This window comes from Lepisma saccharinum, chromosome 1 (genome assembly GCF_977018435.1).
Source record: "Lepisma saccharinum chromosome 1, izLepSacc3.1, whole genome shotgun sequence".
NCBI classification, from domain to species: Eukaryota; Metazoa; Arthropoda; class Insecta; order Zygentoma; family Lepismatidae; genus Lepisma; species Lepisma saccharinum.
In genome coordinates, this window is record NC_139229.1 from 121,976,833 (window position 1) to 122,098,728 (window position 121,896).

The following is a 121,896-nucleotide window of genomic DNA, read 5'->3' on the forward strand; positions in this document are numbered from 1 at the left end:
CTAGAAAATCACCATCTTTATCTTTTATCAAGTTTACTTTAGGTTGCCACCCCTTTCTAAACTCATTTACACCTTTATATAAATCTCTGATATTTTTATTTTTGCTGTTTGTTTCAATTTCGTTAATTTTGCTTTTCAAGTAATCTCTTTTTTACTTCTAAACGTGCGGTTAAATTCTCGCTTTATTCTATTATAATTGTTTAGATTTGTATCATCAGAGTTATTTAACCACCTAAGTCTAGCCTGATTTCTTATTTCTATTAGATTATGACATTCATTATCAAACCATGGCTTACTTTCTCTCGGTTTATGGTATCCTATACTTTCTTTAGCTGCTGATTCTATTGCATTACGTATGTGCTCCCAATTCTTATTTACGTCTGTTTCATTTATATTTTCATCATCATTTAAATCCTGCAAAACATCAAATCTATTTGACAGTTTGATTTGGTAATCTTTCTTAATTCTTTCATCAGCAAACTTTCCTGTATCAAATTTTAGAACTTTTAGATTTTGTTGCTTATGATTTATCACTGAGAGTCTTTCTCTTAATTTAGCAATTACTAAATAATGGTCACTGGCACAGTCAGCACCTCTATGTGTACGAACGTCAATTATACTAGTATGCCTTCTCTTATCAATGAGAATATGATCTATCTGATTATGAGTTTTACCATCTGGAGAAGACGAGGTATATTTATGGATATCTTTATGTTTAAAAGTGGTACTTTTCACAATTAAATTCTTTGAGGTTGCAAAAGTAATCAATCTTATACCATTATCATTACTTAATTCATGAAGACTTTCTTTACCAATGATGGGTTTAAATGTCTCTTCTTTACCAATCTTTGCATCACAGTCACCTAACAGAATTTTCATATCATACTGAGAAAATTTATCAAAGACCTGTTCTAACTCTGTATAAAAATCATCTTTAGTATTATCATCTTTATCTTCCGTTGGTGCATGTATGTTTATTAAAATAATTTAACACCACCTACCCTGTAAAACTGCATATGATATCCTATCATTAATAAATTCTACTGTTTTAAGAGCAGAGATAATTCTATTATTTATGAAAAAGCCTGTTCCAAAATTATGATTAGTATAATTTTTAGTTTTACAATTCCCTTCTCCTGGCCACCTAACTTCCTGGACAGCTACTACATCTAATTTATACTTAACTATCTCATTAACTGTACACTAAAATGCACCAGGCCGGTAAAGGCTCAGAACATTCCAGGTGCCTAATTTAATATCCTTATTCCTTATGTAGATCTTATCCTTAGTCCAGGGACCTCCCAAAGTAGTCCCCACCCGGAGATCCGAACGGGGGACTATTTTACCTCCGGAATATTTTACCTTGGGAACATCCATGGCCTTATATTGCTGTTTCTTGACATGTCTTTTTACAGTGCAGAGTTGTCAGCTCTACGCCTAACCTTCAATATGAATGGAGGATCTACTACACAAGACGAACACAAACACATTAGACAGCACAACTACTATACAAGACACACACACAAGCACATCACAACTATAACACAATATAAACACAAACACATCACAACTATAACACAATATAAACACAAACACATCACAACTACTACATAATATAAACACAAACAAACTACACACCACAACTACTACACAAGACAAACACAAACAAATTAGACAGCGCAACTACTACGCAAGACAAGACAAACATACTAAACAGCACAACTACAACACAAGACACATACATACACACCACCGATACTACACAAGACAAACAAAAACACATTAGGCAGCATAACTACTAAACAAGATAAACACAAACACACTAGACAGCACAACTACTACACAAGACAATCCCAACCACACTAGACCGCACAACTACTACACAAGACAAACCCACATACAAGCACACAACAACTACTACACAAGACAAACAAACACACTACACACCAAAACTACTACACAAGACAAACCCAAACAAACTACACAGCACAAATACTCCACAAGACACACAAACACGAAAAAACACAAACGCACAACTACTACTACACAAGATTATGAAAAAAACACACACAATATGTATAAAATATTACCAGGAAATTTACTTCTCGTCAACTGGATCTAAGATCCATTTTTGATATGCAATATTCAATTCTTTATCTATTTGACATTAATTTCCTTGGAAGGCCTTTACTAAAGATATAAGTTATATTTTACACTTTGCATGTAGGCCTACATATACATTTCAGAAGATTTTACTACTTTTTATAAAAATAATAAAAAAAACACGAAATACTTGAAATTCTTTCTTTGATGATGCTGCTTTCATTATATATTTTCATAATTATTTTTATTTGTTTGTTTTTTAAGTCCACTTTATGCACAGATAGGCTAATCGGGACTTGACCTACATATCTAAGAAACTAAAAGTTAAAATATACAAAACACTAATTTTGCCTGTAGTATTATATGGATGTGAAACTTGGTCCCTTACATTGAAAGAGGAACATAAATTGAGAGTATTTGAAAATAAGATTCTTAGGAAAATATTTGGACCTAAAAGGGATGAGGAGACAGGTGAGTGGAGAAGGTTACATAATTTAGAACTACATAATTTGTATTCTTGTACAGATATGATTAGAATAATTAAATCAAGAAGACTTAGGTGGGCAGGCCATGTGGCACGAGTGGGAGAGGAAAGAGGAGTTCACAGGATTCTTGTTGGGAAACCCGATGGTAAGAGACCTGTAGGAAGGCCAAGACAAAGATGAAGGGACAACGTTGAGATGGACCTAAAGGAAATCGGTAGGGATGGAAAAGAGTATATAGATCTTGCTCAAGATAGGAAAGATGGAAGGCCTGTGTTGCTGCAGACATGAACCTTCGGGTTTAAGAAGGCTAGAGAGTTAGTTAGTTAGTTTGTTACCCAGGATGAAAGTTGGTTCCACTACTTTGATCCTGAGACCAAACAGCAGTCATGCGAGTTGGGCCACTCAGGATCTCCAGGCCTAAGAAATTCGAAGCACAGAGGTCCGCAGTAAATGTGTTTGCCTCAATATTCTGGGATAAGGATGGTGATTTGTTATCAGACTATCTTCCAAAGGGACAAACCATAACATAAGGGTATTTCTGCAGTCTTCCGGCTAAGTTAAAGGACGCTGTTAAAGAAAAGCGCCGGGGAAAGTTGAGAAGAGGTGTGTTGTTTCTTCAGGACAATGCTCCCGTTCACAAGGCTGGAAGAACAATGGATTTTATGAAGGACCTAGGGTTTCAGTGCATTGACCACCCACCTTACTCACCAGACCTTGCGCCCTCTGATTATTGTCACTTCCCTGGACTGAAAAATGTTCTGAAAAGACAGAAATTTAGAAGTGATAACGAAGTTATGGCAGCTGCCGAACAGTTTTTTTGCAGACCATGAGAAATCATTTTTTTGGAGGGGTTAGAGAAGTTGGTGCAACGAAGTGCCACGTGTTTTGACCTTCGGGGAGAATACGTTGAATAGCCTGAAACTTTTGTGCCTGTAGCTAAAGTCCTTCTGGGTCGGGCCGAGAACTTATCAGCCCCCCCCTCGTAAGTTATTAAAAATATACCAATTTCAATCCAAATTTCTTATTATTATTACATAAATTGAGAGACTTTCTACTCGATCCACCGTATCAGTGAATATCTAACACAATAGTTGTACATTATTTTTCTTATATTTTGTATAGTTAGGGTACTGAAAATCATAGTTATTGTATTTTGTTATTAACTTGTACACAATCGTTCAAGAAAAGAGGCTTTTAACAGTTAGTGGTAAATTTTAATCATAAAAATTATATTCTGTGACCTCTCACAAAGAAAACTATAAGTTTTTGAAGCTGTGGATCAATTTATTCTTTGGATTAAATGGTAGAATATAAAAATATAACCTGCTTCCTCTATTTTTTCGATGTAATGCAGATTTTACTGTGGTCATAATTTTATTTCTGTTATTAACAATAAAAATAACATTTAAATTGGATATTTCTAGGATTTCGGGGGGGGCCTTTAGCCCCTTTAGTAGTCCCCCTGGCTACGTGCCTGCCTCCACCATCTCCTTCATACTTGTGTATTTTATCTTCTGTCTGTCTCTCTTTATTTATCTCTTCCTTCTTGTTTTCTGTCGCCTTGTATCGCTTAAATTGCCCTCCAGCTTACTCTACTGCATCATTACTTTCTCTGATGTTTTCTATCAAGTTCTCTGTCTCGTTTTCTTCTTAAATCTCTCTCTTAATTTTTTATTTCTTTTCCTATCTCTAATTCTCTCTCATTTGTCCAACATACCCTATTTTATTTCTTTTTGACTCATCTTTCTTAAATTGATACAAAACACAACCGTCAATATATTCCAATTATGGACACGACTTTTCGATTTCCATTTCTAACATGAAGAAATGGCTGCGGTGTCTGAACATTGAACATCTATATTTCTAATTTGGTTATTTACGTTACTACTCTACTTGTGCAGGTTAATCGCGACGATGAGGACGGGTGTTGAACTCATGGAGTACATAACGATCAAATATTGCTTGCCCAGGATTCGAACCCAGGACTCTTAGCCACAATGATAACTACTTGGAATAGGAGGCAAAGGGGGGTTCCAGTAATCCAGAAGAGGGTATTAGGCAAAAGCATGTGCATGTTTTTGACGCATTATACACGAACGCCGCGTGTAATCAATGGACCTTGACTCAATTGCGCACGCATACGCAATGCCACGCACATAAAATTGTGACTTCAAATGTTCGTTCTCGGCACTAAAAACGACAACAGATCTACATATGCTAGATCGTTGCGGAACCGGTGAAGCGAAAGGGGAAAAAGTTCTACAGCCTGCGGTGACCTTTGACGACAATCGGAAGCTGAACAATGAAGCAGGAAGGGCGGAGATGGGGACATTGTTTGCAAGGATTCATCGGCCGTCCTCCAAAAGCTCCCTTCCCCACTCAATATCCTGCACGTTCGCGCAAAGCCGTGGCAATCGCTATCAGCGTCGGATGAAAAAATGGCGTCCAAGAAATCGGATCTGCCTAAGGAGTTCTTCGTGAAGTACCTCGGCAAACGCAACGCGAGCGGCCTGTGGGGGGTGAGGCACACCAAAGCCCCCGTGGAGGACATGGTGAACGCCGCCAAGAATCTGAAACCCGGCGCCACCTTGCCGTACGTGGAGCTGACCGTCTGCGACAAGGGCGTGAAGGTGACACCAAGAGACAGAACGCACCTCGAAGACACGTTCCACGCCATAGACACCATTTCCTACGGCGTGCAGGACCTGTACTACACGCGGGTGTTCTCCATGATCGTCGTGAGGGAGCTGGGTGACTTGAAGGGCCAGCATCCCTTCGAGTGCCACGCGTTCGCCTGCGACAGCCGAAGGACCGCCCGCCAGCTGACCAAGGCCCTTGCTATGGCCTTCAAGGGCTACAGCGAGACCATCAAGGCCGAGGAGAAGAAGTGCAAGACGTTCGCCATCGACCTCCGCACCCCCGAAGAGATCGAGGCGGAACTTCGAGCACCGCACGCCACCGATTCCGAAGCATGACTGGACAGTTCTTTAGATTTCAATCCCGATTTTGACGTGTTGACGGCTAAGGCTAATGAGCAATTGCATCTAAAAATCAAACGTTAAAACAAAATCGTGTTGGTAAATTGTGTGCATTTATTGTGAAGTGGTGAAAGTATATTTGTGTGTCATTGTGATTGGTGTTTTCTTTTTCTAAGTGAATTCCCATCCTCGAAAATGCGCAGTAAGTATTTTCTTTAAATATTCTAAAAATATTTTTCGGTGTTGCGATCATTATCGCAATCCAACTATTCTACTACTTTCACTTCATTAAACCCTACAGATAAAACCTTACTTATTTTACTATAAAGTAGAATCTCCCCACCCCCTCTCTCCGCAAGCAACACGTTCTGTAGGGTAGGACGTAGCGAACACGGTAAGGGAAGGGAACATTTATTTCAAGTTTTATCCGCTTTATACTGAGATAGGATAATCAGAACTGGTTTTAAGTTTAAAGTGGCATTGGAACCTCTGTGCGATGGGCATCTGGAGGCGTTGTCGAACACCTCGGCCCCCAAATCGGCATTGTTCATTTCAAGTTACAACCAGAAAGCTTGTTATTTTTGTTTTTAACAGCAGAAATAAAGTTCATTTGGTCAGAATTCGAACAACCAAGTAAAAACTGCAATGTATAAAATATAAAATCCACGTTAAAGTTTCATATCCTATGATTTACTAAAAAAAAAATAGAAAAGTTTCCAAAATTTTAAAAACATATATATATATAATTTTATGCGAGAGGTCACACAACATAAACTTTATGAGTAAAATTTCTCCATGATTTGTAAATCCTTTTCTTGAATGAGGCGTGTAAAAGTTAGTAAGTTAATAACGAAAAACAATAAATAGTTTTACAATTGTATGAAATGTAAGAAAATAATGGAAATCACTTGTGTTACATATTCACTCATCTGGTGGATGGCGTAGTAATAATAACAATTATTACAATGACTTTGGTTTATATTTATTAATTTACAATATTTATTTTTGTAAAATAACGGATTATACCCGTGGTAATAATTATTATTATTGCTATTATTATTTCTACTAATCAAGTTTTATCAATGGCTTCAGCCCCCCTCACCCCAACAAAAATTTCTTGCGACGACCATGCTCTGTATGTACAATCTTGGAATGTAAACTTTTCATTACGGAAAGAGAGGGGGCGTGGAGATGCATGTACAGGGTTAACGAAGTTAGTTATACAACGTATATTGATACACCTGGAGATTGAATTGTATCTTCTGCAAATATGCTGTATAAAGAAACAAACTAACGGAGTACTAATTGAATTGAGTGTATAGAGGAAAAAGAACTGCAACCACGCATAACTTCTTGCCTTGAAGCATGCCAAATGCTACTCACTTTGAGCCCTAGGCAAAAACACATGGAAAGACCCACACTGAGCTGTGTGTGTATCCTTCCATCTGCTTCTGTAACTTTCAAAGTGAAAAGCAAACATCGTGCTTCCTGGTAGTATAGCTAGTGATGCGAAAGCTGTCTAAGAAATTAATTTTACCCAATGGTATGTGTACTATTTCATTTCCGGGGAAGCTATGTTTTTTTCCTATTCTGCTAATTTGTTTGTCCGTAGTACGTATTTTTCTTTCTCTCGAAGATATTTGGGAAGAGGATCAAAACCTTCCTTTAAATAGGTGCTTTTGTCGACAACACAGAACTAAAAGTTGGTCCCTCTCTAATCCGAATATCCTGATATGTCTTTTTATGGTTACCCTTCACGCATTCTGCCCGTTGACGTGGTTTAACACTGTCGTCTTGTAATCAAAGGGTTCGATCCCTGGTGGAGGCACATAGTAGTTTCGTACAACACACTCAGATCCGATTAGTCTATTTGTGCATAAAGTGAACCTCAATCAAACTTTGCCCCCCAGGCATCCAAGGTGAAAGCTGGGACGCTACCTTTAACAAAGACCATTGGGAATTCGTTTCGCTGTCTCTTATTTCCATCCAGCTTTCTTTTGTCCAACCATGGGTTCAAGTAAGGGACGCTAAATAAAGAAAAAATCATGCCTGAAGGAATTACGATAATTGAGAGAAAAGGAGATAAAAAGAAACAAGAAAGTGCAACTTTCATTCTTTCGTCATTTTTACACCTCTTGAAGTTAATAGCGGCTATGAGGATGAATGATTACGAAAATGTATAAAGGAACAAGCACGATAAAAACTCATCCCTTGGCAAAAGTGTCGAACCTATGAAGCCTAGCTTATTAAGCGCTATGTTATTCAAATCCGCCAGGGCCATATAGGTAATGACATTGTAATATATATTGTAATGCAAAGGTTTGGGAAATTATTTACACACATTCAAGTAAATTATAATATATATATATATAACCGGGTGGTCAAAAGTTCCCGAACGGTCACATCGTGAGAAATACACATCGAATCGGAAAACGAAAAAATACGTGTTTAATAAGTGAAAGACAATGACATCACACTTGATTCCCACCCCCGCCCCCTGGAGGTGAGGCTGGGGGCAACTGTGAAATTTTAAATGGAAACCCTCATTTTGTATTGTAGAATCGGAAAAAGGACTTCATTCCGAGTCCAACGAGCTATCAACCATTCTCCTAGCTCAATTAGGAACGGAGATATGGCGATTTGCCAAATCTGCAATCGCTTTCACTGTAGCTCAATTAGGGGCACAGCGTCCCTTTGATTTTTTTTTTTTTTTGATAACTCGTTGGACTCGGAATGAAGTCCTATTTCCGATTCTACAATACAAAATGGGGGTTTCCATTTAAATTTGCACAGTTGCCCCCCGGCCTACCCCCAGGGGGCAGGGGTGGAGAAGCAAGTGTGATATCACTTATTAAACACGTATTTTCGTTTTCCGATTCGATGTGTACTTCTCACGATATGTGACTGTTCCGGGACTTTTGGACCACCCGGTATATATCCCAGTCGCCTTATGCGGGGACAAGGCCGAAAAAATTCCTGCCTTTGATAACCCAGCTCGGGAATCGAATCCGGGTCTGCCATCCGGGAGACCCGGGTTTGATTCCTGGGGTGGGTGTGATGTAAGGTCGGAATTTTCTCAATCTTGTCTCCCCATATGGCGGCTCTAGGACTCACCCAGCCTCAAATCAATGTTTACCTGAGGAGTAAAGTTTGCCAGACAATGGTGCTGATCAGAATACCTCCGAAATGGCCGAAATTGAGAATGTGTGGACCCCTACCCCCACATCTCCTAAATGTGCCTTCATGGCAGTGAAGTTTCCCCCCTCGAAATATCGCTCATATTAGCGTCACATATTTTGAAAGAGAAAGAACGATAAAAAATAAATTTATAGATTAAGATGTAGAAATACGATAAACCTATATAATCAGAGAAATTTTAATATCTTCCAAGAGTGGCCATCCTGAAATCTAGCCAATGAATAGCCTAACCACAGACGAAATTCTGATACACAAGTAATAATTATACGTATATACCTATTGAAAGAAACCTTTTACATCTCTGTCGCACGAAAGGATCAAATATTGGAAGTCCAGTGTAGCGGCAATAATCCGAAATTAAGCCTACGGGAATCGTCGATTGAAAGATGTTCCCAATCCTTTGAGGATCGCCGTCATCGGCCTTATCTACAAGGCTGGAGTCCGTGTGTCAGCAAGATGAAATCTTGTACATCAATATACTGTCGAATAGATTTGTCAGTGTGGCAATATGCTGCAATTTTTTACTGACATTACGATGTCTAAAAGTTTACAAGGGTGATATCATATTTGTATAATTTTAAACTAGTTGGTGCACTTACTACGTAATGGCGTATTCTTCATGGGTACTAATAATTATGTGCTTCAACACTCGGGCTATTTGCACCCGTCACATTATAAGGATCCCAGCCTCTTATCGTACATGTCTCAGAGAAATAAAATGTCCTTACCTACATTAAGCAGAGACTGCGAAGAGACATTCAGCACACATAAATATACAACATAGCCCTACAGAGGATTATACTAGCCGTAGGTCTAGACGCCAGAGCGTCGTTGGTCTGCAACATTCCAGTTAGCAGAGTGTACTATGTGGAAGTGAGGTTGAAGCTTGGGTGCTCTCTGCCACCCCATACACCCCCATATCATAATTAATAAACCAGTAACTGAATACGAATTATACAAAGTTTCATCTTTGTGGCATTTATAGTTTCCTAAATAGCCAAACAGGTATAGCTAATGTTTTATTAAAATATGTTGTAGGTACTTTATCCACAGACTTTAAGATATCTACTATTATTGATAAGATTTCTATAATGACGATTGTTGTCAATTTTTCATTCCCATTGTCAGACGACGAACAGATAATAAATATTCCACTACACCAGCACCTGGTAGTCTCCAAATTCGCGAAATTATATATTTGTACAGTCACGGACACTCCTGGATTGTAATGATTCCATTGAAAGTGAGTGAAGTTTTTACAACCCATGAGTTTCCGGGACTGTATCTGTAACTATAGTTTCCGAGTAATCGACAGATATCGAATGGTTCGACCGTTGATATGAAAGGACCACATATGAATGTCAGGTGTAGCAGAAGAATTAGAACAGACATGAGGCAGCTGAATATGAATAAAAAATGAGAACAGGGATTATGTGCAAGAAGGCTGTGTGTGTATATATAAGAGAGTAATTACTGTGTGTGTGTTTTTTCCTTGCGGTAATTGGTCACTCGTTTACATTCATGCGTTCAACTCCATCTTCTTACTTCCTTATGAATTGTGTGGAACCTAACAAAAAAATCGGCCGTATCCAAAGTTGGAAACACTGTTTTGAAACGAAGCAAAAAATTACCTGAGCTTGCTCATAGAAATAGAAAATTTTCACATTCTCTGTCCCGCAAGAGTTCTCTTCTTGAACCTACGAAGTAATTTAGCTGAGGAAATAGCCCCATTTCCTTTACACCCCCGCAACGAACACTACAAATATTCCCTAGCTTCTGAATAAAGGAGAGCGTACTATTCTCACCTTTAGAACACGACAATTGGCCGACAAGCATGGAAATATAATCGTTGCTGCGTGATTCTTGAAATTATCTCTCAATTTTTAAATTTTATTGCCTATACCAAGGAACTATTTTTTTTTCCAGATTATTTGAAGCAAGAGTTTCCGCGTGGGTGAGTGGTTATATCTCTCGGCTTTGCTACAAACGATCCCAGGTTAGATCCCCCCCCCCCAAATATTCTGTGTCGACCCAGCATCGTGAGGATATATTAGTAGCTACTTGAAAAAGAAGAAGTAGTGGGTTCAGGTCTAGAAAACCGGCGTTGTACTCAATGTGCCAAGGTATTGAATCTGGAGGTGCGTAGCTAAATATGAGAAATGTTTATATAATCGAAAAAATCATCATTTCCAAATAAATTGGTACTCCGCTCTTTTTCTGTCGCCCCCCTTCTCTCACTCCCCCAAGGGTAGGGTCGTAGGCATTTAGTTATCTAGGAACTCTTGTTACGATATTATGCCAGAAGTTTCTGTCGTGTTTTCTTCATTGCTTTTATTGTGTCATTGTGACGAGGAGTTGAAAACAAGGGATACCCAACAATCTCTTACAGTGTTAATTACTAATGTGTATAATATAGTTCTAATTAATGTAATTTAAATGATGACATTTTAACAATATATTTATGGTGTACACAACTTAAATTTGTAATAATTTTATATCATTATGCGAGATAAAACACTAAAATTTTAATTTGAAAGCTCTTGTTATATGTCTCTGGGGCTCATCCAGCCGCAAATCAATGGGTACCTGGCAACCCTGGGGGGTGGGGGTAAAGTCAGCCGGAGCGTGGTGCTGGTCACATCACCTCCAAAATGGCCAAGATCGAGAATATGTGCGACCCTACCGACACAAACCCTAAATGTGCCTTCATGGCACGGTGCTGTGTGCACGGGGAACTTTACCTTGTTACATGTCTCAATGTTGTACTACAGACATACATATTGTTGTTTAGATTGCACTTTAAAACTGTAGGTCCGGTACCGATCAGCCTGTCTCTGAGTAATCAAAACAAACTCAATATAGGACTATTTTATACAACATGCATGCGTATGTGTCTGCACACACGAAAAAAAAAACGGTCGCGTCTTGTTTTTGTAAATTAACGGACAGATTGTTAAATTTTAACGGTAGAAAATTGTAAATTTTAAATTAAAAACTATAAAAATGCCGATAACTGACCAACATCAGCATAAAAATGCAAAAAGTGCAAAATATAAACAAGGTTTTCTGATTTTAAGTGCGGAGGAACGGGTCTCGGTTCATTAGCAACTTGAAAATAAACGAAGGGCTGGTTGAAAATTCGTAGCTCCCATTAAGAATGAAAACTAACCCTACCAGATCTCTCAATGCAACTTTCACGATATAAACAGAAAAGTCAGGGGCGTTTCCTGTTTCCATCCCGTACAGCGGCCTCGGGGTAATTCATTAAGGGATGCAAGCAAGACGTTCGATTAGACGAAGCACCTTCAAATGAGAAACCGACGCACCGAGCCGGAAGGATGGGAAAATTGAACATTTAATCCTGAGACTTGAGAAGTAACAGATTCTCCCTGAACACCTATAAACATGGAGTTTCAAACGAGGTAGAGCGATTCCTCCCCCACCCCCTTCTCCCCTGGTGCTGCTTCTTCCTCCCCTGTACTTTTGCAAGGATCAAACGAGGATGTTTGACCGAGTCCCTTTCGATATTCGACCACAGCTTCTGATGGTGGACTTCGAGTTTGTGCTGCATTGAGGTTGAACTGAAATTCAAATAGGGTGCGCTCGCTGTGGGGAACTGCAGGGGAAAAAAGGGGGTGAAGCGTGAAGGGAAGATAGGGCTTTGATCCTTTGGACAGAGTAAAAAATCTGACTACAGTCATTTCAACTCCTGCCGATCATCGTGGCGGAGTGCTTAGCACAGTCTGCCACGGGTCCTGAGTTCGAATCCCGGCACGGGTGTTCTGTTTAAGTGTCTTCATCAATTTCATCATATCGCTCATGCTCATCGTAGACGTTAATTCGTTTTTGTTTGTTACACACACACAAACACACACACACCACTGAACAGTGATCCAGAATGTGAAAAAAGTCGGCAAAAATAGAAATTTTGAGTTTTCAGTAAGGGGATAAAACATGACCACTTCTGTAAACAACTAAATGGGGCATGAAACTGTTATAAATTTTTTTTCTCTAAATTTATTATTTGTTCTTGTTTTCGGCCCTCAAAATGGCGGTTCGTGAAAATGGAATTTTCGGACTATATTCTGTACTTATTTTTAAAACTTATTGTAGCAATTATTTTTTTCGCCGGACAATATAATTGAGGCGCTCAGAATAATAACAGCAGATCCCAAACAAAGTTCATTTTGAGAAAAACGACATTTTCTGTTTAATTTCAAAAGTCAGGAGATTTTTAACATTATGACGTAATTTTTATGTTCTTTTAAATATGGTTTTTCAAGTTTATCTGCAAATTCTTGAACCATTGTGGTTAACAGTTTCAGAGATTTTGTGCTGTTTACTAGGAAAAAATATACCTGGGGGAAAACTTATTTATTGAGTTTACCTTTATTTAACATGTTGTATTAATCCAGCTCTATTCCTAGATTTTCACATTCTTCAACAACATCAACGCCATCATGAACAAGATTTTTATAAAATTCATGATAGACAGGTGGTATATATTTCAATAGTTGCATCAGGTCATTGTATTTAGCTTTCTTAATTTTTCTCTGTTCACTGCACTTCTGCTGTAACTTAAAACAATGAAACATCTAAAGTTTTACCTCGTTTCCTAAAATTAACTGTTTGATGCACGTCAATGTCAGAATAACAAACTAAATTTTACGATATCAGGATTATCATGTTCCACAATAATGGAAGTTGATTGTTTGCTTTATTTTTCTTCGCTTATTGTGCCACTTTTGGCTATTTGCGAAGATGGGAATAAGTAATGATATGATGAATGGACACTCACAAATATCCATGCCCAGGCCGGGATTCGAACCCGGGACCCCTGGCGTCGTAGCACCATGTGCTAACCACTCTGCCACGGGAGCCGGTAATGGAAGTAACCTTACGTAAAAGCAGAGGAGCACCATCAACATCTTTTTTTTCTGATGACGAAGTTTGAACTAATACTGTTTTAACTGTTTCTGCATAACTTCCGTTTGTTCATTACCCATTCACTTGAGATTTTCACTCGTTTTTTACCTTTTTTCGGAGATTCTGGCATAACAACACACTCAGTCACGGACGATGCCATATTGTCTACAACGCCACCGAACTCGAAGCGGACATAAACAAAGGCACACACAGTTGGGATATGTCATTTTTCATTGATAATATTTTCATTTTCCTTACGGACGAATTTTAAAGATGGAATATGAGAGTTTTGGCATATCCCAATTCTTTTGATACTTCAGCATATGAAAGGTAGGTGGCAGCAGTATACCGTCATACTTGTATCTCAAAATTCGAGGTCGGTTGGGATATGCCGTTATTATTCAGAGCGCCTCAATTGTGCTAGATAGATTCACAACTTCTCAGTAATGCACAGAAAAAGAACACATATTTGAATTACAATAAAATATAATGTTTTTATTTTTGACTTGAAAATACAAAAGTTATCTTGAGTTGACATAGCTTTCGCCGCTATTTACCGCAACGATTTCTAAAGCAAAGGATACTTTAAAGTATCGTGAAAACGGCACGGGAGAAAAGTTTTGCTACTTTTTGCTATTTTTGACAAATTTAGCTTATTTGTGAACGTGTGCTCCGTTGTTAATGGGTCAGCTGGCAACCCTGAATCAAGCGTGATCACGTGTGCGCGCGCTAGGGGAACAGGTCATCTCTGATTTCGTTATCAGCTGATGCTTAATACTACATAATATAGAAGTAGTGCAGTGTAACAGAAATTTATTAAAACGTCCTCAACAACCCCTAACACCTTCCAAAACCTCCATCAACACTTTCCCTAAAATTTTTCCCAAAGACTCTACTATGTAAATATTACCCAGAAGCAACATTCCTTCGTAAATCCGAGTTATAATTACATTTGATTAACAATATATTTATTGGTTAAACTGATTGTATTAATTTTGAACATCTTTATTGTATTTCACAATTGATAAAAATGAGAGAAAATATCATGTTTGAATACCAAGTGTGGGTGAAATTTACACAGGCGATGTTTCTACGGTCCTGTGAGGGCAACTAACGAAGCCACACTCATTGGTAAAGGCGAAAGAAATATTTCAAAATCTTTTGGGTCATTTTTACCCATTCACGTGTCCTTGCGGGTTAATGGGGATGGTGTGTCTGATGAAGATCAGATTAATCATTTGCTTCATTCGTGTTAGATTCTATAAATTTTAAAAATATCGCTTAAGATTGTGTTAAGACCTTTGGTGTTCATGTGTCGCGGTGCTGCAGCAAAGTATTTTAAGGATATGAAAACTGTTGATGAAAAGAAGATAATTTTCTTCAAAATAATTTCAGTTGACTTTTTAAAAAATGTGGTGTTTGTAATTGCTCTTTATTCACTCTATGCAATCTCAAAAGCAGATTATCAGTTTTGAAGAAAGTAGCGACAGAAATAATAGGTGAGAAACTGAAGAGCTTCGCCGGGAAAATATTGTATGTCTGAGGAACTCGCATTCACAACCAAAGTACATTTAAAGGAAGAAGGAAAGATATCGCAACTAGTAAATAAATATTATTTAATGCCTTAAAATATATTAATTTATCTTGAAAGTGATTTGATAGGAAATCTGTTTTCCTCGCTTTAAACATTTATTGCGCATAAATTCATGTTAACGATACTTCTCACATTTATTATTACTATTATAATTATTTTATTATTATTTTATTACTATTATTATAATCCTTATTTTCATTATTTTTGTTATTTAATCTATTGCTGGTGGAAATGTATTTCGGTTTCCAAATGTATTGTTTAGTTTTACTGCTGTTTTAAGTGTGCATTGAAAATAGATAAAAATTATATTTTTGGTATAAAAATCAAAATAATCAATCTCATGTGAATTCTGTGGACCCAGAGTGTGAATTATTCCTTAAAATTAATAATCTTACACATTTGTTTTGATTTAGGGGTCAAATAGCGAGATCCTGATTTTTGCTAGGTTTTCTTTCGCATTCCGGATCACTGTGCACTGCTCACAAACATGATGTAATTTTATATTCACACAGAACGCAAAAAGTGTCAATTGACAAATATACGTTGACTCCAATAAAACAAGCATAAACTGCAAATGATTATCACACACTGGGGAAATTTTTACAGCAGTTAAGTATTTCAATTAAACTATTAATTAATCAATAACATAATCCGCTTTAGTCTATTTATCGGCCATTAGGACTAAAAAAAACTACTTATTAAGTCAAGGTTATTTACTGGTTATTTATATAAACGTTAGTGATGTTAGAATTCTTGTTATTAGTAATTACTATTTACTTGTTAATGTTTTGGTTGTAATAAACATGAAATTGAAAAAGGATCCATTTGCTTATAATTTGTAATTATTTAGTAAGGTCTATTGCTCTCACTACTAGATACGTAGTTGTTATGGCTCTAAGAAAATGGACACCCAGTCTAACTATTCACTGCGTGGTACGATGTTCGCACGTAATTAGCTTCTTATATAGAGACAAAATACGTGGGGATGTCATGATGATTCACTTTATGGTGTGTCAAAATACACATAACTGTTACAGCATATACACTTAGCTGTGTCAACTGATGCATCAAACGTGAAATTATGTTATCTTTGAAATAATCTTGTCTGATCTTCCAAATTGATGCATTTTTAGTGACACATCAGCTGATAAAAGTGTCCTTTTCTGCATTTCTGTGTGTATTTTGGCACACCATAAAGTGCATTATTTGTAGTTTATGCACGTAAATGTGTTATTGGAGTCAAGATATCTATTATGTGCCAATGGACACGTTTTGGGTTCTGTGTGTATTTATTTTTTAAAAAAACCTGAAAAAATTATGAGGGGTGACAAAATCAATTAGCTTGGCTGGTTGCAATTTCTCCTTTCTGCCGAATCAATTTCCGGTTGAAATTTATCCGTGAATATCCCTGCACAAGTGGGTCTGGGGTTCGTCCAGCCTCTGATCAATGGTTAACTGGTGCTAACGGGAAACGAGGCTATCGGAGCGTGGTGCCGACTACATCGCCTTTACTATGGCCGAGATTGAGCGCAAGAGGATTCATATCTCCACACCCCTTTGCTGCTCTTGGCTGAGACTAGCAGAACAGTAAGGAACCATATAGGCGGAGGGATGGATGTTTTAGAACTGTAAGGAATAAGGATAGATTACGATGAAAAAAAATCCAGTATTTGTAACTGTCAATGGTTCATGACAAAACGGCAAATGCAGTCTAAATAACGCTGGGTTGTCAAAGGCATGACGTAGAGCATGTGTGGATGATTGAGCGGTTGATGAATATCATCATACATGAGCGAGACCTGTGAGCCGATATGCTCTCGTCACGTGACACGTGACCGCCCTTGAACGAGAGTCTGTTCGAAAATACAACATGAACATGCACACACAGCACGACGATAAATATCTGAACAGCGGGAAACGAGAAAAATGTAGAAAACATGCGTTAAGCTCATTTTTTAACTATTGCTGACAACAACGAACACGTAAATCACTGGCGTATGCAGGATATTTTTTCGGGGGGGGGGGGGTGGAGCTGAACTTTTGAACTTTGATGGCTCGTAGGTGCGTTCAGTGGCGCAGGAACATTTTTAGAACACACACGGATTTCCTGTTTTTTAATAGAAAGTTTACGTACATTTTATTTCTTTACTTTTTAGAACTTATGGTTATTTTAGAAACAGATAATTCCGAAACATGTAAAGCTCTAGATTTCGAATGTGATGGAACGGAAAAGCTGAAGTTTGTCATTCGAATAAACATGCATCTATTCATTCTAATGCAGCGTGCGATTTGATGGAGACCACCCACCTCCCGTCTCGAACCATCAAATCTCTGGCTATGAATGACACATGTCAACCGGGGATCATTATTTCCAACCCACTTCTAAACAACTACATCGTCCTTATGGTGTTCCAGTTGAATTCAGTTAAGTTTACCGCACTATAGCTACACACAAAAATGTAATTGCGCAATTTATGGCGACTGTGCACAGTGGCGCTAATTTATATGGGCCCGTGGGTCCTGAGTCCATCCACTAATTTATGTATTTTTTTGTGAAATTGCAATTCAACTGTTTGAGTCCACCCAATGCTTTTGAAAAGTTGGCGACCCTAGCTGTCTCTTTTAGATGCAACGTATTCGGTATTTTTTCAGACTTCTAGTGTTTCACAAGTATTGATTACTAAAACTGGGCTGTGTTTTTGACGTATGTTGGGTCCAGGGTGGGAAATTGAAGGAACAGGCAGACAGATACACACATGCACCAGTAGCGGCGATTTGTGGGAAGGAGGCGAGAGGGAACAGTTCCTCCCCACACTTTTATCACCACTTTTCGCCACTTTTGCCCCCCGCACTATGCTAAATCTTATCTACAAAAGGAAATATACTGTGTTTGCCCCCCCCCCCTAGTTTTGGCACCTTGCCCCCCCCACCCCGGTTTTGGGACCCAATCGCCGCCACTGACATGCACTATCTTTCTTATTTGATTTATTTAACTCCGTCTTTTGTGTCACTTTTTGGCTAATTTGCGAAGATGGGGATGAGTGATGATGTGATGAAATTGATGAATGAACACTCACAAACATCCATGCCCAGGCCAGGATTCGAACCCAGATAACCCCTGGCGTCGTAGTGCGATGTGATAACTACTCCGCCACGGGGGCCGGCGGCATGCTCTATTATATATATATAGGCTATATATATATTGCTCCCCGATGGCGCAATGGTAGAGTCTTCGCCTTGCAATCAAGGAGTCCCGGGTTCAATACCCGGTGGAGGCATATAGTGGTTCGGATCCCACTTTAAACTGCAGGGCCAGTCCGGATTAGCCTTACTATGCATAAAGTAGACTTAAAACACCAAAATATATAAAAATATGTCAATTATTAAATAATCAAATCACATTATAAAATATACAATATATTATTTCGATTTCCTACATTTAAAATTCGATTGCAAATTGAAGATTTTAATATATGTACTACTAATGCTATGAACAATGATTTGCGTGACTAAGGGAGGAGCAAAAATTGAGAGACATTGAGAAGATAATAGTTTCCTACATAAAATTCACATCTAAATGCTATTACGTGTTTCATTAATATATTTATATACTTTAGCTGACGAAAGGCGATGAGAAATGGAGGAGAAATAGCAAGGCGGACTAATTTCTGTGTTCTTGGGATTACTGGGTTCTTCAGAGATGAGGCTCTTTGTTGTCCGTTCTTTATGTATATTTTATATTTATCTATGTTTGATCAAAAAGTCTAACCCCCGGGGAAAAGTTTGGTGGGGGGCAATTTCAGGACAAGATCGTTGGTGGAGGAATCCCCCCCCGCCGGGATTTCGCATTGGGTCGCTTCGTCGTTTAATCTTATTCGAACGCTTGTTGAGATTGAGTATTGTTGCTCCTTTAAAATGAAAAAAAAAAGTCGAGATGGTCTCCGATCGACTCGTGGGAGGTTCAGGTTTGAGGGATTGGTAAAACATTTCGCAAATTAGTTATTTATGATGGAATTTGCTATATTTTAAGACTCTAGAAATACTGAAAACTGTGTTTGTAGATGCAAAACCTAAATCTTTCCGTTCTTAGAGCAAAGCAAGAAATTTGTATGGGTACTCTTGAAACATTGGAAAGATTGATTCACCGTGTAGGAGGGCAGTATTGTTCAGGAGTTAGAGGAAAATCATACGTACATTCGCTCGAAAGCATTTTTTGTTAATCTTTGGTGGATAATATGAATAGCCGATTTGAAAACTTAGGTTTATTTTCGCATGTAGTCCTATTAAATTCACACACATGACATTTACATGATTAAGAACGTGTGTTTTATGGTGACCTGTCAGGTGAACTTTAATGTAAGCAAAAGCATGTGTGCATCACTAGATTTTCATATATACAAATAAAATCCAAAACATTTCTATATCACTGAAGTATTATTTGAATTCAATTGAAATTGTACCATCATGAACAGCTGAATGTGAACGGGAACGCGGGTTCATTTTCCGACTTCATTACTACCTTCATTTGAATTTTTTTTATATTTTGGAAATTCTGGGGGTTGTAGCCCCTTCAGTCCCCCTTCTGCGTACGCCAGTGACGTAGATTAACCAGCGCTGTATCTACAGTTTCAAACAGGTTTCCCCAAATGCAGCGGCGGGGCCAAGATTCATCTTCTAGAGGTGCGGTATGAAATTTAGGGGGTGCCATGTTGAAAATAAAGAAAACATCAAATACCAATCAACCTTTAGTACGCATCTGTGATAATATGCCGATGAAACTGAAGAATACTAGTGATATAGGCCTACATGGACTTTCGGAGGATTTTTTCCAGGAAAAGGCAAGCAAGGTATTTTTCCGGGCGGGACAAAGCAGGCATATTTTTCCCCTCATAATGTTTGCCCTAAAAAAAAACAAGAAAAAAAAAACGTTTGTTCCCTTCCATCATCCCTGCAAGTCTGTAACATGGTCACAGAAACACCCTGTATATAGGGACCTACATGGACAAAAGGTGGTAATAATGAAATAATTCAGACCAAAAGACCCCTATTTTTTCAACTTTGATTTTGGACGCCATGGTTGTATTCTGATTTCCAAAAGGTCGCCAAAATTCGAATAATGAATTAGTTAGTACCTCGAACTTTGAAAACGTTGTGCTTAGTTCTGACAATTTGGAAGGTGAGATCCATGCTATTCACGGTGGATTTGTGACCGTGATGGAAAGAAAGAAGTTAATGTGTGCGACAAAAATATTGTAAATTTCCATGTGAACCACAAGAAATGATTCTAGAAACCTAAAGTCCGCCCGGCCAGAGAATGGGCTTGAGGATACCCAAACTTTCCGCCTCCAGTTCAAGGGGGGAGGGGTGGAAAGCGGTGTTGATACCGGTTGTAATCGAAAATTCACACTCAGGCGATATAATTCTCTTAGTTTTACGAGAATACGCAGTAATAGCAGCATGTGAGCGGCAAAGAAGTTCATATTTCTTCCGGCATGCTATGAAAACAATGACTATTATTGCCTAACCAATTTCCAGCGGCAAAGTTGGTTATAAATATTCTAAGTTTCTTTGGAAACATATCCCAGGTTAACAGTAGGCCTACTATTCGTTCTTGATAAGATGATAACTACATGCACTTTGCAGCGTTTCGCTGCTACATTCAAAATTAAACTACTGTTTCTTAACAACTTAGCTTTTACGGCTGTTCTTGTTTTAACTTGTTTTAAGAGAGGTTCGACATTATCAGTTTATAACAACAGTAAACATAACTTCGGACGAACACAACATAATAATTAAACATTCATTCGCTACCAGCGTAAATGTACACAGGTAAGAATGCAAAGTCCGCCCAGCACGGGTCAGGGTTGAGCGCCTCTAGCGGAGAAAAGTGGAGTTTCAGCGAGCACAGAAAATCTCATATGCGACGGCGAAGCGACGAGGCTACGATCCGTAGCGGGCTATGGTTTCACAAAAGGACTGCCATTTCCATAAGCTTCTGTACTGAAGGAGGGTGGGTTATTTCACTTACATTATCTAAAAATGAGCCAACGTCAACATTGTGGAATCAAATCGGAACCTCACAAGTCACACTCTTTTGTTTACATTTGCTTCGTTCTTAGATTGGATGGAGGATATAACACACTGTAGCATTTTAATTATTTCCAAGTCGGGAGGGGAGGTTCCAGTAAATCCTTTGGAATCATAAGCACATATATGTAGTATCCCCTCAGGGGATGAACAGTTGCAACCAGAATGGAAATGCACCTTTTAACCCCTCCTCAAACAAATACCACTCATAGAGGAGAAGGTCTAAATATGGGCGAAGGTTTAAATATGGGTTTTGAAGTTATCAGTAATCCCGGGTGCTGCAGCCTGGCAGAGGCTATGGGAACTGATTATCTGTCAAGGACAAAGGTTGCGGCGCCAATTCGCAAGAGAAAGTGATCGTTCGTTTCGGCCTTGGACGCTGTTATAGAATTGCAACCTCCGAAAACTTTTTGCAGGCATGTTTAAACTCAGCGTTTTCTGAATAATCATCTGCTTTGTATAGGTTATGATATTAGCGGTACATAAAACAAATGTGGGCTTTTATAATGCCATGATCTGTACCACAGAGAGCGAAAATAAATTGAAGAAGAAAATTAGCGTGATGTCTAAATATGGGCTATGACATGAGGTCTAATGTTGAGATCACATTTTCAACAAATATTTGGATGTTTTTCTTAATTTCGATTTTTCCCATTCCGCGTGATTTTCTAAACAACAGATTATTCAAAAATATGAATTTTATAATGTTTTAGCGATAAATGACTGGTTTTTTAAAAATTTTAGTTGCTTTTTGTGATATTGCCACTTGTAGCCCATATTTAGACCACAATTTTGAAATACGTCATTTAACATTTTTTGGAAATTGCATTTTTTTTTTTTAAAAAAAATGAGACCTTCTATACTTAGCATGATATTACATTTAAGTATATATTTCATAGATATGCATTTTAAAGCCAGGTGCTTGATATATTAATTTTTTTACTCCGAAAATGACAACATAAAAAGGGGGGCCCATATTTAGACCTTTTCCTCTACACAGGCACTCACACAGATTTAGGAATGTAAGGTATCAAGAGCTAACCAACAAATAATGCCACCCTGCTGTCACTGGCACCTGAAACTATGAGTCGTCTCTTTTTGATGTCGGTGATTGGTGGGAGGGTGGTTTTCTTTATTTTTGAACAATTATAATCTCCTGTTAATGGATGTCACCTTGGCACAACTAGGGCGATAGGGGCACAAAGGACAATGAGATGGACTAGAGACTTGAAATAAGTCATTGCCCTAAATTACCTAAAAATATGCACATTAAGTTCAAATATGCACTATCGTCTCAAATATGTATTTATATCCACTATAAAACTTTGCCAGATTGTTCCCAATCAAGCGAAATGAATGAATCCGTTGTAAGCATATCAATTTTCCCCAAAGGAAAATACATGTAATGTAAATATGCAAAAATCCGCCCCTAACATCACTCATCCTCCTCAATTCGCGATTAGCCAAAAGTGGCAGAAAACCGAAGTAAAATAAACCAAATCAATCAATCAAAAACGAATGTGTGCTTGTAATGTAATTACAATATTTTCTTGCCACCCTTCCGGCCCCCTCCCCAGACGCTTTGCTCTGGCGCCATCACTGTGTTGATTTGATTTTAATTTTAATTTAAAATTTTGGGTGCGTCAGCACTAAGGCTATTTTACACCCGTCACATTATACGGGGTCCAGCCCCTTATCATTACATATAACAACTCTAACGTTGCATAACTAAAATCATAAAATATTCTGACTTTCGTTAAAAGCTGGGGCTGTAAAGGAGCACTCAGCACAAATAAGGACACAACACAGGACAACACAAAAGAAATTATACTGGCCATGAGGCCAGTCGCCAGAGCCTCGCTAGTCTGCAGTCCAGGGTGTACTACGTCCATCACTGTGTCGTTCTTATTTATTGTTGCGGAGTGAACCGTGGAGAAATGGCACGTTTTTCTTTGGAATGTTACAAGAACCGTCATAAAAGAGGTAATGTAATGTTTGTCCTCGGGCGTACGGACAATTGTGTTGAATGTGTATGGCTACTTCCGGTCAAAGGAAGAAAGAGGGTATCGAAACAGTGAGGCTGCTATTAGAAGGAAAATGCATGGCATGTATAGACAACTTCTTTCTTTCTAGCATTAATGGAAAGTTTCGTTTGTTGTTTCCAATACAGCATCACACCTTTGATCAAAACGTTGCCGCTTAATTTCTTTTGTTTATTGAAGCCACCGCCAGGGCATTTGAAACTGTGTTTGTTTCTCGCTGCTACGAGGAGGATCGCAGTGTGTAATTCTCTTAAACAGTTTTCAGCTATTTGATGTTCTTTATTTGGACTTCATTTTACTTTGCTCTCCTTCCACAATTGTACAATAACTTATGTGCGTTCATTTACAACACTTTCATAAACGTAAAGGAAATAAAAGTAGCTACTCAAAATTCATGGGATTTGGTCAAATATACTGAAAAAATTTGGTAATCGTATTATCCTTTCATTGTTTTCTGATATCAGGCCTAGCTCTCCTGAGAAGCGGGGCAGTTAGTTACGCCACTGCACTTTGTGTTCAGACTGGCTAACCGAGACAAAAGTGAATTCCGAACACTCTGCAATACGCCTCCGCCGTGAATCGAACCCAAGACCCCTTGATCACATAGCAATATCGTTATTGCTTCACTATCCGGGAGATCCTGAGTTGGTCTCAAAGTCTGTTCGTGTTTGTTCAAATTATCATGAAAAGTTGGCAACCTGAACCTTGAGTTTCAGCTATTTTAATGCATGAAATGGGATTAGATTCACAAATTGTAATTCTCGAAAATGCACTAAATCATTGTATATGATTTAACGAGCACTTCGCTTCGCCTTTGTTATGTCAGTACTGTAAAAAAAAAAAGTTCATCTCTTGTTGACTGGAGCGAGAAGCGAATGCGTAGCGAAAGCGTAAAGGCATGCTGCTTTTCATTTGTGGCAACGTCTTCCAACGTGGCAACGTCTCAGCGCCGCTGACGTACATCCGGTTTGTACAGAACTCGTCTGCATAAATCTGTAGATGGTATTTTACTTCAAGCAATACAATGTGAATGTGAATCAAAGAAACTAATATTTGATTAACATATTGAGTTTTTGTATATAATGTTTAAATACGTAAGTAATACTCAAATTAAGCTCTGTTAAAACATGGCATTAGTGTTAAGTAGTGTCAATTATTACTCTTATCATACGCACGCAGGCAGCGAAGATAAATGTAGTATTTTTTCCAGAACCTTTATGTAACTCAAAATATTATTATTATTATTTGTAGTTTTATTTCAGAATTTAATTTGAAATCAGTGCTTGTGGTAAAGGGGGACGTGGGGTGATTATATCCCCCAGAAAACATTTTCCATTTCAAGCGCTGTTTAGAATCGTGTTGATATGTGTTCTATTTCATATCAATATATATATATATATATATATATATATATATATATATATATATATATGTATGTATGTATATATATATAAACAAATAATGCTCAGTTATAACCATACATAATAGCTACATAGATAAAAATAATCTGCACGCGAGATTGAAATTTATGGAAACATATTGCTAAATACTTTTTTGGGGAACATTTGGCAAACATCTACATTATTAAGATAGTAAACTCACTAAGTCCATCGTCGGCTCTGAAAAAATAACAAATTGCACCCTGGATTCCAGTTTTAAGTAATTCTGAAAATTTCTCCTGTGTAAGCTGTTTTGGTAGGCAGAAACTATTTAATGGTTGCCAACTAGCACTGACACCCGAGCCTAGTGCACAGCGAATCTTTTTTATAAATTAAAAAGCGTGTTGGCAAATGAAAAAAAATCGAAAGAGCTCGTTTCGTAAAGAGACTCTCACGTGCTTTTGTAAGCTGATCTCTGGTCAATACAAAGCGCTGGTACTTGAGAACATGTGACCGGCGATAGAGCTTCAAGAGCCCTCTGGTAGCTGTTTGCTGAAGTGTAGTATAACATGCATGTTCAGTTGAATACACACTCGAACATCTCACCGTAGGGCAACTTGAGTTACAAATGTAACAGACAAATCTTTAAGGAAAACATCTGTCTCAAAATTGGGGAAAATATAAACATTAAAAAATTGTCTTGTGATAATTAACTGTGAATAAATACTTTTCATGCACACGAGAGATATATATGTTTCTTTATATTAGGAAACTATTATTAGAATGATTAAATCAAGAAGACTTAGGTGGGCAGGCCATGTGGCACGAATGGGAGAGGAAAGAGGAGTTTACAGGATTCTTGTTGGAAACATGATGGTAAGAGACCAGTAGGAAGGTCAAGACGAAGATAACGTTAAGATGGACCTATAATGGAAATCGGTAGAGATGGAAAAGGGTGGATAGATCTTGCTCAGGATAGGGACAGATGGAAGGCCTATGCTGCTGCATCCATAAACCTTCGGGGTTATGAAGGCTAGAGAATTAGTTAGTTATTAGGAAAATATTGTGATGTACATTTAACAACTTAGTGTAGTAATGATAATAGCTAATAACCATAAAACTGATCTCTCGGCGCTGCAAGTTCTGGGTTACTCAAGGACGTTTTATTCTGTTGACTCATTCATCTATTTCATCTAATTATCATTTAAGCATAATACTGAGTACATCAGCTCACTAGTTTTTACTAATGGCCATCTTAAAATAATTGTAAAAAAACATATATTGAAGTTTGGAACAAGAACAACAAAAAAAAAATTAAAATACTATGTAGATATCACACACATGCATGGTGTTGATAAATAGTAAGAGAGGTTCATTTTATTTGAAGGTAGCGGTAATATTCCTCTGTCTTTCAATATGGTTGATAATAGCTTCTTTATAGTTCTATGGATGAATTGTATGTGAGTAGTGTTTATGGACGATAACCGAAACTCATTTTTGTGTGACAATAAAGCTGATAAAAATTTGAAATAAAGCGCAGAAATATATTTTTTAAATTATAGTATTTTATCAAATATTAAAGTGGTCCTTAGTTTATTTTAAACTATGTCTACTTTGGAATTATGAAAAAGACTGCTTCACCACACTCTTTCTAAAGACACACACACCTACAGGCACGCTTTGGGGTAAGTGTACTACATGTGGTTGTTCTTTGTGACACAGCAATATTATCAAGTTTAACGAAGGAAAGATAGTGTGGGGTGAGATGCATAAGAACGCCCATCGCCATCAACCTTTTTTTCCTTTGTTTTACGCATGAGAGCTTCAAGAATTGAAGCAAAACTACAAACAGATTCCTGATGGCAAGTTCTGCACCCGCAAATATCGCATTCTTTATAAATACGTAGGGTGTAAAGAGAAAAAATAATGAAAATAGTCATGGTCAATTTGCCGAGCAATGCTTGTGTATGGAACTGTAGAATTCTAATCTTTGTAAATAGAATTCCTTAAATAAAGACCAATTCTACTCTATTCCATTAATAAAATTAAAATGTGAAGAACATTTACGTACAAGAAACTTCCGTAACAGTCTGTATTTTGAAGATCGGCAATCAGATAGCAAGAAGGGACTTCTCTTTTCTTCTCTACTTTACAACTATTCAAGAACAATCTTTTCGGCGTTTACTCCTGTTATTTTTTTCGTCCCTATCTCTCGTAAGCTCAATGCTCTGCAGCACCGAACGCCAACGGAATACAAGATGGGCAGGAATTCAGGCGAAAACTCGTTTCCATGTGGGGCATTGTGACACAGACAAAGACGTCAAATTAAATAAACACGCTACATCCTGCTTATTTAGGCTCAGGCGTGGAACTCGCTGATGTCCCGAGCTCCTGGTCCCCAAATGAATGTGCACGTAGGGACGGGAGAAACGGCTGGCGTGCTGTATGACTAAGGGCCGGTTTTTCAATGTTCAGTTAAGGTTCATGTTAGCACGTAACTGGAAGTTAGCGAAAATTTCGGTTTTTCAATGTACAGTTAGCTCGTAACTGGCTACTCTGGTGGCGATTATCTTTACTGGTACTTCTTCTTGCAGTTACCAGCCTAACTGGGAGTTGCGAAGTAACATGGATGCCTCGTGCAGCTATCGAAGTTCCACACTCGCAACTTCACTGTCAGATTAAACAAGATATGATTCATAAAACTTTTAAATTCGTACAGAAAAAGACTTATTTTGTTTGGCAGAGCTTACCAACGTCCATGCAAATATGGAAATTAAGCAGCGTAGTTGCTAGAATTCGCCTGGCAAGGTTGTGTTGGAGAATTTGTGGCCAGGATATCTGGTCTACCAGGCGGTGCAATCTCCAAACAGTAATTTGGTGCAGTGGTTAGCAGCACCACCTTTCGGAGCGTTTTGTGTTTTGTAATACGAGTTCGAGTCCTGGTCACGGGTATTTTTTTTCTTGTCAATTATTTATTACGTGTGATGCATTCAATTCACGCTTTATTGTTGAATGATCTTCTCGTATAAATATTACCGTAAATTTTAAATTTTATTTTTACTCGTACCTTCATATTTTTAGAAGTTTACAAAGCATGCTTACTATTAACATGTTCTTTCGCTCAACAACATGCATAGAGAGGTACAAAGCATGCAGTGAAATGTACAATATTTACATATTAATAATAATAATAATAGTGTTTATATCAACAAACAGGTATTATTAATGTCTCGACTTTCGAGTTCTCCACGCTTCTTCTGCAAGAAAGTATCTGCGTTTGCGCCTCATAACATCATTTCCCCACGTGGAATTGGCCTTTATTAGAAGAAAACCAAATTTGTAGTGCTGTATTTCGCTAATTTATTTCGTAAGCATACAAAATGGATGCGCAGCCATTGTTCCTACCGTTTCAAAATGCAATAACGTGCTTTCGAGTGCGGCGCGCTTGTAGTTCTATATTTAAACGCCAGGCTGTGTGCCAGTCGACGCGGTTTGAAACTATACTAACAGATGGCGCGCAGATCGATTTGATGTAATTTCCGTGCTTCAGAATTGCCAACACACTGTTTCGGAGAACGAACCATGGTTTAGTTTACTAGCAGTTACTTTCACATTGAAAAACCCGGTGCTGGTTAAGACTGGCTGTTATCTCCAACTGGCAGTTAGTTAATAGAAAAATTAACAGGACATTGAAAAACTGGCCCTAAATGAACAATGCGACGGGGGAGCCCCCGGTGGCAGACTTCGGAACTAACTCGAATTAGGAATGCTTCCGAATGGTTAATTTTATCATAATCTTTGCCTCGGCGGGGGAACGCTCTCGCATTTCCCATCTGTTACGTGATTGGAGCGACGTTCACCCCCCCCCCCATTCCAGAATCATTGCATGCAAATGGCAAGCTTAGCCTAACTTAATATGAATTGAGATATGTGAAAAAAGACTTGGCTTAGGGTAAGGCTACTATATTTTCGTAGTTTCAAATGGAAAGAAATGAACTCTCACCACAGTGGCGTAGCGCAGTTCTCTGGAGCTCCCCTGCAAGTAAATTACTGGGCCCCCCTTGGTGAAAAAAAATATCCAGATGATGCCAGAGTGGGACAGAAGCACAATAATTAGATAACCCCCGCCCCCAATTGTATAATAAATTAATTTTTACCAAAAATACTCTGCCTTCCCATTTTTGTCATCGACTTAGGATAGTAGTTTCTCGAAATTAAATCAGGGTGGTCTGAATTTCTGATAAATAACTGGAAGAAGAAATTAGAAATATTTTCTCTTACTTCAAAGCACTGCACAGCCAGGAGTTTTAGAAGAGGGGGAAGCTTCACACAGCCAAATACTTTTTTTCGCGATCCTTTGTATTTTTTTTTCAAAACATTTTTTAAAAATTAGGTTACATACAATACACATATATTAACAAAATACTGTTTCGGGAAATTGTTTAAAGGATAGTAAACACTCCTTTTTGGACATTGAATTGGATGCTCCTTCAGCCCCAAAGGTCATCCCCTGGCTGCACCAGGCCAAAATTCAACGAAAAAGTCGCTCACATTAGGCTTCTAATACAAATAGTGAGTTATATACTCAATCAAACTTATCATTTCAGTTATGGGGGTTGAACCGGGCCTCTAGATTGTCGATGGTGACCTAACAACATAAGGTCAATTGCAATCTGCTACGAAGAAATGGCAGCGGACTCTAGTCTTGAGCAAGATAATAAAGCGGCTATGGAAGTATATTCACTAAAAATGCGCCACTCAATGATATGCCGATTGGATGGACTGGACCCCCTAAAAAAGGGTTGTCGAATGTGTACGGTGTTTAATTTTCGTGTTATTGGACCTCAGTATTATTATTCATAATTTTAACAATGCCATTTATTTTCGATAGGCCACTGATATTACTTAAAAAACATTTTCATGAAACATGAACCATTATGCTAATAGATCATCAGTGCTCGAAGAGTGTGTGTGAAGAAGGGGGAGGGGTAAGGGACGCATGGGGATGCTATAGTGGAACCACAAGCAAAAAAACCTGCGCAGAAGCACATCACGCCGGCGGGTGCGGGAAAGAGCAGGGGGGAGTAACATTCGCGCTGGCTCACGTCAGCGTTGCCAGGACTATTGATTTCTCGGGAGAATTCCTTAATAAACTATTGCTATGGAACCTCCAACGGCCAGCTTAAAAACACGTTTCCTGCTCATCTTACTTGAACATGGAGGGGAGATGTGGAGTGGAACTCCACTCAGCCGTGAAAAGCGCTGTTTGAACTGTGAAATTATGGCAAACGCTACTCAATTGTGCTAGGACATTATTTTATTACATTTACTACATTACTATTTTTAGATGGCTGTATTTTATCCCACCCTAAACTCTATTTCTATTTTAGTTATTTTACGTCGCTTTTGTGCCTCTACGGGTAAGTACGACAATATGGATGAATGAAAAACTGATGATATGGATGATAAGACACAAACACCGTGAAACGTCCTTGCCTTACGAGGTAGAAACACTGACTTCGTAGCGTGGGCAAATTATGTTATACATGTATGTGTTTGTGGATGTGTGTGTGTATTTCTAGCAGATGGGGAGGATGGGTGGCACCCTAGCATAAGCGTTGCTATCTTGAATTATTGAGGAAGACATGCCGTCTAATTCACCAAATATATTTCACATACGTAATGCATTTTCTCATTATGGTGCAGGACGCGTGCCCACTCCTATCGATAGCTGTGCACCGAACACCAGCAGAAGGCAAATTGATTTGTTATTGTTAGCATTCGACTTGAAAGTTGGTGGAAAATCGCCGACAACAAAAGGCGGCACGTTAGCTTCATCTGTGAACACAACTTTCTACCATTTCCTGTCATAAAAATTCCTCGCGATAATAGAGGCAGCGCAAACCCCTTGTGTCGGTGCTGAGAAAGGGCAAATTTGAGGGTGTTTTCCACGCACCCTCTAACCGGAAAATGCGGAAGAGATTAAAGATGTTGGTCGGTTCCCTCGGGCGGTTTACTTTCTTTTGTTTGAAACATGTCCACTCCTGAAATGGAGATCTTCGGTATATTTTCGCCAAACACAGGGTGCTGGGTTTAGCACCATTGTTACAAAACTATCTGTGACGTTTACACCGTAAATAATGCGCACCACTCCAGCGCCACTCCCCTTGCCCCCCCAGTGCGCACGACTATGCCACCCCTCCGCCCCCAAGAACGTCGTTCATCTGCTACTATTAGATCATCGGATTTTGTATCAGATCTTCTGGTTTCCCAAGGAACAATCTCCCGAATTTTTCAAGTCTGACCTGGCAACACTGCCCCGAACACCGATAACGGCAGGGAAGTTGCGCGAACGCTTTGGACGGAAGGTTTTTTTCCTTGTGGTCGAGCTATATCCCTCCAGCTAAAAAAAATGAAAGCATTCTTCCAGCTACGTAAGATAATTTGTATAAGCACCCTCCTCCACCTACTGCATTGTCTTGACGTTGATCCTCCCTTCTATCCCCAAACTCGAACAAGAAAATTCGCAGCTAAGAATTTTCACCTCGAGCACTGTATACCCTGTATACCCTGCGTGGCGGAATAGGAGCTACTGGACCTAAGGGCAAAGGGATAATTGCCCCTGGGCTCCACCTCCTGAATTTTTGGGCCCCTTTGAAGTAAAACGTAACAGGTGTGGACAATGTGGGAAATTTATCTCAGATCTTATTTCAATTTCATATTGAAGCTTGGGACCCACTTGAAAACTTAAAAATATTTGGTGGGAAGTTACATTTTAAATATCACGTGTAAAACTAATATTACTGGTTAAAAAAGTTTATGAATTATCAAGTTTGTTTAGGTATTATGTAACAATAAGGAATCGATTCGTTGACCAACTGAAGCTTTCTACTGGATTCATGACTGTACTACAATACAGTAAGGTACAATACACACTACGTTTACTACAAACTGCGTAGCTATAAAGGTATGAGATGAGAAAATTTTCCTATTGATTACATCTATTAGCAAGTAAGATAATTCTGCACTTCGGAGGAGATCCATAATCAAGTTGCCCGGGCCCCTCTGGCTGAGACAATACGCCAATATTTATTATCGCAGACGTAGTCATATTATATGTCATTGGGAAACAGATTTCTGTTTCCTAAATCCATTTTTTTTTAAATAAGTGACACCAGATGTTGAATTTCTGGGATTATATATATAAAATTTCAGGAGAACATAATGGGACCCCCCTGCATTGCGGGGCGGCCGCTACGCCACTGCCTCACCAACTGTATAGATATGAAAACGAGGAATTTATATTTATGAGAAAGTGAAGGATTCATATAGTAATTATGTTATTTTAATGTTTTCTAGTCACTGTTAATAATACAATTAACTATGACGATGATGTATATTTATCACCCCTTAATTTGAGAGTGTATATCCTTGCAAATTACAGGGTGTTTCATAATGTTCTTGGAGTTTACAGAATTAAGCAAGGTGCCTTGATAAAACAGGCCAAGGACAAAAGAAATAGAATGGCGAAAAGGTTGGCATAATTGTTGAGGCAGCAAGTCAGAAGTGCAATATGCCTTTCTATTTCTGCTAGCGGAAGGCATCTTCCAATGAGAAGGCAACTTGCATGCTGAGTAAAGCAGATCACATGGTTTTTGGTTCCTTCCCTACAAATAATCGGTTCTTTCACGGTCATTAGTCACAGCTTATTCAATTTGCTTCAGGGGCGAAACCGCTTCAGTGGTTGAAACAGTTTTATTTCGTTTAAGTTTTAATCTTCTATAGTACACAGCTAAGCTGCTTTGAGGTATAGAAATTCAAAATGGGAAAAATACAAGGATCTTATGATTTTGATAGTCGATAACGGAAGTGAGTAATTCTGAAGAATAACCAAAGAAAAATTATGAGTTAGCTCGAAAAATTGAGTGTAAAATTAGGTCACAACTCAACGTTTTCATACACTGCCACTTAATCCAAGGAATAAATGTTTTCATGAATTTCCAAAATTCTTAAACGAAGAGTGTAAAATGCAATAAAATAAAATAACTATGCATGTCACGCCATGAACTGTTAAAAATAAAGAAAAACAGTAGTAACACATATTCACTTATCTGGTGTGAATTGAGTAGAATAATTTTCGCAATGATTTGATGACATATTGACAGTAAAACAATAGGTTATTATTATTAGCTTACAATAATTATATTTGTAAAATACTTCTTGAAGCTTTCCTGGCGGCGAATGATACAGAGGTTTTCTCGGGATATCAACCAGATATTTCCGGATAGGCTTCCGAGAGCTAACGTCAAGCTCATCTTCAGGGATGAGCTTCAATGCGACAGCGTAACCATTACGCCTTCCAGCGTACTCACAATGTTGATCAACTTGACAACGAACTAAATTTGCAATACAAACCTGGCCATCGCATACAAGAGTTAGTGCTCATGCATTTGACATTTGCGTGGCGGCATTTAGAATGACCGGTAGCGACAATCTTTCCCATTTCCGACTACCACGATTGCACAGCAAACCTGACCATGGCTATCCTATTACACAGGGAAATATTGACGACCGTTGCGGCCATTTCAAATGCTGATTGATAAGCATGGCTGGTTATGTGTGATCAGAGCTTGTGGGTGGAGGAAGGTCGCTCGGGTCAACAACAGAGGACGACGATACATATGGGCAAACGAGTACAATTGATGGTCAAGTTCATGGGCGTCCGCAAGGGGGGGCCGTGGCCCCCCCCTGGAAAACGAAAGTCAACAAAAAATTACATATTTCACACATATAATTTAATTTCAGTCACAATAATGTGTGTTAATTATTGCACGAACATGATAAATTCAAATTTAAGCAATGTTTTTTGAGGGATGAACACTATTATTGGGGAAAATATGCCATGTTGCCTCCCCGGAAAAAAATACCTTCCTTGCCCCTCCCTGGAAACAATCCTGCGGACGTCCATGGTCAAGTTTATCTCCAATTCTACGGTGAGACTAATGCTACTCTTTTCCCCTCTTTTCTTTCCTTGACACTACGGGGTGCTCGGAGCGAATCCAAGTTCTCTGATGTTTATGGGACATCTAAAGTGAGGAACCTAGCGCCACTGACATGTACAGTGGGATGCATAAGTATTGCTCGTTACGTTGTCCATGACTATTTCACTGATTTTTTCTCTTGTTTTACGTATGCTGGTGCAGAGCTTGTCAGCAGCTTGCTTGCCCTTGTCGGTTTGAATGAATTCTTGAAGTTCTCATTGGATAAAACAGAGAGAATGAACATGGTGATCGGACAATTTGCTTGGTAATACTTATGCATCCTACTGTGCCTAGCTTATACGACGGCTATTCAGAGACATCAACTTCCGATTGGCTGATAAAAAAGAGCGACAAAATTTATTATATTAAAAAATTCCCTGCACATCAACATCATCCAAATTCAGGCACTTTTACCGTGGCACGAGCTTTTACAGCAGAGTGGTTAGCACGCCATGGGTCCCGGGTTCGAATCCCGGCCTGGTTATGGGTGTTCTTTTTCGAGGTTTCCTTCATCAATTTCATCATCTTTGGTGCGTCCCCGTCGTCGCCTTGTAATCGCCTTCGATACCCGGTGGAGGCACATAGTGGTTCGGATTCCACTTTAAACTGTAGGTCCAGTCCCGATTAACCTTCTGTTCATAAAGTGGACTTAAAACAAGAATTCAATCAATCATCATCTTTAGTCATCATCATCTTCGCAATTAGCTAAAAGTAACAGATAAACGGAGTAAAATAAACTAAATCAATCAAAAAGTTCTAGATTCTCAGAGAGTAGTACACTTCGCTGAACATAACTAAATCTTTTTAACTGCCAAAATCTTTTGCTATGATTTTTCTTTATTTGCGACACGGTTTACAACTAAATCCCTCCTTTCGTATAATGGGCATGAGCCTCTTTCGTTATGGGTATATTTCATCAACCTGAATCAGCTGTGACAACATGAGTCTTCAAGACAACGTGGCTGCTGGGCTGTCCTGTTCGTTTAAGCTGATCGTTGCGCCTTGCGGCATAAGCTGCCAAGTTCCATAAAGACAGTAATAAGGCCTGGAAGCCGATTCGTCTAATGTAGGAATCGAAACAAGAGAGGATCGCAAATGTCGTGGTTTCCCTTGAGTTACTCGGCCGTGCAGTTCTGTTCTTGGAAAACGTTCTGTACAACCAGTTTTCCCCGTAGAATGTGCAAGGCTGTGGCAAAGCTACTTTTAACACTGAACTTCACACAATATTTGCAATATGGGCATAATATTCCAATAGCAGAAACAGTATATTTCATAAACATTATTCTTTGGTTTCCAAAAGAGATTTTAACAATTCTTTCTAACATTCTCAAATAATACAGGACGAGGCTAAAGTCCACCACCACCATTTTCATTTGACAACGGCTTGACAGAGGACGATGAAATTTCGGATATGGGTATTGGGCGTAGAGGCACACCATATGGGGCTAGTATGCATCGTGGCGGCCATCTTGCAATTACCTGTAGACGGGTTGTATTATCAGGGCCACCGCTACGATTCTAAAATGATAGGAAGAAGACAAAGAAACATTTTTTTAAAGCCTTTCGAAATATTTACTGCCTTCAAATGACAGGTTATTGAAAGCTTGACATTTTATTGAATTTACAGCAAAAAAAAAAAAAATCCGTTCAGTTTTCGAGAATCAGTACTGTGCACAGCAAACTTGTAGCATTTTACGGCACTCATGGCAAGACTGTAGCACGTAGGAGGAGCACATACCACATGTTTGATGTCTACCTTATTGATTCTAAAACATGCAAATTCCTCGCATCCATGTTTTGCATATTACTATAACTATCGGGAGCGAATGACGATGCCAGATTGGACCCAAACAGACAAAACAACGACTTTTATCTCGCACATGTATTTCAATGTGATGCTTTTGGCTATAACAAAATATGACTTCTCATACAACTTTTTCCTAAATAACTAAACGATCAAAATCAATAGTAGCCAATATGTTAAAGTAACTCAAACTCAGTGGTCATGCAATGTTTTTATCTATCCTCCTTTTCATACTCAGCTTAAGGTTTTTCGTTTAGGCTCCTAGCTATGATATTTTTAAAACTTGGATGAAATCGTAATTAAACCAGACAACAGTTTTTACAGAAATTGCCGATGTAAATACTACACTTCAAGCTGAAACAGTGAGTACTAAGCAAATCGACGATGTCAGTTTTTGCGTACTACCGTAAACTGCCGCCTTTATTGACCAGCTTGCAGTCAGTCTTCTTTGAATGAAAACTCTGTTCATATTGTCAGACTGCTTCTTTTAACAAAAGAGGGTATGTGCCAGTGGCGTCTCGTGGCCTCAAATTTGGCCGGGGCTTATTTTTTAAAGAATTTAAAATATAATGACAATTCACATGATTACAAACAGGTATTGTTGTGAAACATACCTTTCTACGAACGTTGACTCCTGTTCTCCTGCTCAGCAAATTTTGTTATTACTTTTTTGTTGAAGCCCTCTTTGTTTGAAATGTATTCTATCTCTATTGTAAGCAAGTGCCAAGGCATTTGGTCTGTCTTGTCCCATTGCATTTCTTAAGCAGGTTTTAATACACTTCAATGTGCTGAAACATCGTTCAGATTCAGCTGTTGCCACTGGAGTTATTAAACTATGTTTGTCATTTTTACTGTTTCTGAAAAGGTACCCTCTAAATAATTTTAAATAAAAAATGAATGCAATCTACTGATAGAGTTTATGTTTTTCAACTCTTCACTACAATAAAGAACACGAAGTTACCTCTTTAATTTTCCCTCTTCTATGAAGGGAAAATAAATCTGGGAAGATGCCTCTGTTTAAAGATTGTTCTTCTTCATTGTCCTCGTAGAGCAAGTTCATGTCGACCACAGAATTTTAAGCAATCGATAATTCTATTTAATATATGCCTATTTTTCCGGACAAATTCATTGTGTCTTGTAATTGACAGCCTATGTCCTTCATCAATTTGTGTTCGAACATCAACCCTGCCAAACTCACTCGAACATAGCGAATGAAAGCCACCAAAACACTACAGAACAACACGCGAGATCGAACGCGACGCAACGGAGCTAGCCCCGAATCAGCACTAAAATCCATTGCACTCTTCCCTCCTCTCTCTGCTAGCATGTGACCTTCACTGTAGTGTAGGTGGGTGTAGGCCACGCCTTCCTTTGCGACGTGTCCCGGAAAACGATAATTGACATCAATGCCGCTAGGAGCGTTGTCGTATCCATTGCAACAGACGATGAATTTACGTGGGTAAAAATCGCCTTTTAAAAGACTGTGTGATAGTTATGCGTTATGGTGATTGATAATTACGTGAATACGTCCGTTTTTCTTTAGGGGCTAAGCCCCGGAAGCACCAAGGGACGAGACTCCACTGGTATGTGCGATATAAAATACGAGTCCCTCGCCTACCCTTTTTTATACCACTGATATTTTACCCTGACTCTACGAGGGAAATAACCCATACCCAGCATACGTCCACAAGTCTACATTTGGCAAAGCAAGAGAAATCCATGAACTCGGCAATCACTCCCACTAGAGGTTTCCTTCACCCAGTACCGAGGGTTGCACAATGCACGTTCCACAAAGTGGCGAATCTATAAATTTCACCCGAGGAGACTGAATGGAAAGACTTACGTGTATGAGAATGAAAAGCCCTATAAGCTTGTTGCAGCAAATATATTTATTTTATTTTTGTTTCGTTTCATATGTTTTAATAATTTAATATATATTTTAAAACATTTTAAAAATAAAGAAAAAAATTAAATTTAATGTTTAAAATTTTTTTAAATATTTTTTTAAAATTTTCTTAACAAATAATTGTTAAAAAGGAGCGAATTTACAATACCGGACCCCTCCCTGATTTTTGTAATATTTCGCATACTCACTAATTGAGGCCTCCTAATCCCGAATTTTAAGTTAAAATTTGGGGGTCACGTGTAGAAATTGCAAAATAAGCGAAATTGAGTGCTCCGCGATCGGAACAGAAACCCTGAAATTCTCCACGAAAACAATGGTTATTGCAATATTTAAAAGTTTTAGAACGAAATTTATATATTCATGATATTACTACGACCCCAAATTTTAACTATGCTTCCCTAACCTTACCGTGAATGGTATGGGACTATCCGTGAATAATTTGTGGGGTTGCCCGTGCATGGTTCTACGACCCCAAATTTTAACTATGTTTGCCTAACCTAACCTTACCGAGAATGGTTCGTGGGGCTATCCGTGAATAGTTTGTGGGCCAATTGCGATCACGGACCGATAAAAAATGTTAGAGTACGCGTCAAAGCTCCTGCATATGGCCTTGTACGGCTGAATAGCACCAGCGAATCACAGACGTGCGGCGTTGCCTAGTTCAGAACCTGTTTCACCTCGCTACTGAATCGTGTACCTGGCGCTCGGATATAAATAGATTATTTTAAGTGTCAGTAGTTCAACAGATGGAAAGATAATGAATTTGCGAGTATGTACGAAAAACAAGCTTGATTATAGCTTTATACCGTTCGCTCTGTAGAAGCAATGTTATTATAAACGTATTTGCATTGTATCATTTTTGCTCTCCCTTCGTTCCTGTTGCATTCCGAAACTTTTCAGAGACCATTCTTTTACCTTGACGAGACATGGGTGAACCAAAACCACACATTAAAATGTATTTGGCAAGATTCCTCAAGAAATGGTGGGTTAAAGGTACCCGTAGGGTATCGTGTGCCACGGAATTCTTACCAGAGAGTAAGTGGCTATTCCGATCAAAATTGACATCAGATTATCACAATGAAATGACAGCTTATACATTTAAAGACTGATTTCTGAACAGGTTCATTAATTACTTGGAAGAAGGAAGCATAATTATTATGGATAATGCAGGTTATCATTCCGTAATAGTTAACAAAATTCCGAACACCTCTACTCGCAAAACTGACATTCAACAATGGTTACAGCAGTTTTTCACAACAGAAACTAAAGCAGAATTATTACAACGTGTTCTGCCGTTTACAAATCAGGACAAAATATATGAGCTCGATCAACTTGCTAATGAAAGGGGGCATCAGATAATACGACTGCCGCCATACCATTCATTGTCAGTACAATGCAATCGTACTTATGTGGACTCAAGTAAAGCGTCAGGTTGCCAATAGAAACAGTACATTCAAAATTGTGGACGTTGAAAGACTTGTTAACGAAGAACTTGACAATGTAACACAAGAGCAATGGGCCGCTTGTGTTAAACATGCCCAACAATTACAGGAGTTGAGTTGAGTTGGTGTTCTAAGTCCACTTTACGCACAGTAAGGCTAATCGGGACTGGACCTACAGTTTAACCCATATATTCGCACTGGGTCGTTTTCGACCCATTGCGCACTGGGTCGTTTTCGACCCATTGCGCACTTCAATATTATTTTGTTTATTTTGTTTATTTTGTTACTACTTTATCTTTCTTATTTTTAAGTTGGAATTAATGTGCATACTATAATTTTCATAATTGTTAAACTTGATGCTGATTTTTCAAAATTATGACGTCTGCAGTTGGCTTTAAATTTGTGAGCACACCAGGCGCGGCTCGTGCATTATTTACCCGGGGGTTCACTGAAGTCATGTGACATATATTCAGTTTCCGCAAAATAGACTTTCTTCGCCTAACAAAAGGATGGGGGGAGGGCTTAAAAGATTTGTCCAGAATTTTTTTTACCAGGGAGTATAAGGTTTTGTATTAGGGGTGTGCGAATAAATTTAGGGCTGAAACTACAATAAATTGTGCCTTTATGAAAAAAGTTGAGTTTTCTTGGAATGTCATGGACGTCCACAAGTAGGGGCAGGTAATATATTTTTTCCCCAGGAGGAGCAAAAAACACTCTTTCAGTCTGAAGTTGCTGCAACGCTTTTATAATAATTACCAAAAAGTACAGTGACTGAAATTAAATTATATGCGTGTAATATATAATTTTTGGTTTACTTTCGATTTCCATGGGGGGCGGCCCCCTTTTCCCCTTCCGGACGTCCATGCCGACTAATCAGAACTGGTCCTACATTTATTAAAGGGAAATGGCAACTAATGGCATGTGCATTATAGAAATCAAACCTGAGACCCTTTTCATTGATACGCGACAGCTTTGTTCAAATTTGGGGCTGGTCGACCAGCACACGCTTTTTTTCAGTGGACAAGGAAGTTTGTTTAAGTTAATTATGTGCATTTCTATCGGTCATTTCTTACCTGCGCGGACAGCAACGCCTACAATGCATCAAATGACATAACCTAGGTAAAGTCCATCCCTCGCTTCACTCGCAGCATCACTTAATACTTTCCAACAAGTATCCAAGCACTTCAAAAACTAAAGCCTCTATCACACGGAACTGGATTTCTAGTTAGAATGCCCTAGTTGGCGATGAACTGACTTTCTGGGTAGTAATCATGGCCGCCTGGCTGACTGCTTGACTGGTTTTGAGGAATAGGACATGTTCTAATTGCTACTAACTTCTTCGACTAGATTCTGTGGAACAGCCAATCAGAGCAAAGTTTGGCCATGTGAAGATATTCTGTGAGTTTGTAAAGTAGCCTTTTTTGTCTGTGGCTTCCGAGTGCATACAACACGAAAGGCATGTTTACAATTGAAAAAGCTAAAATATTCTTCCATACGTGTATAGTAAACGTTGTAAAGTACGTATTTTATCAGCGCCGTTCTTCTCTACCTAAAACCATTTAATGCGATGTGATATTCCTCTCGGTTGGATAGTTATCGTATTTTAAAAGTGTGAAGTGATACGTTGTTTACATCTCGCGCGGCCGCCATTATGCGAACGAAAGACTATCGACAAGTACGGTGTAACAAGTACCGTGTGAGGCGAAAACAAGCAAATGGGTAGCCAGTCCAGCGTCAACTAGAGCATTCCAACTAGAAATCCAGTTCCGTGTGATAGGGGCTTAACAAACTTGAGACGATTGACACCGAGCGACAACGAGTCACGTCTTCGCGCCATTCTTTCTCTTTCGCGAACCCGAAGTGTTTCCACCTTTAAGGAAAAACCTCTGAATGCATGCACGAGCTATTTTGGTAATGTATCTCCTTTATTTTAATTCATCGCATCTAATTCCAGCTTTTATTTGTTTCCACTCATCCATCTCTGCCACAATCTTGCATTTATTCCAAGAAGTTCGGTGCAAAAATGATACAAAGAGGTAATGTGTGCGCTTCAAACTTGAACCGCACACAGCAACACTGGAAGGGAGGAAGCAGCGAGATCGGAGCCTTGTCCCGCGCCTTCTGCGAGAGAACGAACTGCGCATGACCGTTGGGTGTCGACATAGGTTCTGCAAACTCATCTTCCATGTATTTTGTCCTATACCCTCCTCGAGCTTTCACAATGGCAAGAGCTGTCCTGTGGGGGTTCAACTGAGGGTCTGTATCAGGGCGGCCGATTCGCGGTTTCTTCTTCTCAGCAAAAGAGTTCGCCGTATTACGGGCACAAATACATGACTTATTGTGTAGAATTTTTAGCGAAATAATGTGGAAATGTAAAGACATTGTTTATTGTTCATTCTCAAGGTGATTATCGTATATTACTGGGGGTTCACTGATCCTGTGCGCTATAGGGCCAACCGCGCCTGGAGCACACTGATCGTGGGGAAAGCTAAAGTACCGTTGTAAAAAGAAAATTATGTGCAATTTTATTTTTTCATACGTTACCAAATTTCTTTTACAATATGATTCCTAAAGAATGCTAGTTGTTGTTTTAAATTACAGTTTTGTGACATGTGTTCATTATCTCAAACAATTGTGTGTTTTCATCAGGTGGGTCATTTTTGACCAAATGGGAATATCGTTGCTAATAGAGTTTACACATTTTATGTATTGTCCTCTGGAATTCTTCACTTTATTCAACTATGTTTTTATGTTTGTAAGGCATACTTCATATATTATACCAATTTATGCATTGTACTATTTCCATAGTCCTGCACTCTGGCCTAGCAGTCTAAGGCGTAATGCTTTGGGCTCTGGCTACGGAGCGCATGCAGGTTCGAGTTTCCTGGGGGAAGCGTAACATCTTTTCTCCTGAGATTTCGGCCTGTGTATGGGACCGGTGGCTACCCACCATCGTGAGGAAATTGGAAAGCTATGAATGACAAGCGTAACCTGATCATGGAAACCTAAAACAACGACTGGGGGTTAGTCGTGCTGACCGCACGTCACCCCATAACTGGTTGGATTATCCCCACATCGGTGAGTGATTGAGTAGGATCAGGGAGGAGTGAATTTGTCTTTACTGACAGACCTCTGTCGCTAGCTGAGATACTTGATCACTTTGAAGAGGAGCCACAACATAGAGGAAATACTATTTTTCTTTGTCCTCTTGATGCAAGAGTGGAAACGAATGAAGATGTGAGGAGACGAAGATATACTGACATCTGATACTTTGTCTCGCCTTCCAAACTGACAAGTAGACGTTCATCTGCTGCTGGAGGGAGAGAACAAATCAAAATGCATGATGTTATTGGATTGATTAATACGAACATAAGTGGCATTGATCCATTTTACCTCAACTTGGAGTACTCTATATACTATATGTACTATATATTAACTATATGTAGCTCAGTAAGTGTTAAAATGTTGTACATTCCATTGATGTCTTTGGTGGTAAATGTGGCTGTTGATAATTCTTAGTTACTAGCTCAACATGCAGGCTACAATGGAGATCTGTTACAGTTTAGAAGAAGTGTTGGCAGGATATGGAATAACAAGAGATTCTTCGGATAGGTCTTCCTCTGTAAGCACATCTCGAGAGCCACCATCAAGCAAAAAGTACTTCAGACTAAATCACATGATCAAAGAGAAGGAATATAGGTAAAGATGTGCCAGCTGTAAAAACATATCCAATAGGTATTGCGGCCAGTGCAATGTAGTTCTCTACGATAAATGTTCTGAAAATTTCACAAGAAGTAATGTACTCATGAAGTGAGAAAATATGTGTGATATTACAATATATTTCGTGCATAATCAAGTAACTATTGTTATGTTTTATTTTCTTGTGATATCCTGCCAACAGAACATAAACTTGTATAACAAAGTGAACAACTGCGGACATCAAATATATGTGTTTTCCTTATTTATTGGTATCAATCTTAGAGAATGAGTGAAAGAGAGAGAGAGAGTGTGAGTGAGTGAGTTAGAGAGTGTGAGTGAGTGAGTGAGTTAGAGAGTGTGAGTGAGTGAGTGAGAGAGAGAGAGTGTGTGTGTGTGTGTGTCTGTGTTTGAGTGATTGCATGAATCGCCAGTGCCTATATTGTTACGAATTATATCCCTATTTTCCCATTGGGTCGTAAACGACCCATGCAGTTAGCATCAATATTTCAATTGGGTCGTTTTTGACCCACCCTCCCCTAGCCTGAACACAAAATTATTTTCAATTAGTTTTGATTTCCTGATAATGTGTAGTCATAATAGAGTAAAATACATAAATTTGACAAAAATTGTCAAACAAAAAAAATTCGGGTATATATGGGTTAAAGTGGGATCCGAACCACTTGTGCCTCCACCGTGTATCGAACTCAGGACCCCTTGATAACCAGGCGGTGACGCTACCACCGCGCCATCGGCGAGGCCCCAACAATTACAGGAAAACGATTTTGTAAGGGAGATGGGTCGGGACGAAATTTTGGACCAAATTATAATAAATTTGAAGGACAGTGACACAGAGGGCGAAAGTAGTGCGGTCAGTGACAATGAGGACAACGAAGGCAGTTGTTGGAGTGACGAGGAACCCTTGGCAGTCCCTCTGTCATAATCAGGTATGTTATTTTCTCCCATTAAGTTTATTATATGTGACAAGGAGTTTCACTCAACTACGATGTCTCTTTTCCATGTGAAAATTCGACATGGCACCGCTGCAGTACGCTGCTATTGGCTATCGCCATATGCAAGAGATTTGACGCGCACTCTAGTTTCGTAGCACTGTAAAGGCAAAATTTCCTCCCTCAATTTAGCTTATTTTGCAATTTCTGCACGTGACCCCAAATTTTAACTTCAAATTCGTGATTAGGAGACCTCAATTAGTGAGTATGCGAAATATTACAAAAATCGGGGAGAGGTCCGGTATTGTAAATTCTTACCGTTAAAAACTTGCCCTCCCCCCCAAAAAAGGAAGACTCCAAGTTACGCCCCTTTCCTACATACCAATTATTTCACCATTTGGCCAATTTGGTAAACAACATAGTCCCTTTACAAAGGAATGAAATCGATATTGCAATATTCCCGTGTCATATGGTCTTACTTAGTGTGTAGTATTTGTTTATACATGTCAAAAACTATGATCCCATTGCGATCCCATAACAAAACTTCTAATACTTGATGTTGAAATATGTATGTTTCTATGCGTATTTTTTTAAAATTTTCAAAATATGGGTTTTTGAAAAATTCGATTTTCAAAAAAGTTTGAATGACCTTGCAATGAAAAAAATTCAAAGTAGTCATGTGATATATCTAATTAAAGCTCATAGCAAAAGCAACAATTTGGTTCTTATCCCAACCCTCTACGTCAATTCTAGCTTGATTTATGACTTTTTTTGTGATTGGATGTGTGCGGCAAATTGTGATATTTTTAATACTTTAGAGGGCTCTAACTAGAAAAAAAAAACAGATAAAAATCTGAAATTTTGCAGTTTTTCCTACCTTAGGGTAGTACTTCATGACAATTAAGTATGAATAAAATTTGAGATGGTCAGGTGTTTTTCATTGGTTCACTTGACATGGAATGAGTTACATGTAACATGAGAAGAAGAGAAAGACAATTAAAGGGGGAAACTACCTCCTAATGGTTTTCCTTTTATTAAAAAAGAAAACGCGTTAAGTGGTCAGCGTTTCGTCACGTCACCGTTTGAGGATGCCTGGACATGGGCGTTATTTGTGATTGTACTTTCATCAGTTTCGTAATCAACACCCATCCTCATCGTCGCGATTAGCCAAAAGTAGAAGAAAGGGACGTAAAAACAACACAAATACAAATCCTTGTGGGCAAACATAGACAGGAGGATATCAAAACAGACTTAAAACATTAATACGTTGCGTTCATCAAAACTGAAGTTGAACGTTGAAGCAATGCTGTTAAGTGTCACAGTTATGCAATCTTGTGATTGATTGATTTGCATTATTTTACTTCGTTTCTGTGCCACTTTTGGCCAATTTGCGAATATGGAGATGAGTGATGAAATTGATGAATGGACACTCACAAATATCCATGCCCAGGTCGAGATTCGAACTTGGAATCCCTGACGTCGTAGCGCGATGTGCTAACCACTCCGCCACGCGGCCGGCGAGAAGACAGTTGAAAACACAGTTTGCAAATTTAGCTCTTCTCCCACGTTAGGAAATTTCAAAATAAATTAAGTATCGTGAAGTAACTGTAAAAGTAATTGTTGATAACACTACTTCTATTGGAAAACAAATTAACTATGTTACAGTTACACAGTGCGACTCGTGGTTTCTTTAGGGTGTAAAAAAGGTAAAGTGTTCCCCTGTGCATAGCACCACGCCATGAAGGCGTATAGGGGGTGCGGGGGTAACGCCCCACACTTTCTTGATCCGGTCGTGAGTGGGGGTGATGTGATCAGCATCACGCCCCTGACCGCCTTTACCCCCCAGGGTTTCCCCCAGGTACCCATGTTATTCGACGCTGGGTAGGCGCCGGGGCCGCTTCCACCGTTAGAAAAGTTCCCGGATTTGAACCGGCCGGGGATCGAACCCGGGACCTTGAGCATGGTAGTCAGACGCGTTACCGACTGAGCCAGTGTAGGAAGAAGTTATGGTAAACCAAGGAAAATTTGAAAAATGCGTCCAATTAATGTCACACGTATCGCTTATACTATCCATTGCATTTACAATGTTAGCTGCAAACCCATAGACAAGGTAGGATATAGGGTCTTTGCCCCCCCTGAACTATGAAATATTTTTAATGTGAACCTATAAAAACCTACAAAAATAGCATATTTTAGATTTTGCAAGAATTTCGATTTTCTCCCCCTCCCTGTCGTTGTGTGAATTAAGGATAATAAAAAGCGCTCCTTGAACTCTGAAATTATGCTATAAATGCTTCTAAATTGTGCTAGGATTTATTATGAATTATTTTTTCGGATAACTGTAGTTGTAAGTTCAATTATGCATCTGCATTGTGAGTTTGAACTTGTGTTACTTATTATTCATTACAGTTATGTAATATTGTTAATTTTCCCACAAAATTGTGTACAATGGCTCAACAAACGAAATAGTTTGAAGCGGTTTGAGGAAATTGTTTGTTTACCCCCAACCTTCTACCAATTTCCTGCCATACAATATCCTCACGAACAAAAATCGGACAGAGTAAAGAAAAGATAGAAGATGCATCGTGACATGGTTGTAAAAAGCTTGTCGCTGTGTAGGCACACTCTCTTTTATTTGAAATATATCCGCTGGTGAAGTACAAATAAGATTTGGACACTATTTTATTTTATTTCATGAAATCATATTCTTTTGAATTAGATTTCTCTCTCTTTAAGACTGACTTTTGCAAATTATTCTAGATTGTACCATTATGTTAAAAGCAGGGTGCTAGGTGCCAACAAAAATCAAACTGTACTACAGTTGGGACGCGATAAGAAGTGTCGTGCAATCAGAATGCAGAACGGCAGAACGTGACCAAATTCTGTCTCCTCGTTGGCTGCCATGTGGCTGGGGGTTTTCTACGTTGCCACGTTCGCACAAACAGACGGACAGGATAATCAGCTGTTGGCAAGCTCGGGAAAAAATTAAGCGTCACGGGAAATTAAGCACGTACGTAGCAGTATGCTAATATATGTTATATCCGTTGTAAAGTGATAATTTAACGAATCTAGAAGTTTGAATCTGAAGTTTCTTGTAGGTTAACGTTAACTTCCCGTGTGAATTTTACATTCTGGCAAGCGTGAAACATTTTATATTCCTGCTCTACACAGCAACCGAAAACCTTCACTGAAATAACCTCTGTTGTGTTTTTATTATGGTACATTGCAAGCATCAGTTACCGGCATATTTTTACTTCTGTTGTATCGTATCATAATTACCTACAAAAGAAAATGCGTCTTGTGGTATGAACAACTGTGGCAAATCGTTCTCCTTTGATTTCATGCAGCCTCTCTTTGCCTTCTTTGTCACACCACAACGTTAGTCTTTTTCGCAACTCAATACCGACCGCAGCTATGCCGCCTATTGTTTTTGTATACGAAATTCACCCTTTGTTTTGTAAAGACATGGAATTTATACTTCTGTAACATTGTTGAAGCTTCAGAACGTACAAATGAAATGTATTTCTTGAAAATTAGGGCGAATTACGTATAAACAAATTATGTACAACTTGGTTTCGTTAACACTGTTTAGATTATATTTTGCGGAACCTACAAAAATTCACCTCTAAAACAGAATTTCACAGAACTGAGTTACTGTATTACAGAGAAGAATTTAGCAAGAACAAATAAATTGTGTGTGAATTGATTGAGTGAGTGATTGATTGATTGATTGAGTTGGTGTTTTAAAGTCCACTTTATGCACACTACGGCTAATCTGGAATGGAACTACAGTTGGAAGTGGGATCCGAACCACTATGTGCCTCGACAGGGTATCGAACCCAGCACTACTTGATTACAAGGCGACGACGCTACATTAATGATACATTTGGTACATGTGTAATTAATGCTTCGATCTACCTGTATGTAAAAACATAAAAAAATGAATGAAAGAACAGAAATAGTAGTTAAAGAATCAGTTGTTTTTGCTGAGAATGAGAACAATCGAAGTGTCCCGTTGTTGACTGTTTAACCAGATGTTTAATCCTACACGTGTTTCTGTGGACTCGCGAAAATCCTGAAGTAGGTCAATCCGGCAACTGCGCGTCGCTACCAGAGCGAGTGGTTCCACGCCGGTTGCTAGCGCGTCCCGACTGTAGATTTAGTACAATTTTGCTGGGGTTGGCATCACTGATTGAGGAAACTCTTGGTGCTTCCTCGCTGGGTCTTTAAAAAATGCAACCTCCCCCTGCTCCTTCCACTCCTCACCCATCTGTCTGTAGGATGACCGCCGATGTTCCTCAGCGAGAGGCAGCAAAGCCTGTGTGTCCATCATCTTTGGGCTGCTGCTGGAGCAAGCGACAGCAGTCAACTCTTGACAGTAGCTAACGTAGGCGTTCATGATTTTATAACGCGCATTATTATGAAACTCCTAAATAGTAGAGAACTGGAAATAAGTATAAATGAACTGTAGGAAGTTCCTCACTTCCTACATGGAGGAATCGCCCCTGTAGTTACAGTAAGAATTCCTCGAAAAGTATAACTGAGTTATAAGTAACAAGTTATTATAGTGTATTCACTCCACTGTTCCACACAGAAAACTTAGTAATTGTGCCCAGGTTAAAAAGTACATAACCTTAAGAAGTTTAAAATGATATGCAAAAGTTTCAAATCCTCATTTATATTGTGCACTCCTGAAGCAATTATATCATTAAAGCTGATGATAACTGTGTTCGTTTTCTCCTCTTTCAAACTGAACCAAGATAAACACATATGATGTTACTGCTACGACAATCTGAAACAAAAATAGCTTATTAATATTTATGGGCTATCCACTGCGAAGATGAAATCATAAGTTGAAAAGTGGATAAAAATTGACTTTACAACTGAAAAATACTGCATGGATATTGATTAAATTTAAAATTGAAATATTATAATTTACAATCTATTATTCATGTATGTTTCAGGGTAAAATGGAAAATATACAAGAAATAACAATAATTTTTCACTTGCTCACAATAATGTATTCTTCTGGTTTTGCAATGCACGATTAAGGTTCAAGTTAGCGTGTAAGTGGAATTTTGTGAAAAAGTTTGGTTTTTCAATGCACAGTTAGCTTAGTAACTGAAAGTGTGGTGGCGACTAGCTTCACCTTTAATTGCAGTTAACATATTAATGTTAGCTGCAGACCCATTTGTGAAGCAACATGACCTCTTCACGGAACTATTAAAGTTCCACATTCGATAAGTTCAGGGTCGGATTAAACAACAAATGATTTACAAAAAAGTTACTTTGGTATAGAAGATTGTTCGGCATAGTTCAACAAATGCCTATGCAAACAGGGAAATTTAACAGTGTGCTTGGTAGAACTTTCTTAGAGAGGACATATAGGATACTTTCCAGTCTACCAGACTCAAACTCTGAGTGGTGTAAATTTATGTAGAGGTTAGGAGCAGCAGAGCAAGTAACATTTTATAATTTAGCCAGTTTTTAGAAGTTGACCTACAAAACGTGCTCGTTAAGCACTAACTAACTAAGCACAAAATGTGCTCAGTAACATCAATAAACTGAGGACAATATCTACTTCGCATCAACAGAATTCCATATCTTAAAAAACAAGATGTAGAATAAAAGAGAAAAAAGTAATGGACAAATTGCCTCTATTATTTTTGCCATTTGCTGTACAATCTAAAACACATTGACACAGGAAATGCACAAGACAAAGTAATGGAAATTGGTGTGAAACTGGAAAATATCAAAATCGACCAGAATGAAGGCGTGATTGAGTACACTTTACCAATAACGTTCGGTGACCAAACTTCTTTGGTACTACAATACTTACCTTATATAATAGACTTGTATCAAGTGTGTAAAGTCCACAAACTGAAAATTCTATCTTATGGTGTAGAAGTTGCATGGAGAAAAGTCGAATCTGTAATTGGAATAAAATATATTTTTTAAACATATTCTCTCTCTCTGTGTATATATATATGTATGTGTGTGTGTGTGTGTGTGTGTGTGTGTGTGTGTGTGTGTGTTTGTGTGTGTGTGTGTGAGAGAGAGAGAGAGAGAGAGAGAGATGAACAAAATGAAATAAGAACAATTCTTGTTGCATGATCATGCTCCTATGTTTGTAAACTTTTGAGATGAATAGAAACAAACAGGAAGAACTCTGCAATACTCCAGAATGAGAAAGTACTGAAGGTTCTAACCAAATAAGTTTATGTGAATATGTGTCCAATTCAGAACATGAAGGCAAAAATTAAGACTGGCTTGAAGATTTTTCTCACTGGTTTACTTGAGACATACTACATTGCGAAATCTGGTACATCTTATAACTTACAACATCAATACACTTTTGAACTAGTGTCAGAACATGAAAGCCTTCTCTGCAGAAGTTGGCTAATAAATTGATATAGTTTATTTTTCTTTCCTCTTCTGTCATTTTTGACTAATTGCAAAGATGTATTTATTTATTTATTTAAGTTTGGGGGGACCAACAGGCATTTAGCTGCCCAATTATAGGCTCCACTAATTACATCTAAAAGTTCCAGCTACAAATATACATGTCACACACATACAAGTAAATTAGTGGTTGATTACATTATCAGAATTTGACATGCTAATCTAGAATATGCTCAGTGGAAAAAAAAATCACATTATATGAAAGTAAAGCAAAAAATGATTGGTATGTACAAAATATAAATTCACCACACAAGTATTACAATGAATGATCATTATTTTTCTGACAGGAGAATTCAACTAATAATTGTTATATGTAATATATTCACTGTGGGATATGTACATACATGAAGTATATTAGAGGATAAGTGATGCTATAATGAAATTGATGAAGGGACACTCCACCATGGAGGTCAGCCCCTGAATCTACCTTCATCCAGTGCTAAAATAAGAAATGAAATGCAACAAATAGGCTGATCATGTTGGCCAGGGAATGAGACTGTCTCAACTGACCCACTGGCTAAGAAACCTGAGACTGAAGTGCTGGATTGCCCTGCAGATATAATGGGGCATATAACCATAGTGTTGCATGTACTAGAAATCTGCATGGGCAGAATCCAATCGACCAACATGGCACCTATTGGGACCCAACCTCTTGATACACACTGGACAAAGGTGGGTTGACGTCATCCCTGCTTGTTCTTTGTTGCTTCTCAGCAACAATAGTTGCTGCATGTAATGTTTTTGAATACTTGCTATTTATATTATTTATTACATTTGCTTTGCTTTGAAGAACATTCCTTTGTGTCAGCTGTGTGTAAGAACTTGTCCAAGGAAGTTGGGAGGGTGGTGGGACTTTTAGCAACAACTAGCTAAAAAAAAATAAAAAACAAGGGCTGGATAAAAAGATAGTCTTATTCAGTCAAATACAGCAGTGCTATGAAGTAGAGGAGGAGAGTAAAAGCACCCTAGCAATATGGTCACAAAACTGGAACAACGTATGTGGATCAAAACTTAAGCGGCACATGTACCTCACAGGTAGACGGTCGATGCAGTCTACTATTGCAATTTCTCGGAACACCACCTTCACCCTGCACTCAGGAGAAAGCAACGGCATTTATTGCATGATAATGAAAGATGTCCCACTGCTAATGCTGTGACAGATCTCCTGCATAACTGGCGATATTCACCAGATATTAGTCTGTTTGATTATGATCTCTTCCCTAAAATGAAAGAACCACTTTGCGGAAAGCATTACGACACAAGAGAAGCCATCATCTGTGCCATAGAGTGGTCACAGTGGGACATCAACAGAGATGAGCTGATGGTGTACGATGCCTTCCATAAGTGTGTGAGAGGATGGTCGACATGGGGGCGATTACAATGAAGCAAGGTAAATGGTGTTTCCACTGCCAATAAAGCTTGGTACAAATTATAGCAGTGTTGCCACTACTTTTTATCCAACCTATGCATAATATAGGATGAACGTAGGCTAGGATACATTAAAATATATAAAATGTAGCTCTCACAAGTTTAAAAACAAGAAGCTTATTCCAATTTACAATATTTCAGTGTTCTAGAAGGGTCCGTCAAGCTGAGTAGTAATATAGTTTTTGTATTCAAGAAATCTACTGATGATTACTTCCAGACATATAAATGATGTGTTTTGAATTAGGGCCCTCTCCAGTTAAGTCAGTATGTCCCCTCCAATAACTGTTGCAATTAATAAGGGCACGTGCCAAACTTCAGTTGTTTCCACTACAGATATGGTGGACTGCATTTCAATTATATTAGACTTATTCTAACTCAGGGTTTAACATGTACAAAAACCAATTTCTCTTCTACAAACACTCACCTCCTCCTCCAATTCTGTATGTAAAGAGCATTTGGCTAGTTTGTATATGAGCCTCCTGGTTCGGTTACCCTGGTTTGAGAGAGAGAAAACAATTTTTGTTTGTAAAAAGTAGGACCTAAAATGAAAAATGTATGTATATATTCCTATGTAAAACAAATATCAATGGATTAAAGTATGAAGTAATAAAAACTAGACACAGTGAAAATTGGTAGGGCATTTGTCTGCTATTCAGGAGGCCTTGGTTTGATTCTTGGGATAGGTTATTCCAGGTGGGAATTTTCCAGTAATATCTCTGCATGGAATTGGTCAGAAGTTCACTCAGCCTCTAATAAATGGGTAACTAGGGGGGAAAAGATGGTCAGAGAATGGTACTGATTACATCACCTTATTGCTGAGATTGCAAATGCATGGGAACCTACCTTAACCCTCCCCATATGCCTGATATGGCTTCACAGTATGGTGGATAATGGAAGAGGAAGATTTCCAATTAACACTGATGTATTTAAATACCCTGGAGATGGCAGCAATGACGGCACCAGGGAGAAGTGACTGGGGGTGCAGAAGGGGGCGACAAATATTGTTGGGGGGCAGACACATTGAAACGCCCTAAAACACTATATATAAATATTATATATATATATATATATATAATACTTATATTATTATTATTAATATCTAATAATAATAATTATTATTATTATTTTTATTAGCTATATTCATTATGGTGTTTGTGATTGCCTTTTATTCAGAGTGGACGTTTACTGCCTAAATAAATTCTTGACTACGAGTTTATCTCCATATGATTCGCTTTAATAAAGGCATTAATTCTTTTTTTTTTTATTTGTGGGAACTGTCACAAGTTGTGTTGTTTCTAATGGCCTATTTCAGCATTGAATGACATTTATAATTTTATAACTCATCATCTTTCTTGAGATGAAACTACTGATAAATATTCAAGTTATAAGATAGGTAATAATATAAATGATGAAATTTTTTTTTGAAGAGTTTAATTTTCTTGCAAAATAAACATAACATTGGAAGAAACTAATCTTAAGTATTTAAACAACGAAAGTCACTTAATGAAGTGCAATTCTCCTGTAGGAGAATTCTGCTCTATGTGCTTTGGAGAACACATTGTTCACCTTCGGTATTGACATCTCTTCTCAATAGCAAGGACAGCCAAATGAGGCAACTGGCATCCTGTTTCGAGCAAAGCATTTCAAAGATTCAAACACGAAAAGGTTCTTTCACATGCTGCATTGGAGAGAATACAACTAGAGTGTGAGTCTTGTGAAATGCGAATTTATGCTTTCCTAGGATTTCGAAGAAATCTAAATCCATTAACTGGAGTACAGCTCTTTCGTTCCATCTTCGTAATGCTGAAGAGTTTTGGGCGAAATCTGTGTTTCATCTTTCAGAGAAATGTTATCACAATAATAAAAATCTCAAAAGGGTTACAGTTATCTCATAATTCAAGAAATATTCTGACCCTGGTGCACCTCTCACTCTACCACTCCAACTTATGTTTGTGCTACACAAATACATGCACCTATGGAGTTCTTGGGAAGAAGTTCTTCGATTTTGATATGTACGAGAAAAAGTGAACGTGTTTCTAATGATTGAAGAGTGGCAAATCCTAAAAAGCGTCCTTTTACCTGTCCGCGATACAAATATCTTTCTTGTTCCTATCTCGCAATGTATTTTGTTTCATCTGACATCTGTGCGAATACTCTCACCTCATCCACGTCCTAGCTTATTTTGCTGAGAATAAATGTGGACATTACGCAGATTAATTTGTTATGAATATAATTTTGAGTGTAATTTGCATTTTAAGGTTCAAGTTCAATACATTTCCGAATAATATCCCCATATTTTGAAATTAACTTCAAGAGTATCGAAGAAATTCCCTTTGGTAAGGTTTGCCTCAGACTCATCACCTTGAAAATCAAGTCCCTGAATAGTAAGAAACCGCAAGGCATCCACAACAACTGACATGTAGTGTCCGCTTTCTTGGATCATTTTTGGTCCCACGTTCGATACCCGGTGGAGGCACTTTAAACTTTAGGTCCATCCCGATTAGCCTTAATGTGCATAAAGTGGACTAAAAACACCAAATCAACCAACCAACCAAATCTTGAATCACCTTTGAATGTGATTTACTAACGAGCCACAATTGCCCGTACTACAGATGTGTTTTGTGGTCCTCAGAATGTTCGTTGATGTTTTAAAACCATCCACATTCAACGCTATTTTCCAGTTCTTAAAACTGGTTAAAACTTAGGTTAGTCGTGACGTTTACAGGACATAAATGAATGAGAAATGGCCTACGGCCAGGTCAGCACTCGAATCTTGAATGAAAGTCCAAACATGCACGCATGCACACGCACGCACACGCACACGCACACACACACAAACACACACACATATATATACGAGGTGGGCCAAGATAAACCTAACCCAACCAAAAAATGAACATATGAACTATTAGGCTATTTTATTGTATATTTTTATACAATTAGATCACAGACAGACGCCTACTCACATGCATTTCTCCATCTCTACACGTACTGCTGGAAATGTGGACCACCATGGTCCAGGCACAGGGTGGCCCGATGGATCACGTTCAGTGCGACTTGCTGTAACTCGTTCCTTTGGATGTCGGCGATGGCGTTGCGTATGTTTTCTTTCGGTGCGTCAATAGTTCGTGGATTGTTGTGGTACAGCTTGCTATTCAGGTTACCTCATATATAAAAATCACAACTGGATAGATCAGGGAACCGTGGAGGGCATAGATCTTTTGAGACTGTTCTGTCAGGTGTGAAAACAGAATGCGATGCTTCCAAGGAGACGTGTGCTGTTGCGCCATCCTGCTGGAAATACACGAAACGTCGTCATTCGTGTGGCGTCAATTGATGTGCGAAAGACTCGAAGATGTCGGCAATGTTGCTAGATTGAATATCTTCTCCCATGTCGGGTTCGGTTTATCTTGGCCCACCCAGTATATATATATATATATATATATATATACTAAATATAACACTAAAGCAAATTAATATTTGTTAGTCAAGTTGGTATTATAAGCAGGAAAAGTGATATCATGCAGAATACACCATTTAGAAATAGTGAAAATCGTCATACTCTTAGAAATGAACTCTCTTATTATTCGATATTTCGTTAACTTCAGTTGGGGGGGGCGAAGTGTCTGACTGGGGGGTGCCTGCCCTCCTGCTCCCCTTCTGGCGTCATCACTGGATGGCAGTGATATTCTTTAGATTTAAACGGTTCAAATTCCTTTTCACTAGGCAAACAGTTATGTAAGCATACCTTTAAATGCTTAGTAAGCTATTTATCACTGTATGTGAAATGAACTGAGTATTCTACGATTGACATGAGGAAAGGTTCTAATCTGGACATGTAAAAGCACATTGTTCTGTGAGTGATGTGCATATAATAAATTTCTTGTGCTACCCTCAGCTTTGTTCCATTCCAAACATTTTTGGGGAAAGGGTGTTTTATTGGTTATCATATTTCTAATTTTCAGATATATTTGATATACCATCACAAATATCTACAACATTGATTTTAATGTTGAGACATTTAATGGTTTCTATAAAGAATTCAAATAAAATTTACAAGTCTGAGTCGTTAAACAAATAAGAATAGTAAAACCACTTAAAGTGCTCACAGTAGGCACAATAAGTTGAGACACTGATTATAATGATCAAATCAATAAATGTTATTTGAGTGGATAATTTGGAAAATGACTGTTTTTATCTCCTAAAGATATGAAAATCATTTGTTTATATTACTTTCTTTAGAAATATTTTGAAGAAAATTGGGGTACAAGGTGACAGATCATGCATCAAAATGCTTTCACCACAAAGAAAAAGAAACACTGCTTTTGTGCCTAAACATTGGCACAACATGGGACAAAATTGATATATACAGTGTATAAATTGGGCCTCCCTGATGGCGTAGTGGTAGCGTAGTCGCCTTGTAATCAAGGGGTCCTGGCTTCAATACCTAGTGGAGGCACATAGTGGTTCGGATCCCACTTTAAACTGTAGGTCCAGTCCTGATTAGCCTTACTGTGCATAAAGTGGACTTCAAACACTAAATCAATCAATCAACTCAACAGTGTGTGAATCTTCTATTTCCCCTTGAAAATCCACTCAACTCAGTAAATCAAAATGTTTGATTTCATCTGAAACTTTTATTACCTATTAATTTTAGAAGATCTTCAATTTTATCATTTACTTTTGACAGCTTCCATGATTTCTTTGGAGCTTCATCTATTGTGATAAATTGTATATTCATGATGATGAACTTCATTTGTGACCAGTACTGCTAACCAACAGTGGCGTTTATATTTGTGGTTAGTACAGGTAGCTACTGTCCTTCATACTGCAGAACGTGAAACTGAGAAAGCAGTGTGTTTTACAACCATTCAATAAAACATTTTAGAAATTTCAAACATGCTGCAATGTTGTTTTGAATGTGTGTTACAGTACCTGCAAATGCTGGACAGGTTCTAAGTGACAATCTTACATTTTATTTGCTGTATTTAATTCAGTTAAGTTTACTAATAAAATGTATGATTTCAAAAAAACACTTACCTCATTTGTGACAATCTGAGATGATGAAGTTAGTAATACCAGTGACATGAGATTTACCACAATCCAAAGAAAATAAACATATTCTTTGTAAAGCGTCTCATTGGTGTAGAGGTGTTGAAGCGACAAATACAAGTAGAAAGAAAGAGTCACAATGTTCGAGAATATCATGGAAAGATAAACAATGATTTGATATTGAAAAATATCATTCAATGTAACTACTGCATCGCATATGAATGAGTGGAGTTTCCTCAGTGTGTTCAAACTAGAAGCAGAAAGGGTGTGAGTGATACTATCATGAGTTTCTTGAAGTTCATCTCTCATATCAGGTATAATATTCAATATTAAGAAATTGTTAATGACTGAAAACCCTTCATAAAGAAAGACACATACTATAGAAAACTGACATAATATGCTATAGCATGAAACGATTTCCCAAGTTGTACATATATGCTGAATATTGTGAAAAACATCACTTTCCTTACGTAAGTGATAGTATGATGCCAGAGTAGATAGAAAAACAGTAGCAAGAAATGATGGAATGATGAAGAAAAGGAGGTTTGATGAAGCAGGCAAATATGTGGATGGTTTCAAGTTATGAACTTTCATGAGCAATGCAGAAAAGTCTCTTGATTTCCACAGATGTAGTCCTATGGCAATGGTGAGTACAGCACAATTTGTCACAGATTCAAAAAATAGTACATAAGTTTTAGTAATATCCATTTTAATGCCTCTTGTCTGCAGGTAACTGATAACTATGTACGGAAGAGTACCACTTACTTGTAAGACAATTAAAATGGATGCATAAACAAGATACCATTTTGATGAAGAGTATGTACTGTTCTTGTGGATGCCAAGAGGGAAGAAATATGTACCGAAACATTTGGAAACATATATCACAAATAAGAATATCCTTTCAGAGGAAACTAAATTTTGAGATCTAACCATTTTCATGTTAAGTTGGTGGCTGTTGAATAATTAACGAATAAGCGCAGAGCTGTAGAAATGTGTAGGAGACATGCAATTCTTGAAAACTCTTTAAAAATTAATGAAAAGGGGTACAGAAGGCACATATGTTTGTTTGCTCACCTCTCCAGATAATTGTTTTGAATTCTTAATTCAATTTCCTGTATTTGATTGGTTCTAAAAAAAGTTGAGATGACAGACGTTATGACATATTTTACATCCATTAGATAAATTATGTTCGACTGATTGATTTGCTTTATTTAACTTCGCTTTTTGTGCCACTTTTTGCTAATTTGCGAAGATGGGGATGACTGATGATATGACGAAATGGATGAATCGACACTCACAAACATCCATTCCCAGGCCAGGATTCGAACCCGGGATCCATGACATCATAGCACGATGTGCTAACCACTCCACCACAGGGGCCGGCATAATTATGATTGTCTTTGAATGCCCATGTTATGCAAATTACCTTTCAAATAAAGCATTATTGTCAATGACGTATGTAACTTCAAAAGAAATTCATGTTCAAGTCAATATATGCTTGTTCATCCAATTTATCACCATCTTTCACAATTTTTTTTCATCATGGATAACGTTAATTAGAAAATTTTGCTTAAATTTGAGACTATAAATAAGTTTAACATTTCTATAAATAACAGCCTGGAAACAACATAAGAATTTTCTGAAATTATTTGTTTCAATTTTATCCTTTGCAATCTTTATCATCTTTGATAACCAGATGAGACAAATTATAAGTTTTTCAGGTTCCACTCTAACATGTTGGGTTTACCTGTGGGTCTGGTCTGACTAGCTTATCTCAGCATAAAGTGAACAAAATCAAGCGAAGAGATAGGGTTCTGCAGGTTGTAAGGAGTATTATATAGTTTACATTGCAATGTATCACATAATTACATGACCACTAGAAAAAGAATTCGCCACAGGTGAATTCATTTCAAAATAATCCCACTTTATGTTGCACTAAAATTCCCTAAGAATATTAACTTTTCTCTACTGCACAAAAAAATTACTTACAACTAGATCAATAAAACCATATTTAATAAATCTGATGGTAGATAATGAACACCAATAATGAAGCGTAAATGCAAGTTGATTGTAACTTTTAAACACAGCAAGAAATTATTTTCCTGGGACAGAAGGCAAGCAAAGTATTTCCCCACAAAACACTGCTTTGCTTGATTTTTTCTTGTATGTATGCATTGCTTACATTGTAGAATTATTTTTCTTGTAGTCTATGGTTATTACAAGCATAAAAACACAGCTTTGTTTTGACGTTTCAGGAGAACATCCACTCCCTTCATCAGACATTTATTTTTAGTTTGATTAAAGATACAGTTATAACACTGCTTGATTTTTCTTCTATGTACACATTACTTGCATTGTAGAATTATTTATCTTGTAGTCTGTGGTTGTTAGAAGCAATGGTTATAACTGTATGTTTAATCAAACTGTAAATAAATGCCTGATGAAGGGAGCATGTATTCTCCTGAAACGTTACAACAAAAACTGTGGTTTATGCTTGTAACAACCATAGACTACAAGAGAATTAATAAACACGGCTTGAGTTTGAAGTTAACCTGCAACGATATGCATCAGATTTACTTGTAATTTTGCATCCTGGGGATCGAATCCAGGACAAGGAGACAGCTAGTGTTGAAATATATGTATGAAAAGCAAAAAAATAAAAGAGAAACTTACTTAAGTTGATACTGACTGGGTGCAGATTTTCTTTACATGAACTTGTAACAAAAACTTCAAGCTTCTCTTACCGACTATGTAAACTGGAGGCAATAAATGCAGTAGTTTCAGAGACGTGATGTTTTCTTTGTCAGTAGTTCTTTTCTGGACACCCTGTATATATTGGTCATAATATTTTATCCATTAAATTCCTCTACAAACTATGATTCTAAAAAATATACGCAGTGCAGAACATGAAAATGTCCAGTTGGAGATGTAGAGGTATCCACCTAGAGTAAGTTGCAAAAATTAAATGTGTTGACACTTAACTTGTACGGTCAAGCCAAATTAGTTCTAACTCTGCATCAGTCTATTTTTATTAATTGAGTGCATCCAAATTTAGGAAATTATCATTACAACACAGAGCATTAACAATATTTCTACTCTATCTGTAGTCAAGAAAGGGGAAACTTTGTGATTAAAAGATTGAGATACAAAAGCAGTGGATTAAAAACAAAACTTCAGGCTTTATTATTAGCATTATATAACATTTCATGGGGTTGAACTCTCTACATAACCTTGCTCCGTAACGATGTGAAGATTCATTCATGCCCAAGATTCTTCTGCAACCAGTTAATTATGATGTCATAATTTCTCTTCATCCAATTGACATGGGACTCGACGCTCTCCAATGCTTGTTCAACTCTGCGTGTATTATGTTGTAGAATGTGCTTGTATTTTGCTACAAAGTTCTTCAGCTGAAAAATTGCAAGAACAATTTTTGAAAATGGCAATATAGAGCATACATTTATCTTAAGAAAACATGAAAAAATTCTGATGTGTTTAAATTTACTTTTTTTTTTTTTTTGGTAATTTCACATTGTTCAATATTGGTAACATAAAATGAACCTTGCAAACAGCTGGTAGAAACTCAGGGTGTCTACAATTCCATAAAAACAAGATTCCCTGACTTTTCCAGACCAAGAACAAAAATTTTCCAGACTAAAATTATTAGGGCAATTCATATATGGAAGGCCTCAATATTTTAGCTAACATCACACTTAGAATCCCACTTAACCAAGTTTATAGAAGATTCACACATGGTTAACAAAGAATTCTTTCTTAAAAAAAATTATAGCATAAATAATACATAATTATAGTAAAATTTAGTAACAAAATCTGTATTACTTTTAACACTACCAAACACACACTCCAAAATATTGCAACAACTAGGAATTTCTATATAGCCACTTGCTAAAGTAGACTTGTAAATGAAAATAGTTCAAAACATGATCTTTTCCAAGAGTATTTAATGACATTTTCTACCACAAGTACCAGTAATACTCAGCATATCAAATTGTAGCACAGTTTGTCCACAATAATTTTAACATTTCTTGCTTGTCCTTTTTTTCTGTTCACTCACTTTTGGTGCACTACTACAAAAATGTTGCTTTTTCTAGAAACAAAATAAATTTCCCCATTTCCATGACTTTTCAAGAAAAATTAAATTCTCTACTTTTCCAGGATTTCCCGACTGGTAGACATTCTGGAACTTCCAGCGTCGTATGTTTACAGAAACTTTACAGAAAGTATAAGTATGGGCGGCTTTGACTTAGGCAATGGTATTCAAAGAAGCTACACAGTGTAAGTGAGTCTAATTCACTTGATCTAACCATGTGGGACTATCAGAATGCGATAAAAAATAACCATATCCAATATTCAAAATTTATCCATTTATCCGTGAAATTGGCAACACTGTAGCACCGGCATTTGTTCAGGACCGATGCAACGTCATTGAGGAGGCTTTGCCATTTAGTAATGATGCAGCATTGTAATGGTTCGGAGCGTGCTTTTTGCTGTGAAAGCTTTTTATAAGAATGGTGATAGTGTGACTTCAGTGCAAAGGGTATTTTGACAGCATTACCAGCTAGGATGTCATGCTCGTGTCCCATCGGCTCGTGCGATTACAACACCGGTGCATAATTTCGAAGAAACCAGTTCAGCGTTGAAGAAGAAGCCCCCAGGTAGAGTTCGAACAGTACGTATACCAGAGAATATTGAAGCAGTTCGAGTTGCCATTCAGAGGAGCCCTCGCTCCTCCGTTCGACAACATGCATCAGCCCTACTGTGTAGTCGAAGAAGCGTCCAAAGAATACTGCATGAAATGAAGTTCCACCCCTATAAGTTACAGATTGTGCAGCAATTACATCCTGAAGACCCTGTGTTGCATAAGAAGTTTTGCGAATTGGTGTTGACTAAGGTTAACGAGGATGCCAATTTCCTTAACAATTTGTGGATGTCTGACGAAGCTCATTTCCACCTTAGCGGCTATGTTAACAAACACAATTTCTTTTACTAGTTACCGGAAAATCCTTGTCAACTTCAAGAGCGTCTTTACATAGCCCTAAGGTTACAGTATCATGCGCAGTGTCAAGACATGGTGTTTTCGGCCCATATTTTTTTTGAAAGTGAAGAAGGCATTGCAACAACAGTGACATCAGATCGATATGTTGCTATGCTTGAAACATTCTTTGCACCGAAGTTGCACGATGCACATCTTGACACCGACAACATGTGATTTTAGCAGGACAGAGCCACGTCACATACTGCTTGACAGTTGATGGAGGCGATTCGCAAATTGTTTGGAAGGCGGATCATTTCACGTAAGGGTGACATTTCATGGCCTTCGAGATCCCCTGATCTCAGTGTTTGCGATTTCTTTCTGTGGGGACATCTCAAAAGTAAAGTGTACAGCGCACGTCCTGCAACCATTGCTGTACTAAAACAGAAGATTGCAGCAGAAATCACTGATATTCCTCGAGACATGATACAGCGGGCATTCCAGAGTTTCCACAGCAGACTTTCAGAATGTGTGCGCCGAGATGGAACACTTCTTTCTGGTGCAATCTTTAAGAAGTAAAGTGACATGTAAAATGACATGTAAATGTCATAGTTAATTGCATACTATCTATGTACATGTATATCCATCATTAAATGTATTTTTTCCTGTGATTATTTGTGCATTTTACGTCAATTGAAATTTTGTCGTTTCTCTGCGCCACCCTGTACTAGAAATATACTAGTCAAGTAAGAAATTTCAAGCGTAAAAATAGATTTGCAGACTTCTTTGAACTTTAAAACCTGCTTTCTCACAAGTACAAAAATGTGTCTTGGCACTATCTAATTCCAGCCTCTTCAATTAAAAGTATACTATTTGACATTTTAGTTGAACTTTATTTTCACCATGATGAACAATCGGAAAATAGGCCTTTCAGATTTTTGTAGTAGGTTTTCACTATTGTTCAACTACATCTTATCCCTTCCCCACAAAAAATATTTAGGATTCTCATTGAACATTCTTTATAGTTTCAGTTTGCCATGTCGAAATGGTAGTTGCAGCAAGTAGCAAAATGATCTTGCCAACAATATTTGCAACGTTGTCTTTCTCCGTGGCTGATGTGGTTGGAGCACCTGCAGTCACCACTTCGTCACATAAGCAACATCTTTATGTCATGCCCAGAGGGTATTGATTAAAATGTGGAGAACATGTGGTAATAGCTGTGCTGCACTGACTCTTGATATATAGTGAAATTTCATGGCCTAAGTTCCGAATACAATGAACTGAAAATAAGTTTAGGTAAAATGATAACTTGAAGTAAATTTAAGTAAAGGTTTAATTTATTTTAGCAATTTAGTACATGTATTTGCAGAAAGCAAAACTACATGTTATTCATCTTAAGCAGAGAGCCTCCCTGATGGCATAGTGTTCACAGTGTCATCTTGTAATCAAGGGGTTCCAAGTTCGATTGCCAGTTGAGATACATTGCACATTGATTCAGATACCATTTTGAACTGTAGGCCCAATCTTGATTAGCCTATTTGACATGAAGTTGACTTAAAACTAACTGTTGTCTCAAGTGAGATCTGGGAGTTAAGTAAGGTTACATGCCAATCTCTCAAGCCTAAGACAACACATTATAGGTAGGGGCATGCATATTTCGTTTTTGACGAAAAAACGAAATTTGAAAAAACACATTGTAGTGTTAATTTTTCATGTTTTTGAAAGGTGTGAGATGCATTTTGTGACCATGTTTTGTCACCAAATAATGCGAAATGAACTGCAAAAAGCGAAATTAACTCTTAAACACGAAATTTAGGGTTTATTCACCGATGCAACACCTTCTGAGGTCTGAATTATCCTGAGAGTTATGCAATTCCCGGAAAATTGATTAAATCTGCTGTTAATATTGGAGAAGTAGAAATGGACTCCTTTACACAGAAATAAACTTAATACTCTGATAACTACATAAATGTGCTATTAGAAGTGAAATATTAATTCTGTGGAATAAGTGTAGTTTTTAAATCAAATTTAGGATTATATTCACAATTTTAAAACCTAAATGTCTATTTATATACCACTTTTCATCCAATTTTTCACCGCTATAACACCGATATTTTATTTTATTTACCGCTTTTGAACCCGAAATTGACTCAGTTTTTGTACCGAAATTTTGCTTTTTTATTTACCAAAAATATGTGCCTCTAATTATAGGCCTACTTCTCAGACTTCGTTAAAACACTAAATACCGAAGCTAAGCATCAAGCCCTCAGCACATTCTATTTTGTATACATTTACCAAGCAAGAAACTTAGGTGCCTCTTTTTATAAATCTTCCTTTCATTTATCATTTAGCATTCCTCTTACCCATAAATGCTGATTTCATTTTCTTTAGTTTCACTTGTCAGCTAATTGAGCCCATTGAAGGCTATCTTTGAGTGATCAACTCACAATAACTTCACTGTTCTCTGTAAGAGTTCAATTCCCTTGGCCTTCAAAGATCCATTTTAACCCACAATAAAGTGAGGACAGTAACCATTTGGATGTGTATCTTCAAAGAAAGTTTTCAGCCTTTCCAAGACTGATTAGTCATGTTTTCTCTGAGAGGGCTTTGTTCTTCTCTACCTGCAACTACCCCAATTGCTAAACATAACATTGAACATGAATAGTGGAATGCAAGGCAAAATCCGGTATTTGTTTTAAATACAGTAAACCCTCGTTAATCCAGATTAATGGGGGGATAAGTTTATGGGTTTAACGAAAGTCCGGATGAACTGAAATAACCTAAAAGAACAGTAAAAAGTGCATTAAAACTCTGTTTATAGCAACAAAACAAGTTTTTAATGGTGTATTTAAAGGGCATAGGCCTAAATACATTATATAGTACAGTCAGGCGCGTGCCCAGGATTTTCGTAAGGGGGGGGGGTTATGAATCCAATACATTTTCCAGTTCACAGGTCAAATTTCTTGTAATAAATTAGATAATTAATATACTTGGATTTTACCCCAATGAACGCAATCAATGTATTTGCTATGGATGCTTCACGTTTTTATTGCATCATATAAAAGCACCTGCTTGAATATTTCCAAATTATTAATATTTTATATTTAATTGCTCAAATATAATTTTTAAACAAAAAATATGTACACTCAACATTGTAACAACATTAAAGAGATTAAGACTACTTGATGTCTTAAAGACAGTAATAAATAAGGTACCACAGTTCAACAATTTAAATTCTGAAATTTAGGCACCCAGATTTCTGTGCGAGTTCTGACAATATGTCGTCACAAGTAACTTTTATATCCCGGTGAATGTTCAGAGCAGCTAACCCATTTAATCTTTCTTCGCAAATGGTATTTCGAAGATAGGTCTTCAACCGCCTCAAACTTGAGAATGATTTATCATTTGATGTTGTTGTTACTGGGATTGTACATAATATGCGCAAACGTGTGTTTACCCAGGGAAATATTACTTCACTGCATATATCAATTGCTTCAAGAGCATTTACTGGACGTCATTGCATTGCTGCAAGATGACGATACCACAGTTTCATTTCAGTGTGAGCGTCGTCGCCTTGTAATCAAGGTGTTCCGGGTTCAATACCCGGTGGAGGCTAATAGTGGTTCGGATCTCACTTTAAACTTTAGGCCCAGTCCCGATTGGCCTTACTGTGGATTTAAAACATCAATTCAATCAACATTGTACTTGTTGTGGAGATGATTTTGCTAAATATTGTGTACATTTTTGGCATTGTATTATTATATTATTGGTGAAAACATTTGTTTGACAGTCGACAAACAAATACGAACCCCTTCAGTAATTAACATTTTCTACTACAGTGTCATTAATGTGTCATATTCATTTTCATATTAGGTCTATGGAGAGGAATTTTGTATAATGTTAACGTTATGGAACTGCGAAACCAACTGTTGAAGGGGCCACTCCCCCCTTCCCCTCCGAAGCCCAGTACCGCACCACAGGATCTGTCACTGAGCCCGACAAAATCTTGCCACACAGTGCTCGAAATAGAAATTCGTAGCCGAAAAGGGAGGGGATATTTGATCGATTTTGGAGATACGAGGGGGTACATCCTTGTATGGATCAACATGGAGACAATACAGTAGGTGGAGGATGCTCAATATGAAAATTATTCTAATTGGGGGTATGATTTGTGAAACTTTCTTAACTGGAGGCAGCATCACCTACTTCGACCACTGATGTCAGAAAAGATGCTTTCAGAAAATGAATTTATTACTGCACACGTATATTACTTATTGTATTTGTTGCGTTTGTACAAGAGAAATATTCAGAAGATTTGTAAGGAATATTTACAGGATGCCTATCTAGTCTATCCCGTGTCGTAATACAAATTTTATCCCTTTCCTACAAAATAATAAAACTGTCCATGGCAACCGTGATTTTATAATGTGGTTGCATACATATACACTGTATAGTAGCACCAAGCTTTCTGGGACCTCGGAAAATACGTGCCACTGCTCCGACGCCAGGGTTTCAAATGCCTTGGTGGATCTATAAGATAGGTAATATCGTTTTTCGATGGTTCGTGAACAAAACAAAAAGTAAATGATTGTAAAGTCCATTTTATATTCAGATACGTTAATCGGGACTGGACTTAAAGTTTAAATCGGGATACGTACCACTGTGCAATGCACCTTCACAAGGGATCAAACCCAGGACCTCTTTGATTACACCACCATCGGTGAGGCCCCTGAAATCATTGAGGAAACTTGTTCATCTTCATGTTCTCTCGCCCTGTGAAAGTTTATTGGTGATATAGGGTGACATCCTACACACGTCTTCCAGACATACACACGCGGGCAACCCCCGTCCCCTGCACACACACGATTGTATGCTTACAGCCCATGCTGTGGCCTCCCAGAAAAACAATTCTAAATCCGCCTATGGATATATCTGCTATCAAATAATGAACGTCACTTACCTCGACAGTTCCTTGACATAATTTTGCAACAAGGTTTGCAATATCTTCTGTTATGCCTTCTTGTTGAATATCAAGAGTCTGAAAGTTTGCACGTTTCACTCTCGCAATTCGGATGGAATTCCTCTGAACTTAAATCAACCATTTCTGACGATCTATTTGTGGAAGGTGAAGCTTCAACTTCCATTTTTTGTTTCTTTTGGAAATAATCTAATACGTATTTCTCCTCTTTTCTCTATCCATCTTTAGTTCCATGTCAAAAATCTATTACACACGCAGAAACGTAACACACAACACGACCACTTCGACTTGCTACCTTGCAGACTGCAACTCGCTACAACCCCAGTGAACACCAGGAATTGGGCCAAAGATACCGGGCGGTCGAATGTCTGAACCATGCATCCAGCTTGGTCCAGCTCAAATTACGTCACCAGTGTTGACAGCAACCAGTAGTGTCAGTGTCAGTAGTGTTGCAAACTGCTAAATTACGTATTTACGCACAAATTCAAGTGAGATCTTTCACACATGTTACAAGAAAATTCAATAAACTGAAGGCTGGAAATTGGTTGAGAAAAAAATATCTAATTTGTAAAGAGCACAAGAGTAAAACGTATAATATTTTGGCATATTAATTGCTTTTATTTTGTTTATGAACTGACTGGGCCAGTTGGGCTATATAACGCATCCTTCACCCCTCCCTTCCTCCCGGCATGCTATTGTACAAAACATCGCTTGCCTCCTTCGTAAAACCATGCTTCGCTACTGCCTGCAACAATTATTATTATTATTATTATTATTATTATTATTATTATTATTATTATTATAATTATTGATATTTTGAAATAAATATGCATCCAGGTGCGAAATAAGATTTCGACTTACTTTGCCTACTAATTGTAGTGATTCAAATCTCACAGAACTTTGCTCTGCTGGCATAAATGGTATAAGAAGGGAAAAGAAAGAAAAGGGAAGTTAGCAGCACTGTCGTAACAGGAAAGGGAGGGTCATTCTCCTAAGAGGGTCATCGTGGGTGAAAGAAAGGGGAGGAGGGATTCCTTCAGTTCGCATTCCAAGGGTTACGGCTCTTTTCTTGACCATACTGAGAAGGAAATTCTCCTTCCTTTTCAGTGACTAAGGAATGAATGAATGCTTGTGCATTGCTGTAACTCAACTCCAATATTATCAAAAGTAATTGAAGAAGCAAATACATTTCTCATTGCCAAATGTAAACATTTTACAATATTGGCGATTTATGAAATAAAATGTATTTCTGTTTTGAATTTTTTTAAATGACGAAACCAATGGGGGGGGGTTTAACCCCCACCAAACCCCCCCCCCCCTGGGCACGCCACTGAGTACAGTACAAAGTCTGCGGGAAACAGAAATTCTTCAGTGGTTGACTGCCTTTTCTTTGGGAAGTACTCTAGTTGACTTCTAGCCACATTTAAAACCTTCCATTGTCCTTTCTTTATTGTGCTTTTTTTTGTCTGTCCAGATTAAGAGATGTCTGGCTTATCGGGGTCTGGATTAACGAGGTTTTACTGTACTCATTATGTTTTAGAACATAATTCCACTTGACATTTTCCAAAGTATTTCCATAAAAGTAACTTTTACAATGTTGAAGAAAAGCATATTTGTAGAAGGATTCTAGATATACCTTACTATTCAATTTGTGAATATACATTCACACCAATATACTTACTTCATCCAGTTCCGTGTCTGTGCTCATGTAAGCTGATACTGAAGATATCAATCCAGAGAATATGTGAGGGCCGTGGCTGTAAAGTGGATATTAAAATTCAACAATAGATTAGTTCATCTTGTTCAATGCAATGTAATTACAACATAATGTTTTAGGTATTATAAAGTGTTAGGAAGTGTCTGGAAATCAGCTATTAAATCGTAAATGGCCATAGAGAAAATAATAAGGTGCAAACTTGAAAGAGCCATTTATTATTACATTTACATTTCCCCCTATTTCTTAACATGCTCCCACTGATAATGATGAATTTAATCCATCACTGTCCCAAATACCCAGACACCAGATACATTTAAGTCTTTGGTCTGTTGTATCAACAAAATTCGCACATCACACTCGCATTCAACAGGTTATCTATTCCCTACATGATCACACTACTTCTGAAATGAAATGATCCTGCATTCTGTTGCAGGAAAACACAATTAGGATACCACATTGTGTTTTAGTACTCAGCATTTACTGGGTGGCCACAATTAACAGTTGCCTTACTCAGAGCCCTCTGAAGCCCGTTCGAATCGATGGATTGCACTGAAACTTGGTATAGAAGCTGGGGAAGCGAATGCTGAGGAGTAAAAAAAATAGTTCAAATTTTCACAGCTAGATCGAAATGTGACATGTTTTGCATGTTAAAAGTACACCTTTAGTATATTTCTTCTAAAATGAATTAAACTTGTATGTTAGAATATAGAACATACAAATTTATGTCCCGGGTGTTTCAGAAATAATTGAGGAGTTACAAAAATTTCTTGCAAAAAAAAGTATTGAACTTACTTTTAAAGCCAGAACGAAGCAGGAATGCAAACAGGTTTTTTTTTTACACCTATTCAAATATTCAATATGTATACTATGGGTGACACGTCACACATCGATACGATAGTCTAGTTCTTACCACACTCCCATCAACGTGGGCCTGTTGATAGTGTATTGCGCTGAGATGATATGCTCTCTTAGGTCTGCGATGTCACGTGGTATCATGTTATGAATACCCTGTCGTTGATGAAACTCCAGAAAAAGATGTCACAAAGTGTAAGGTGCTGTGATCTTGGGGACCAAAACACTGCAAGTGTTGCCTAGGGCCAGAAATATGAACTCTCAGCTTAACAAAACATACATGCACAAACTGTTAGCATTCCTCGTTCATTCTGGAATGGTTTCATTAACGTAAGTTCAATAGTTTATTTGTAATAAAATTTTATAACCTCTCAATTATTTCTGAAACACCTGGTATATGATTAATGTAAGGTCTATAAAATGTATTTGATAGTTTCTAGCTATATGTGCAACTATAATTACTTACTGTTCATAGATATCATTGACTCTAGTCATTAGAAACTCTTTGGCAAGAAAATATCCTGCACTGTTTCTACAAACAGAAGAAAAAACTGCTCCACTGTCCTGACGTCTTATGACTGATTGTTTGGAGAAGGCCCATTCCAAGTACCTGAAATAAATAATGTACATTAACTCTCTAGAGACAGCTTGATAGTTGGAATGAGGAAATCAGAAGAGCAGGAATGACATTTAGTGCAGAAATGAATGAGGTTCTAATAACAAGAAGAATCAGAGCAAGAAATATACCAAGAATAAAGGTGGATACGGAAGAGTTGAGGGTAGTGGAGAGTTTCAAATATCTAGGAAGCATAAGTGAGGGAAGTGGAAGAATAGATGTGGAGGTAAACAGAAGTGAACAAATGGGTGGTGAACTCTATCAAAGTATTTGAAGATTAATATGGAACAGGGATGCACCTATGAAATACAAGAAGGTAATATATAACACATACTATGTGCCAATAATTACGTATGGAGCAGAGACTTGGACAATGACAGAGACACACAAAATAAAGATGCAGGCAGTGGAGATGAAATTTTAAGGAGTATATTGGGGAAGACTAGAAGTGATAGAATAAGGAATGATGAGATACGACAGACAGTGGGGGTGGTGAAGTTCCACGACAGAATAGATCAGGCATAGATTAGATGTTGGACACATGAAGAGGATGGGTGCAGAAAGACTGCAAGTAAGATCTTACAATGCACAAAGAGTGGGAGTAAGGCCAAAGGGGATACCAAGATGTCAGTGGAAAGAGCAGATGGTGGAAAGTGTTAGGAGAAGAGAACAAGATTGGAACACTGTGGAAAGAGAGGAATGGTGGAAGGCTTGACTTCTATGCTGACCCAGCTGGAGGCAGGAAACGGCAAAGGATAATGATGATGAACTCTCTAGTAAAACAGAACAGAACAAAGTAATGAAGTGACATGCTGGTCAGGTTTATTCTAACAGATCCTTGCAAGATGCACACCTTAATTCAAAATCTGAGGAAGGAATATGACATGATGGTTACATTACAATGACTAATTATGGTGCCTATGCCTTAGTAAGAATTGAAATGTAAGGGCCCTTTAGTTCGTAGTACATTACTATTATAAAATGGAATTACCAGGTCAGCTAGAAGTCGATAGAATACTAAGAATAATTTGTTAGAGATTGCTTCTTTCAACTTATGACCTGGTTCTTTTAACTCGTAATACAAGCTGCACAACTCATGTTGGTAAATTTATATGTTACTATTTCAGAGACTACATATAAAAATTTTCCCACTGTTATAGAATATATACAGTTCATAGTTTTGGAAACCTGACATGTGATAAGAATAATGAAAAATCGAGCATATGTGCAATTTGTGTGTAGAATTTATAATATGAGAATGCTCAGTGGAGGAACAGTAAGACTAGTAAAGCACATAGACTCTTTCCTTAATTGATATATTAATTCATTTTATTTTACTTCACTTTTCTGTTACTTTTGGTAATTGCAAAGATGAGGATGAGTGGTGATAAGATAGAAATGGATAAAGGACACATGGACAGAACACAACACAGATATTGCACGTCAAGTAGGTGGGGTGTGGAGAATCAAATCTCATTCTAGTTGTTTCCAAGGTAACATCATTGTGTTTACTACAAAGCACTGAAGCATGAATCCTTAACTTGGCAGAGTTAATAATCATCTAGATGATGACAACCATTTACTGAAAATCTTCTACTCAGATTGTAACTGTATGTTCCAACAACAATTAGTTATGTTCTTTTGAAAGTGAAATAAAAGTCTTTAAAAAAAACATGAAACCGAGTTTCTTAGAGTGATCCCTAAAAAAATCGTATCATGCCACAAATGTTATGATCACCTCCCTACATGTTAGTGCCAATCTTGATTATATTAAACAATTTTCAAACGTATTTCATATTATACAAGAAATCCTTTAAAAGTAATCTTGGAAATTTTTACATCCCTCCTTCTCTTAATGGCCTATGCTGTATACAGTAATTTTACGAAAAACTGGATATTTTCTTTTAACTTGGAAGTCAGAATTTTAACGATGGCAGTAGCAGAATTCTTTCAGAGACAGAATTGTTTCTTTCAAGGCCTCATTCTGAGCAGGATCAGACTCACCTTTGTAGGAGCCAAATCTCCTTTGTGCATCCTAAGCTCCAGAGGATGGTGCTTCTCTCGGATGCTACATTCTCCCTCTGGTAGCTCTGCCAAAGGAATTCCCATTCTCTCTCTCCTCCATGTTTAATGGCTGTGCAATAGACAAGCGATTTGTAATTTGGCGGAATTCTGTAAGTAAAATACAATTATGACCTTACATTTCATGCAAACTCAAGAGAAATATTTAACTTGTCCCCTCAGTTGCGAAACATATTGAGTTCCGGACTTACATTATTGCCTTCAAAACTTCTGCATTTGAGTCCCAGGCAGTGCTCAGTGTTCTTTCTCATATTCCACACAAACATAATTTATCTTCATTTTCAGTGTTAATGTGAAAATGCAGAAAGTGACATCAAATATCAAGAACTAAGGAGGAAGAGTTAACTTATAATTTGCAATCCTCCAATTATACTTTACATAGTGTATGGTGCAGCAATATGGTGCTTCTTTGCAGTGAAAGTGCTACATTGCAATTAATTTGAGCATTTCATTTAGTGAATTATACTACTCAGGGTCTTACTGTCAGTCTAATCAGCGAATGAAGTAACTTGGCAATGGTATGTGAAGTTGCTTCTGGTATACCTTGTTCATATGCCACAACTCCAGTTTTACTATTACAACCTTGTATTACTTGTAATGTTGGTAACTTGTAATTTGTATTGCTGAATTAAATCTTACGTCCATTATGTATGTCCTATACTATGTGCCAAGAGTAGGAGGTGGGTAGGTGTAGCAAAGCAGTGCATGCTGCTGCAAATGGCTGGTAGCTGCAATTGCATTGCCCCCTCACACGTTCGTGGATTTAGCTCTCTCGAGTCACTACGTGCACAGAATACTTGTTTTCATTCACTTGCTTCACCCACTCCTGGACAGAGTATAGACAACTGCATGTCATTAAAATTTAAGAAATGCCTTTAAATGATAGCGTGTTAGAAATTACATAAAGTTAACAATAGTTATATCAAGTTAAAACAATAAACTTACGGGTTTTCCATGTCAATATCTACTTCTTCCATCCATTCATAAAATAACCGCCTCATTTTCTTGACACAATCTCCCACTTCAAGGTAACATGCCCAGGATAGAACTTCTGATCGTTGATAGTATTTAATAAGGCTCTCGTCTGTTTCATCTTGATACCGAAACTCTTCGTATAATGGAGTTATCAATTTTCTCATGAATTTCTGTAACATATTATTTTTCTTTGTCAGCATTAAGAATAGCGTGAACTTGAAATACTTCAAATATACATAAATATACATAAAGCACATGAAATGTTGATTAAGCTGTAATACTGTAAAAAGATGAAATATGGGAGAACAGGGCAAGGATAGTTTATTAATGCACTGAACTATGATTAAGGTCACCCAAATTTGGTTAACCTGCATTGATGGTTTTATTTCTTAAATTGTGCTAAAAGGAAGGAATAATGAACAGATTAAAATATAACATGTGTCAACAATTGGTGCATAATTTGTGCTAACTTGTGCATGTACATAATTTATCAAAAGTTTTTAAAATTAAACTTGCATTCTAAATTCAAGCTAGCCAGACCACATGCTCCAACTAGACCACAACTAGAGTCAATGTTTTGTAGAAATATTTGTGGTAACTTCTATATGTTATTCAGCAATTTTTATCTATTCAATCACATAAGGAATGATAGGTGTTACAATTTCTCAAGTTTTTCTTCACTATCTAAAGAACATGACACTTGAGGGGCTTAAAACCAAATGTAAAATTGGGAATTCAACATGTGCTGGTGTGTAATATGCTGTGTGTGAATATGTGCAATCTTGTACAAGGAACTAAAACATAATGTAATTACATCTCACAATGATCTATTTTGGAATTGAGTCTCACAATATTCAAAGGCAATGATTAATATGGTGCTATGTCCAGGAAGGTGAACTCTCTCATTCACTGGCAAATGAGAAGCTATAATACCAGGTAACCACAAAAATCTTTGACGTTTTGGACAAGGATAAAAAAAAAAAGGACACAGATGTCCTGAAGGACAACTTCATTCAGGAAAATACACACCGTCTATGGCAATCACCTTTTCCCATCATGATACAAGGTCATAAATACTCTTACAATTCAAGTCTCTGTCCTGTGTGTTGAAAAATGTCTGTACCATGTTCCACAGTTGGGTTTCATCAGCAAAGGCCTCATTTCGAAGATGATTGTCCAGTGATCTGAACAAGTGGTAATCCATAGGGGAAAAATCAGGGGAATAAGGCAGATGAACCAGAGTCTCGTAGCCAAGGCAAATAGCAGTGTCTTTCGTTATTCTTGCCACATGTGGGTGAGCATTGTCCTGGAGCACTAACACACCTTTCCAGTTCACCAATGCTGGCTTCTTATTTTGAAGAGCTCAATGAACTCTGTCAAGTTGCTGGGAATAGAGGTTCCCTATGATGGTTTGCCCAGAAGGAATGAGCTCAAAATGCACAAGGACACTTGCAGTCCGCCAGACACACAGCAAAAGTTTCTTCTCATGCAATGGTGGTTTTGGGATTGTTGTACACTACCCGTTTCTCATCACAGCTTAATATTCTGTCCAAAAATGGCTTGTTTCATTACCTAGAGAGGATTGAAAGACAGGCAGTTACTCTTTGCTGTTTCTGTTCTGGAGACAGTTTGTTGGGGAACCACTTGCTTAACTGTTATGACTCATCAATCTCGTGGAGATGTTTTCGGATTGTTTCATTACTCACGTTAGATATTGCAACCAATTCTTGACAGGTTCTACTGCTATCCTCTTCAATTGCTGCCCATAAACAATCGTTATCATTGGTCTTTGGTCTGCCACTGCACTGTGTGTCTTCAAGTGGCATATCGCCACTTCAACACAAGGCTATCCCTCGTTGCTTTCACCCAGTTCACAACAAATGATCGACTGGGACTTCCTTCTATTGGTGCACACACACCAGAGGGACCACCTGTATATCCTTCCAGAACTACTACATTGTGTTAACAGTTCCCATGTCCAAAATGGCAAATACTTATGTGGTTACCTGGTAATATCATACCATTGTTTCTTTCACTTAGGCTACTCAGAGTAAATTTTAATAGTATTTTTGTCAAAAATATTCGTGAAAAGTGATCAAGATTTCTTGTCTGTTCACTCATTGTTATACTCACTTTAAAGTCTCCATATCCTGATTTTCTTCGCAGCATATTTTTAATATATCTGAGGTTACTAAGTGCTGTTGTCCATGGCAAATATGCTCTCTCTTTCTCCAGGTACAGTAGGGTGTCCAGAGCAACATCGTAGCTCAACTCCCCTGCTCTGGCAAGATCTAAAGAATCTTCAAGCACTTGGGCTCGATTCAACTCTTTCATGACTTGGAATTCATCTGAGAGCAGAAGTTTTACCAATAGATTCCAGTTATGTTCATCATAGTTTACTCGATATAATCCTGTGTGGAGGAGACCAATAGTAAACAATGAATTGTGTTCATAAGTTCACAATGCTAAGATTGAAGTGAACAATCAGAGACCAATTTATTTCGATTTCTGAAAGTGAATACAAAACAATACGTATTTAAAAATAGTACCAAAACTCCTTCAAATAATCTCTATCTCTATTATTATTATCGTTATTTTCATTATTAACATTATAAGCAGTAATAGTGATAGTAAAAGTAGTATTAAATTCTGCTTTCGAACACACAAACATGCTAGTTCAGGCAGTAGCATACGCAGGATTTTATCAAGCCAGGATTATTTCTAAAACTTTCTCCAAATTTACATTATCATTGTTTTATTATACTTTAATTCAATAATAGTATTCATAATTAATTAATAATACTTATAATTAATTACTACTAATAATACTACTAATACCACTACTACTATTAAGTAGTAGAGATCTACATAAATATAGTATTTATGAAAGCAATAGAACAAAATTACTTTCTAGTCATACGATTTTTATCAAATTCTGGGAGAATTTTTTTGTTTCTTTGTTACAAAATAATTGTCTGCTCAATGAGGTGAGACATTTTAAGTGTGAAGAAAATCGATAAAATAAATTGAAATAATCAAAGTATGGAACTCATCCAAGGAGCTGCAGTGGTCTGGTCAGTAGAGCATCTGACAACCACGTGGGAGATCCGAGTTTGATTCCCGGAATTGGTTGGAATTTTTCCGGCTTTTTCCCTGCATAAATGCCCCCGATAATTCACATCTGGATTGTCTCGCTGTTCTTACAACAAAACATTTTACAATATTTAAGCTTATTGTCGTTTGAATAATTGTCTAGTGAACAAGGTGAGACATTTTAAAGAGAGACATACAAATGTGCTGCGGTAAACAATGAGAAGGCGGACTGGTGACTGTATTCTTGTCCGCCTAGCCTTTTTCTATACATTAGCTGCTTACAATGAACCAAGAACTTTCTTTAGTTCATTCTCATGTTCACTGAACACTGGCGTACATAGAGGGGTAGCTGATGGGGTTACAGCCCCTACCGAAATTTTGAGAAAATCAGAATTTTCAAATAAAAATCAGAACTTTAAAATTTTCAAAATTTGTAAATGCGAAACCTGTTTTAAAGTGAGTCCCGATTACCTTTTTTGTCTTTGAAAACAATTTTAATAGACTGAAAAGCTCCAAAAATACGAAATATTTTATTTTGTATCCTGCCCTCCAAAATGAAGCCATGTGTTATCCACATTTATTATTTCAGCCCATCCCGAAAAAAAAATCCCCGCACGCCAGTGTATTGAATATTGTTTCAACTGAGATACAAAATAACTTTTCTCTCTTTTAAATCATAGTTGCCCTCATATTTTAATTTCAAGAATTTGTGTTAATTTTTAAGGCATTCACTCTGAAAGACCCATGTGTTTGGAATGCCATGTTTTTCTCTGTGCTGCATGGGAATAATAATTCAAATTATTATTATTATTAGTAGTAGTAGTGGTAATAGTATTGTCCCAGATCTTTGACTGTGATAAATTTGCCATTTAAATTTTTTCACATCATTTTTCATAATATTTCACAAGCTCAAAGGGGGGGATAAACTACGTACCCCCCTTGCATACGCCAGTGAGTTCAGGTATCAATAGTTACCCCAAATAAACTATTATTATTATTATTATTATTATTATTATGAAGTCTGATAACTACTTGCTGATGAATAAATGCAACTTTGTTGATTTTTCTTTACAAAGGGCAATTAGGAGATATTGTACATTACAACTACTGCTAAGAAATGAAACTAGGATCATCATCAATTATCTCAAATACTCCTGGGGAATGTAGAAGTGAGGCCGGCAGTCGTTACATAGGCCATGGCCCTTGTGGACTGTTCCACCATGGATTATTATAAATGTTCATACACAATAGTTTATTCACAACTCTTTTTATTTTGAAATGTTATAGAATTGTCATCCCCCCTCCCCCGAGATATCTGGAAGAGTTCATGTAATTTGAGGGGTGAAATTATTGTGATATTTTATTGCAAATAATATTGTTTCCTGTGATTTACAGGCTTTTAGTTACAGCCATGCTCAACAAAATAACAAGAGAACATTTTCACCAAAGACACTAGAATCATGTTGACAGTCGTAACTAGAATTGCACAGGATGGGATTGTGGAGGAAACATTTTATAATCCTAATGTTCAAAACTGAAAAAAATCACCATTTTCTGATCAGGAAATTTTCCATATTTTTTGATGCAGTGAAAATCTCGAATTTTACACACTGCTTCCCCTCAAGTGAATTTTTTTGCACTTCTGGAATAAAAACTGTTAATTTCAAGGAATTTCAGACACTTACAGTGCACAAAACACCAAGAATTAACCACTTTTAAATACAATCATATATGACACGATGCCAGACGTCTCATGTTTGAATCCTGGCCAGACATGTGTGTTCTTTGTGAATGTCTCTTCTTCAATTTCATCATATTGTCAATCATCTTCATCTTCGCGATTAGCCAAAATTGGCAGAGAAGCAAAATATAATAAACCAAATCAATCACTCAATTCAATTTGAATTTTATGATTTGTAAAATAATAATAATAATAATGACTGAAAGGCAAGGTATGAAATCTTGCTCTGACCCTCTTTGGAAAAAAAAAATCCTGCAGGCACCCTTGGTGACAAGGCACAAATAGCTGAAACTCTCCACATATATAACACTGATACCAGACTGAACTGGAAATATGGCTTTTTCATCTACTCTGGCCTTAAGCAGTAAGATGAAACCTGCATGTTGCTTGTAATTATGAATACCTCTAATTAAGGTTAATGTGTGCCTTTTTGTTATTATCACTACTTGAAAAGTTATTTCACCAGTGGCATAGAAATACATCACTTTGTCACTGGATATCTTGGAAATTCATGATGGTTAATGAGGCAATATTGTACTAAAGCACCTTGGCTCAACACCCTATATCAAGCAAATGATCAATGGATAACATATAGTATTTAGACTACATTGTGTACATTGACTGGGCCTCTCAAATGGAATAGTGGTAAAGTTGTCACCTTGTAATCAAGGGATCCAAGGTTCGATACCCAGTGGAAGCACATGGTAGTTTGAACCCCTCTTTAAATTATAGGTTCAGTCCCGATTAGTCTATTTGTGTATAAAGTGAACTTAAAACAAAAGCAAACTCAATTTACACTTATTATATTCTAGATAAAATGTTAATTTTGCAGAAAGATGATACAGAGATTGAATCAGTTTGGATTACATGCCTCCATTAAAGGATAAACTATTGTTATTGTTTGAATGATTATTTTGCAGCCAGGCAATCCACATTGCGGAAATCCATATCAATTGGATGTTTAACTTGTTCTTCAATTCTTACAATAATTTGTAGATTTTTAATCACAGTTACTACATGCTGAGCATACCTGAGACCCGTATGTTAAATATAATCCATTTGTCTTTTCCAGGTAGATCTTTCACAGTCACTTCATGCTCGGAGCTCTTCATCCACAATTTTGGTTTAGTTGTTTCAAAGTCCGGAATATCTTTGTGGGAATATGTTAAAGGCACCCACCATGTGGTTGTTTCATGTTGAGTTGTATCCTGCTGGAGTAGGTATCTTCTCTGCAATTTATAATATTCAATGAATTTATGTATTATTAAAAATATGAATGAAGATGTATTTCAGTTACTGTACACATGCAGAATATATACTACATTGAAATTTAGCATCTGGACAGCTGGCTTGGGTGTTAGTCTTTCTTCATCAATATCTCATCATCATTTACCATTATGGTTGCAAATAGCCTAATGAGGCAGAAAATGCAACAACAGTAAGAATTTCCATAATTTAAAGAGGGTTATTACAACAGAATACCATAGGAGGCAGATGATTTCATTGCAAGAAATAAATGAAAAAAAAACAAGCATTATTTTTCACCTTAAATTTAAAGCAAATTTTATTGTTGTGCCTCAAGGAAGTGTACTAGATCCCCTCTTGTGTCTGCTATATATAAATGATCTCCCATCTGCTGTACCTGCATCAACTACACTACTCTACGCAGATTACACCTCCCTAAGTATTATACAGTAGATCAAAAAATGAACTCTCTTAAGCAAAATTCTAATAACGCTTGAAAAAAATTAAATGGATGGTGCAAGGAAAACAGACTAATACTAAATTCAGCAAAAACTAGAAACATGGCCTTCCACATGACACAACGGAAAAACAAAGATTGCTCAACACTCGAAATAGACTCAAAAATCATACAAAAAACCACAACAATAAGATTTCTAGGCAAAACTTTTGATGAAAACATGTCTTTTGGTCATCATATTGAAAATCTATGTAAACAACTAGCTACTTTACATTATGCAATTCAGAAAATGAGCAGTATCTGTAACTTAAAAATGGTAAAAATACTCTATTATGCAATCGTAGATTAGACTAAGATATGGCATATTGCTATGGGGGAACTAAACAAAACTGTCGAAGGTTTTCATTCTACAAAAAAAAATCATCAGAACTATGGTCCAGGAGCCTCCACAAACATCTTCAAAAAATCTGTTCACCAAACTTTCAATACTCACAGTACCATTCCTATATATATTAGAATAGCTCCTATTTGTAAAGCACAACATAAAAAACTTCAATAAAAATAGTAATATACAATATACATAATCACAACACAAGAACAAAGGCAAATATACACATAGACAACCACAGACTAAACCTATGCAAAAGGAGTGCCAAAAAAACAGGAAAACTACTATCCAATAAACTTGAATGTGAAATAAAGAAGGAAAGAAATCTTAAGCTATACAAATATAAAATAAAAAAATATCTCTTAGAAACATCACCCTTCAGCATAGAAGAATTTCTACAGCATATCTAGAACTACCTTCTCTGTCTCACCCATGTATATAATCATGAATTTGATACAATATATATATCAACATGTATAAACTTTAATTAAGCTGATATGCATTCCATATATGTAGTCTAGTGGATGTAATATATATTTGTAATTCAATTATGCTGATCTACATCCCAAATATGTTATCAAGGGTATGTAATAAATATGTGTAACTATAACTGCTGTATCCCATGTATGTAATCAAACCGATGTAATAATATATAATTGTAACTTTAATTATGCTACATCCCATATATGTAATCAAGTGGATGTATCTGTACTGTAATCATGCTAATGTTATATGTAACAAATGACATGGTCTATACTGCTGCAGATAGAAATATCAACAATGTAGTCAACAGAACGAGAATAAATTACAATTACAATTACATCTATACTGCTCATGTGTGAATTCTCTGCAATGATGAATTTTAATTCTTTGTTTGTTATTGGACTAATAAGAATACAAAAACACAACATGCTCCTCTCTGACTGTGCAGACACATTTATATGCTGTATTTTTGGTATTTAGCATTACTCTTCTGCCACTTTTGGCTAATCATGATGATTAGATTAAGTTAATGAAAGGGCACACTGTTTCTTTTTTATTGAGTGAATGAAGCAAAAATGAAAGAAATGAAATTCAAAATATAAAAGTAGTGTGAGAGAAAGTAAGGAAGTTGAATTTGGGGGACAAAAAATATGGATCTGACACCGGTTCAAAAGAAAAGTTTAAACTGAGGATCTTTAAATAGCTCAAGCACTCCCAAGGCATTTAGTTTGTCTTCAATTAAACTAGGGATGGGCCAGTATGCAATTTAACCGATACCGATAAAGTACCGATATAAAATTTACCGACACCGATAAGCGATATTCTACCGATCTGATATAAAATTAGAAATGGTCCTTGAAGAACCTGAAAGATTCATTGACCTTCATAAATGTGTGTTTCAATGTGACTGCAGTGAAAAAGAAATTGCATATTTAGACATTTACTTTTTCGAAAGTAGGGCATAGAGATTATCTATAAAAATTACAACAAAGTGGCAGAATTTTGCACTAAATTATCAGATATTTATTGATATATCGGATCGGTAAAATAATCGGTAATTTTACCAATAAACCGATATGCCTATATCGGCCGATACCGATAGAGTACCCATTAATCGGTCTCATCCCTGGCATATTCAAGATGATTAAGTTACAAGAATGCCTCTCGACTGGATTTTGACAAAAACCGAGATTCAATTCTAAATATTTGAGTCCTATTCACTGCATAGTCATCTGTGAATTACCTGGTGAACAAAAATATTGATTTTCTTCACTTGGCTTATATCTAAAGTACATTTTTTTAAAAAAAAGTTTAAAATTTTACTGTTTCATTACAACTTGCACAATATAGCAAGTCTGAATATTTCTCAATTATAAGTAGTTCCACCAATTCTCATCATGAATTTATATGAATCTTGATTTTTCACTAATACACACAGTTCAATTTTCCTTGCCTGATTTATCTGTTGGTTTACACATTTCTCATTGGAAATAATTTTATGAAGAGGAATTATTTTTAATGCAAGAGACACATTTGAAGTAAACAGAATTTAGGAAGTATTGGATCATCTTCAGATTAATTCTTGATTACAAGTTTTACACTACATAAGTACAAATTGCTATCATGATTTCATGATGATAATGATATGGTATTCTGAATATCTCTACAATGAAATGTGTGTTAAATTACAAAGGATAATTTAAAGACTATGTATGTTGTTTGCATGTCAGGTTGGTACCTGTTGTACAGTAGCTGTGCCATTTTCGTAGTCCCTTGTAACTGTTAGAAGAGGAAATCCAGTCTGCTTCGTCCATGTGTCCATTATGGTCTTAACGGTGACATTTCGTGGCAGGGTGTTGTCTTCGTGGGCCTTCTCAGTCAAGAATTTCCACAGGTCATCCTGCTCTGCATTGCCAAACATCTTCTGGCGCAAATATCTCGTTACGCCTTCTCGGAAGGTATTCTCTGTTAGAAAATTGTTCAGCATTCGAAGGAGAAAAGATCCTAAGAAAAGAAGAAGAAAATTAGCTTATACATTTGGCTAACTATGAATAAAAATGGATGGTCTATAATTACTTACTGCTTAAGAAAGACATAAAACTTGACAGTTATGTATATTAGGGTCAATCCAATACCACTTTGAACCAATATCGATAACAGTGCTGATACTGTTACTGATTCCCAGTGAAGCCTATACTTGAAAACTGTAACAGTTCAAAGTAGTTTAGAATATAATTAATTTTTAGTATGTAAGTACTCCAATGGAACTATACCATTGCTTTAAAATATTCATAATTTCACATGAGACAATAATTTAATCACCTAGTTCATTTCTCCTCACAATGATGATGTAAAAATAATGAAAATTATGCATTTTGCAAAAGAAAATTAAAATAAAATAAATAAATAGAAATCCATGATATTGAGACTCCACAAGTTGAGTGATATTTTTGTAGGCTGAATGTAACATCCAGACTCCGGAAAAGTATAGGCTGGCATCAGTGATCAAATGTATGTAACAACTCATCAAAGAGTGCATGTACTCAGGGCCAGTTCTTGGTGGGTGTGGGGCCTGTGGCACACAACACATTTATAATTAACATTTTTCAGAGGTCCAAAAAAATCTGAGATTTTTGTCCCTTAGTATGAAGTACAAGTGTTCTATATAATCTCAATATAAGCATTATTACATTACAATTAATGAACAATTAGTTTATATATTTCGTATTATTACCTAAGAGAAATAAGCAGAACATGCTGAAGGTTAAAAACCAAGAATTATGTGATCCAAAGTCAGCGGCGTATACTCTGGGTCATCTAGGTAATCGCAGATGACCCGGCTGTATTTCTTTCTTTTTTTTTAAAAAAAAATATATATATATACATTTCTTCGCAATATTCTTCCAAACCAATTTTGATGCATACATTTCTTTGCTTCCAGCGCGCCGCGAATGCTTCCAACCTTTTGCCGCTGAATGTCCGGGAACCTTTCTCCAGCCGGTGGAATGACGTTAGGGAATCTCACCCTGACGTCATTCCACCCGCTTCATTTACAACCCTTGGCGAGAAGAGAAAGAAAAGAGGGGGGAGGAAACTCTGCTTCTCAGGCGCGGCGATTCCGTGGCCAGGGTAAGCTCCTTCTGGTGAGAGTCCACCGGTCTCAACCCCTAGAGTTTGCCTTTCCCTCCGCTGGCGACCATTGACCTCCTACAACCCTCCTCCACAATTCTCTCCCGAAGGCTATGTCGTCGCTAAACATAGAAACTGTGTTTTTTATGGCAGGGACATTTCTCAGGAACGGGAATCTTGGGTTCACAAATTACTTTCTGTAAGGGAAATAGGGAAAACATACCCGGTAAAGTGCAAAGAACAGGAAAATATGAATAACATAGGCAAACCAATTCTACGCTAATTTTCACTATACATTTACTTCTGTCTTGCTGATGTCTGTTACAAAAGGAAAAAGCTTAAATATTGAAGATGAGGCAAACTAAATTAAAATTCAAAACTTAAGCAATTAATGCACCTATAAGCTGACTCCCCCCATTCTTGTATTTGCAAAAATAGTGATTGTTTCTTCTCTCTAATCTTCAAAAGCAGCGAGAGTACTTCCTTCACGGAACTGAATATTTTTAAAGGAAAAGTGCTCCCTTGTGCATAGCACCACGCCATGAAGGCGTATAGGGGGTGAGGGGGTAACGCCCCACACTTTCTTGATCCGGTCGTGAGTGGAGATGATGTGATCAGCATCACGCCCCTGACCGCCTTTACCCCCCAGGGTTTCCCCCAGGTACCCATGTTATTCGACGCTGGGTGGGCGCCGGGGCCGCTTCCATCGTTAGAAAAGTTCCCGGATTTGAACCGGCCGGGGATCGAACCCGGGACCTTTAGCATGGTAGTCAGACGCGTCACCGATTGAGCCACCGCGGCCACACGAATATTTTTTAAAGGAAAAGATATAAATAAATTACATATATTTTAGTTTATTTAAGTTACTATTCCACCTTTTTAGATTAATAGTGATGAAGATGAACGACTAAAACATATAAGGAACAAACACATCAGGCACGTAGCCAGGTGGAGGACTCGGGGAGCTCAAATCCCCTCCCCGAAATCATTCATATATCTAATTTAAAAAGTGTATAGTGGTAATTAATTTTACTTCATTTGCAGATTAAACACCTTGCATAATACGTTGTAATTATCTGAGATTTATCTTCAGAACTTCTACCCCCACTTTTTCAACTTTATGATGCGGCTGGTAATAAGGGATGAGCACCCTCCTCTCCACCCCACCCCGAAATAAATTTCTGGCTCAGGCCTGCACTGATTCGAACTTTTAAAACCTGTCATCGCAGGGAATTTGGAGCTCGGAAAGGGATTTTTTTTTATCATTCATAGGGAATGTCATTCTGAGTCCTGGAGTAAGTTGAATTTTGCACTTAAATTAATAATGAGGGTTTCTATTTCACTAGTGCATGTCTTTCATTTTATATTTCACAGTTTTTTTTTATTTTGCTTTATAATACTGTCTTGTTTTATTATTTGAAATTCTACAGGTATATTAAACTGCAATAATGAGAATTAATTGATTGTGGTCGCCACAATAAGACAAACATTCCCACAAAATATTCCTAAATACCATATGGATCCTGATATAAAATGCACGGAAACATTTATTAGTTTGATGATCAAGGGTCGGAGATTACCCACTCGTTAGAACCAGCATACGCCACTGTCCAAAGTAAATTTTCTCAATAGGTGTTGCTTTTCATTTCCGATGAGCCACTTGTGCAACATTCATTATATTTAATAACAAAACTATATACTATATGTTTTCTCAAAGTTATGGAATTTTGGTTTTGTGCCACAAATAAGGAATAAATGTAATGTGTGAATTTGATAGTGATTCTACAATCTAGATTTTGATTTGATTTGGTGACTTTACATTGCTTTTCTTCCACTCTGGGATAATGGCGATGGTGACGAGGACAATCACAAACACATATGGATCACACAAAACACAAGTCCCATAGAAGATTATATTGGCTGCAGATCCAACCCTCACTGGCCTGCAACATTCAATTACTTGAGTGCATTATGTGAAACTGAGATTGACTTTCTGATTAACAGACCTTTTGTCTTTAACATGAGTCATCTTTCTCTTCTCTATTTGCCATACTCTGCGTCAGATCCTTTTAAAAAATGTGCCTTTTCAAAAAAAGCTGATATGCATCCGCCTCTCCTAAAAAGTGCAGAATTTTTATGAAACTGTCGAAATGTAATTTGTTTTGGTGCAAACCAAATTGGTTCTGGAAATTTAATCAAAATCCATGACTATGAGAGTCAACACCTGGGATATTTGATGACCCATATATTTCAATTTATTTACTCTTCACATATTTTTACATATTTAGTCCAAGTAACAAATCTATGTAATGTGCCAGACAACTATTTCTGAACGGAACTAATTAATAGCTTTTATTCACCAGAACTAACCTTTTAGGTAAGAAATTGTGTCAAATATTTGAGATATTTCATGTGGGTCTCCAATGGGTAATGATACAGGATGAGAGGATTTTAGAGCATCGGCTGCAAATGTATAAACCAATAACTGTAGGGCATGGTATTCCTCCATTTTCCACTCAGGGTCAATCTGAAAAATATACATAGATACATATTTTACACATGAAGTTTCAGCTTATATTGGAAGCATTATCCATGATTATTTCTTGGATAGAACGATGCAGCAGAAGCACTGCACCTTTGACGACAGACTTCAAGGCACAAATGTGTTTCTTCTAATACAAACATACGCAATAAGAATAATTTAATAAAAGAAACATTTTGTACATTAATATATGGCAAGATGCCACTGTATCTAGTTCACCTGAATAGCCACCACTGTGTTCTAGCTTTAAAAAATATACCAAGAATCATTCACAAATGCTGAAATCGGACTTAGTAAACACCTCTGACATAGGTGACATAAGGGATAGTGAGCTTTTGAGTTAGTGCGAGATCTTCACAAAAAAGATCAATGCTTTTTCTACTGGATAAAAAAAAAACAAATTAAGAAGAAAGAGAACTTAGTGGGATAAAATACGAATCACTCAAAAGGCAAGATGGCAATCACGTGAAATGTTAATCATTACAGAATAATGGTGTCAGTGCAAATTATTTTACAAGAAATTGAGTCATTCAGATGTAAACTTACATGATCCACACCAAGCGAAGAGACATACGTAGCAAAGCCCTCATTCAACCAAATGTCTGTCCACCACTTTGGGCTAACTAGGTTCCCAAACCATTGATGAGCAAGTTCATGTGCAATTATAACTGCAACAGTTTTCTTTTGGTTCACAGATGACACTCTTGGATCGTATAAGAGTGATGTTTCCCTGTAATACATAGTATATGGTTTGTGAGAAAATGGATGTAATATAATATAAATATTAACAGTCATTGGAGGATGGGGGGGGGGACATTTTAATATTTATCAAAAATCTAATTAATGTAACAGCAAGCATATCTCTCATTCATTACTGATAATAAATAGTTCTTGCATCTCCAAATAATGTTGAAGTAGCAAATAAAATTTGTTATTTCTTATTGTACTTTGTCTTTAAACACTTCAGTGTGTCATCTTCTTTTCCTTAAGATGTACGTGGATGGAAGAACATAAACACAAAATTTGGATGACATTTCTCAGAAACTGAATATAGTAGGGTTTCATTCATATGAATCTGTACGAACATCGAACTCTAATCTTAAGGAGATTAAAATATTGAAATCAGCAAGGCTTATCTTTAGTTATAAAAACTGTTAATGCATGTTTTGCTTATACTATTAGCAAGTGCTGTTTTCAGTTGCTAATTCATGTGGTGTTTGTTTCAAACCATATTGTTTCAATACTACTGGATTGTTTATAGCCACTGTTTTTGAATGTTTTTTGTGTAGATGTTTGATTTTCCAAAAATAATCATGAAGAAACAAACCTTTTCAGTATCTCTCATGCTGTGGAAGAATCCATGGCCGTAGGCAGGAAAAAATTCCCATTGCCGTCGCCAGAAAATGGAATAACAGAAATAATAACAATAATAGTTATTAATCATTAAAATTTAATAATAATAATAATTTGGGAATAAATTAGTTTATTATTATTATTAATAATAATTAATAATAATAATAATATTGCTGTCATTATATCCTTGAGGAGATATCCATCAGATGTGTGAATATGCAGCACACTAGTTCTTTTTTTTTTGTCGTATACTGAAATGCACAAATTTTAGACACCTTCTAGAAAAAGCTTAAAAAGTCAGAGGGGAAATTTTAGTCATAAAGTTTATGTTTTTTGACCAGTCACAAAAATCTTATTTCTTGGAATTTAGAAAACTGAAACCAGTTCCTCTTTGAATTAAATGTTAGAATATTATAAAAATGCAGTTATTTGGTTATTCTGTTCGAATACTAACTAACTGAACTTTCTTTCCGTTATTAACAATAAAACTAACAAACATTCTGCTATTTTGTAATTTTCCATAGGCTAAACTATGTAGATTCCAGGGAAGGAGGTTCTATGGACCTGTTTGATCCCACTTCCCGATGCTCATATTCTTCCTATACTTAGCAAACAGCATTATATACAACCACTATGCACTCTAGTGCTTTATAGGACTGCATATAGGTGAAATGTATGTATTATATCAACCGCTGGGTGAAGGATAGTGAATGTAACGTGCAACGAAGCTGGAGATCTTAGGTTTCAACTCTTATCATGGGGGATTTAAACTCTTATCAAACATAAAATTTAAAAGTTGAAATGGGAATTTTGGGACAATCATAAGAGAATTTTGAGTCTGATCCAGGAACAACACTGGAAAGAGTACAACAGAAGTGAAAATGGAGGGGTCCCAGGTGGGCTGCGATTATGAGAATTAAACATGTTTGGCTCAAATTTCAGAATTTCAATTGTTTGAAAATTCTAGCTTGATCGTTTCAGTATTGTCTGTCTCCCTGTTGCATTTTTGTGAAGCTGCGAATATATTTTTGAAAATGAGTTACAGATTTTGGTTTCTGAACATCCATTAATCCAACATGCCAGAAGTTTCGGGGGGGGGGGGGAGGTTGAACCTTAAAAAAAAAAAACTCTAAATACGGCCATCGAAGAATCCACTAATGTACGTGAAACAATGCTACATTAACCAGGTTTATCTGAAAATGATAACTTCATTGGTATTTCATTTTGAGTATATGCAGTTGATCAATTATTAAAATTTAATATCAAATCTCAAAATTCAACACCATTTATATACTTTAAATTTGGGACTTAATCTAAATTAAATCTCATTTAATGTATAATCAGTAAATTTTATATTACCAGGCTGTCCCAGAAGTCCTGCATCATACATGGGCGAGAATGAAACCTAGAATATCAGAAACAAAGACAGACTTTATTCAGCAAAGTACAGGCCTCCATGTTCGATTACCTTCCCCAATCTCTGCGACAACAGTTCAATCTGATGGCGATACCAGGTGGCAGGTTTAGAATTGAAAAACTCGCAACAGGCAGAATTTACCTCATCATATGAATTGAACTGCGGACCATACAGGAAATGGGAGAGACAGCGAAACACACCGTAATCCGATGGTGCAACATCTGGACTATAGGTGGGATAAGATAACAACTCAAACTCTTCAAGCTCAGCCAGAGTGTTGGTTACTCTTCGAGACCGGTGACTGGTAGCATTGTCAATTTGCAGCAGTAACCTCTTCCTCTTCATTAATGCCGGGTATTTCTCCTTAAGAATGGCATACACACGGCATAATTGTTCAGAATACAGTTCACCTGTTACAGCACGACCTTCTGGAACAAACTTATAATGGACAATCCCGTCAATATTCCACCACACACTCAACATGAGCTTTTTACCCAAATCTGTCCTGTTTCACATGGGTGATGACCTCATGTCCTCTTTTCACCCACTGTTTACGTGTATCAGGGTTTTCAGAAACACCCACTTCTCGTCTCCTGTCACAATCCTCCTCCAAAAACGAAGATCATGCTGGTTTTGGAGCCATGTCTGGCAAATTGCAACTCTGCGCTGGGCCTGCACCTCTGTCAGCTCTTGCAGACTTTGTCGGGGCTGTTTATTGGTGTAATCCATGTCATGCAAGCTACGGTTACTGTCGATTTGGATGCCCCAACCACTCTTGCTAACACAGGTGTGCTGGATTGTGGTGTAGCATTCACAGCATCCTGCAGAGACTCGTCAATGTCTATAGGAGGTCGTCCCGTGCGAGGCTTGTTCACGAGGCGTAGATCACCTGAAGCGAAGTTTTTAAACCAACGGGAAGCTGTCGATCGATTCACCACTTCTTTGTTCTCCACACGACAAATTTCCTCTGCTGCCGCTTTTGCTGTTAGTAGCTTCTTGCATAAAAAACGTAACACTGCATGAAGTGCAATTTGGTCCTCACTCATCGTGCCCACTTTAACTTCACGGGAACACTCGCTACACATGATGTGCGTGCCTTCACTTCATCCCACGAACCTGTCCTCTATGCTTGCCAACAGCCTTTAACCGGTGGCACCACCTACCTCACAAACTTCACCTCTTGGAGCTCAGTGTGCTGATGGTGCAGGACTTCTGGGACAGCCTGGTAATACTTTCTTGACATCACTTGCTGTTGTTTCTGAGCATTTCAAAATGATCTTGTTTGGGTTCTTTGTACTCGGGGAAAGAATTTATGAGGAAGTGAGTGTTTGTTGCTGTGTTTGTGCTCTGAATTAATCGAAACAAACATGAATTTGGGAGCGGTTGATACGGTTAAGTGAGGCTGCTTTACTGTATGTTTGAATTGGGTTATTAAGTTCACTTTTTGCACAGGTAAGTTAATCAGGACTGGATCTACAGTCTAATGTGGGATCTGGACTACCGTAGAATGTGCCTCAGCCGGGTATTGAACCTGTGGCCTCTTGACTACAAGATAACTTTACCACTACGTCATTGGGAATGTCTTAAGGGTGTATGCATTATTTAGCAATTTAAATCTGCTTTGATTAGATTAGATTTGATTTGATTTAGTTTATTTTACTTCGCGTTTTGTGCCTCTTGGCTAATTTTCGAAGATGGGGATGAGTGATGAAATGATGAAATTGATGAATGGACATTCACAAACAACCAAGCCTGACCGGGATTCGAACCCGGGACCCTTGGCGTCGCAGCGCGATGTGCTAACCACTCGGCCACAGGGTCGGGCCTGCTTTGATTAGCTTGAGGGAGAAAAGTGTGAAAATTGAAAATACGAATCATGGAAGCGAGGTGACCAACATCCGATTTACCTGACTTTTAAACAAGTTATCTCACGGAGGGTTTGTGCAACACTTCCAACAGTTTGGAGTTTATTGTGGTGAGTACATCATCCATGCATGTGTTTCTGTGCTTGGATGGAGATTTTAATGTTTATGTCCTCTGTGTCAGTGTCAGAGGCATCATTTTAATATGAATTTGGGGGGGGGGGGATTTGAATAAACAATTTATATATTATAATCACTTGCCTCCTTCATCAGTCCAGGCTTCACTACTGCAAGGACAAGATAAGAGCGTAGGGCTATGTTTTGATTTTTGTTATTTAGCATAGCTTTTCTGCCAGTGGCGGCTGGTGGTCTGGCCCCATGGGTGTGCACTTCAGCCTTGCGTCCAGAAGAAGTATTATGAGTCACCCTTCTCAAATACTCACACCAGTTTTTGCTTACATAATGATGCTAAATGTATTGGATGAGCACCTTCACTGAAAATGAGGTTATGGGAGAGTTGCAACTCATGGAAAATCTTATTATTTATTTGAGTTTATTTTCTAGGTGAATTTATGCACACAAAAGCAGAGACGACCTACAGTTTAAAGTGGGATCCAAACCACTATGTGCATTCACTGGGTGCATGGCTATTTGATTTAAATAATAATTGGATTTATTGTTACCAAGAATGAATTGAAGTTACTGCCGAAGAACTTAATAAGCATATTGCAAAATCATGTAGGGATTTAAGCTAAGAGATTACTGTTATTTTGATGCCGTTATGTAGGTATTTAATAAACACATTTATCACATACATGCAATAAACATGTTCTTTAGGAGTAACACTCAAAGTTTTTAAGTAAATAAGGCTATTATTTTTCGTCACCAAAACCATAATTATACAGTATAACATGGCCATGATTTACATTTAAGCAAGGTGGAAAGTAGGAGCAGCAGGGTGAAAAAGAAGGGGCATTACTTCGCCAGGGTGAAAATTTTATCTCATTTGCAGCTCCTGCAAACAAGGTACCCTACCCGATCCAAAGACCACATGCAGAAAATCAGTTGTTTATTTCTAATAACCGACTGACCAAAATAACAACATCAAGCAAAATCAAGAGCAAAATAAATGCGAAAGAAAATAATAGTACTCACTCAGTCCACACTGCCCTGATTCGTACTTCGAAATGTTCCTTCTTTTCCCTTCCGCATCCGTATCCGCGTTTGTTACAACCTGTTCCGCTTCCCGCGCTAGCTGATCGCTGGCTTTTCTAGGATAAACCACGCGGCGTTGCTGCTGCAGACCGCGTGATCTCCTTGCTGGCGAAAGCCGAAGCCAGGCAGCAAATTAAAATACGCAACGTGGCAACAGCGTCTACGTAAGCTCCTCTCTTCTGGCTTCCATTCGCTTCTCGCTGCCCAGCAGACGACTTTTTTCTCGTTTCTCATTGGCACCGAAACTGTCGAGCGATCGCTAGCGCGGGAAACGGGACAGGTTCTAACAAACGCGATATGCTGCAGTCGCTACACGATTTGTAGCTAACTTCCCTCCAAAAAATCAACAACGTTAAATATTACGTATATGCTTTCGCTGTGTACAGTTTTCCCTTTCATCATGAAATCAAACACTTTGCACTGAAACAGGAACGAGCTTTGGACAGTGCAAAAATTTTGCAATGCATGAACAGGCAGGCACACAATGAAAACGTTCCCCCTCCCACCACCCCCGTGAGGGTTGATCGATTACAGAGCCATAAGGACAGTTTATTTTGTCGAAACTGCATTAAGCAAAGGCAATGCAAGACATTGTCTAAAACACGCGTTTCGCTTTCGGTTGCCACCCATTACATCTTCCCCTTCTGTCTTGCCCCCATCCATCCTCGGAACAAGGTCCGTTGACTTGTTTGCCGGGTGGGCGCCCCCCCTTTTTTTTTTTTTAAAAAAAAAATCCCTCGTTTTACAATGATGTGTGGGCTGCCTCCACACGATCTCGAATGGAATGGGATTACAACACTGATGTATAGTGAACACAGCACTCGGAGTGTGCGTAAAGCCTATAATACATCTCAGCTACAGCTCTCTTCTCGTGTGCGAACTGCGAAGCGAACGTATCTCAGCGGCAAGCGCTGGTAATGCGAAGCCGATGGGGCGTCGGAACATTTAATGTTTTGATGGATTTAGTTTTGAATTTGAATTTGAATTTAAAATTTTGGGTGCGTCAGCACTTAGGCTATTTTGCACCCGTCACATTATACAGGGGCCAGCCCCTTATCATTACAAATTACAACTCTAACGTTGCATAACTAAAAACCTTAAAATCTTCTGACTTCTGTTAAAAGCTGAGGCTCTAAACGAGCACTCAGCACACACAAAGACAAAAAACAGGACAACACACACAAAATTATACTGGCCATAATGCCAGTCGCCAGAGCCTCGTTAGTCTAGTCCAGGATGTACTATGTGGAAGCGAGGTTGACTTTTGGGCCCCTACGTGAAAGGTACCCCTTACACCCCTTGATGGATTTAGTGTTCAGTGAATAAGTATAATAAAAATTAATTGCATTACAGATTTATTTGGGTGTGCACATGCTAATGTGTGAATAAGCAGAAGCCGTTACTATTTTGTGCCACTTTTGACTAATCGTGACGATGATAATGGTGTGATGAAATTAATGAAGGACGCCGCGGCCGGGATTCGCACCCCCGACCTGACGTCGTAGTGCGCTGTGATAACCACTCCGATAAGGTGTATGGCAAGCGCTCTTTAGGTCAGGTCGCCGATTCATCTAAACATGTGTCTTAATAACTCAATTTACTTACCTGTACGTAATGAGACCCCAGTTCTCCATTGCACCTGCACCGAAGTCCGGCACAGCGATCATGTCTTGTTTAGGAAGTGGGTAACTCACATTGAAATATTCTTCAAAATACTCTAGGATTTTGGGCCCAATGATGCTGGCGTATTTCGCTTGTTCGATGGCGTCCTTCCGGACCCAAACTCTGAAAGCGGTTCTGTGAGACTTGTCCGACTCCAGGCTTACGAAGTCAGTCACAGCGAAGGCCACTAAATAAGTGGACATAGGAACAGATTCTTGGAAATGATCCCAGAACCATCCAGATCGTCCGTTCCTGAAATCAGCACAGAAAATTAGCTTTGGAATTTCATGAGAGTATTAACCAGATGATCATGGAAGATATTATAGTTTACTTATAAATCATACGTTAAAACGTTTCTGATAATTGATATTTTTGTTTCAACTTTTTAAATTTGTTTAAAATTGTCTCCAAATAAGCATTGTCAAAGAAAATCCGTTTCTAAACTCATTGATGTTTCTGGATTATATTTTTTGATGCTTACAAATGAAAATATAACTTGGTTTGAAAGGTTTTATTATTTTTTCAAGAGAGTAAGAAAGGAATACTATTTACGCGAACATGTTTTCAACTTACATTGGCTCCGTTTTCAGCAGCGGCATGTTGCTCAAGGCATTGTAGCCCTCCTTCCTTCCCATGGATATTTGAAACCGGGCCTTCATTGCTGGCTCGTCGAAGCAAGGGAAGGCTCGACGGGCATCTGTTGGCTCAAAATGCGTTACAGCCAGCCACCTGCAAAATATGGCGTTCATATCACAAAGGCATAGATAAATGAACACACGCAAGGATAATGTGCAAGGATAATTATGTCAACTGTCTGATTTCACTCAAATACAATAGCGTTCCATCTCTTAAAATAATTTAGTAAACCCATTATCAGTGGCGTGCCCAGGATTTTCGAAAGGGAGGGGTTATGTACACTTTAGCTGCTAGTCAGCCCTCATTTTGACATCTTTCCTAACTTTGACGTTCTTTTATTAGTGGTTATGCCCATTATGAATATACTGGTCATAGCCAGTGTGTCGAATAATATTTTATTGAATGCGCATTAGATATTTTCTATTGTAATGGGTGAGTTATGAGATCATGTATCAGCGCTAGATGTTTGGATGTTTGGCCCAGCCATGGAGCTAGCTGGGAGGATGCTATGGTGAGAGTGAGACAGCGGGGGATGCTTTACGAACATGTTGCTAGCTGAGGAGAATACCATCCTCCCGCATCCTCACACTTCCACTACTGGTATATACTGGGTACATGGACTTCCGGAAGGCCACCCCCCTGCAGAATGAATGTCCACCTAAAAAGTATGTATTTCACACATAAATTTACTTCAGTCACAGTAATTTATGTTAATTATTATAAGGGTTAAAGGAACACGATAATTTCAGACTGAAGCAGTGTTTTTTGAGGGGGCATTGTGGGGAAGAATATGCCTCTTTTGTCCCCTTCCCTGGAAAAAAAAATCTTTGCTTTGCCCTCCCTGGAAAAAACCCTGCGAACGTCCTTGACTGCGTTCAATGAATTTGAATACTGATTTTACTCGCTATAATGTTTTTAAGTATAGTTGATGACATTAATGTTTTGTATTATTTCTAAACATATGACAATAAATTGATTTTAGTCAATTAATTTAAAATTAATTTTAACTCTAGATGGAAGATCGTCAAACAGGATAGAAAATACATTTACCGTTCATGATCGAAATATTTTTGCATATTTTTGAAGTTTCAGTAATTATAACTTGTTTCCTTTAAAAGCTATCCCAGTAGCTATTCTAATGTTATATCCCCCACACGTATATACATAAATACATACATACATACATACATACATTGCTATTTGAAAAATTTCCAGTGGGGGAGATTCTAGTGAAGACTCTTGAAGCACCGGGATAGGATACAGATGGACACCCCTTCCCCAACTCAAGAGCAAAAAATTGGGAAGCCGTAGGGCGATGAAGAAACCAAAGGGGATAATTCCGCCATCATTGCTCTTCAAATACCACCCTGTATGTTTGTTTGGGTTCATTTTTAAGTCCACTTTGCACTGAAATGCTAATAGGGGCTGGACCTATTGTTGAAAGTGGAATCCGAGCCACTATGTGCCTCTACCTGGTACCGAACCCGGAACCCCTTGCTATGTTAGCACTAGGCCATCGGGGAGGCCCACTACTCTGTATGTGCGTGTATTACAATTACACCCACCCACAGATATACTATACGGGCCTCCTATTCAGAATTGCCAAACTGTACCGCTGTTTGACTCATTTGTAGCACCTATCCACTATCCATCATTCCGCACCGTGGTTGGGCTACGGGATGAGCGCTGGTTCCAATCTCCTGAGATTTCGGCCAATGAATGGGACCGGTTGCCACCCACCATCGTGAGGTATTTGGGGAGCCACAAATTATTAGCGTAACCCGGTCATGGAAAACCTACAACAATGACTGGGGGGTTCGTCGTGCTGACCACACGTTGATTGGATGAGGCATATGTGAGTGAGGCCGTCAGTTGGTAGGTAGCCCTTATTATCATCATCATCATTCACTACCTATCACCTTCTTCCATAACACAACAAAAATAAAACAAAACAAAAAATCAAATTGTTGTATACCAACTTTCTTATTTCTGTCTTAACCCTCAAATTCGGGATTCTGTCATGCTCACAGACATCAGAAGCTCACACATACTGGAACTTAAAATAGTACGACCCACCTTATTTCTCGTGTAGTTTTGTCAGTGTAACTGCTCCTGTAGTATCCGGCCAACAGATCAGTTAGTATGGCTTTGTATGACATATGTATAGTGTACGTATCATCTTTCTGAAGCTGATCTTCAAGTTTCAATAAGTAAAATTCGTTGTCTCTGTCGTAATCATGTTCTTTAACTTTTAGCTTCTTCTGGTAATGAATTACTTCCACAGAGTCCTCATCTATATCTATGTCCTTAATGTGTATTTTTATGGTGTTTGTAGGTTCAACACATCGAACGGTTATTGCGACATCGCCGTCAAATGTGAAGTTTCTCTCAGCGAAGTATGTAATTATCTTAAGGTTGTATTTTTCTGGTAAGATATTCCCAGGAAGTCTGTACGAAGCTAATTCTCCTCTGACGGTTATTAAACTACCTAGAATTGCCAGAAAAGTAAGCAGCTGTTGGTATTCCATATTTCTTTTATCTTTCATTATTTGCTTCCATTAACTATGTTCCTTCCCTGTTGGAAAAGATAAGTACATTAGGGGTTGTCCAGGCTTGATTTCCATTTGAAGTGCAAACAAGAATTGTAAATATTATATGAATTGATTTTACATAATTCAGTTTCAATCAAATTAACGAATTTGTCTTTACCAATACTTTTAAGAAATTAATCATTCGACACCATCTTGCTTAACGCAGGTAAGAGTTTGAAATTCCATGATAACTTCAACATGTGTTTGTTGAAGAAGTTAATACATTTGTCTCGTAAAGTAATTGCTACACAGAGTTCTGGGCGAGGCAAATAACATTTTGAAAATAACCTGAGAAGTATTAAATTAATCAAATGGACATAATTTATTTCTGAAATTTTTGCAATGCACACATGACTGTGCAACTTATTGGAGAATATCTGATGGCTAAATTCAGAAGTGCAAATGTATGTGAAAGTCAATACTACATTATTATTATACTACACTATATATATATATATATATATATATATATATATATATATATATATATATAATTATGAGTAAAATTCTAATTATAAAGTTGTGCCGTGAACAAAAACGGCCATTTGTTTTTCAGCTATTAAAATTATGTAGTTACATTATAATTAGGGCTGAGCCGATACCGATGTATCGGTATCGAAAAGTATCGGTTGGAATTCAACTAAGGATACCGGTCGATACATTTACGGAATTTTGGTCTTTCACGGGGTCCGCAAAAATGCCGCGCGACACTTTCGCGCAGTCTAATTATCCTCAAATTTATGCAAAAATTCAAATTTTATTTTTTATTTTGCACCAATTTTGCACGAAAAACTGCATTTTGTAATTACATAACATGTAATTTGAAATTCTGAATGTAATTCTTGAATATTCTAAAGCAAATTCCTTGGTAAAGGGGTGCATATGATTTGAGAAGAATATATTTACACACCGTTAGTGATCAATATTTTGAACATTTTTTTTATTTTTCAAGTATCGTTATCGGTATCGGTGGGAATCGGTAAGAGTATCGGTATCGGTTTAAATTGGTATTGGCTCAGCCCTAATTATAATATTTGTGCAATGCAATTAAATAACCTCATTCCCTAAGTGTAATTTTCTCGAGATAACATAATTTATTGAATATTATACTATCTTTCCTTGATGTTAAGACATTTATTTCTATCTGTGCCTATTTTATGTCCATCACCTGTTAGTATTTGTTAATGAATGTTGTACTTAATAACCGTCACGTGAATACTTTTATTTAACCTGATATCCAGCCTATTAAACTACTCAATACAAAAACGATTTTATATATCTGTCATGTGATTTCATAATACAAATTTCTTTTTAATAATTTTGGAATGATAAATTCGGTGTGCCATATTTTCCCCCACAAGAAGCATATACTCATTTTTGGAAAGTATTTTATTTATATGTTGCATTATAGATATTGTCCCGGAGTCCGGATTCGAATCTCGGCTTGGACATGGGTGTTCTTTGTGAGTGTTCCTTCATCAATTTCATCGTATAATCACTCATCCTCATCTTCGCGATTAGCCAAAAGAGAAGTAAAATAAACTAAACCAATCAATCAACTACAAGATATTCTAAGATACCAATGTGACGATACTAAAACATATGTGAGTTATTCCATGTCAAATCAATGGACTGACTACCTGCCACCAACCCTTCCACTTTTTGGTCACTCACGTCCCTTGAGTATGGATCTATGTTCGTTCTAAAAAAAATCAACCTATTTCCGAGTTACAGCATGTTGGAAATATCAGTTTCTTTTAAAATTGATAATATTCCAAATTTAAAACATTTTCATAATTTAGAATATCTTTACGAAATTGTGTTATTATTTTGTACATGGATACCGCTTGTATACATTCGCAGAGTTTAGTTAATGTAATTTTCTTTAATGGGGGGAAATAATTCTAGAAAATGCTCCTCCACAAACAGCGAACGTACCGCTGTATTTTATAGAAGAAAGTATCTATTTTCCCCCTTGGTTTGTACCTCATTAAACAACAGAAATGATCAATGAAACGTACAACTCGTTTTCGAAAAATTGACATTTTCAAAATGCCGAGACTCGGAAGTGTGTGGGTTTTCTCCTGAAGAAAAAATTACATATGCGCTGAAGAGATCTGAGGGAAATAAATGCTGCATTCAACGTTCGTTAAAATCGGAGGGCGTGGTAGCAAATTTGACCTATTTTGTGTTGATTTAACATGAAATGACCCACCCATATATGAATAAATGAGGGATAAATTTACCTGTGGACAATCGAGTCTAATAAGAGGACATTAGATCAGTCTAGTGTCAATTTTCAGCTAAAAATTAATTACAACAAGAACTTTGCTCTTACCTTATGCGTTGAGGATAGGAGATACTTGAATGGAGACTATCCTCTGCAGTGACAGCCAATAAAATATGTATTTCTACTTGTTATTTTCCACAGAACAATGAACATCTAGATTAGCTTAGTCTTCGTTTGTCTTTGGCAATGCAATTACAAAACCTCAGATAACACCCGCATGAAGTTCTACTACATCGAAACAACAACCTTCACCCACAACATTATGCAATTTGTACTATATTACATATATTTGCCTTTCAGCTTACGTCAAACATGAAATGAGGGAGAAGCTTTAGTTAAATGTTTGGAAACCCAATCTTATGATATGTAGGACCTCAATGTTTTCTTCACAGAAATTTTATGCAAACTTTATTTTCGTGTTTTTGTTACTAGAAAATGTTTTTTTCTAGAAATTTGAGAAAATGAACAATGTAATCATCAATTAGTTCTTTAATAATCAATTTTCCAATATAATGTAAAAAAAAGGTAAAGTGCTCCCCACCACGCCATGAAGGCGTATAGGGGGTGTGGGCTTAGGGCCTCACACTTTCTTGATCACGGCCGAAAATGGGGGTGATTTGATCGCCCCCCAGAGTTTCCTCCAGGTACCCACTTTATACAACGCTGGGTGGACGCCGGAGCCGCTGGAACAGGTGGAAAAAATCCTGGTTCTCCCCTACCGGGGATCGAACCCAGGTCTCTCGCATGGTAGTCAGACGTCCAATATAATGTATAGTTTATTTTTAGTTTGAATTGTTTATACGCACAATAATTCGTTTATGTACTTTACAATTCTCTGTCTAATTACACAACTTAACTGCCTTCAACAACGTATATCTAATATCCTTGTTATGGTCTACATGTTGAACATAATTTATTTTACCTTCTTTCATCATCATATTGTCAATTTAATTTAATTGTTACCCAAGCAATAATGAAAGGAAATAAATCTTGAATCATTATAACTGTATAATTACTCTTACACCTACACTTGTGATTTCCACAAAGGTTTGGTAAAAATGCTCCCCCCCCCCCAGGCAAACTTAATTCTGAATCAATAGTGGAACCACAAGCAAAGAAACCTGCGCAGACGCGCGACTCCTGTGCACCGTACTCCCGCGAGGAGGGGAGGGAGAGAGTGGACCATGCTTTCTTATGGTCCGAGCTGAAGGGAAGAAGGGACTTTACATCCAACGTTTTTTTCCTTGTGGTCGCTCTATACCTTCTTGTCTACCGCCACTTTGGGGTATTATGATTCTGTTCTAGCAACCAAGGAGAACTCGAAATAATTCTGGTCGTAGTGGTTACATACACTGGCACATGCGTAAGTAGATCCACGTTATTCGCTGTAATTTTTGATGTGCATATGAAAGGAATAGATAATAAATTATACAAAAATCCATATCAACAAGTAGCTATACGCTATTCTATGTTACCTTCCCTTTACCCGGCAAACTATTCCAAGATCATTTGTGCATAATTAGTACAATCGTTTGTACAAAACTATATCACTGCGCTGATCAACAAAGCTGAAAAATACTCACATGTGCTGGTTATATCCGTCGGATAATACAATTGATCAGTATCTCGGGAATTACAAGAGCTATAAACTCAAATTCCAGGAGACAGACAGAGCTTCAAAATAATATCTCAATTAATCCAATACAAGTATAATTAAATGCACCTTTAGGCATATTTCAGAAGTTAGTGGCACAATTTAAATTATGGTAGTCTCTTTTTGAGAATATGAACATGCCAGGTTCTAATTAATATCCATCGACCATGTCCCTGTTACACAGTAATCGCAGATATCAGCATAAATGTGACTTGTTCATTGAATTTTGTACGACAAAAAATGAAGTATTTTTAGTATTTTTTAAAAGTTTTGTAGTGCAAGTCTTTCGTTAAGACGATCCACGTGATCTGCGTAAACATATAATAAATGTGCGGGCAAAAAGAAGGTAAGGTAAGGTAAGGTTCCCCGTGCACATAATACCGAGCAATGAAGTTCCAAACTTTTCAAATAATTGGTACAACAATGGTACGGTATGTCAGAGAACCGTGTTTTAGCCCATTTCGAGATCGAATTTTTGCCTAACTTTCTATTAGTAGCCATATATATATATTTACTTCCTGCAGTACGTTCACATTTATTATTTAAAATAAGTTGTAATTTCTACAATTTAGAGAGCATGTTGTCATTAATGAGGAGAAAACTTTCCTCGCATTCTGTTGACGTTTGTTGAAGTCCCTCGAGACTGGACCTACAGTTTAAAGTGGGATCCGAACCACTATGTGCCTTCACTGCGTATCGAACCCCTTGAATACAAAGCGACGACCTTAACTTTACTCCATCGGGGAGGTCCGTCCTCGCACCTAAACAATAATACAAACAATACAACGAGAATACAAAGGAACAAACGGGAGAAATATACAAATACTTTCTGCGGAAACATTTTACTTCATTATTTAGGAAAAGTCTTATCAGTGGTAATCTCCAGTACAACTTGCACAAAAATGAAAATAGTTTTCAAAGTCAGGTAAAGAAACCGGTTCGAAGATATCAGTCCAGCCACAAATCAGTAATATTATCTCGAGTCAGTCTCTTTGTTATGGTGAAGTAAACGTTACACTACTGTCCCCTAACACTCCTGCCAAACCTCATGTGGCCATAGTCATCAAACTCTCTCTTGCCGAACCTCATGTGGCCGTAGTCATCGAACTGCCTCTTTTCTTCGTTGATGTCAAGGTCATCCAAGAGGTCATTGTTGAGGGTGGAATCGTCTGACTGGATGGGCGGAGGGTGGAGCTGCCGATGGCCCCTCGAGTAGGGCGCCAACAAGTTTGAGAGTCTTGCCAGGTCGCGTTGCCTTCTTGCTCCTGTTGTTGACGATCCAGGGGCGCAGTGGACGGGCAGAAGGTGGGTTCTCAAGAGAGCAATTAGGGTCAATAACCAGAACACGGCTGTCTTCATTCTGCTTGATGCTTGCTGGAAGTAAAATATATTCAGGATTAGTGAGATACTACATGCATGACAATAATTTTTAAAGCCATTAAAGAAACAAAATCCATTCTCTTTATGCAAATTACATATCGGAGAAACATGGACGTCCACAGGATTTTTTTTGACAGGGAGGTGCAAACAAGATATTTTTTCCAGGGGGGACAAACGAAGCATATTTCCCTCCATAATAGTGTTGCCTCTTAAAAATACACTTTTTCAAATTAAAGTTATCAGGTTCCATCTACACCCTTCCAATAATTAACAAAATTATTGTGACTGAAATTAAATATATGTGTGTAATATATAAATTTATGGTAACATCCATTTTCCAGGAGAGGTGCCCCCCCCCCCCTCCAGACACCCATGCACAGAAAGTTGTAACACGTGACAAGCTTCCTGGAAACAATCAAACCGGGGATACTTCCAGGCACAAACCGGGTTCGAAACCCGGTTCGGGTATGGGAGTTTTTTGTCAGTGTCCATTCATCAATTTCATCACTCATCCTCATCTTCGCGATTAGCCAAAAGTGACAGAAAAACGAAGTAAAATAAACCAAATCAATCAAAACCTTCCATGGAAATTGACATAGTTATTTCAAATTAGGGGAAAATATTACTTGCATAATTAAGTTAAATCAATTAGTTTTCCAGCAGAATATCGAAATGGAAAAGCAAATTCGAAAATGTCACTATACATTACAGAAATTCTTATTTTCATGTTGTATCAATTAATTCAAAAGCATAAATAGTTCCAAGATTTTTAAAATTGCCGAAAATTGATGTTGTATCCGAGAGGCCTCATACTAAACTTCATGACTAGAATTATTCACTCAAATTTAATTTTTTCATTAATTGGGCACGAATAAAAGTTAATAGCACCGAATAGGAATGCATTCAGTATTTACGGCATGAAATGTAAAAATCAGTTGGACCCAATATTCAGTCATCTGGTGTATTTGAGTACACGTCCTCCGGAAGATAAAATAATAATAGAGTAACAATAAAATAACAGTTTATTATTATTATTGTTATTCACATTTTGTCATGACTTGTTTTTATTATATTATTTCTAGGTAAGGCAAAATTCCCCGTGCATATAGCACCGTGCCACGAAGCCACACTTAGGGGACGTGAGGTAGAGCCACACACATTCTCGATCTCGGCCATGTTGGAGGTGATGTGATCAGCACCACGTTCCGGCCGCTAGTGTTGCCCACGGGACGAGACGGGACAGGCTTTTAAAAATTCGAGACGAGACGAGATTGACCATGTGTCATAAGACAAACGAATATTTTCGAGACGAGACAACATTTCCACGAGACTCCACGAGACGAGACAGGCCAAAGTCTCGTCTCGTGGGCAACACTACCGGCCGCCTTTACCCCCAAGGGTTGCCCCCAGGTACCCATTGATTCGAGCCTAAGTGACACCAGGTCCGCTTTATGGTGGACAAGGCCGTAGAAATTCCGACTTTAGATCATCCACCCCGGGAATCGAATCCGGGTCTCCCGCATGGCAGTCAGACACCATACGGACTTCATTTATATAATAAAGGAATACACCTAAGCGGTAGTATCCCCCGTTTTTCACTGTTTTTCTAAATTTTTACACATCAATTTTCTCTAAATTCTCTGTATTCTCATTGGGACAAACACAAACATCCATGTCCGAACCGGGATTCGAACCCGGGAACCATGGAATTGTAGCGCGCTGTGATAACAATTCCGTCACGGAGGTCGACATCGATTAGACCACCGCGGAAATTCAGTTTTATACCTGGTCCCCTCTACAAAAATTTCTGTCGATGTCAGTGGAAACAAGATGCACTCAGTTCCTTTCTAAACGATCAAGAGACTATTCACAGTGGTGTGTCCCTGTGCTACACGGCTTGGTACGAACGTTGCATTTGTTTCAGAGCGTTAAAATGTAATTAACACTGGGATAAGTGTCAACATCAGTTCCACGTAGTAAACCTCAACTGGAATAAGTTGTTACTGTCTCCGCGCTCACCGAACGTTGACCATTTAGCAGAAATCCCTCGGCGTTGTCACTATCTATTGTCAATCCCCTCTCTTCTTGAATGACATAAAATAAAGATGAGGAATAAACCAGGAAGTGGCTATACCAAGTGCGTAAGCGCTGCTTCTCTGCTTCCTATTCGCTCCCACCAGTCGTTTATGATTGTCAGTTGAGCGAACGCTAGCGCGGGAAAGGTGACAGGTTGGAACAGATTCGGTTTACATATGGAAGGTCGCATAATTTTTCCCAGGGAGGGGCAAGGAATATATTCCTTTTGGGGGACAAGCCAGGAATATTTCCTCCTACAATAGTGTTGTCCCCCTCAAAAATCACTCCTTCAGTTTGAAGTTATGTTCCTACAACACTCTTCTAAATTAACATAAATTGCTGCGACTGAAATGAAATTATATATGTGAAATATATACCGGGTGATCCGTTTGAGATGTCAGAAACATAAACCGTTATATACAAGAGGCTAATGTAGATATCTCCGAGCAGCTTGTTGTAATATAAGGAGAAAGGATGTAAGTTTCAAGTGAGTGGAGGTTTACAGTCTTCTGCTGCGTGGCGGCAGTAGCATGCATGTAATACTCGAAAATTTCGCATACCATACGACATGCTGTTGCACTGTTGTGACGTGACCACCACCTTTATTACCATGCACACCAGCGCCGCCAAGTGGCTGAAGTCTGTAAACCTCCATTCACTCGAAACTTACATCCTTTCTGCTTATATTACAACAAGCTGCTCGGAGATATGTACATTAACCTCTTGTAGATAACGGTTTATTTTTCTGACATCTCAAACGGATCACCCGGTACTTTTAGGTTAGCATTGATTTTGGTTAGGTTAGATTAGTTTATGCCCCCATTTCGGAGGTCCATGATAGTAGGCTCTGGCGTCTGGATTGTCAACCACTAGCTATGTGGTTATCGAATTTGTCTTTAAGTCCACTTTATGCACAGAAAAGCTTATCGGGACTAGACCTACAGTTTAAAGTATGATAAGAACCACTAGGTGCCTCCACCGTGTATCGAGTCACGACCCCTTGATTACAAGGCAACGACGTTACCACTACGCCATCGGAGAGGGCTCCGCATGTTTTGTGATTGCCCTTTAACCAATTTTATCAGGAGCGGATCAAGATAAAATTTTCATCCGGGCGAGGTGGATTTCTGGCGCCCCTCTAGGCCTCTACGTTTCACCCATCCTCACTGGTCCTCCTATTTTACACCTTCAACCAATACAAAACACGACACTGCTATATATTAACGGTTTTAATGACGAAAAATAATAGCTTAACTTTTAAAACTCTTTGAATGTTCCAGTTAACCAACACGTTTATTGTAAGTATGTCCTTATTTAATACCTACATAATAACTTCAATATAACAGTAATCTCTTAGCTTGAATTGTTACATGATTTCGCAATATATAGGGTTAGTCAATAAGAAGGAACAGATTTCAACATGTTATTTCCAACAAACCATACACGACAGAAACATAATTCGCATATCATTGGATAGGTTAAGGTTCCAGGTTTTGTTGCACGACAATTGGAAATAACATTTTGAAATCTGCTCCTTCTTTTCTTTTTGAAGGAGTAATGCAGTAGCAACTTCAATTAATTATTGTCAATAATAAATCCAATTATTTTTAAAACAAATAGCCACGCACTAGGTGGAGGCACATAGTGGTTCGGATCCCACCTTAAACTGTAGGCCATCACCATTTACCTTGATCGTCGTGATTAGCCAAAAGTGGCTGGGTATACCACACTTCCGTACCTCCCTCACGCTAACTTCCCCCGTGGTGGTGGTGGCTGAGAAACTTTCTTTGCGAAGAAAGCCCACTGATCCAAGCCAGAAGAACCTGATTGCTTGCCCCACTCGCTTGCTGACAACAGTGTCAAGCCTCGGTCAGTTGCAGAAAAATGCTGGTGAAGTATGGAAGTAGCTGGAAGGTGAAATGACGTGGAAATATTTTGTTTCAAATGAGACGCCATTAAACGAGTACATATAACAATTTTAGATGCATTTTAGGTGTCCATGTACGACTTTGCGAATAGTCAGCAGCACTGATACCCATACTTTTGTTCATGCACTGCGGGTATGAATTTTGAGCCAATAGATTGCAGACAATGGGAAGATGCATATTTGTTTTTACAATAGGCTGATGTTTGTTTTAAGTCCACTTTATGGACAGAGCGGGACTGGACCTACAGTTAGAAGTGGGTACCGAACAACTACGTGCCTCAACCAGGTATTGAACAAGGGACCCTTTGATTACAAGCCCAATATGTTACCGCTAAGCTATCGGGGAGGCCCATTGGTCTAAAGGAAACAACCCCCACACACCTCTGCACGTTCCTTTTTCTATTTTGAGTACTTTTAATCCCCTGAGGAGAAATCCAAAGGACTCCTAATTTCGGATATTTTCTCTCAGTGGGGTAATTGGCTACAAGTGCTGTTAAAGCTCTATTCTTATGCCGTTTTTCTACCTGTTCGCGTCACAATAAATTGATCTAATTTAATAAAATATTATTAATATCTTATTAATTACAAATGTTATTATCATCATTGAAGCGGTAGTCCAATCGGTAGGACGCTTGGCTGCGACGGGGGTGACCGGGGTTCGATTTCTGGGTGTGTGATTTCAGGTGGGAATTTTTCCAGTAATGTCCCAACGGCTCAAGGATTCGTCCCGCCTCTAATAAATGGGTACCTGGATTATCAATGGGAAGTAAAGGCAGCCGGGACGGGGTGCTGATCACACAAGCTCCACATCCTTCCGTAAGCCTTCACGACATGTTGTAGAGTACAGGGGATAACTTTACTTTATTATAATTACATCTGATACATGGAGTTCAGACCCTGCCTGAAATATATTTCTAGATCAGTGTTCCTTTTCCTCGCACAATTTAAATTCGGTCCAATTTGCGTACTGTTTCATTGAAAAAAGTTCCTGGACCGAATTTAATTACTTTACAGATAAATAGGTTCTTTACGGACTAGATCCAATTTCTACTTGCTGATTTTCTCTCCGGGCGGGAACTGAATTTATTTACAATTCCTGCACCTTTAACAATCTTGTTCTATTATGAAGGAATATACTGTAGCTGCATTATATGACACCAATATATTAGATTGACAGGGAAAGTTGAGAAATAGGCTGATATGCCTTGATGCCCAACCACATGCACGTCCGAAAGGGACAAAAAATGAATGTCAACCTAAAATTATATAATTTCATTTCAATCAGAGTAATTTTGTTAATTATCACAAGGACGTTGCAGGAACATTATAACTTCAAAGTGAAATAATTTTTTGAAGGTAAAGCAGGCAACACTATCATCGGGGAAAATATTCCTCGTCGTGATTAACCAAAAATGGAAGTAAAGCAAGGTAATATGAATGAAAGCAAAAATCGAATTAAATATGCATTGTTTGCCCCCTCCCCCCGTAAAATATCCTGGGGACGTCCGTGATCACATGCATAGCTTTTACTGTCCTGTGTCTCTAGACTGTAGCAATTACACAGGAATTGTAAATTATCACATGGAACAGAGGAATAAAATAATACCAAATGCGCATTTCAAGCTTTTTGCCTCGATCGGGGGAGATCCAAAAGCCAGTAAGTATTGACGCTGCTGTTCAGTAATGATCATCGTAAGGTTGCAAAACAGCATGTTTTTGCAATTGTCTTTCATCGAACTTAGTCGGCTTCCGTGGCGGAGTGGTTAGCACAGCGCGTTACAACGGCAGGGGTACCGGGTTTGGATCCTGGCCTGGGCTTGGGTGTTCTTTGAGATTGTCCCTTCATCAATTTATCATCACTCATCCTCATCTTCGGGATTAACCAAGAGTTGAGGAGAAGCGTAGTAAAATCAACCAAGATTTCAACACCACTACTTACAACAACCATTCCACTTGTTACTATAAGACAGAAAAAGTGTTAAGTTTGTTTGAAATTCACTTTATGCGCAGAAAGACTAACGGAGACTAGATCTACAGTCCGAATCACTTGTGCCTCCACCAGGTATCGAACCGGGAGCTCTTGATTACAAGGTGACGACAGTACCACTCCATCATCGGGAGGCTCGAAAACCCAAATAATAAATTTCGCTCTTCCTTCTTGTTCTGTTTAAACAAATAATTGCATTATGAAACAATATGATGTGAGCAGCGGAAAAGAACATTTTATACATGAGAAGCTCTCATGGAACCCAGCGATATCAACTTCAGTGCAGCCAGCATTTTGTGTTGACTCACGGGGATATAATTTATGTGTATGACATGCGAGCCTTCCCTGCGCATACAACCAGAAGGAACTCGTCGTCCAAACGTTTCTTTTCTTTGTACGGGATAGGCCAGATCTTTAATTTACGTCACGGCTTCTTTAAGACTATGAATATAGTGAAATCCTTTACATTTTCATGTTCAAGTAATTTCATTATTCTCCTGACTTCCGTAACTCTTGTCTCCAGGAAGTGGAGGGCACAATATCTAATCAAGTAGCTTATCATAAAAAGAATAGAGACCATGTGCGGAAAACCAGCAACTTTCATTAGTAAACATTACATCCATAGTTCTTACTTTCGGCCTATAAGGGCTTTAAGTGTATTCAATTTAGATCAACTCAATTTAGGTCATGCAAATGAACCATATTAGTCATTACGTCACAGGTAGACACAACACTACGCCTGAGAATACAAACTGCAAGGGGTATTATTTTAAGATACTGACGGCAGTTGTAAAACAAGATGGGTGTACCGTACGCACAGTGGCGGCTATTGGGTTCTAAAATTAGGGGGGCAATGTGCCAAAACTGGGGGAGCAAAGACAGTAGATTTATCTTTGTAGATAAGGTTTAGCATAGTGCCGGGGCAAAAGTTGGGTGGGGGCAACTGCCCCCCCCATCGCCGCCACTGCGACGCATATTATGTAAAAGACAAACGTAAATAATATGAAAGACTGCTAATATATCAGTATAAGAGATAAGTTAACAAGAAATAGAGCGAGAAACATTTTCTTTCAAAGAAAATCTAATCCGAAATTTCTGTTCAAATTCTTTCTGAAACTTTGATGGTTACATTTTAGCGATAACATATAAAATACTTTGCTGTTTATGTAAGTATAGTTATTACTGAGCTGGTGCGTGTCCTAGAGAGAGGAGTGGAGGCAGCACATTACCAAGAAATTTGCGCCCCATTTAAAATTCTGGAAAAATAACAAGTTCATATTTGTAATTTGAATTGTTTCGAAAGTATGGAAATGTTTAAAATTGGTAGATCGTTTACGTTTATTTTCTTTCAATAGGTAGACGACACAGGCCAATTTCTAAACAATTTACGAGGGGAGAGAAAAAAAATTTGAGCCTCACAGGGAAGGGGTGTTTGAGCTACAGTTTATCATTATGATTTCTCTACATAATCACATAATCTCTATAATCATTCCTTCCCCCCAGATCAATGCACTTATGCATTCTGTGCTGCGATTTGTTTACAGTCATCTGGTAGAATGATTTGTCCTGAGTCTCACACCACTGAATGACCGCTTTCGTCCGTGTGGAAGCGACGTCCTCGAAGTGAATTCTCCATAGCAGGGAAGAGATGAAAATCTGACTTGAGCAAGTCGGGGGAATAAGGTGGATGGGGAAGTGCGGTGAAGCCACACTCGACCAAAGCAGCCTGTGCAGTGAGGCCTTTCCGACAGAGGTACCGAATCACGGCCCTGTAGGCCACTCTCTTCTCTGACACTTAATTCGTTTTCAACCTGACAAAAGCGTAGAAGAAAACATGTGAATTTCATAAAAGTTCGCACAGAGTGTCCTAAAACTCAAACCTCCAAACTTTTAACTACCTAGCATAAGTTCTTCCATGTGAGGCTCAACACTTTTCACTCTCCCCTCGTATACCTAGCATCTGCAAGGTATCCACGTTGAGCAATTGAGTAATTTTCATTTGTTAGTTCTGGTTAACATTCATTTATGTTCCATTGAGCTACTGATAGGTGAATCAGTTCACCGAATTTTATATTTATAGTTCTAACAGTTTCCGTTGCAGCAATAGTTAACATAGACGGACAGGCAAAAATTTTGATTGATTTTGTAATTTTACTTTGCTTTTCTGCCACTTTTGTCTAATCGCGACGATGACAATGAGTTGATGAAATTAATGAAGGGACATTTACAAAGAAGACCCATGCCCTGGTCGGGATTCGAACCCGAAACCTCTGGAGTCGTAGCGCACTGTGCTAACCACTATGCCACGGAAGTCGGCGGACAGGCTAAAAAGGACGGACACGATTTTCATGAAATTTTAAAACGAGAAAATAAAAAAAATGAGTTACAGTTTTTGTATAAATTTGAATTCGAGTAGTGTTATACACAGTATAACGAAGTTCTTACCTTAATACGTGGGAAATACTCGGACAGAGTGTCTGCACCTGACTGGGGAGAAGAATCTTAAAATCGCGCTTTTATATCCCGCCATTATTCCCACTTTGTGACGTCATTTATAAGTGACATGTTCAACGAGAAACAAATTTCTCAGGAGAAATTACGGGGGAGATAAGTGGATTTGCACATGGGAGGGGCCCTGGTGGGGAGCGCCAATCGACGCTTGGGAACCTTTCGTCGGCTGCTCTCGCCCCCTGATATACTCCGCTCTTTGAAATTCCTGCTTCATATATTTTCGCCCACGGATGAAGAATCTCAAAGAAAAAAGTCTATTCTCCGTAGCCATATATTCTACGTGAGGCTCCTAGCATATACATAAATCGTTAAATTCGAGTTTCTATTTCGACACATTTACTCAAAAGTGATTTAGTTTTAGTTACACGAAAAAAAAGTAAATTCTTCTTTCTATCATTCCCCTATATCATATTTCATTGTCCGTCACCATCTGTATACCGAACATGAGTTTCAAGAATTTAAACAATACGCCAAAGAAGCTACTGGCAATACATCTAACTGTACTTCCAATACTTAAACTTTGCCTTCCAATTTGAGGTATTTATTTTTTATTTATTTCTTAAGAACACAACAGGCAAACGTCCAATTACAACGTTCAATAATCTGTCGCTTCTAGACAAAATTGCACCTCTGTGCTAGTGCAAATTTTGCGTAGTGGTATCGTCGTCGCCTTGTAAATCAAGTGATTCTTGGTTCGATACTCGGTGGAAGTACAGTCACCGGCAATATAAATGAAACAGCCATATCCTGAAATGCTCGCTTCCCTGCAATACGTTGTGTGTGTTGCCTGACTCTACGGCGATAAACGAACTTCAATAGGCTGTTCGCCTATCAGCGCGCAGTTAGGCAACACACATTAACTCCATGTAGAAAAGTGGGTAATTCAGGATCTAGCTGTTCCATTTTTTTGCAGCGGTTGTATATAGTGGTTCGGATCCCACTTTTAACAGTCCTCATTACCCTATCGTGCTAAAGTGGTCATAAAACAAGAGCTAAAAAAAACACTAGTGCATTTTTTTATTATTATTACTGTTTTATTCCTATTTCCACGAGTTGTCTCGGTGATCGAGGACGTTGACTCGTCATCTCGACACCGAAGATCGCTGCTTCCAGTCCTGATGTGGCCATTTTTTCGTGACTGTCCTATCATCACTTTCATATAAGCATAATTTATCCTCATCGTATGGGCGTCGGGTTTCGTATCCGTCCGTCGACCCAGCACCCAGCTGGACACTGGCATGGTTCAAGTTACAAGAAAGCAGAAAGCTTGTTATTTTTATTAATGACAAAGATAATTCAGTTTTGAAACTTCCAAAAGTTAGTTTTTATGTGAGAGGCCACACAACAAACTGTGTGAGTAAAATTTTTCCTTAAGTTTTAAAACTTCTTCGGGAACGAGGTGTGTAAACTTAATACACAATAGAATAACTACGCATTTCAGTACACTAACTATATATGAAACTTAAAAAATAATGGAAAGTACTTGTGCTGGATATACACCCATCTGGTGCATAGCAAAGTCTTGAAGGATATACTAATAATAACAAGTTTGAAATAAAATGGTTTACTTCTATTAGTTTTTAAGTTATTACTGTATAATTATCATAAATATGAAGATAATTATCATTATTATCATTATGTCTACTGCTCGAGTTGTATCGATGGGCTGGCCCTTCCCCTACAAAAAAAATCTGGGACGTCTATGCCTTGGAAAATAAACTCCAATTAAGAAAGATACTATTTTCAACGATCATGGAATAGATCTGTTTGATACTCGGAAAGAGATAGACTGACACCTATTAATTTCCAGAATAACCGAAAATTAATTAACTACATTTCAGGAGAAGGAAAAAATTACAATGCTTGTACGTATTATTTCACAATGATAATATTAGTTTTGAAAAGTGATTTCATATAACGACATCAGACTGGTTCACTTTCACCATACTCTTCCAAATGCTTCTCAAGTTCGTTCAGATGTTTCTGCTGCTTCTCTTGGAATTCTTCATCCGCTTTTGGGGATCTCTCGGAGGACGAAGATTTCCTGGAATAAAAACTTCAAATGAAAGAAGACGATTCATACTTACACCAATAAATGGTATTTGGTAATGTAATAGGAGAGACTGTGGTAATAGTGAACGCGGGTATTCGCGAACACACAAGTATAAAACTTCTGTCAAGTTTCAAGAAGGCTTGATTGGTGCTGCCATCTTCCTTATGCTACTGGACTGACACAATTCTTTTGTGTTCGTTTGCGATTTGTTATAAGTAGACGATACGTACATTTCGGAAGGAGGTTAGTGTTATTTGGTTTAACTTCATTCTAGAATTCACACAAGAATTATAAAGTAGGAAGTCACAGGAATATTTCTGTAATTTTTTGCATTGAATACGGAAGGTTGTAACTTCAGTATTGTTGGATAAAGTAACTGGCGAGTTTTGGTGTAGTCATCATCCTCGTGTTCGCCATTATATCGCGCTGTTAAATGAAATTTCTCCCTCAATTTCTCTATTAAAATTATAGAATAATTGGAAAATAATCTGGATCCCAGAACAGATATCATATCGCATAATATTGTTCTATGCATAGCATTGTAATTTATTATTATACTTATTATAAAATGCAATCAAATTGTAATAAATAGAGAAAATTAAGTCGGGGAGTCGTTAAATTCGGAGCAACTGACGTCCTGGTATATTTTTAGGAACCAGGACAATAAGCGCATTCCTCTCGAATGTATGCGGGTGGAGGCGAGCTTACTTCGGGGGTTCCCCGCTTAATAATAGAATAATTATATAGCATGTTAATTGATTGACATTAACGGTGATGTAAATATACTGATATACAGTATATGAACTCTGTTTTAATTGTTTGAACTGTTAGTTTCAGGCTTTATTGCCCGACAAGGCTTTATATTTTGTTTTTTATTATGTTTTATATCATCTTCATTTAGAAATGATATATTATAGGATTTCTTGGTCTTTAAGAAGTTAAATCGACCTCTTAAAAGGTAACCAAACTTCACACATAACATAATTTTTATATAATATCAAATGTGTTCACCATTACCCCACGACGCTGGGTAATGGCGAACATTGCTACATTGCATGTAATATAATATTCCTAAACCAGAATTCAATGCAACATTGTTTGTGAGTACTAATAGAATTATTCATCACAAAATACTGAATAAGTGAAGCACAATTCGAAGCTTTTTAGTTGTTAGCAAGTAACCAAAACGCGCATCTGCCCTAAGTGTTCCATTACCCCACTCTCCTTACCATGTTACCATGCCAGTGGATTGTTATAAAGAAATAATTACCAATCTGAAGAAAACAGTGTATAGGTAAAGAGATCAGGAGACTAAAATTGAAGAATTTTGCTTTTTGAATAGCGCTGTCTTGTCACACACATTTTGAGTTTTTCAACATCCAATAGTCTATATCTAATCCCAAGTCACTCTTACCTATTTAGAAATTCAAAAAAAAAATCCTCTCGAGTAAACAAAAACAAGAAATAAAAAACATGCGGGCAGAGAAGTAGAGGATGCTGAAGTAATGTAGTCATTGGGAACGGGGAGGTGTGGGGGGGGGGGAGAATGTATTACAAAAGAATTAAGTTTGTCCATGTATCTTCTCGTGATCTTCTGAAATGTGTGCTTTAGCAAAACTTTCTGAACGACTCCCGCCAATCACCCTCATCATCGTTACAATCATTAATATTACCGATAAGAAACTGATCTTACACAATATTTGCAGCGTCCCACACACGAACGGTAGAATCCGTAGAGCCTGTGTAGAGCTTCCCTTCCACAGGAGCCATGCTTGTGACTGCGGCTGTGTGTCCTTTGTACAGGCGCTCCAGAACACCTGACTTCGCATCAAACGCCCTTGCACATTTATCATTGGAAATCGTGAACACTGGAACGAAAGGCGAACACTCTTAAAATTTAAGAATGAAGTTATTTATTGTATTTATTTTAATAATAACGATACTAAACCTAAATAATAATATTGTTCAAACATTTTGTACAGTTACGGACAATTTTGGGTTGTAACAATCCAGTTCAGTTGCTATGGATCTGTTAGAAATTCGGAAGTGTTCGTAACTATCAGTACATTGTAAAATAAATTAATAGTCTTCACCTTACAATTTCAGTTCAATCAAGATTTCATATCATATCACAGTTCTAAATATACTACACAATATGCCTGAATAAAATAGTGTATCACATGTTATGGTATATATGCAAAATTAATGCTAATTAAGAATATATGTTCAAATACATGTGTACTATTTTTTAGTAATGATGGCAAATATTACACTACATCAGCATTATACTTCGGCTCTGTTCACAGCACTGGAATAACACACGGTAATTGCAAATGTGGGCTTAACAAAAGTTATTGAAAGATATGTTTTATGTTCCTATATCGTATAGCTTTTCGGCATTTTTAGGTTAATAGAGAAAGTGTATTGTATTTTGTGACTAATAATTTATGATTTGTACTTTATGGTACAACTTTCGTTTTTGTTAACGTCGGCTTTCACTTGTGGCTAACCACAAAGGTGAGGATGAATGATCATTAGGCGAAACTGACGATGAAAACAATTTCTATTTTTTTTCTTCTACAAAAGTTTGTAATACTAACTTACAGACTCCACCGAAGAACGCGAGACCAACCACAGAGTGGTTGTGTCCACGGTAGATCCTGGTGCAGTCGCCAAAGTCAGTCACCCAGCAACGAGCGGTGCCATCAGCAGACCCTGAATACATCAACTTGTTAACCACCAGAAGACAGAGGACGGCACTCTCGTGGCCCTCCATCACCTGAAACAACATTTGCAGTAGAAAAAGGATCAACTTTGTATTTTTAATTACTTGTCTCAAGTGATGACAACAAATACTTGATGCGATTTCATTTCGATTAATCTAGTTGAACGTATTTTTCATTTAATGGGTCACATTTTGGTCAGTAACAGGGAAATATATAGGTACATGGCGAAAAATTATCTTGATTTCAGCATAATGTAATATTTTACGGATGAAGCTCACTGAAGAATTTTTATTGCAGGTGAACTTGGGCAGTCATAAAGTTTCTATGCTGGCGTATTCTGTATGCAGCTTTCGCCGCTAGGAGCGCTGTCGCTCAATTTCTTTCAAAATGGTTTCGGTGCAAGATAAGGGTCGATGTGTCCTGTGGCTTTCAGAAACAATCTCTGATTAATGTGCGGCGAATATTAGAATACTTTACAGAAAGTAGCTACCTAATGTGAATATAATGAAGTCATGGTTGACGAAAACTTGCTGAGCCACAGAATTAGTTCACAAGCGTAGAAGAGAAGCTGTGACAGACCATCACTTCCTGAAGAAGCTGCTGAAACGATTCAACCTCAAGCAGCGTCGTGCAGGCACCTCCCTCCATCAGCAGATGTGAAAGTAACTAACAAGAAATCTGACAACTGTGCGTAATTAATAATTAACAATGAAACTGTCCTTATACTTACTTTTTACTGCACGACAAGTAAAAATTACATTTTCTTCGAGAAGGTGAGAGTCGAAATTAGAAGCAATAAACTTATTTTGATAAACGCCTTGAATTACCCATAAATTACACATGTGTTGAAGAACAAAAATACTATAAAATGGGGAAAATGTTGCGTTTATTTTGCACTGTTAGGAAGATGGAAAATTATGATTAGCACATACTTACCCTCAAACCAAAACCAGTCTGTATGTCCCATGCTCGAATGGTGGCGTCCAGGCTCCCCGTGAAAAGCGTACTTCCGCTCACATCAGTACTCATGCACGTTATCGGTCCTGTGTGCCCGTAGAAAGTCTGCAAGTAATTTTTCAGTGGAAATAATTCAATTAATGTTTCGGCACCTTTCAAACGCAAGAACATTTTGAATCATTAGCAAATCCAGATTAATCTCCTAGTCTCAAAACTTTATGAATACTACAAATAGGGGGAACCCCCTGAAAAAGCCCGCCTCCATCCGCATACATTCAAGGCGTATCCTGGTTAAATTTAACAATAAACCAGGACATTTCCTCAGAATTTCGGTTTCCCCCGTTTTTGTGTACTATTTGATTGTTATTTTTTTTACATTTTTCATAAGATTTACATTGGTATTTAAGATTGAACGAATTTTGATTTACAGCTATAAATACCCTGGTCGTTCTGGTTTAAAGAACAATCAGGGTATACATATTATAAATTGTTAGAGATAAAGAGTGAGTAATGATAGTAAGATTAGTATAGAGTAAGGTATTACATGTTGACCATTGATTCGGTTGAACAGATCGATGATTGGTTTACAAATTATCAGTTAGTTTCTTTAGAGGGTAAAACATTAGCCAATGATTAATTGATTGACAGATGAATTGGTTATAAAAGAAAAGTACGTATGCCATAAGAAGGTGGTGCTACTTAGGGTAGGGAGAGTAGAGACTGGGAAGGGAATCGTCAGCCCTTGAAGAACAAAGTAAGAAATTGAAAATTAGTGAAGTTATATAGATGCGGGTAAGATCCTACTGAATTCAGCAAGGATACCAGGGACTGGGAAGAAGAAACGTTTATACATAAAGAACGCAAAATGTGTCAATTGACTCAAATATGTTGACTCCAGTGCCACATTCAAGTGCATAGACTGCTTTTATCAGTTACTGTTCTCTGTGATTCACTAAAAAATACTTGAAATGAGATCAGACAGGAACATTTCAAAGATAAAAATTTCACCAAAAGATGCTGGAAATGTGTGAATGTAGTTAACCACCACTTTGAACAACTCTTATAACACAGGTTAGTACTCGTTATGCAATATTAATATAATTAATTAACTTATTTCCAAATTCAGATTTCCTCAAAATATTTTCAAACACCTAGCCACGTGCCACTTTTTTTTTAATAAAAACATTAAGACTTCAAAATCTACGCAGGTGTTCCTTCTAAATGTAAATCCAAATTATACCATGAAGTATTGGTACTGTAATGTTGATCAAGTTGAGTAATGATAAACGTCTCTTCGAAGACGTGTGTAAGTTGGTCAACTCTTCAGTTCCACCTCCTGCTGTCACGAATGCTGTTGCTAGGAGAAAAGAATGAGGGTGATATGAACGAGATAAATTTATAAAAGAAACTATATCCGCAGGATTAAAGATGAGCAAAATTTAACGACTTTCATGTAAAATGTTAAAAACGTGAAGTTAACCCGCCCCACATTGGAATGGCCCTTGTTCCAAAAGTGTAGCAATGCTAACGATGGGTAAAGTTTGGTTATTTTCTTGCACAAACTGCGGGCTAAGTTCACAGACCTTATCTTTCGAGTATCGCAGATTGATGCCTGCCCAATGACTAAAGCCAAGCTTACTCTGGGACCTCCAATGAGTCGATCACCTCAAACACTCGAGCACTTAGGCAGAGAAGATGAAACTGATAACATACCTGGAGATCGATGCACGTGTCCAAATCCCAACTTTTAGCTGTCCCATCTGCTGATCCAGTTATGATAATATCTCGAGAACTCTCCATGTTGTACTGGAAAAGTATATCATCTTCACCAGGAACAAAAATGATTGAATACACGCCGTGTGTATGTCCCTGTATAAAGACCAAAAAATACTCACATTACAAGAAAAATTTCTGCTCTCTTCTTTGTTACATTAGAATATAATATATTCATTATTTTGATGTTTTGTTATTAGTTTGCGGATTCGTATAAACTGGAAGTGTCGAAATTGGTGTTATCATTATCTTATAGGTTAATTTTATTGCAAATATCGGAAGTACTGAATTCCAGGAAAACTTCAAGTCTTACTGTGTTCATTAAAGGTAACACCTAATTAAAGCAATATCAGTTCAAAATAGGAATCGTTCTACGATACGGGGCAACAAAACATGGTGTCTCGTTATGATAAGCGTCTTAACAGTGGTGGCAACTATGTTGGAAATCAGTCCAAGTTATGTACTTCAGCGTGCAATAAAAGTTGTTTTTTTGCACTAATTTTGAGATTTCTTAAATTGGCAAACGGAACTTATAACCCCTGTACAAATGTCAGTGCAATTATTTCTTTAATTTTGGCCCAATGACTTGCGGAAGTAGATAAATATAACGAGTGAGAACGAGTTGGTGTTTTAAGTCCACTTGATGCACAGTAAGGCTAATCGGGACTGGACCTACAGTTTAAAGTGAAATCCGAACCACTTGTGCCTCCACCGGGTATCGAACCCGGGACCCCTTGATTACAAGGCAATGACGCTACCACTGCGCCATGGGGGAGGCCCGGAAGTAGAGAAATATAAATGACAAAGAGACAGAAGAATGTACTCTTGCAAGTGTTCAGTGGATGGAATTCGGTGACGAACAATGGCCAGGAAGAATTTAGTCTATCTAAATTTGAAGGACATGCCATAGACCAGATCGGAGAACAGTATTCAATTTTCTTACGATTCACATAAAATTGAACATTGTTCTAGCATGCCCTTCAAATTTACATAGACTAAATTTCGTTCTGGGTTTTGTCACCGAATTCCATCCACTAACACTTGCAAGACCCCATTCTTCTGAAAATATTAAACATCCACTAACACTTGCAAGACCCCATTCTTCTGAAAATATTAAATATCCAAACTCCTCACGAGAGATATAAACTGTCAGATCATGCATTCCTGCACAAAATAGTTAATGTACCATCAGAAGTGACCGCCTTGTTCAGAAAATTAACTTTCGAGTGCCGTCTCGCACCACAATAAGCACTCAACTTTTCGCTTCTCGGAAGCCAAGATTATGCCTCACCCAGCGTTCCCTGTTCTACAGATTACCCAGCCAATACAATAATTTCATAAGCGAAATAGACATTTTTGAAAACCAGGAACGTTTTAAAAGGCTGTTATGTAGAAATGTACAAGGCTCTTGATCGCATGTCATTTTTGTTTATGTTATTTTTTGTTGTTCTTGTCTACTTTTGTACACCCAACGGCGAAAGAAACAGTAGGTGAATTGTCCTGCACCATTTTAATTTGGTCTGTATTACACACTGTGATGACAATTAATTGAAATAATAACGTCAATAAGCAGAGAACAATGCCTGCTTCGAACCAACATAGTTTCATTCCTTAGAACAACACAGGATGTAGAAGAAAGAAGTAATTAAAATAGCGGTGGACAATTTGCCTACCATTATCTTTGCCGTTGACTGTACACTCAAATGTAAAATAGCTAACGCTTTTTTTGGTATCCTTTGTTAAATCAATAAAGAAATGATAGTCTCTACCTGAAACGTTTTCACGCATGCAGACTTCTCTCGTCCGTCCCGAACGGAGACGGTGTTGCACATCCAGGCCTTCGCGGTGGCGTCAGCCGAGGAGGAGAAGAGCAGCTTGTTGACCAGGAGGAGGCGGCAGATCCTCGATGTGTGTCCCTCGTACACGAAGACACAGGCGCACGTTTTCATGTTCCACTTGCGGATGGTGCAGTCGGCTGATCCGGTGAAAATGAACAAATCCCCGATGACTAAGCATGTCACGTAGCTGGTGTGACCACTACAATGTGCGAGAAGAGTGTATGCTTCAGTATTTCGAATAATACATTTCCAAATCGTATTTAGAGAAATCGTGATTTAGCTTCAAAAACAGCAGTCATCAGATTCAGGCACTGAAACTCGCCTCCTGACACAATAAAGAGCTAACCAATTGTAAAATATTTGCATTGTATCTATAAAATTGGTCCTCCTCCGTGGCCGTGCGGTGCGGTCTAAGGCGCTGTGCTTTGGACGCATGTGGGGTAGCATGGGTTCCAGTCCGCCTGGGTTCAATCCCTGTGTTTAAGGCCTGTGTATAGGATCGGTGGCAACCCACCATCATGAGAAAATTGGGGAGCTACGGGTAAGTAGCGTAACCCGGTCACGGATATCTCCTATAACGGCCGGGGATTCGACGTGCTGACCCCATTACTGGTTGAAGATCTCCACACCTCTAGGTAGGATTGTGCGAGGGACACTGGCAGTCGGGAGATAGGTCAAGGCCCTTGAAGGGCTGTTGAGCCACGGGTTATTATTATTATTATTATTATTATTATCTATAAAATTGACGATATCAGTCTACACCACCTCAATATCGATTTCAACTTTGAGGCTATGGATAGTAGATAATTTTAGAACTGTATAATGGAAGAGGCGGGGACGTATATACTCGTAATTTATATGTATCAGAATGATGCTTGGATTATTTTTTTTTGTTATTTAGTGTAGATTTTCAGCTACTTTTGGTTAATCGCGACGATGAGGATGAGTGAAGTTGATTAAGGGACACACACAAAGAATTCATGTCCAGGCTGAAATTTGAACCCGCAACCTCTGGGGTTGTTGCGTGCTATGCTAACCACTCCGCCATGGAGGCTGGCTCATGTAGCTTGGAAATAATGTTCAAAATGGGGGAAAGGAAGAGGATACTATCTCCCCCAGTTAAGAAAATTCTCACAAACCATGTCCCCAGATTGGACAATTTACTTAAGCCCCCCCAGCTGCAGTAGTATCTACATGTTGATCCATATAACCATCGTTCCACCTATCCTCAAACTCGACCATAGTTAGGAATTTCCTCTTCGAGCAGTGCTTGGAAATAAATTATTATTTTCCCGCCCTGTTGGAAATTCTATAAATTACGCACTGGTTATTTCAATTGCATTACTACGTTCACGCTATGATTCAAGTGCGATTTAATTACTTTCATGTTTTCGAAAAAGTGAGTATAATCACTCACTCACTTTAGAACTCCAATGCACTCGATTTCTTCTGTTCCGGTGGACCACATCCGTGCCGTGTTGTCGTCAGAGCCCGTGACCAGCAGGGCCCCGTCCTCGCTGATGGCCATGCAGGTCACGCCGCTCTCGTGGTCTCCCACCGACTCCAGGAGGAAATCTCGGCCTCTTGGGTCCTTCTGTGACGGTCCATTCCCCATCGACCTTGGCAATAAGAGATTCTAGATCTAGAACAGAAATCAATTACTCAAATAAATAGTTATCGGCAGTTATGAAGAATTAAACTATACATGTATGCTTATAACATAATAATTGTTGCGTAATCATTCAATGAACTTCTATATATTCAAAACTAATCTTACAGCAATCGTAATGGCCAACTGATGACAGGAAAATTCATATTTAACTAATTTAAAATGTCATGTCAGTGTAAGCGATTACAGTAGTGTCTTGATTATTCAAGTCTCGATTGTTCCTTAAAATAAGAGGCAAAAAAATCCGAGTTTTATTCCGATAAGAGCTTAGATAAGTGAGTTTGTGAACTGAAATAATGCAACGTCCTGAAGTAGAAGGCACTTGACTATTTCTTTAAAGAGGTTCAATTTTTCCCTGACATCATTGTTGCACCGTACTGAGCAATATACATACAATATACATATCAATACTATAATCCCTTTTCCTCCAGATAGGGTAGTTTTTTGTTATATTG

At 37.8% G+C, this 121,896-nt stretch overlaps 4 protein-coding genes across 4 annotated transcripts; 1 reads left to right on the forward strand and 3 right to left on the reverse strand.

Moving 5' to 3' along the window:
- Positions 1–4,980: 4,980 nt before the first annotated feature.
- LOC145987654 (low density lipoprotein receptor adapter protein 1-like) lies at positions 4,981–5,721 on the forward strand. The gene has a single exon (XM_083122162.1). It carries the CDS (start codon positions 5,027–5,029, stop codon positions 5,561–5,563), a length of 537 nt encoding a protein of 178 aa, XP_082978288.1. The 5' UTR covers positions 4,981–5,026; the 3' UTR covers positions 5,564–5,721.
- Positions 5,722–59,738: 54,017 nt separating this feature from the next.
- On the reverse strand, positions 59,739–99,020 carry LOC145987660 (aminopeptidase N-like). Its single transcript, XM_083122177.1, has 14 exons — positions 98,939–99,020; positions 96,086–96,584; positions 93,947–94,102; positions 93,317–93,625; positions 86,411–86,594; positions 85,693–85,849; positions 81,932–82,197; positions 78,651–78,849; positions 74,920–75,197; positions 72,757–72,956; positions 71,734–71,901; positions 69,580–69,723; positions 68,226–68,301; positions 59,739–59,983 (listed from the first exon to the last, which is right to left on the reverse strand). The coding sequence occupies exons 2-14, from the start codon at positions 96,553–96,555 to the stop codon at positions 59,828–59,830; spliced, it is 2,763 nt and encodes a 920-aa protein (XP_082978303.1). The 5' UTR covers positions 96,556–96,584; positions 98,939–99,020; the 3' UTR covers positions 59,739–59,827.
- Positions 99,021–101,381: 2,361 nt separating this feature from the next.
- Dsk (Drosulfakinin) lies at positions 101,382–110,392 on the reverse strand. The gene is made up of 2 exons (XM_083122191.1): positions 110,360–110,392; positions 101,382–101,918 (listed from the first exon to the last, which is right to left on the reverse strand). The coding sequence occupies exon 2, from the start codon at positions 101,901–101,903 to the stop codon at positions 101,562–101,564; it is 342 nt and encodes a 113-aa protein (XP_082978317.1). The 5' UTR covers positions 101,904–101,918; positions 110,360–110,392; the 3' UTR covers positions 101,382–101,561.
- A 1,799-nt stretch (positions 110,393–112,191) lies between these two features.
- LOC145985431 (WD repeat-containing protein 86-like) lies at positions 112,192–121,387 on the reverse strand. The gene is made up of 7 exons (XM_083119460.1): positions 121,194–121,387; positions 119,704–119,971; positions 117,875–118,030; positions 116,141–116,266; positions 115,083–115,257; positions 114,172–114,346; positions 112,192–112,469 (listed from the first exon to the last, which is right to left on the reverse strand). The coding sequence occupies exons 1-7, from the start codon at positions 121,385–121,387 to the stop codon at positions 112,349–112,351; spliced, it is 1,215 nt and encodes a 404-aa protein (XP_082975586.1). The 3' UTR covers positions 112,192–112,348.
- Positions 121,388–121,896: the final 509 nt, after the last annotated feature.

Coding starts and splice junctions, on each gene's coding strand:
- LOC145985431 (XM_083119460.1), bottom strand. CDS start 121,387: ATGGGGAATGGACCGTCACAGAAGGACCCAAGAGGCCGAGATTTCCTC. Junction 119,972..121,193: donor GAGTGCATTGGAGTTCTAAA/GTGAGTGAGTGA, acceptor CGCACATTGTAG/TGGTCACACCAGCTACGTGA. Junction 118,031..119,703: donor CATGCGTGAAAACGTTTCAG/GTAGAGACTATC, acceptor GTCTTTATACAG/GGACATACACACGGCGTGTA.
- LOC145987654 (XM_083122162.1), top strand. CDS start 5,027: ATGGCGTCCAAGAAATCGGATCTGCCTAAGGAGTTCTTCGTGAAGTAC.
- Dsk (XM_083122191.1), bottom strand. CDS start 101,903: ATGAAGACAGCCGTGTTCTGGTTATTGACCCTAATTGCTCTCTTGAGA.
- LOC145987660 (XM_083122177.1), bottom strand. CDS start 96,555: ATGAAAGATAAAAGAAATATGGAATACCAACAGCTGCTTACTTTTCTG. Junction 93,626..93,946: donor CTGCTGAAAACGGAGCCAAT/GTAAGTTGAAAA, acceptor TGCTGATTTCAG/GAACGGACGATCTGGATGGT. Junction 86,595..93,316: donor TGGGGTCTCATTACGTACAG/GTAAGTAAATTG, acceptor TATGTATTACAG/GGAAACATCACTCTTATACG.